The sequence below is a fragment of the Triturus cristatus genome, chromosome 4_1, assembly GCF_964204655.1.
Source record: "Triturus cristatus chromosome 4_1, aTriCri1.1, whole genome shotgun sequence".
Taxonomy (NCBI): domain Eukaryota; kingdom Metazoa; phylum Chordata; class Amphibia; order Caudata; family Salamandridae; genus Triturus; species Triturus cristatus.
Window position 1 is genome coordinate 128,270,288 of NC_140585.1, and position 144,179 is coordinate 128,414,466.

Consider the following 144,179-nt stretch of genomic DNA (forward strand, 5'->3'; position numbering starts at 1 on the left):
ATTTTGCTGCTTATTGAGGCTACAGAATGTTTCTGATTTTGCACATTAGCCTGTAATGGCCTATTCGTTGAGAGTCTTCATGGCAATAGCTGCATGAATCTGCATTTACCATTTTGGTACTGCACATTTTGAATTTCGTAGTAAATCTTTCACACTTCTAGTCCTGCCTTATAACTCAATTACTGAGTCTGCCCTTAATTGACTGTATTTTTGATAGGCTGTATGGTGCCTTATTTCGGGGAGACATTGCCTCATGAAATTGAGGTTTGACGCCATCTCCAATTCAGCAACCCGTTGGCGTGCTGCTGAGGTAATATTTTTGGGTTTACAATTTTTGGGTTCCCAGTGCCCACAATGTCAACAGATAGAATCTGGGCACTGCTGACAAAGCATTTAGAATTACCAACCATCCTTGACTACTCTGCATTTGGGGGGGTCAGGCTGCGTGTCACATGACCTATTGCAGAACACCACGTATCCTGCTCCCATGAAGGTTCTGGGGAAGCTCCCAGAGCCCAAACTAGACATGTGAATTTTTTCAGATCAGGTAAGCCATCAGAAGAAGGTGGACAAACATGCCAGCAAGTAAGATGTGGCAGCCTCCACGCGGTTTTCATTTCACACGGTAACGAGGGCTGTATAGAGGGGCGCTAGGGGCCTGCATGTGTTTACATGATAACTGGTTAGGAGGTCCATCACGAAAGGCGTCCTGCACAGGCCACTTTAGGGAAGTGCAGTTTACCTTTCAATATTCGAATGCAGAAAAGGTGGGACGCTGCAGTGAACCAGCCCTGACCCAGCAGGGAACCACCTGTAAACCTTCCCATGAGCACGAAACAGTTCACTGCAGGTAAGAGGATACAGGCACAAGGAGAACATGAGTTTCCCAACCTCAAACAATCTGTCAAATTTAAGAACCAAGGGCCAGATTTACAAGGGGTTCACACACACAGTGCATCAAATTTAAGAACCAAGGGCCAGATTAACAAGGAGTTCACACACCCAGTGCAGGAAGTAAAGTTGTTGTGCTGCATTGAGTGAACGAGAGAGAGCAGAACTGAGCCATATCTCCTAAGAAGTGGCAAACCTCTGCTCTCTCCCTGCACTGTTCACTTTGTGCTGCCTAGTGCCAGCGCAGGCACCCTTGCGCCATGGTGCCAGGCAGTCTGGATTGTGGTCAGCATAGTTTTTATGCAGTAAGGGGTCTGCATGGAGAACAGAACAGATGGGTCTCTTTACTTTTCCTGTGAAGCGGTAGCTGCTTTCCTACCTGCCTGCCCTGGACACGAAGTCTGCGCTTGGTGACGGTCTCCCTCCCGCCGCCGCCTTGTCTTTGCGGTCGCCGTGAGGAGAGGGGACTACACTCCCCAGCATCCCCTGCGGCGGAACAGGAAGCCGCCCCTTGTTCTTTCGCGCCTGGAGGCGCTACAAACAGCAGCTGGGTTTCCGCCTCGCGGGACCGCGCGCGGGCGGCGCCGGGCTAAGCCCGGGCAAAGGGCGGGCCCTCTGTGGCCCTCAGTGACCGAGGTAGGCCGGGCCGGGCCCGGTCCCTTACTTTCCATATATATTTATTGTACTTTGTTACACTGTTAGTGTTTGTTTGCATTCGTGCCCAATTAGAGTAGTAGGGTAATGTGATGCAAACACTGTGATAGTTATACTGCACCCTTCCTGCTGCGCCAGTGACTGACTCAACTCCAGATTTTATTCATTTTATATTGTCACATTTCTTACCAATTACTGTGGAAAATGTCTAAAACGTTACGTTCAGGAAGGGTAGTGGGAGAAAATCCTGCCCAGACTTCAACTACCTTCCATATAAAAGACAAGGATGAAACCATCCCACCTTTAAAAAGACAATGTTTGTTATCTGAACTTTGGATGCCATCTGGTATAAAAAAGCCAAAATGCGCAACTCCACACAATCTTGATCCTAAAGCCTTGGAAGTATATGCACCAACTACCTCTGTGCCTCGATCTTTCCAGGTCCAGCAGGGGGCCCCCCAAATCATGGTACAAGGGTCTCCTGTGCGGGACTCTACAGATGGGAAGTTGATGAATATAAGTGACCCAGTGCACATACCATCGACCCCTCAGTTCTCAATGAATGACAGGCAGGGGGATGACCTGTCTGCACTATCCATTGATTTGGAACTTTGGGGACGTTACGTTAGCCCTGCTAAAGTGGAATCCCTGGAGCAATTTAAAGGTCAGGGGGGAGCCACCCCATCAGGGTTAATGCTGTATAGTAGCACCCCGTTGCTAAATAGCCATGAGATTTCTGACTTGTTAAACTCTTCCAAGAGCCCTGACCTCAACCTCCTGGATAACATCCGTACTGCAGAAGCACGAGAAAAGCCGATCTCCGAGTCTATGATCGCGCTGGAACAACTCCTTGCCTCAATCTTGTTGCTTCTAGGGAAGTTTGTTGGCAGCTCGGATTGCATCCTTGATTCAGTTACCCAGATATTAAAGGTATTGCTGCAGATAGTGCCGGATGCGAGTAAGGTCATTCCCCCTAAGTCTGAACAAGCTGCATCTGAGAGGAAACTTAAAGACACTAGAAGCGAACTAAATAAGAAAAATGAAGAGTCTTCTATGGTCCCTCATAAGGAGTTGACTTATACTGCAGCCTCTAACTGTATCAAGAATTTAGTCCTGGAGATAGAGGAGGAGGATGAAGTTTTGCCAGGACCTAAACCGGTTCAGGAATTATTCCCAATCTTTGTCTCGGATGGTGGAAAAGACCTCTTGGTCGATAAATTAGAGGTCAACAAAGAAAAGAGAACATATGGTAAACAAAAAAGTACCAAAGCTAGCAAGAGGAAACCCACACGAAAGTATAGAAAGAAGAAGCAACGGAGGATCATTTTCCAAAAAAGCCCAGAGACAAGGGAGAATGAAATAAGGAATGGGGAATCCTTTTCTACTGCTTTAAAAGTGGACATTGGTGTGAATTTACCCTCTTCAGCTTTGGTGGAGGAGGAATTTGAACAAAGCAGCCTGCCTCCCCTGGAGGATTTACCACTTATTGGGGGCTCTCTCCCAGGCTCTCCTTCTCGGAGTGCTTGTGAAGGTCCAACTTCTAACTTATCTGGGTTTTTAAACCCTTTGGCCCCCCCCTTTGTGGTAACTATTGACTCTGAAATGACTTGCCCTCCGGCCCGGCCTGCAAGTATGTATAAGGCTCCTGTGGATGTGCGTGTATTAGATTTCGTCCCATTATTTGATACTGACCTCTTATTGAATAGAGCCTGGCTTCTTAAGTGTTTTAGTGAAATTGAATGTCTCTATCACATCCAGTCTAGAGACATTGAACTGGTAACCTTGTTGGGTAGTAGTCGGGTTCTGAGTACTCGGGTGAAATTTTATTCCCCCATTATAACAAATCTGATACTAGAACAGGCCGAAAATTTTCAACGCTTAGGTATTGATATACTACCTATATCTACCCCAGGCAAGCCAAATTTTTTCGATAAGCAGGGGTTGAGGGGTGGTGAACAAAACGGGGTAACCTCTCCTCCTCTGAGAGACCTGAAAATTTGGGTATCCAGGGGAAAACGTATAGTATCGCACGTGAAGCCTCTTCCACTAATTGAGAATTCTATACATAATGATGATAATAATCGGTGGAATTGGCTACATAGTGCACTCTCAACAAAAAACAAGGATAACCCCAAACTGTTCCACCATCTTTAACCCAGCCTTAAATATAATTTCCTGGAATGCGGCCGGATTCCATAGCAGCCCGGAGAAAATGACTTTTTTATCTACTCTGGAGGCGGATATACTATGCATTCAGGAAACATGGTGCACAGATAGGTTAACGCCTCTAAAAGATTTTTATGTTCTGGAAGTTCCGGCTGCACCCTCAAAGAAAGGGCATGCTAGGGGGGGGCTTGCCTGTTTACTGTCAAATAAGTTTCAATGGAGATTTTCACATTATATTGATCCCAGTAGACTCTTCCACACAATAACTCTAGAAAATATGTTCTATGACAATATAAAATATTCCATGGTAATTTTTAATGTGTATATTCCGCCTGAGGAATGTTTTAATGATAATTTGCAGCGGGTTCTCCAGTACATGGATAAGATAAAAAATTCGCCCCCTTTTCCTGTAACTTTGCTTATCGGTGACTTGAATTGTAAAGTTTCTAACGCTAGTCTAAACCTTTTCAGGGATAAAGCTAAGGAGGAAGCATACTGCATCCCCCAGACGCTCTTCCCTGAAAATTTAAAGACAAATAAAAGGGGGAAGATTTTGCTAAAAGAATTAGTGATCGGGGATGGCATTATCTTAAATGGTAGATTTCCATCCGACGCCCCCGCAAGCCATACCCATAAATCCCCCTTTGGGTCATCAATTTTGGACTATGCTGTCGCCAGCTATAGTCTGTTCCCCCAGATTCTTGACTTAGAGATTATACCCACGACCCTGAGCGACCATAGTATACTGTCATTATTAATTGCATTAAACTCTATGAATACGGCGTCCTGGTCGCTAAAGGGCAGGGAGGCTACCTTCCAATCGTCATCTGGAAGATGCTTCTGGAATAATGCTGCCATTAATGGGGTCCAGGAGTTACTGACCGATACCCTTAGGGAATTAGAAGAGTGGAACGGAAATGAAATAGTTTGTTTTGAGGAATTCATGGCAAAAATTTTATTGAATGCTAATAAAACTGTTCCCCCTAAGAAAAAAGGAGAGGTAGTTTCTCTAACTCTCCGTAAGCTGAATAGGGAATTAAACAAACTTATCCGGGCACAGTACCTTGAAAGGGTATTGGAACGTGGGAAAGATATTGCTAGGTTAAAAAGAAAGAGAAGCAGACTTAAGCGAAAAAGTAAAAGGGACAGGGAGGATGAAGTATGGATTAAATTAAGGGAATCTGCTGCTTATGGCAACAGTAAAGATTTTTGGGCAATAATCGGGAAAGGATGTGGTACTCGTCACTCCCCTACTCCCGTAGTTATATCAGAAGATCTATGGTCCTCTCACATCCGAGAATTGTATGCAGGAATTGGGACCATGGGTGTGGATAATTTTATGCATATCGCACCTGAGGCCTCAGTCTTCTCTCCCTCTGAGAAGGAAATCGAGTTGGCTATAAAAAACATGAGATCCTCTGGGGCTATGGGACCGGATGAGCTTCCGATGACGGTCCTAAAACAAGACCCTTCAACCTGGAGTAAAATCTTGTACCCCCTGTTTAGGGCATGCCATTTTTCTAAATGTGTCCCTGCATCGTGGAGGGGAAGCATTCTGGTCCCTATCTTCAAAAAGGGAGCAAGGGACAATCCCAGTAACTATCGCATGATTGCGCTCCTCGACTCCATCGGAAAGGTCTTTGCGAAATGTCTCCTGAGATCTCTCTCCGATTGGGTCGAGGAGCACAACATTTTGCCGCTGGAACAGACTGGCTTCCGTAGGGAACATGGCACTCTGGATAACCTTACAGCCCTTCAGGTTATTACTGATAAATATGTCCAGGTTAGAGGGGGTGTTGTATATGCCGCTTTCATTGACTTCTCCACAGCGTTCGATAAAGTGGATCGGGGTACGCTGTGGAGAAAATTGATGGGGATGGGTGTCCCTCCTCCCCTACTGGAATTGGTACGGGCTCTACACACTGAGACCTGGTGCAGGGTCTTAATGGGGGGTGAAAGGGGGTTGTCGGCTAAAATACCATCTCTGAATGGCCTTAAACAGGGCTGCTTATTGGCGCCCTTGTTGTTCTCCCTATACACAACTGACCTCCCTGCAGCTGTGTCCCGTAGTGAGGGGATCGCACCGTTGATCGGAGGGGTGCCAATAGCCTGTCTGATGTATGCCGATGATGTCTTATTGCTCGATTTAACTCCTGCGGGTCTGGCCAACAGGCTTCAGGCTCTTCAGGACTTTGCTGGCGAGCATTATATGAAGATCAATATTAATAAAAGTAAAGTGATGTGTATTGCGGGTAGGAAGAAATGTCGCTCTACAAATTTCGGTTGGGCCATCGGAGGGCTTAGATTGGAGGTCGTAACTTGTTATACGTTTTTAGGGAAAATATTCTCATCCAACATGAGCGAGAATTCTCATATAGAGCATTGCTCCTGCAAAGCTCTTGCCCAAGGTAATGGGTTAAAGTCCCTATACCTGGCAACGGGGAAAAGACATTTCTCTAGTCTTCTAGAAGTATTTAGAGCTAAAATCCCCGCAACCATCTTGTACGGTATAGAAATAATTGAGATAAAATATTGGGACTTTTGCCATAAGACCGAGGGAAAACTCCTAAGATCCCTCTCGAATTTTAATAATGCTTGTTCACTGGCTGCGTGTAGGCTGGAGTTCGGACTCAGGAGTGCCTGGGTTCAGGGGCTGTGCGCCTTAATAAGGTGGGTAGCCAACTTAGCCAGAGCGAGAGAAGGAACCCTGCGAGTCTTACTCAAAAATGAACTTTTGGGCAATTTTAAGGAGTTCTCTAAACTTGTCAACAATTTTAGAAGGGCTGTGAATATCCTTAGATTGGATGAAAGCGCTCTTCTCTCCTACTCTCCCACGCAGTTAAAGCAGGTCCTTAGGGAGGCCTCGTGGGAGTATTGTTTTCAATCCGACAAAAAAACAGTTGGAGATAAAAGGAATGTGGAGCTGCTGGTCTCCTCCTATAGGTTGAAACAGCCCCAACCGTATGCCCAGTGGAATCTGCCACATGGGATTCGTAGGTTTTGGTTTTTATTACGTTATGACTTAATCCCTCTTAATGTGTTGTTGTCTAAATGGTATGGCACTTCACCGCTGTGCAACCTATGTAAATTAAATAATCAGGACTGTATACATGTACTTTTGATTTGTCCTATGTTACGAAGCTTGCGCAAGAGATGGCTTAAAGTAATTTGTCTTCGCCTTAGCATTGTCACTTTACAAGATTTTCTTCATGCACTTTATTGCCCACCAAATGAAATGTTTTGTGCCTATGTTTTTAACTTTTTTAAAGGATTTTTAGATATTTATTAAATTTTCTGGAAGATTGTGCCGGCCTGGCCATGTGGGACTGTTGGTCTGCAGTGTACCTATTACGATTTGAATACTATGTCTTATAATTTTTGTATTTTAGATGACTGTGTTGTTTTGTTTGCACATGCTTATGTGGCCCTCTTTGAGAGCCAAAACATAATAAATAAATTTGAAATTTGAAAATTTGAATTTGAGAACAGATTTAAGGGGGGACAGGTGGGATTTGGGGAGGCCACAAAAACTATGGTTTCGGTCAATTTCCACTTGGTATGTGTGCTGTAGAATGCAGCAGACAGGCAGAGAGGAGAATCAAGGAGAAGACATTTCTCCTTGTTACGCCTGCCCCAGGCAGGTGCCGGATTTTGGTGCAAATCTCTTTTTACAATTCATTGTAGATAGAGATTTGTGTCAAACCCTTGGGCGGCTGCGTGGTAACGCCCATGCACCATCCATGGAACACTGCCTTGAGACAAAGTAATGCAAGGCAACGCATTACGCTGCGTTGCGTTCTTTGGGTTTACAATCCCAGGCAGATCACGATTTGTGCTGGATTGTAAATCCCACCAGTGGACTTTGAGTCGGGTCTACATTAAAAACAACTGAAGTCCTATGCAAAGTCTTGGTGAATCTGTGGCCAAGACTGCAAACCAATAGGACAAGTAACTTTGGTACCATACCATGTTTTAGTTAGTTAGTAGACAGGACACTGGGTGCTATCTCCTTTCCTCCCCCTGCCCCTTTGCCCTCCAATCCCCCCACCCTGTTAAGCGTTTATGTGCACTGTGGTTCAGTCTATTTTCTTATCATACATTTCCTGTCTTCATTTAGCCTGATTTCAAGAGCTTCCTGCCTTTGCACAGGTTTATATTAAAAAAGTTATTGTAAAATAAAATTCAATATTGAATACCTCTTGTTCTTCCATAATTCTGCACTGGTGCCTTACTCTCAACCTGATGTGAATCTGTACATGCGAGATACAGGAGTGCAGGTGTACATGGAGGATATAGTTTATTTAGTGAAATGGAAGCGATTATTAGACAAGTGGGGATATAGCTCAGTGGTAGAGCATTTGACTGCAGATCAAGAGGTCCCTGGTTCAAATCCGGGTGTCCCCTTCATCTTTTATAACTGTGATCCCCTTCAACTTTTATAACTGTGATACTTCACATTTTTTCTTAGTTTTAAACAACACAATCTGTTCCGTGCCTTTAAGCGTCAAGTAAAATCTATTTTCAACAAATTAAAAGTGAAAACTAAGCAGACATGTCACCTTATCCGTGCGAACTGTTACCATTGTCGACATGTAAGTGCAATTCACGTAAAAATGTCATACATTCCAACGGATCCAATGTTAATGGGATCAACGTGACTATAAGTGAAAACCCGATCTGTGCAGCAGGCGCCTTGAGTAACCCTCGCTGTAAATGATATTAATGATCGGTTATTCCGCCGCGGACATGTCGCGCGGCGGATCTCGCGCTCACCTGGCGCTGTTTGGGAAAGCGCCTTGTATGGGAGTCAGGCGCTTTAAGGTCTGATCGGCTCTGACTGGAAGGCAAGAGGCTCGTTCCAGGCTAGTGAACCTGTGCGCACTGGGTGTAACTGAGATTCAATCAGTTTATACATTAGAGGGAACGATTACTCTTCACACTCTTTCTCTAATGACACGTCACTCTTACCTCCCGTATTGCTTTTGTTTTCTTAACTCTGTAAAGAAATGAAGCGAAGGCACAAAAAACAGACATTTCAATTAAGTCAAAGTGAAATCACAAAACTTTGAATATCTTTCCGGTTGTTGGGAAATATGATCATAAAAGCGACCGTTCCGTCAAGAGACCGATTGAAAAGACGGAATTACTGTTTACATCCAGGTGTGGTTTTAGTCGCGAGGAACAATGGGAAGTTTCTTAAAAACACAGAAGGGGACACCCGGATTCGAACCGGGGACCTCTTGATCTGCAGTCAAATGCTCTACCACTGAGCTATATCCTGGTGCATCATCACTGCTCCACCCCTGAGATATATCCAGTGCTCTCTCACAGATCCACCCGTGAGCTATACCCCGTGCTCTCTCACTGCTCACCAACTGAGCTATATCCTCAGTGCTCCATCACTGCTCCACCACTAGGCTATATCCCTGTGCTTTCTCACTGCTCCAACCCTGAGCTATATCCTCACTATCACTGCTCCACCAATGAGCTATATCTCCATGCTCTATCACAGCTACACCACTGTGCTATATCCCTGTGCTCACTCATTGCTCTACCACTGAGCTATATGCCCGTGCTCTCTCACTGCTCTACCCCTGAGCTATATCCCCATGCTTCACCACTGCTCCACCCCTGAGCTATATCCCTGCACTCCATCACTGCTCTAACACAGAGCTATATCCCCGTGCTCTTTCACTGCTGTACTGCTGAGCTATATCCTCGTGCTCTCTCACTGCTCTACCACTGAGCTATATCCCCAGTGCTCTCTCACTGCTCTACCACTGAGCTATATCCCATGCTCTCTCACTGCTCTCCCACTGAGCTATATCCCCGTATTCTCTCACTGCTGTACTGCTGAGATATATCCCAGTGCTCTCTCACTGCTCTACCACTGAGCTATATCCCCAGTGCTCTCTTACTGCTCCACCACAGAGCTATATCCCAGAACTCCATCACTGCTCTAACACTGAGCTATATCCCCAAGCTCCAACACTGCTCTACCGCTGAGCTATATCCCTGTGCTCTCTCACTGCTCTACCACTGAGTTATATCCCCACTGCTCTCTCACTGCTCTACCACTGGGCTATATCCCATGCTCTTTCACTGCTCCACCACTGAGCTATATCCCCGTGCTTCATCACTGCACCACCTCTGAGCTATATCCCCGTTCTCTCTCACTGCTCCACCCCTGAGCTATAGCCCCGTGCTCTTCCACAGCTCCACACCTGAGCTATACCCCCGTGATCTCTCACTGCTCCACCACTGAGCTATATCCTCAGTGCTCTATCAGTGCTCCACCACTGGGCTGTATCCCCAGTGCTCCATAACTGCTCTAACACTGAGCTATATCCCGGTGATCATCACTGCTCCACTTCTGAGCTATATCCTGTGCTTTCTCACTGCTCCACGACTGAGCTATATCACCGTGCTCTATCACTAATCCACCCTTGAGCTATATCCTCGTGCTCTATCACTGCTCCACCCCTGAGTTATATCCCCTCGCTCTCTCACTGCTCCACCCCTGAGCTATAGCCCCATGCTCTCTCACTGCTCAACCCCTGAGCTATATCCCTGTGCTCTCTCACTGCTCCACCACTGAGCTATATCCTCAGTGCTCCACCACTGCTCCACCACTGAGCTATATCCCCAGTGCTCCATCACTGCTCCACCCCTGAGCTATATTCCCTGTGCTCCATCACTGCTCCACCCCTGAGCTATATCCCATGCTCTCTAACTGCTCCACCACTGAGCTAGTTGCCCGTGCTCTCTCACTGCTCTACCCCTGAGCTATATCCTGTGCTTTCTTACTGCTCCACCCCTGAGCTATATCCCGGTGCTCTCTTGCTGCTCCACTCCTGAGCTATAGTCTATCCTCTCTCACTGCTCCACCAGTGAGCTATATCCTCAGTGCACCATCACTGCTCCACCACTGAGCTATATCCCCAGTGCTCTCTCACTGCTCCACCACTGAACTATATCCTCAGTGCTTCATAACCGTTCCACCACTGAGCTATATCCCTAGTGCTCTCTCACTGCTCCACCACTGAGCTATAGCCCCGCCCTCTCTCACTGCTCCACCCTTGAGCTATAGCCCGTGCTCTCTCAATGCTCCACCCCTGAGCTATATCCCTGTGCTCTCTCACTGCTCCACCACTGAGCTATATCCTCAGTGCTCCATCACTGCTCCACCACTGAGCTATATCCACTTTCTACCTCACTGCTCCACTACTGAACTATATCCTCATGCTCTCTCACTGCTCCACCCCTGAGCTATAGCCCTGTGCTCTATCACTGTTCCACCCCTGAGCTATATCCCCATGCACTCTCACTGCTGCATCACTGAACTATATCCCATGTTCTCTCACTACTCCACCACTGAGCTATATCCTGTGCTCTCTCACTGCTCTACCACTGAACTATATGCCCGTGCTCTCTCACTGCTCTACCCCTGAGCTATATCCCCAGTGCTCCATCACTGCTCCAACCCTGAGCTATATCCTCACTATCACTGCTCCACCAATGAGCTATATCTCCATGCTCTATCACAGCTACACCACTGTGCTATATCCCTGTGCTCACTCATTGCTCTACCACTGAGCTATATGCCCGTGCTCTCTCACTGCTCTACCCCTGAGCTATATCCCCATGCTTCACCACTGCTCCACCCCTGAGCTATATCCCTGCACTCCATCACTGCTCTAACACAGAGCCATATCCCCGAGCTCCATCACTGCTCTACCACTGAGCTATATCCCCGTGCTCTTTCACTGCTGTACTGCTGAGCTATATCCTCGTGCTCTCTCACTGCTCTACCACTGAGCTATATCCCCAGTGCTCTCTCACTGCTCTACCACTGAGCTATATCCCATGCTCTCTCACTGCTCTCCCACTGAGCTATATCCCCGTATTCTCTCACTGCTGTACTGCTGAGATATATCCCAGTGCTCTCTCACTGCTCTACCACTGAGCTATATCCCCAGTGCTCTCTTACTGCTCCACCACAGAGCTATATCCCAGAACTCCATCACTGCTCTAACACTGAGCTATATCCCCAAGCTCCAACACTGCTCTACCGCTGAGCTATATCCCCGTGCTCTCTCACTGCTGTACTGCTGAGCTATATCCCTGTGCTCTCTCACTGCTCTACCACTGAGTTATATCCCCACTGCTCTCTCACTGCTCTACCACTGGGCTATATCCCATGCTCTTTCACTGCTCCACCACTGAGCTATATCCTTGTGCTCATCACTGCTCCACAACTGAGCTATATCCCCGTGCTTCATCACTGCACCACCTCTGAGCTATATCCCCGTTCTCTCTCACTGCTCCACCCCTGAGCTATAGCCCCGTGCTCTTCCACAGCTCCACACCTGAGCTATACCCCCGTGATCTCTCACTGCTCCACCACTGAGCTATATCCTCAGTGCTCTATCAGTGCTCCACCACTGGGCTGTATCCCCAGTGCTCCATAACTGCTCTAACACTGAGCTATATCCCGGTGATCATCACTGCTCCACTTCTGAGCTATATCCTGTGCTTTCTCACTGCTCCACGACTGAGCTATATCACCGTGCTCTATCACTAATCCACCCTTGAGCTATATCCTCGTGCTCTATCACTGCTCCACCCCTGAGTTATATCCCCTTGCTCTCTCACTGCTCCACCCCTGAGCTATAGCCCCATGCTCTCTCACTGCTCAACCCCTGAGCTATATCCCTGTGCTCTCTCACTGCTCCACCACTGAGCTATATCCTCAGTGCTCCACCACTGCTCCACCACTGAGCTATATCCCCAGTGCTCCATCACTGCTCCACCCCTGAGCTATATTCCCTGTGCTCCATCACTGCTCCACCCCTGAGCTATATCCCATGCTCTCTAACTGCTCCACCACTGAGCTAGTTGCCCGTGCTCTCTCACTGCTCTACCCCTGAGCTATATCCTGTTTTCTTACTGCTCCACCCCTGAGCTATATCCCGGTGCTCTCTTGCTGCTCCACTCCTGAGCTATAGTCTATCCTCTCTCACTGCTCCACCAGTGAGCTATATCCTCAGTGCACCATCACTGCTCCACCACTGAGCTATATCCCCAGTGCTCTCTCACTGCTCCACCACTGAACTATATCCTCAGTGCTTCATAACCGTTCCACCACTGAGCTATATCCCTAGTGCTCTCTCACTGCTCCACCACTGAGCTATAGCCCCGCCCTCTCTCACTGCTCCACCCTTGAGCTATAGCCCGTGCTCTCTCAATGCTCCACCCCTGAGCTATATCCCTGTGCTCTCTCACTGCTCCACCACTGAGCTATATCCTCAGTGCTCCATCACTGCTCCACCACTGAGCTATATCCACTTTCTACCTCACTGCTCCACTACTGAACTATATCCTCATGCTCTCTCACTGCTCCACCCCTGAGCTATAGCCCTGTGCTCTATCACTGTTCCACCCCTGAGCTATATCCCCATGCACTCTCACTGCTGCATCACTGAACTATATCCCATGTTCTCTCACTACTCCACCACTGAGCTATATCCTGTGCTCTCTCACTGCTCTACCACTGAACTATATGCCCGTGCTCTCTCACTGCTCTACCCCTGAGCTATATCCCCATGCTTCACCACTGCTCCACCCCTGAGCTATATCCCCGCACTCCATCACTGCTCTAACGCAGAGCCATATCCCCGAGCTCCATCACTGCTCTACCACTGAGCTATATCCCTGTGCTCTCTCACTGCTGTACTGCTGAGCTATATCCCCGTGCTCTCTCACTGCTCTACCACTGAGCTATATCCCCAGTGCTCTCTCCCTGCTCTACCACTGAGCTATATCCCATGCTCTCTCACTGTTCTCCCACTGAGCTATATCCCCGTGCAATCTCACTGCTGTACTGCTGAGATATATCCCAGTGCTCTCTCACTGCTCTACCACTGAGCTATATCCCCAGTGCTCTCTTACTGCTCTACCACTGAGCTATATCACATGCTTCACCACTGCTCCACCACAGAGCTATATCCCAGCACTCCATCACTGCTCTAACACTGAGCTATATCCTCAAGCTCCATCACTGCTCTACCACTGAGCTATATCCCCATGCTCTCTCACTGCTGTACTGCTGAGCTATATCCCTGTGCTCTCTCAAACCTCTACCACTGAGTTATATCCTCACTGCTCTCTCACTGCTCCACCCCTGAGCTATATCCTCAGTGCTCCATCACTGCTCCACCACTGGGCTATATCCCCCGTGCTCTCTCACTGCTCTATTGCTGAGCTATATCCCCCGTGCTCTCGCACTACTCCACCACTGAGCTATATCCCCAGTGCTCAATTACTGCTCCACCCCTGAGCTATATTCCCAGTGCTCCATCACTGCTCCACCCCTGAGTTATATTCCATGCTCTCTCACTGCTCCACCACTGAGCTATATGCCCGTGCTCTCTCACTGCTCTACCCCTCAGCTATATCCCCATGTTTCACCACTGCTCTAACACTGAGCTATATCCCCGTGCTCTCTCACTGCTGTACTGCTGATATATATCCCTGTGCTCTCTCCCTGCTGTACTGCTGAGCTATATCCCCAGTGCTCTCTCACTGCTCTATCACTGAGCTATATCCCATGCTCTTTCACTGTTCTCCCACTGAGCTATATCCCCGTGCTCTCTCACTGCTGTACTGCTGAGATATGTCCCCGTGCTCTCTCACTGCTCTACCACTGAGCTATATAACCAGTGCTCTCTCACTGCTCTATCACTGAGCTATATCCCATGCTCTTTCACTGTTCTCCCACCGAGCTATATCCCCGTGCTCTCTCACTGCTGTACTGCTGAGATATGTCCCCGTGCTCTCTCACTGCTCTACCACTGAGCTATATAACCAGTGCTCTCTCACTGCTCTACCACTGAGCTATATCCCAACACTCCATCACTGCTCTAACACTGAGCTATATCCCCAAGCTCCATCACTGCTCTACCACTGAGCTATATCCCCGTGCTCTCTCACAGCTGTACTGCTGAGGTATATCCCCTGTGCACAATCACTGCTCCACCACTGAGCTATATCTCTAGTGCTCTCTCACTGCTCCACCACTGAGCTATATCCCTCGTGCTCTCTCACTGCTCCACCACTGAGCTATAGCTCCGCCTTCTCTCACTGCTCCACCCTTGAGCTATAGCCCCGTGCTCTCTCAATGCTCCACCCCTGAGCTATATCCTGTGCTTTCTTACTGCTCCACCCCTGAGCTATATCCCCATGCTCTCTTGCTGCTCCACTCCTGAGCTATATTCCATCCTCTATCACTGCTCCACCAGTGAGCTATATCCCCAGTGCTCTCTCACTGCTCCACCACTGAACTATATCCTCAGTGCTCCATCACTGCTCCACCACTGAGCTATATCCCCAGTGCTCTCTCACTGCTCCACCACTGAACTATATCCTCAGTGCTCCATAACTGCTCCACCACTGAGCTATATCCCTAGTGCTCTCTCACTGCTCCACCACTGAGCCATAGCCCCGCCCTCTCTCACTGCTCCCCCCTTGAGCTATAGCCCGTGCTCTCTCGATGCTCCACCCCTGAGCTATAGCCCTGTGCTCTCTCACTGCTCCACCACTGAGCTATAGCCTCAGTGCTCCATCACTGCTCCACCACTAAGTTATATCCACTTTCTCTCTCACTGCTCCACCACTGAACTATATCCTCATGCTCTCTCACTGCTCCACCCCTGAGCTATATCCCTATGCTCTCTCACTGCTCCACCCCTGAGCTATAGCCCCGTGCTCTCTCAATGCTCCACCCCTGAGCTAGATCCTGTGCTTTCTTACTGCTCCACCCCTGAGCTATATCCCCGTGCTCTCTTGCTGCTCCGCTCCTGAGCTATATTCCATGCTCTCTCTCTGCTCCACTAGTGAGCTATATCCTCAGTGCTCCATCACTGCTACTTCACTGCGCTATATGCCCAGTGCTCTCTCACTGCTCCACCACTGAACTATATCCTCAGTGCTCCATCACTGCTCCACCACTGAGCTATATCCCCAGTGCTTTCTCACTGCTCTACCACTGAACTATATCCTCAGTGCTCCATAACTGCTCCACCACTGAGCTATATCCCTAGTGCTCTCTCACTGCTCCACCACTGAGCTATAGCCCCGGCCTCTTTCACTGCTCCACTCTTGAGTTATAGCCCGTGCTCTCTCAATGCTCCACCCCTGAGCTATATCCCTGTGCTCTCTCACTGCTCCACCACTGAGCTATATCCTCAGTGCTCCATCACTGCTCCACCAATGAGCTATATACACTTTCTCTCTCACTGCTCCACCACTGAACTATATGCTCGTGCTCTCTCACTGCTCCACCCCTGAGATGTATCCCTGTGCTCTCTCACTGCTCCACCCCTGATCTACAGCCCCGTGCTCTCTCACTGCTCCACCTCTGAGCTTTATCCTCGTGCTCTCTCACTGCTCCACCACTGAGCTGTAGCCCCAGTGCTCCACCATTGCTCTGCCCCTGAGCTTTATCATCATGCTCTATCACTGCTCCACCCCTGAGCTATATCCCCGTGCTCTCTCACTGCTCCACCATAGAGCTATATGCCCATGATCTCTCACTTCTCAATCACTGAGCTATATCCTTGTGCTCCATCACTGCTCTAACACTGAGCTATATCCCTGCACTCCTTCACTGCTCTAACACCGAGCTATATCCCCGAGCTCCATCCCTGCTCTACCACTGAGCTATATCCCCAGTGCTCTCTCACTGCTCTACCACTGGGCTATGTCCCGTGCTCTCTCACTGTTCTACCACTGGGCTATATCCCCAGTGCTCCATCACTGCTCCACTCTTGAGCTATATACCCATGCACTCTCACTGAGATATATCCCGTGCTCTCTCACTGCTCTACCACTGGGCTATATCCCCAGTGCTCCATCACTGCTCCACTCTTGAGCTATATACCCATGCACTCTCACTGAGATATATCCCGTGCTCTCTCACTGCTCTACTGCTGAGCCATATCCCGTGCTCTCTCACTGCTCCACCACTGGGCTATATCCCCAGTGCTCCATCACTGCGCCATGCTCTCTCACTGCTCTACTGCTGAGATATATCCCCGTGCTCTCTCACTGCTCCACCATAGAGCTATATGCCCAAGCTCTCTCACTTCTCAATCACTGAGCTATATCCTTGTGCTCCATCACTGCTCCACCACTGAGCTATATCCCCTTGCTCTCTCACTGCTCCACCCCTGAGCTATACCCCCGTGCTCTCTCACTGCTCCACCCCTGAGCTATATCCTCAGTGCTCCATCACTGCTCCACCACTGAGCTATATCCCATGCTCTCTCACTGCTCCACCCGAGCTATACCCCCGTGCTCTCTCACTGCTCCACCCCTGAGCTATATCCTCAGTGCTCCATCACTGCTCCACCACTGGGCTATATCCCCCGTGCTCTCTCACTGCTCTATTGCTGAGCTATATCCCCCGTGCTCTCGCACTGCTCCACCACTGAGCTATATCCCCAGTGCTCCATTACTGCTCCACCCCTGAGCTATATTCCCAGTGCTCCATCACTGCTCCACCCCTGAGTTATATTCCATGCTCTCTCACTGCTCCACCACTGAGCTATATGCCCGTGCTCTCTCACTGCTCTACCCCTCAGCTATATCCCCATGTTTCACCACTGCTCTAACACTGAGCTATATCCCCGTGCTCTCTCACTGCTGTACTGCTGATATATATCCCTGTGCTCTCTCCCTGCTGTACTGCTGAGCTATATCCCCAGTGCTCTCTCACTGCTCTATCACTGAGCTATATCCCATGCTCTTTCACTGTTCTCCCACTGAGCTATATCCCCGTGCTCTCTGACTGCTGTACTGCTGAGATATGTCCCCGTGCTCTCTCACTGCTCTACCACTGAGCTATATAACCAGTGCTCTCTCACTGCTCTACCACTGAGCTATATCACATGCTTCACCACTGCTCCACCACTGAGCTATATCCCAACACTCCATCACTGCTCTAACACTGAGCTATATCCCCAAGCTCTATCACTGCTCTACCACTGAGCTATATCCCCGTGCTCTCTCACAGCTGTACTGCTGAGGTATATCCCCTGTGCACAATCACTGCTCCACCACTGAGCTATATCCCCAGGGCTCTCTCACTGCTCCACCACTGAGCTATATTCCTCGTGCTCTCTCACTGCTCCACCACTGAGCTATAGCTCCACCTTCTCTCACTGCGCCACCCTTGAGCTATAGCCCCGTGCTCTCTCAATGCTCCTCCCCTGAGCTATATCCTGTGCTTTCTTACTGCTCCACCCCTGAGCTATATCCCCATGCTCTCTTGCTTCTCCACTCCTATGCTATATTCCATCCTCTATCACTACTCCACCAGTGAGCTATATCCCAGTGCTCTCTCACTGCTCCACCACTGACTATATCCTCAGTGCTCCATCACTGCTCCACCACTGAGCTATATCCCTAGTGCTCTCTCACTGCTCCACCACTGAGCCATAGCCCCGCCCTCTCTCACTGCTCCCCCCTTGAGCTATAGCCCGTGCTCTCTCGATGCCCCACCCCTGAGCTATATCCCTGTGCTCTCTCACTGCTCCACCACTGAGCTATAGCCTCAGTGCTCCATCACTGCTCCACCACTGAGTTATATCCACTTTCTCTCTCACTGCTCCACCACTGAACTATATCCTCATGCTCTCTCACTGCTCCACCCCTGAGCTATATCCCTATGCTCTCTCACTGCTCCACCCCTGAGCTATAGCCCCGTGCTCTCTCAATGCTCCACCCCTGAGCTAGATCCTGTGCTTTCTTACTGCTCCACCCCTGAGCTATATCCCCGTGCTCTCTTGCTGCTCCACTCCTGAGCTATATTCCATGCTCTCTCTCTGCTCCACTAGTGAGCTATATCCTCAGTGCTCCATCACTGCGCTATATGCCCAGTGCTCTCTCACTGCTCCACCACTGAACTATATCCTCAGTGCTCCATCACTGCTCCACCACTGAGCTATATCCCCAGTGCTTTCTCACTGCTCTACCACTGAACTATATCCTCAGTGCTCCATAACTGCTCCACCACTGAGCTATATCCCTAGTGCTCTCTCACTGCTCCACCACTGAGCTATAGCCCCGGCCTCTCTCACTGCTCCACTCTTGAGCTATAGCCCGTGCTCTCTCAATGCTCCACCCCTGAGCTATATCCCTGTGCTCTCTCACTGCTCCACCACTGAGCTATATCCTCAGTGCTCCATCACTGCTCCACCAATGAGCTATATCCACTTTCTCTCTCACTGCTCCACCACTGAACTATATCCTCGTGCTCTCTCACTGCTCCACCCCTGAGATGTATCCCTGTGCTCTCTCACTGCTCCACCCCTGATCTACAGCCCCGTGCTCTCTCACTGCTCCACCTCTGAGCTTTATCCTCGTGCTCTCTCACTGCTCCACCACTGAGCTATAGCCCCAGTGCTCCATCATTGCTCTGCCCCTGAGCTATATCCCCGTGCTCTCTCACTGCTCCACCATAGATCTATATGCCCATGCTCTCTCACTTCTCAATCACTGAGCTATATCCTTGTGCTCCATCACTGCTCTAACACTGAGCTATATCCCTGCACTCCTTCACTGCTCTAACACCGAGCTATATCCCCGAGCTCCATCCCTGCTCTACCACTGAGCTATATCCCCAGTGCTCTCTCACTGCTCTACCACTGGGCTATATCCCGTGCTCTCTCACTGCTCTACCACTGGGCTATATCCCCAGTGCTCCATCACTGCTCCACTCTTGAGCTATATACCCATGCACTCTCACTGAGATATATCCCGTGCTCTCTCACTGCTCTACCACTGGGCTATATCCCCAGTGCTCCATCACTGCTCCACTCTTGAGCTATATACCCATGCACTCTCACTGAGATATATCCCGTGCTCTCTCACTGCTCTACTGCTGAGCCATATCCCGTGCTCTATCACTGCTCCACCACTGGGCTATATCCCCAGTGCTCCATCACTGCGCCATGCTCTCTCACTGCTCTACTGCTGAGCTATATCCCCGTGATCTCTCACTGCTGCACCATAGAGCTATATGCCCATGCTCTCTCACTTCTCAATCACTGAGCTATATCCTTGTGCTCCATCACTGCTCCACCACTGAGCTATATCCCCTTGCTCTCTCACTGCTCCACCCCTGAGCTATACCCCCGTGCTCTCTCACTGCTCCACCCCTAAGCTATATCCTCAGTGCTCCATCACTGCTCCACCACTGAGCTATATCCCATGCTCTCTCACTGCTCCACCCCTGAGCTATACCCCCGTGCTCTCTCACTGCTCCACCCCTGAGCTATATCCTCAGTGCTCCATCACTGCTCCATCACTGGGCTATATCCCCCGTGCTCTCTCACTGCTCTATTGCTGAGCTATATCCCCCGTGGTCTCGCACTGCTCTACTGCTGAGCTATATCCCATGCTCTCTCACTGCTCCACCACTGAACTATATCCTCAGTGCTCCATCCCTGCTCCACCCCTGAGCTATACCCCCGTGCACTCTCACTGCTCCACCCCTGAGCTATATCCTCAGTGCTCCATCACTGCTCCATCACTGGGCTATATCCCCGTGCTCTCTCACTGCTCCACCCCTGAGCTATATCCCCGTGCTCTCTCGCTGCTCCATCACTGAGCTCTAGCCCCACCCTTTTCACTGCTTTACCATTTCGCTGTACCCATGTTCTCTATGGATACTCTACCACTGATGTATGAACCTGTTCCCCCATTAGTGCTTCGTGTGTTTAATATTGAAGCTCCTCTTGGGAGGGGGGGACCTCGTGCTTTACTGTTTTTAGGTCTCGGCTGCGAAAGGCTGCGCTTGCGCAGTCTCGCTCCGAGATTTAATGAGTTGGAGTGACTTTGAGAAGAGGGGCTTGCACCCGCCCCTCTTCTCTCCTGTTCTCCATTGGCTGGCCTCGTAAATGCTGGCCAGCCACTGGAGAAGAGGTCCAGTCACTCCGATTAGGCCCCGTCCTTTTCGGATCGGGGGGCGTGTTTTTTGCGAGAAGTCTCAGGGAGGAGACAACAGCAAAACACGCCCCCCAATCCGAAAAGGACACTCCCTTTCTCCGAGGCATTTTCTGCTGTGCCTCGGAGAAAGGCGGTGGTGCCCCGGCGTTGCTCCCGCGCACACACGCTATCTCTTTTACTTTCGGAGCGTCGAGCCGGTACTCCTCGGCTCTCTTGGATTCGACCGCTTACATAGCCAATCAGCTACTCGGCACGGAGACAAAAGACTGAAGAAGTAATCTCCTCATTCCTCGCCCCTACCCCTCCAGCTGGCTCGTGCGTTGGTACGCACCAACGAGCGGAGCGCGAGCCCCCCTTAAAGGGGTGGGGAAAAAGCCGCTGTGGAACGTACCATCTTGTAAGTTCTACCTGCTTGCAACTTTCTTTACCATGGCGCGCGGTAGTTAGGCTCACTGCAGTTCAATGAACGAGAAGAGAACGGGGCACCTCTTGCCTCCGCCTCCATGCTTGATCTTACAATTAGCCGCTACAGTCTTTCTTCTATTGCTATGACCATGTTTGTGACGCTAGACGCCTTGGAAATTGGAGGTGGTCGCTACCCGCACGTGTGAGCTCTGAGCTGACGGTATGAGTTAACATTATTGCTTGTTTAAGTTAACTTTATTATGTTACCTTGATGGTCAAGTGAAATAGAGGTTACTCGCATTAATATGATGAAAAACAAACAGGGTAGTTGAATTAACAATGCCTGTGTCATAAAGTCGATTTTTCAGTCCTGTATTAGCGAGTGACAGTTCAGGCCATTGCAAGTCGGCTGTTGTGATCACGACGCTAGAGCTTCAATCTGCAACGTAGGAAGTAAGTAAATGTGTTTTCGCACGCCAGTGACAACTCTCCGCGCTCCACCTCCTCTTGTGTGTTGACATGTCAAAGAGAGGACTGGTTGGTGGAGGTAATCTCTCCCATAGAAATATAGTGCATAAAGGACAAGTAACGTTAGTCGGAAATCGGCACGGCGTATTGACTAATTTTAGAGGCAGTTGTTGGGAACTTCTCGCAAAGATTTATTTTTAAGTTGCCTCCGTCTAGCGCCCAAATGCAGAGTGCCTACTACTAGGGTTCACAATCTGTTTTAAGTCGGGGCATGTAGGGAAGGGCTGCCTGCATAAGTAAAGGTGAGCTGTACACAGCAAGAAAGCCGATTTGTCTTTTACATAAGCCAATAAAAAGATCTGAAAACCTTAGTTGAAGAGACCTTAAATCAGCAGGGAACATTTGAAAGCACACATGTTGCAGGTACTGAGCAAAATTGAGTGGGGGTCGATATGCCGCTGGCCACTTATTTTCTGGGTTGTAAAAATGGAAACTGCAACTTTATTATGTCAGGAATTTTTAAACCAATTTTCTACCACAACGGTTTGCACGAAACGAAGCTTCATTTTTATACATCTTTATTGTAATCCTAATGTGATAACAAGCATTTACAATGCAATGGTTTCGGCATTGGTAAAGTTAGAGCTATTGGCATTGCTCATGACATTATTTTTGTTTATGTTTTTTGTTTTTAAAACATTTAAAGAAACGGCATTGTCATGAGCAATGGCAATAGCTCTAACTTTAACAATGCCGAGACCGTTGCATTGTAAATGCTTGTTTAATTAATGGCGGGGGCCACCTAGTAAGAGGATGAAAGAGGAGAGTATGGTGACAGCCGCCTGCTACAATACAGGAAGGTCAATTCCCAAAGCACGTGGGACACAGAGGGTGGTGATGGAGGGAGGTGGATGGCTAGAGCGCCCCCTATCCACTGATGCTCACACGCACCGCTGAGAAGTAGTGAGGGTGATTCAGAGTAGGAAGGTGTGCACGTCTCTGCCTAACAGGCACAAAGAGCTGGAGAAGTGAGAGTTAGAAATTAGTAGAAGTGCAAATTGTGAGGGATGAGGTACAGGTGTAGAGTAAGAAAGGGACAGGGTAAAAATAAATAAAGATAGGAGTGATAAATTGTCATTTGTAAAAGTGCCTGCAGGTAACCGGTTATCCCCTATTGTTCATGATTTTTTACTCTCTTTTTTAGGCCTTGCCTACAGATTGCTGTATGTTGGGGACCTACTGTTTCCAATACATTACATACACTAGTGTTGGCTTTGGGTCAGCCCTTTGCTCATGATTGGACTGCTTTGTTGTCTATCTCACTTTCCTGTTCCCGATTCAATTACTTTCCTTCCCATTCTTAAGTCTGTCCCACCAGGAGCATTTTGGAACAAGTGTTTTGCATGGATAAAGTATTATTCCAGTGCACTGCAGTCATGGTAGGGACTATTTTCTCTTCCTCTCTCCACCGGCTACCTGTAGTCCCCAAGCCCCCTCTCTTTTGCCATCATCGCCTCACGCAACCCCCGGCATCCTCTCATCGCCCTTTAAGCATTCTTGCTCATATTTAGCTGCTGTGAGAAACGGGATCCGCACATTTATTCCTCCGGATTTGTGCTTTTTTAGACTACCTGGTTTATATACGTCTGCAGTGAGTGAGTCTTACTATGGGAATCTCACTCACTGTCAGTTCTATCGCAATGGATCGGGAGTGCTAACCGTCAGTGTCTGCCTTTTAAGGTAATGTCCACTGCTCCCCAGCTAGGGTAAGAGACTCTAGGCTGGGTTGCCCTGAATGCAAGCACACATGCATGTGCAGATGTGTGCGTCTGAGTATGTGAGGCTACCGTCAAGCGCAGCCTGGTATCTGCGCAAAGGCAGCCTGTTCCAGATGGGACCCCTCAGGGATTGGTTCTGATCTGGTGTGTACCTTATAATGTGAGTGGGAATTAATAGTGTAGATCTGTGGCGCTTATTTCAGAATGTGTGCTTATTCTAATATGCATTGTGGGTGAAATCTGCACCAAAGTACAGTTTCACCATAGTTAGGCCTAGAAACGAGTGGTATCCAATGATCATATGATAAAACTGGGCGGAGTGAAGATTCAATGTCACTTTTGTCATAGCTGCATTCCTTTTGGCCCTTGGGATGTTCCATATTTCTCAGACTGAGCTTCTAAATAGATTTCAGTAGATTCTGAGTCCCTTGCTGGGCCAGGTTAATTATTCTGCTGGCCAGCTGGAGGATCAAAGGTTCTCCCCACACTAGAGGGCCATCAGCCTGTAATTAGGACTGCTCCTACGAGAGGAGACGGTGGGTATTCAATCTGCATCTGTTAATTACTTTTCACCCTGCGCCTGCCCTGGGAACCCTCCAGACACAAAGGAAGGCAGCCAGACATCAGAAGCAAGCCACAGGAGTAGATGCCCTTTGAAGTTTGGGAAGGAAGAGACCAGGCAGCTGTGGCAGCTAGCAGCAGGGCTTAGACTCTCAAAGAAGGTCTTTCCACAGAACACTTCATGTTGCCATTTTGAAATGACTCAAAATGCTGTGCAGGAGAGTTGTGACAGGATGGGAAGAATATGTTTCATCCCAGTATTGGGCAGGGGTGCCCGCCATGTAGAATTTTCCACCCTAATTTAAAAACACTCTGCACAATGGGGAGAGCTCTGACAACAGTGTGAACCTGAAACAACACTGGAGAAAAGCCTGGGAGGAAGAGAGAAGACACCCGACCCGCACCGCAAACACAGACTAAATGACTTCTGATTTCAGTTGACACTCAAGGAGTAGGATTTCTGTGGCAAGGACAAGTGGTGGTGGTGGGAACAGTAAAAGGATGGGCCTACTGGGAGGACCCTGGAGGGCTCCCCTGGACCATCTGTGGACTGGTCCTGTGACCTCCAGTTTGAAGTCCCCTCAGGTGCTCCTCAAGAGAGCAGGGAGACCGTAGGGACCTGGACAATGCCACCAGGGTCATCATTCTGCTTTGCGGGCCTGGGGGGCTCCTAAGAAAGACCCAGAGGGTAGGAGAAGTGCCATGTGCCCAGACAGGGGCAGGTCCTGTGCAAGAATAGAGAACAGCAACAACAAAACCTAAGCTTTCAGCTCTTAGAGCTGGCTACCAGGTGCAAAATGCACATTACCCATCCAAACTGGCACAACGGTGCCCGAGGAGACAAGAGAAGAAGTGTGGTCAACCCTGTGGAGTGAGTCTGGCCAGGATAGGAGCAGCACCCTCCGCCACTTCTCCGAGCACCCCTGTAGAGGGTCAAGGCCGCAGAGGTCAGCGCAGGCAAGAATGAGGATGGGGCATGTCTGGGGTCCTTCTGCCCCAGGGAGTCCCCAATTCCCAGACACCAATGACCAGAAAAGAGAAGGAGCACCACTGTCCTCTACCCGGGGGCCCCCAATGTCCCAGGGACTGATGCTGCTGTGAGGAGGACCGAGCCTGGGGCCTGGTACTGCGTCATCCCTTGCTTGCCGTGCCTGTGCCTTGGGGGAGTGCGGAAGAGTGGCACAGCAAGAACCTGCCCGCAGCCATGTTTTGGGAAGAAGTGAAGGGTCTTGCATGCTTGAACAAAGAACAAAAGATGCATGTGAAACATGGCCATGGGGAACAGGAGAAAACAATACTAAACAAAGAGGTGTGGATGACAGCACTGATTTGCATATTTGGCATGTGGTGCCCTGGAGGGCATGCGCATCGCAGCTCTACCTTGAAAGTGTTGGCAGGCTAGCCGGGACAGTGATGGACCCTCCCTCCATCACTGGAGAAGGGCTTGGTCATGAATCTCAACCTCACCCTAAGTCTCCCATGGTGGGTTCTTAGAGTTTATCATCACATTGAAGCACCCCCCAGAGCTTGTCCAGTAGCCCAAAGCCTCTGGAGTGCAGGAACCCCTGTTAGTGAGTCCCATCGTTGCATTGCTGCGTGTTATATTTTAGAAAAAAAATCAATGCACCCATTCTGTAGCGATTTAAGTGGTTTATTGACAATTACAAAGCTAGCAATGATTTAATGCATGTCAAATTGAATATTATGGAAATGCTTTATTGACAATTTCAAAGTTAAGAGTAAATCATGATATGACTTACCGAAAGATATTGAACTGTTTGGAAACTCTTACTTGACAATCACAAACTTAACAGTGAGCCTCATAAATGTCATTGTAAGTTGGTACCATCCTTAGAGATCCTAATGGTGTTGTATTGACTTATTGTGGCATAGATCAGTTATGTGGTGACATCCTCATAAAGCCAGAAGGCTTGCTATTTGATTGATAGCTCAGCCCCATTATACTGTGTCTAGTGTATGTGGGTGGGGGTTTGTTGGTTATAGAGCTCAGGGCTCACTAGAGGTGTGAACTGTTAGGGGGCTGTCACCATGTACATAAGTCTAAATACATTTGCAGTATTGAGCAGTGTTTGTGTAATAAAGTACTTTTCCTTTTCTAAGTAAAAGAACTAAGAGGATATGGTTTATTGGGGGCTGTGTGTTCCATGCCGGTGGACTGGGGAACTAGCCTACATCACCAGCCCTAAATAGGCCGTGGAGTGCTCTGCCTCGCTACCCTGGGAGAGCAAAGTGCTACAAAGAGGTACTTGGTTCTCAGTAGACAGAATGTTGTACACTTATTTCTTGGGAAGGGCTCAGGTCCTTCCCAAGTAATAACTTGGGGGCAGATTTACAAGCCCCTTGCGCCTCTTTTACGCCGCCATTGCGTCACTTTTGTGACGCAATGGCGGCGCAAAACCAGCGCCATGCTGCGGGGTATTTACAACGTGACGCATCTGGGAGATGCATCATGTTGTAAAGCCCTACGCCAGAAGTACGCGTTGCTGCGCAGAGGGGGGGCGTTCTGTCACAGGAGCGCCTCCCAAAAGTGGCAGAATGAAATCTACAATATTTCACTTAGTCACTTTTGAGCCCATGCTGCGTCAAAACCCTGCGCCTGCTTGAAGCAGGCGTAAGGATTGACACAGCATTGTAAAGATAGGGCACCCCAGAGCCTAGCTGGAGCTGCGTCGCGCTTGCGACGCAACTCCAGCAATGTGCTGCCTTTACGGCACAGATGCGTCACGCATCTGTCCGTTTTTGCCCCATGGTGCGCCGCATTGTAAATGTGTCGCATCCATGGTGGCGGAGCCGTGACGCACAATAACTGGCGCTTCCCTGCTGATATGCAGGGATGCGCCAGTTATTGTAAATCTGCCCCTCAGTTTCTTACAGCAATCCGCTGCCTTAACAGCAGGAAGCTATCTTAAAATGGTTTTCTGACTATTTTAAGATGGCGGCCTGCAATTGTATGCACCACAAGAATCACTGAATGCTTTTAAAACGCTCAACAAGGGTACCATCTTTGAACAAGATTTGATTAGATGAAAAGAAATGCATTCACAGAGGGCAATCGCAGAGGCACATGCATCTATGGTGGCTTTTTTTTATGAAAATGGGATTTGTTAAAATAAAACAAAATCCATTAAAAATGGCACCATGGGTGCGTGAAGGGTGGCTATCTTTTAATGCATGTTCTGACATTTTAGCAAATCCCGTTCCAAGATGGCTTCTGCAGAGGCAATCCTCTTTTTTAGCAGCTATGATAAAAAAATAAAAATAAATGGCAAAGCCAATAGGTTTTACAGCATACCTTAGCATCCCGTATTTTTGTTGCATATGCTATTTAAAAACAAGCATTGGCAAAGCCAATAGGTCTCGCCTATGGGAGAGCTAGTGCTGGCTTTGGCAATCAGGTGTGAGCGGGTAACGGAGGGGCGGATGGGTAGGCTGGGTGGGTAATGAGACAGCTAAAGAAAGCAAAGCACAGGTAAGACCTCAAAAATGACTTCAAGGAACAGTTTGAAGCAACAAGAAGGTGCACACCTGTGCCTTAAATCTATCGGTCAGCCTTGGTGGAAGGCTTATTAAGCTGCCTATGTATGAATGAGCGATGATACCTTACTGGTCCGAAAGTCATCAGTTCATGACTGGCAGACTGGTCAGCACCAGTGGCCTCTTTTGTGGCAGTGTTTGCATGAACCCACCATGCAAATTGGGAACAGAAGTTTACCATGTGATTTCAGAAAGTCCTGTTAAAGGGATTATGTCAGGCCCTAAAAGTATTCAAGTGTCTATTCTCAGCATACCAAAAGTAACTCACATTTTACAGGATCAGGTCTCTAAAATCTGAAAAAAGGGTCACTGCAATTATACAGCAGAGGAGGGTCAAGTTATGTGGAAGGGTTAACTAAATTATGCTTTGGGAGCAGGCAACGTATACAGCATAATGCAGCACATTTTCTGTTTGCATTGCTTTATTATTTTGTGTTTCTTTGCACACACCAGACAGTCTTACTATGTGTAAAATATTTTACCTCATTAGTACTAGTTTAATAACCAAATACAGTAGTAAACAACTGAAAGTTGACCAAATAACATTTACAGAGAGTGGAAAGATGTGTTGCTACGTTTTTAGTAATTTTTGTATCCGATTGCAAGAGAAACATTTTTTTATTTAGCATCTGTAGGTTATACCGCAGATGATGAATTAAGGGGCACACGCTGCAAATGTAGAGTTATTCGAAGAATGCCCAGCTGCAGAATGGCATAATTCCACTGGCCCTGCCCTCGAATATAGAAATATGCCAGGCACTACCATAAAAAAGAGCAGAGCTTGAGCCAGTGCTGTGCAGATCCAATAGGCTCAAACATCAGTATTAAACGTATCTCACAGGATATGGAGCCCATCAGATACATGAACTGTACAACAAGTTACACTAATCTGACATGCTCATGCTCAAAGAGCAACATTGTCCCTTGATTTACACATATCTTACCAGGTCAGCCATTTTACAGCCAATATATTCCCTAGGACCACAGGTCTTACACTGCCAGGCTCCAGACAGAAAGTCAAATGAATTTTACAGGCTCAAGAAACAGAGCCACGGTGTAAAACGTGTACTCATGCCTTGCCGGTGAAGCCCCGCAGCAGCAGATAGATCTTTTAGTTTACAGACATCCAACAGGCTCAAGCATCTGCCAGTTACACATGTCTTACAGGATGAGGCCTCAGACAGAATAACTATCAATTAGGTTAGAAAGGTTTCCCACCCCAGGCTTTTTAAAGTAAGGCCATACATTAGAGGACATATCATAAAGGCCCAGTCATCTGACAGCAAAGCTATCGCTGTGATTACAGAGCACCTATAGCTTCATGTCCATGACACTGGAATTATGTGATTCCGCAGCCGTACCTTTGTTTTGCATATCTATGGATTTGCAGCATTTACCCCATAATACATCGTCTGCTACATAATCTGAAAATTAAGATTAAAAACGTGTTTCTAGCTCATAAGGAGCAAAAATTAATAAAAAGGTTGCAATGTGTTCCAAAGCAGTGGAAGACCCTTTGCAAAGGTTAACTGGTCACCTTTCAGTTTCTTATTCCTGTACCTGGTTGTTAAACTGGTACTACTGATGTGAAATATTTGCCCAGAATATTACGTTGGTTAAATATTATAAAATAATGAATACTAAATTGACAGAATCAGAGTTTCTCAATATATCTGAGTCACCCCACGACCAGTATCCTTCCATGTACCCGAAATGGGACTTACCCGCCATTTGAATTCGTTGGCAGGTACTGTCTGAGCCAGAGCCAGTCTGAGCGAATCATCCACGCAAGCTCCACTTTCGGACTCCGAAGGAGGGTTTGGAGGGCAGCCGAGACCCATGAGGTCTGCCCCCCGGGCAGTTTTTGAGTGGGAGGGGCGGCCGGCAGCGGCCATTTTTGTAAGGTTTTGGGCTACGTTGGGAATAGCCCAAACATAGCCCAAAGTCTATAAGGGGTTAGCCCTCCCTCTCCCAGCCACCATTTTAGGTTTTGGTGACCTCGTGGCTGGAAGCGTAGATGGAATTAGATTTTTGTCCCTCCCGCCCACCCTTTGTTTTTAGGGTTTTTGGTGAGCGTGGTCTGGGGAGGCATGTTTTAGGGTTTGGCCATTTTGTTGGGGACAGGTGCATAGGGTTATGGTGAAGTTTGTATTTGCTGTCGCTTCAAACAGGTGCTGCGGGGCTGTTCAAAAGTTGGCCAGATTGGCAGAAGTTCTTAGTTAAATGTTGGAAGTTTTGTGGTCAGGGCCAGGGAAAGGTTAGACAGGTAGGATACGTTTAGAATAGAGGTTAGGTAGTTACAGTTGCAGAAGGACAGATAGGGTTGTAGGTTTTTATTAGATGGCAGGAGTTTGGAACTGCAATACTGTGGAATGGGATTGTTATGGAATGTTATGTAATGTTATGTTACATAGGATTACTTCTGGAGCCAGGGTGACCTCACTTAGACTTATTTACATAATCTCATCTGAGACAAACTGTGAAAGATAAAACCCCTGGGTTCCCACAGATTGCGCACCACTGACCCCACTCATTCTCTCACCAGATGCCACAAGATGGGTGTCAAGACCCTACTCACGAATCCTGCAGGAGAGGGAGTAGCAAACGGAGCACATGCATAAGGCTTGGGGACTTGATTCACCTTTCAGGGAGTATTAAGCTCTCTGATGTTCCAAGTGAGCCTTGTGATCTGTTTTTTTATGCCGTGTTATCTAGTATACCATGTGATATACTGTGGCTGTAGTTCTAAAGCCACCCTTGTGAAATGAATAATGCATTGAGTTATTAGCTATAATAATAGAAAAGTACCATTAATGACCCCCCCCCAAAAAACATCACTCACACTGATTCTCCCAACTCTCACTGCTAAAGAACCCCTGTGTCTCTTGTTAGAATATCCCCTTCGCTGCTAGGCCTCCCTTTCCCCCCCCTGCTAAGCCTTTTTTTGGCTATTTGGGGTAGTTCGCACTTAAGCCCCTGTAACCTTTTGACCACATAAGGTATCCACACCAAATTTGCGTCCTTTTCTTCCAATATCATGGGGATTCTAAGGGTACCGAGGGATTGTGGATTTCCCTGAGGAGACCCAGAAATTAGCCAAAATACAGCCAAATTTAGTTTTTGGGGGGAAAAAGGGGAAAAACACTTGCAAATGAAAGCGTCCGTTTTTTCCCCTGCAAATGTCATCAAAAAAGGGGTTCTGGGGCTGAAATCACAATTTTCCCTGCTTTTAGGGAATGACAGACATTTGTCAGAAAACCAAAATATTTTACACAGTTTTGGCATTTTTCTGGGACATAGTCTATTTTTGCTATTTTTTGTGCTTTCAACCTCCTTCCAGTTAATGGTAGAAATGGGTATGAAAGCAATGATGGATCCTGAACAGCTATACATTTTCGAAAAGTAGACAAAATTCTGAATTCAGAAAGGGGTCATTTGTGTAGGTCCTTGAAGGTTTATTTATAGAAACTAACAGTTAAATATAGAAAAAATTGAAAATTAGTTTAAAAAACAGCCATCTGTGTCAACGTTTTCACCTGTAACTTCTTCTAATTATGACAGCTCTTTGAAAGCAATATACCTTTAACATCCGCTGAACCTTACTGGTTGTGGGGATATATAGGACTTGTAGGTTCACCAAGAACCCGATGAACCCAGAGCCAGTGACTGAGCAGCGTCTTGCAATGGTTTATTATTATGTTCCGGGTATATAGCAATTATTCTGGGAAAATGTATACATGGAAAAATTGGTATGAAAGACACCTATGTATTTCTGAAATAGGAACAAAATATAGAGTTTAGAAACAGTAGATATTTGCACATTTTCAAAAGTGGGAATACTCATACTAGCATGAGAATAATCGGTCATTTTTCAAAATGACTTCTTTTTTACACAGTCTTTCATTTGGAAGGCAGAAATGCTTCGAAAGTCAATAGGTAATAACAGTTGCTCTACAAATCTGAATTACCCTTAGTCTCCCGATAAAAATGGTACCTCACTTGTGTGGGTAGGCCTAGTGCCCACGACAGTAAATGGATCAAAACGCAACGTGAACACACCACATTTTCACAATGAAAAATGACACTTTTTTTGCAAAGTGCCTAGCTATAGTTTTTTAACCCTAGTTTTGCCGGCACTTAGGGAAACGTAGCAAACCTATACATTTTTGAAAACTAGACAACCAGGGTAATTCAGGATGGGGTGACTTGACTGCCTCTCACCAGGTTCTGTTACCCAGAATCCCTTGCAAACCTAAACAATTGTCCAAAAAAACACATTTTCCTCACATTCCTGTGGTGGAAAGTTCTGGAATCTGCGTGGATCCACAAATTTCCACCCACGCCGCGTTCCCCAAAGTCTACCGAGAAAAATGATACCTCACTTGTGTGGGTAGGCCTAGTGCCTGCGACAGGAAACGGCGCAAAACGCAACATGGACAAACCACAATTTCACAGTGAAAAATTACCCTTTTTTTGCAATGTGCTTAGCTGTAGTTTTTGAACCGTAGTGTGGTACTTTGAAATTTGGGACCGCGTAGGAGGCAGGGCCCTACCCCTGTCTATTCCGGTATTAGCGAACCGCGAATGGCCAATGCGGTATGTACAAGTGCTTTGCATAACATTTCATTGATAAATGCACTATGTATACGATGTTACACATTGACTTCGTGGGTTCCATCTTGGAGCGGTGGCCATCTTATGGTTGCCCTCACATAGGCTACACATTACGAACAAGTACGGGCCTTTAGAACACATGTGCCTTCTGTTTGACTTCTCTGTGACCCGTGCAGCTTGGCTCCGCTGCCCCAGGTCAGTCCGGTCCCACGAGCTCCCCGTCCTACGGCCACCTGTGATTAGCATCAGGGTTTGACACACCATAAAGCCTTTTCATCCCACACAAGCCTCCGGCTAATCTCTTTCACACCTGACTCTTCCTGCTTTATGGCTTGTTTTACAAACAGGAGATGCCCGTGTTTATTGGGGTCTGTGGATATCTGATGTGGGATCTGAGCCTCGCTGGGTAAATAATTGTGGGCTGGCTTAACTGGAATGTGGGATGGTCATCATGACTCTGCCTTTTCGTTTGTAATGAATACATGTGAATGACCATATCGTAAAACGAGGAATGTGTGCCTGAAGCATGATATTTTGTATTTAAGGAGAAGCCCGTTTCTGTAATTTTAAGCAGTCTCCTGAGAACATACATTGTGTTGTACTTCTCGGATACCTGTAATTGGTCTGCAGCCAATAAATCGATCTTTGACTTCACCTAGAAGACTCTGTGTTTCTGTAGGTCTGAAACAGGAAGAACCCAAAGTCTTAGGGTGTGTTCCCCTGCACTGCTGAGCTTTAAATTCCCAGTACTTCAGTTGGCGCCCAACTCGGGGCGATTTCAGCGGTACCAGTCCAAGCCAGAGGTTCGTGAGGAGCTTCGTGTGGAAATTCCGGAGGAAGGCCGCCACTTCATCGACCCCTGCATGTCGACGTGGTCCGAAAGTCTTTTCTGCGAGGTTCTCCGCGTCCCGACGGCTACGAAGGACTGCTGCCCTGATTAATCGCCCTGTTTTGGACCCTTGACGATTTTGGTAGAGCGAAACAATCGAGAGAGTCTTCTGGTGACGCCATCAATCATCGATATTCAGTTAAGTATAAGCGGAGCGTCTCCCAGTTTGTTTGGTATCCTTCGGGAATTTGGTATCCTTCGGGATCGTTTTGATTTGGAGCTTGCAAGTGCCAAAGCCAGAGGACTCGTGTATTCACGAGACTATCGTATTCGATAATCCTTTGAAGTTTGAAACTAGACTAGTGAGCGAAGATGCCTGGTTCTAGTATATTTGGAAATTTGTTTTGTTTGGGTTGTAGAAGGGATTCCCAATTAGAGGATTCGTGTCCGGTTCCTCCAATTGGAACTCCAACTTATGAGCTTTATGTAAAACATGGCGTGGGCCCCATTGCATATAATGAAGTATGGATCCGATACACCAGAAAGGACGGTGTTTTAAAATGGCCCCAAAATGGTAGTTTCGATACAGATATCTTAGATAATTTGGAAGTTAAATTGTTTAAAAAGAAAGCCCGGCCGGCGATGTTTGATTCTTTCCGCCTATGGCGAAAGGAAGCCAAACAGAAAGAAATTAAGCTAGCGAAAAGGAATAAGAGAGAAAAAGGTATGTCAATGATGCAAGCAGCTGTGCAATTTAAAGATAATGAGGAGGAACAAATGAATGAACAGTTACATAGACAGCGCAAACTGGGGATCGATAAATGTTACCCAGTTTTGTCACCCCTACCACAAGATGAGACAAAAGAGATAGAAAAGGATTCCCTAATGTCCCATTTGCTAAGTTCGCCACCCCCGTATGCGCAAAATGCCACAGCGCCTCCACAGCTCGTAAATGTGCAGCCTCCAGTAAATATGCCGCAAGCCTTCCCACAACCGCCAGCTCCTCCTCAGCTGGCTCCTATCCCTGCAGTGCAGCCCTCTCAAGGGCCGCCAGTTTTATTACCTTTTGCCCCTGCGCTTCCTGCGACTTTGCCTAGTACGTCAGCTGTCTCCCCTGGCGCTCTTCCTTACACTACCCAGGTACCTGTATCTGCACCCGCTTTTCTTCCCTCTGTCTTTCCCCCCGTTTTCGCCTCAACTTCTCCTTCAGCACGACAACGACTAGCTAATGTAGTTACTAGTTTAATGTCGCCTCTCTTTGGGTCATCCAGTATGACCCCTGGTTTACAACGTAAGCAATTGCGTAGTCAGCTGCCTGTTCCTGAAGAGAAGGAGGTGTTAGATCATCTGGCGCGTAGGTGGATTGGTTTCCCTTCACTCTATAATGTGGAATCAGTTGTTAACGTTTTCCACCAATGGGATGCCCCAAAACAGAGGTATGTGTTTGACAAAATGTGTGAATTCCTCTGTGAGGAATTGGAGGATCATGGTTCAAACCCAAACCCGCAGGAGTTGTGTCGAGTGCAGTTTGATTTTGGAACAGGTACAATTGTGGGTCCCGATGTAGATAAAGCAGTTGCGACTTTACTGTCCTTCAGGAATGATGATTGTCAACAATCATTGTTCGAACAGGAATTCCCTGTGGGGAAAAAGGGAAAAGTGCGACAATACCCTATGAGAGAAGTCCCTCCGGTATGGAAGGAAGCCGTTGCGGCTGATGCCGCTCGAGGTATTGCTGCTGCTCCAGCACATTTTCAGCGTGTTTGGGTACATGTCCCATGGAAGCGTTCTGAGGTGTTAGCGCTTAAGCAGACATTGCCTGACCCCCGTAAAAACCCTGCAGGATATTATAAGGAGTTATCACAAACTGCAGAATCGTGTGTCATGAATCTGGCTGATATAGATATGTTGTTTGGGAATGTTGTTCCACAGCCTTTATGGAGATCCATTCGTAATACGGATCATGCTGCAGAACTAGGGGGCACATGGGCTAATATCGTTGCCGCAGACACTAGACAAGTTGGTGGTGCAAAACCTGAGCCCCTCGTAGCAGAACTCCCTGGTAGAATTATTACCTACATGAAAACTATAATGCCCGCGATGCGCGTGAATTGGGATAAACTATCCACATGTAAGCAGAAGAAAGATGAGACAGTGTCCGATTTCTTTACAAGGTTTGAAGAAACGTTTATCGACCACAGTGGTCAAGACATGAGTACTGAAGGTGGCCAACGGTTATTTGTGGATAAATTTGTGCAGAATCTACTTCCCGAGTTGTGTAAGAAATTAAAAGATTCAGAAAGTTCTTGGGCCGTTTCCTCTTCAGCGCAAATACTGGCTACTGCACAGTATTACGAAAATAGAGATAAAGACGAGAAAGATAGAACAGACAAGAAAACGAAAGAACTGAAAACGAAGGTCCTTTTACAGCAGGCTTACCCGCCACGTGGAGGACAGAATAATTATAGGCAAACCCAAGGTACCTATCAGCAACCCCAACAGTTTCAGAATAACCAGCAAATGAATGGGTATTATCAACCACGTATCCCTCTAGGTCCCAATCAATGTTCATATTGCAGAGAGGAAGGTCATTTCAAGTATAGCTGTCCTAAATTAATGCAGCGTACTAGTAATGCGTATGGCGCAAGAGGTAGAGGTGGTCAGCAAGCTCCTAGAGGTAGAGGGCGTGGGAATGTTCCCCAGAACGCGCGTCCTCTTCCGCCTCAAAATACGATAAATAGCTTTGATCAGCAAGCCAACGCGACTGGTAATACAGCTCAGTACTATAATAATGATTATTATGCAGAAGACGACAATGTGGAAGGTAATGATTACTATGACAGCCATAGACAGAGAGAGGGAGTTGTTTCAGTGCCAGTGGATCAGAGTGGACCGTATGTTAAAGTGACTACAGCGGGTGTAACAGAGCCCTTTCTGCTGGACACTGATGCTGCAAAGAGTTCAATTATGCATTCAAAACTCCCTGGCGCGCCTTTGTCTGGCGAAATGAATGTTTCAGTAGGTTTTTCTGGCGCCCCAGTAAGGAACCCAATTTCTAGTCCTATGCCCCTTTCTGTTGGACCTTGCGAGCTAAAAGCACCCCTCATCCTAAGGACAGGTTGTGGTGAAAATCTGTTAGGGTTGGATTTGTTAAAAAGATTGCATGCAACACTATATTGTTCTCCCTCAGGAGTGCAACTTACATTGGGTAAGGAAGTGATTTCCCCGATGTATTTGTCAAAGAATACAATGCCGCCTGAATTGTCATCCCTTCCGGATGTCCTTTGGGCTACTGGTCCCAATGATGTGGGTCTCTTGGAAATACCGCCATATGTGGTCACTTTGAAAGCCAATGTCAGATTGCCACGCATTCCCAGTACTTCAGTAGCTCTGCCGGCACCTAGGGAAACCTAGAAAACCTATACATGTTTGAAAACTAGACACCCAGGGGAATCCAGGGTGGGGTGACTTGACTGCCTCTCACCAGGTTCTGTTACCCAGAATCCTTTGCAAACCTAAACAATTGCCCAAAAAAACACATTTTCCTCACATTCTTGTGGTGGAAAGTTCTGGAATCTGCGTGGATCCACAAATTTCCACCCACCCTGCATTCCCCAAAGTCTTCTGAGAAAAATGGTACCTCACTTGTGTGGGTAGGCCTAGTGCCTGCGACAGGAAACGGCGCAAAACGCAACGTGGACACACCACAATTTCACAGTGAAAAATGACCCTTTTTTTGCAATGTGCTTAGCTGTAGTTTTTTAACCCTAGCTCTGCCGGCACCTAGGGAAACCTAGAAAACCTATACATTTTTTAAAACTAGACACCCAGGGCAATCCAGGATGGGGTGACTTGACTGGCTCTTATCAGGCTCTGTTACCCAGAATCCCTTGCAAACCTAAACAATTGTCAAAAAAAACTAATTTTTCTCACATTTCTGTGGTGGAAAGTTCTGGTAACTCACTTGTGTGGGTAGGCATAGTGGCTGCAACAGGAAATGGACAAAATAGTACTGTGGAGACTTCAAAATTACCTATAACAAAACTACCTGGTTTTGGGAGGGGAGGCACCTGAGATTTTGTCCCTGGGCTCGGTGGCCATCTTGGGAAAGTACCAAACTCAAACAATTCTGAAAACTAGACACCCAGGGGAGTCCAATGAGGTATGGCTTTTGTGGATCCCCCAATGTTTTCGTACCCAGAATGCCGTGCAAACCTCAAATTTAGCTGAAAAAAAACAAATTTTACATACATTTTTGTGTGGAATCACCGTGCCGGCACAAATGTACTACCCCACAGTTTTCCCCTGAGTCTCCCAAGTAAAATGATACCTCACTTATGTGGGTGGGGCAAGGGCCTGTGACTGGGAAGAGCCCAAAACATAGGGAATAAGGGTATAGCACCAAGAATTCTAAGCGCTACATTTGTTTAAAAATAAGTTTTTAGCCAATTCTGCATTGGACACCCACACAAGTGAGGTATCATTTCACTCGGGACACTAAGGAGAATGCTGTGGGGTACAACATTTGTGCCGGCACGCTGATTCCACACAAAAATATGTTGAAAATGTGTTCTTTTCGGCGAAATTTGAGGTTTGCATGGCATTCTGGGTAGGAATACATTGGGGATCCACGCAAGCCATACATCATTGGACGCCCCCGGGTGTCTAGTTTTCAGAAATGTTTGTGTTTGGTACTTTCCCAAGATGGCCGCTGAGCCCAGGCCAAAATCTCAGGTGCATCCCCCCAAAAACCAGGTAGTTTTGTTATCTGTAATTTTGAAGTCTCCCCAGTACGATTTGGTCCATTTCCCGTTGAAGCCACTATTCCTACCCACACAAGTGATGTACCATTTTCATCGGGAGACCTGGAGGAACGCTGGTCGGTAGGAAATTTGTGGATCCATGCAGATTCCAGAACTTCTCCACACAGAAATGTGAGAAAAAGTGATTTTTTCAGGAAAATTTGAGGTTTGCAGGGGAGTCTGGGTAGGAGAATTTTGGGGGACCCAAGCAAGCCATATTTCACTGTCCTCACCCGGGTGTCTAGTTTCCAGGAATGTGTGGGTTTGGTAGATTTCCCTAGATGGCCGCCGAGCCCCGGGCCAAAAACTCATGGGACCCCTCTTGCAAAACCAGGTTGGTTTGTGATAGGTCATTTTGATGTCGCATCAATAGATTTTGGGCCCTTCCCTTCCACGGGTACTTGGCCCACCCACACAAGTGAGGTACCATTTCTATTGGGATACTTGGAGAAATGCTGGGGGGTGGAAATTTGTTGTTACTTTCTGCAGCGTGAACATTTGAGCACAATAATGCAAGGAAAATGTGACAGTCACATTTTGAGGTTTGCAGGACATTGTGGGTAAGATAACTTGTTGGGATCCACAAGAGAGACATCACCATGTACTCCCATGGGTGTTTAGTTTACGACAAAGTCTACAGTTGGTAGGTTTTTCTTAGATGAAATGTACACCTTGACAGGGAGACAAAAAAGACAGAGATTACTGCACAGCCATCTGTTCCTCAAGCACACACACATACTGGTTGGATTTGGCATGAGGGCGAGTGATGGTTCAGTATATACAGTTGTATTAACCAGAGATTTCACAAAAATGAAATGCAGTTAATAATTGAAAGGACGAGAAACTGAACCATCGACTCACAGCTCGTGAGCTGTGCAGCCACGAGAAGGCGCCAACCTCTTTACAGGCCATTCACACACCTTTCATACGTGTTACACTTATAAAACCATTCACACCGCCAGCCACGGGCCCAGCACATTACAACACTCACATCAGCAGACAGCGCCATTCAAGGGCCCATCACTTTCACATGCCCACATTCCTGACACTGCAACCACACCCGCTCACGGATTGCTTGGAGTGGCGTTTGGCTAGCAATGTCTGTAGTGACCAGCAGCAAGTCACTACTCAAACACCGCCAGCCAAGCACAAGTCCACCCACACCGCCAGCCAAGCGTCAGTCCACACACACCGCCAGCGAAGCACCAGTCCACTCACACCGCCAGCCAAGCGCAAGTCCACCCACACCACCAGCCAATCACCAGTCCATGCAAACTGCCAGCCAAGTGCCAGTCCACTCACACTGCCAGCAAAGCGCAAGTCCACCCACACTGCCAGCCAAGCACCAGTCCACTCACACCCCCAGCCAAGCACAAGTCCACCCACGCAGCCAACCAATCGCCAGTCCATGCACACCGCCAGCCAAGCACCAGTCCACTCACACCGCCAGCAAAGCACAAGTCCACCCACACCGCCAGCCAAATGCCAGTCCACGCACACTGCCAGACAAGCGCCAGTCAATGCACACCGCCAGCCAAGTGCAAGTCCACGCACACCGCCTGCCAAGTGCCAGTCCATGCACACCTCCAGCCAAGTGCCAGTCACTGCACACCGCCAGCCAAGCGCCAGTCCACACACACCGCCAGCCAAGCACCAGTCCACACACACCGCCAGCCAAGCACCAACCTACACACACAGCCAGCCAAGTGCCAGTCCACGCACACCGCCAGCCAAGCGCCAGTACACACACACCGCCAGCCAAGCGCCAGTCCACGCACACCACCATCCAAGCGCAAGTCCACGCACACCGCCTGCCAAGTGCCAGTCCACGCACACCGCCAGCCAAGCGCCAGTCCAAACACACTGCCAGCCAAGCGCCAGTCCACACACACCACCAGCCAAGTGCCAGCCTACTCACCCCACCATCACATTTGGGATTTTTTTATACAAAGAAGAAAACACAAACACAAAATCTGAAACTAAATACATTGCACAAATACCAACCTTGAAACTGAACAAAAAATATAAAACAATAGAGACCAGGCAGTTCACTTTATCACTTATGGATGCTCCCAAAAATTCATTTGCGTGTGGTACATTCTAAAACAAGCAGGCACACACAGCCAAGGGTTGGAAGGACACTCGGGGGAGTACATACGAGTCTCCTTCCGCGTACCTCTTCGTAAACAGACTCTACATCTCCTACTGGGAAAGTCTTTTGAGGGTGTGGGAGGAATGTGATCAGGAAAGTGGCGATCTTTCAATCTAGCCACATCCTCCACCACTCCAACTCTAGGAACACTTGCCTGTTCCACTAAAACAAGGCTGCCTATTACAGACTCCTGAAACTTAGCAAAAGTCATCTATGACTCAGGACAAGCATCCTTGAATACAACAAAACCATTAAAGGTTGCCAAGTGGAAAAGATGGATAGCCAACTTCTTATACCAAATGTAAGCCTTACGAAGAGCAGCGTAAGGTTCCAACCTCTGATCTACTCTGTCAACACCACCCATGTGCCTAATATAGTCTAAAATGCACACAGGTTTGCGCGCTTCAGCAACCTGACCCCAAACAGTCACACGTGAAGTGCTTTCATCATGGATGGTTGTCAGCATGTAGACATCTCTCCTGTCTGAAAACTTCACAGCTAGAAGTTCCTCGCAACGCAACGCACTGCACTGTCCCCACACAAGCTTTTGACAAACTAATTCTTTAGGGAAACCTTTATGGTTAGAGCAGATTGTGCCACAAGCAACAGTGTCCACTTTGGCCAATTCCCTGAACAACCGCACACCAGTGTAGAAGTTATCTACATATAAATGGTGACCTTTCTTAAAAAGTCCTCTACCAAGTTCCCATACAATTTTCCCAGTCACTCCAAAAGTGGACGGACAACCAGGGGGGTTAATCCTGGATTCCTTACCGGTGTGCACTCTGAAATTAGAGACATATCCAGTCCTACTGTCACACAGCATATACAGCTTAATTCCATAGCGTGCCCTCTTACGTATTGCCTAAAAACCAAGCCGCCCCTGGAACAAGATAAAAGACTCATCCACTGCTGTTTCTTTCCCTGGAACATAGATCTCAGAAAATCGATCTACAGAGTGATCAATGACAGGCCGAATCTTAAAAAGACGGTCACACTCAAAGTGATCTTGTGGCAATGCTAAACCATTATCGACAAAATGCAACACTTGAAGCAGAAGCAAACACCTATCATGACTCATGACTGCTGGAAATATAGGCGTTGCCATCAAGGGACTTGTAGACCAATATGAAGACATTGATGGCTTCCTTAGCAAGCCCATCAAAAAAGTTAAACCCAAGAACTTCTTCATCTCGTTCAGATTTGTGGGAGTCCACCAGGTAGCTCTAGAATGGGGCTTAAGGCTGGCACTGTTGTCCCTCAAAAACTGTTCAGCATACAAATTAGTCTGCTCAACAATCTCTGCCAAAAACACATCGTCTATAAACAACTGAAAAAAATGTATCGGCAAAAATGTTTCTGTAGTCACTCTACACCCTGGAACACCAGTAAAGTCTGGCAATGCTGGCTGCACCATGCCTGGGGCAACCCAGATGTCATCACTTCCAACTGGAAGCCTTGCAGCCCCAGGCTGCAACCCAGAAGCCTCTTGCTGCACTATCAGCACATCAATGTCCTCCTCTAAAACAGGCACTTCATCCGCACTAAGAGTCGCTTCATCCACACTGAGAGTAGCTTCATCATCCGATGATTCCATTTGGAGAGAAAACTTACTGCCTGAATCTTCCCCTCTCTCCTCTGCTTCAGATGCAGAGTCAGTCTCCGAACCATGGTCAGAGGAAGACTCAAAAAGTATACCAACAACCTGCTGAGCAGTAATCCTGCGGCTAGCCATTATCCTTACTAAGAAAGGAGACTAGACTGCACAAACAAGTCAACAACAACCAACACTGTGCAAAAACTATACGATTCACTTGCAAGAGATAGCTACACTCACCAGCACCTACTCTGCAGAGAGGCAGCAAAAACCAACGATATCCTACTAGAAAGAAAAAAAAAAAAACCAATTACTCACAAGACAACAAAATACACATCGAGCACAAAAGAAAAAAGTTTTTGACACTCAAAGAACAGAAGCCAAACATACTGCTATTATTACACCATTTGCGAAAAACACATTCATGCAGAGAAATTAAAAACATTAACAAACACATGCAACTACACAAACAGCAGAACCACCAGTAACGAAACCGCAACTTGAAACAGTCTAAAGAGCTAAAGCCTTGAACTAAAACAATAAGGGCAAAATAAAGCATTACAATTGCAATTCACAAGAAATAAAACAATTAACATTATAACACGCTATGTCACTACGCAAATGGTCAATCTGCCAGATGGGCCTTCAAATAGGGCTGGAAGCGACCCTTGCCAAAGGGGTCACTTCCATTTTAATGTTTAATTTTATATAACTCCCTGGTGTCTAGTGGGGTTTTCTACCCTCCCCCTGGGGGCAGATAGGCCAAATAAACGGGCCCAGGGGGGGCAGAGTACACATTAAAAAAAAGATGTCCACTGCAAGCGACAGAAAAGTCTTAAAAATTAAATTAGTGAGGCCCATAAAGAAGCAACCCTTGCCCAAGGGGTCACTCCCATTTAAAATTTAAAACACTCCTTGGTGTTTAGTGTTTATTATTTGCCCCCGGGGGAAGAAAGGCCAAATAAACAGACCAATCTAGCCCCGAGGGGGCAAAATATACTTTAAAAAAACAATATGGCCCCTGGAAACGACCCTTGCCCAAGGGGTCACTTCCATTTTAATTTTTAAAACTTCCCTGGGGCCACAAACATCAAAAAATGCACGCAATATGTCCCCGGGGGGGGGGGGCAGAAAAGTCTTCTAAAAAATTATCCCCCTAAGGAAGCGACCCTTGCCCAAGGGGTCGCTTCCAATTTAATTAAAAAAAAATCCCTGGTTTCTATTGGGGTTTTCTGCTGGGGGCAGAAAGGCCAAATAAACAAAACGATCTGCCCCCGGGGGAGGGGGCAGAATATACTTTTTTTTAAGTAAGGCCCCTGGAAGCAACCCTTACCCAAGTGGTCGCTTCCAATTCAATTAAAAAAGAATCGCTGGCTCTCGTGGGCTTTTCTGAAAAAATCAAGCGATCTGTCCCCAGGGGGGGGCAGAAAAGTCTTATAATTAAATATCCCCCTAAGGAAGCAACCCTTGCCCAAGTGGTCACTTCCTTTCATGGCAAAAGACATCCCTGGTGTAGGAGAGTAGGGTCTGCAATCCTATGATCACCCAGTTTTTTTGCTTTTGCTTCATTGGTTTACGACTTTCTCCGGCTGTGGGCCTGCCAATCAGACCCACAGCCTAGCTGTTCTCTCTCGAAATTAACACACATGTACATTAGGTGCATCCACTAATTGGAACTGGGCCGCCTTGTCAGTCCCTGTCTTAGCATACCACAGGTATCCAGGGCATCGGTGTACCCAGGGCCTACCAGGGGCTGAAGCAGGTATTATGCCACCCCTGGAATGGCCGCCCAAATCTGACACAACTGGCTGCACGACAGCTGGGGCCACGTGGTGTAATCACCCGTTGCTGTAGGTGTAGTATTCCTACACCTAACCCTAAAATGGACACATGGATTCCTATCAGTCACTCCTATAGCAGGCCTTAACAATCCTGAAGGCAGAGTGCAGGGAGTCATGTGGGATGGTGCTCTGGCGCGAGCGGAGCCCGTCGACGGCTTGCGGAACCAAGTCCTAATAGCCGTTCCATGGTGACGCGGGCCAACTACTTTTAATGCATTATAATCCTTGCGGTTATTTGCTAACTTTGGCATCGCATCACCTATACATGTCGAGTAAGGTGTCATACGAATGGGAATACGAACCCCTCGCCAGTCCTGGTGACGGGGTTAGCATTCCCCCCTTTTAGAGGGACACGACATGGAAGTAACCTTGAACCCCGGTTAAAGTTGACTCAAGCCTCAGCATCACAAAATGGATGCTGCCACCAGACACAAGTCTGACCTCCTGCTGCTGGGGGACCTTCCAGCAAGGGGAGCTTGGACAAAGGGTTTCCTGTCGAGGGCGGTGTTAGCACCGTCCCAGACAGGGTTTGTGTATCCCAGGTAGGCAGGGCTGAAAGGAAGGTGATTGCAAGTGGCACCCCGGTGCTCACTGTGCATAGCCCGGCTCAAACCAGTTTCGGGGGCACACCAGCCCCTGAGCTGGCGCGAAGCCGGACAAAGGATAGGGGTGTAACCACCCCCCTCCTGGCTCCACCCATAGGTAGAACCTAGTCACGGGCCAGCCCCTTTTCTTAGAATAAAGGTAGGAGCGAGTCCCCTTCCCAAATTGGATAATCAGATAATCGGATAACTCCGAATCACGAACTACTTTCCACGAAAGGAACTCTTGACTATTTCTGAAGACTCTCCCTTGTGGCTAAGGAGTAGCCACCCTGCACCAGCAGGCACCACCTAAGCGCTTGCGGTTTGCTGTACGTCTCTCCTACGGATCAAGACTGCCCAGCTCGACGAGACCCGAGTCCCTGCCATCTCTGACCTTTTACCTGCCTCATCAGCCCAGCTGAGAGTCATAGGTGTGACGAGACCTGCGGGACCGGCTATCTTCAGAACCTGCACGACGCTTATCTAGCACGCCCACCGAGGGACCCTCGAGTGAGTGCACCTAGGGTTTGAAAAGCCCTAACCCTGAGCAGCTCCAGCATCGAAGTCTGCCTCCCCAGCATCCCCGAGATCTGCGTGGGGGCCCTTCCGCTCCTTGTTGTTCACCGCGTTGTTCGACCACTTGCCGACCGGCTTGTGGCCCTCTTCACGACGCACCACGATTGTTTCATCACTAGTCTGGTTGCTCCAGACTGGCTCTTGCTCCCCTTCAACAGAGGAGTACCACGGACCCTCCTGGTCCACTCCCGACGCCATCTTGACTCCCCCGCTTGGGTGGCCACTGCCAAGATCCGCTGCCCCTGCCTGGGCCCAGCATCATCGACAGCAGACACCTTCGTGGGACAGCTCGCCCTCCATCCTGGTCGCCGCCGCGCCTCCTGGTCCGAGGAACAGCCGAGTCCGACGTCACCCACTCACCTGGTCGAGGTGACTTCAGCCGGTACCCTCCTGGTACCCACACGATCGCTGGCTAGCGGTTGAGAACTGAGTCCCCTCTGCTTTCAGGTTTTCCTTCACCACCGATCCAGGCTTGGATCGCTCTGAACATCGTCACTGGTCGCCTGCCAGCAACTTCTTCTTTCAGGCTCCTGAGACTACACGAGGACTCCCGACATCTTGACGAACTTCACGCAGCCGCAGCCTCCGGGCTAGGTAACTCGAGCATCTCGGTGCTCCATCGCAGGTTCGCTCTACAAGTGTCTAGTTCCTTTTTCGTTTAGTCCCACTGATCGGAACACTCCGGAATCAGTACCTCCAGACTCTATCCATTCGCATTTCCCTGTAAGTGTAGATGGTTTCCCGTGCCCCTCGGGCATTTGTGTAAATTGTGCAACCAGTAGTATTTTCCTAAGAGTTGTGTATTGTGCTTAGCTCCCTGACTCATAAAGAGCCAGGGTAGTCTTGTTATAAATAAATATCCTTTATTTTCATAACAACTTGTGTGGTGTCCTTTCACTTGATGTTCAAGGGGTATATGTGATGGTAAACAGCTGGCTTAACACGCCCTCTAGAGTTTAGCCTAAGACTGCTCGTATCCACGCTACTAGGATAGCTGGTCTATAAGGTTGACTTACAACCAATCATCAATAAGGGTCGTTTGGAATGATACACAGTGATCACTAGAATAGTGAGCACTACATATCAGGCCAACTTCTCACATTGGTGGGCAGCGGTTGGGATTTGAGCTTGCTGTTGTTTTACCACACACGTATCCTAAGAATATCGCAGTGAAAGATCACATAAGTACCCAGGTACATATAACTTAACTTAGAATACTCCGAGTTCTACTGAACCGGCTGTTGTAGTGTAACAGGGCTTAGCACACCCTGACTACAACTCTTAGCAAGGGATCAGTAGGTAAACCCATAGTGTAGGTAGGTGCAACACTTACACCTCACTAGAAAAGCATGTCGGTCCACGGAGAGCCTGCAGGGACTCCCTTCGTGGTCAGTGACCCTCCACAGGTCGTGTCACGATATGCAACTCTTAGCTTCAAGGAGATGCGACAACTGTGTGCCTCCAGGAAGCTAAACCAGGGTTCTAACCCTACCATCGCAATACTGATAGGTCTCTTAGAGGCGTACGATGCTAGGAGGTCCTCTAACCCAGGTCCCCCCAGTGCAGATGGGAACATGCCTCCCTTAGAGGGAACCCTCGGTGACCCAGACCTCGACCTCCACACAGAGGAGGAGGACGAGGACGAGTTATCGGGAGACGAGGCAGACAAAGGTCCAGTGGTAGTCGGCAGGCTTACAAGGACCAACTTAAGCAGGCATGAGAATGGAACTGGGGGAGCCCCGGGCCCACGCTCAAGCAGGCTTAACCTTGGGAACGGACGAGCTAGGTCTCTCTCCAGAGGCTCTGGCAGATCGGTTCATACACATGTCTCTCAGGTACCTTCTCAGAGAGGAATGACTTCCCCTCAGAGGAGGGAGCATGAAGCGAAGATGCGGGAGGTCAATCTGAGGATCGAGCGGGAAGAACTTGCCCTCGCCAAAGAAAGACTTGCCTTAGCCCGAGAGCAGAAATTAAGTGGGTTAGATCCCACTGGTGGCAGCGTTCTCAATAGAGAGAAAGACAGGGGTATAGACACTAGACACCTGAGTAAAATAGTGCCCCCCTTTAAACAAGGGGACGACATCCACAAGTGGATAACTGCCTTGGAGAGGGCCTGCACTGTCCAGTGCGTCCCCCCAAGTCAGTGGGCAGCTATACTGTGGCTTTCCTTTGAAGGTAAAGGAAGGGACAAGCTCCTCACTACAAGAGCTGAGGATGCTAACAACTACCAAGTCCTGAAGAACACACTGATTGATGGGTTCGGCTTAACCACGGAACAGTACCGGGTGCTGTTCCGAGACACCCAGAAAATTCAGTCTCAGGATTGGGCTGACTTTGTCGATTGTGCCACTAAGGCTTTGGAAGGCTGGTTGCTGGGTAGCAAGGTTACTGATTACACAGGATTGTACAATCTCATCATGCGAGAACAGATTTTAAACAACTGTCAGAACCAATTGTTGCATCAGCACCTTGTCGACTCGGATCTGACCTCTCCCCAAGAATTGGGAAAGAAGGCAGACAGATGGGTCAGAACAAGGGTCAAGCAGAACCAGAATCAGAACCAGGGTGGTCAGAAGAAAGCAGACCAAAAGGGTAACAAGAACGAACAAAATGACCAGAAGTCTTCGACAGGTCCCCAACAAACCAAAGAGGGTGGGGGTCAGGCTTCACAGAAGAAGAAGACTCAAGAAGGCCAGTCAAAAAGGTGGTGCCAATACTGTAAAAGTAAGACTCACTGGTTTAGTGAGTGCACCAAGAAAGGAGGGCAAACTCCTACCACTGCAGCCCCTAAGGCACCTGCGCCCCCTAGTACAGTCAGCAGTGGTAGTGCGCCTCCCAAGGCATTAGTTGGGTTAACCTTGGGAACCGAGGGGAGTGACGACTTAGTCGGCACACTCACTCAGGCCGTCCTTGTCTGTACAGGGGATATGGATATGTCCCCTGATGCCAGTCCCAATACTTTGGGCAAATACAGGCAGACACCTTTGATAAATGGAAAAGTGGCTCAGGCCTACAGGGACACGTGTGCCAGTGTCACCATGGTGACGCCTAACTTCGTGGACCCTGGACAGATCATGCTAGGTACCAGTTACCTAGTGACCAATGCCAGCAACGTCACTACCAATCACAGTATGGCAGTTGTTGATTTCTCCTGGGGAGGGGTAAGTGGCCCGAAAAAGGTTGTGGTTAGTTCAGACCTCCCCGTAGAATGTCTGTTGGGCAATGATTTGGAAACGTCACAATGGTCAGAAGTGGAGCAGAGGACTCACATGGAAATGTTAGGTTTGCCAGCACATGTCCTTGCTGTGACCAGGTCACAGGCCAAGAGATGCCCCACTGAACAGGTGCTGGATCCTGGAAGAACGGACCAGACACCTTCCAAGAAAAGGAGCAGTAAGGGTAAGGCTTCGCCTTCCCCCTTGCCCCAGGTCGTGGATCAAGTCTCCGAGGAGGCTGACCTTAAAGAACTGAGGGAAACTGAGCCGCAAGAGCTTGAACCTGGTCAGGTTGAGTTTCTGGGCTCAGGGGGACCCTCCAGGGAAGACCTGGGGAAGGCACAGTTAGACTGCCCCTCACTTGAACCCCTCAGACAGCAGGCCGCTGCTGAGGCTGCAGGGAACGCCACGGGTACCCACAAAGTGTACTGGGACGATGGACTCCTGTACTCTGAGGCGAGAGACCCCAAACCTGGTGCGACCAGGAGGCTGGTCATCCCCTTGTCTCTGAGAGGTTTCCTTCTCACCTTGGCCCACGAGATTCCCCTTGCAGGTCACTTAGGCCAGAATAAGACTTGGGACAGAATTGTTCCACACTTTCACTGGCCCCACATGTCCGAAGATACGAAGGAGTTTTGCCGCTCCTGTGTCACTTGCCAAGCCAGTGGTAAGTCAGGTGGCACGACAAAGGCCCCCCTCATACCACTACCAGTGGTGGGGGTACCCTTTGAACGAGTGGGGATCGACATTGTCGGACCAATGGAACCCCAGACAGCATCAGGGCACAAGTTCATACTGGTGGTGGTGGACCACGCCACCAGGTATCCTGAAGCTATTCCCCTTAGGACCACTACAGCACCTGTGGTGGCACGGGCCCTGCTTGGAGTGTTCTCCAGAGTGGGCTTCCCTAAGGAGGTCGTCTCAGACAGAGGTGCAAACTTCATGTCGGGATATCTGACTGCTATGTGGAAGGAATGTGGTGTCAACTACAAGTTCACCACACCCTATCACCCACAATGCAATGGGCTGGTTGAGAGATTCAACCGGACCCTAAAAGGGATGATTCACGGACTACCTGAAAAGCTTCGGCGGAGATGGGATGTCCTGATACCCTGCCTCTTGTTCGCCTACAGAGAGGTCCCGCAGAAGGGGGTTGGCTACAGCCCTTTTGAGCTTCTGTTCGGACATCCTGTAAGGGGACCCCTTTGTTTGGTAAAGGAAGGATGGGAGAGACCTCTCAGAAAGCCGGCATCAAACATTGTGGACTATGTGCTCGGTCTCCGCTCGCGGATGGCGGAGTACATGGAAAAGGCGTCTAAAAACCTTGAGGCGAGCCAAGAATTACAGAAAGCTTGGCACGACCAAAAGGCTGTCCTGACTGTGTACCAGCCTGGACAGAAGGTGTGGGTGCTGGAGCCAGTGGCCCCAGCAGCACTCAAAGACAAATGGTCTGGGCCCCACACGATCATTGAGCAAAAGGGAGAGGTCACCTACTTGGTAGACCTGGGAACTCCCCGGAGCCCCCACAGGGTGCTCCACGTAAACAGGCTCAAGGCATATGTCGACAGGGAGGGCATGGGCTTGCTCATGGCCACAGATGAGGGACAGGAGGAGGAGAGTGACCCTCTCCCAGACCTGCTCTCTCAGAACCCTGACGATGGATCAGTAGATGGTGTTGTCTTTTGTGGCAGCCTCTCTGGACATCAACAAGAGGATTGTAAACAGGTTCTTCAATCCTTTCGACATATGTTCTCTCTGACACCCAGTCAGACCAAGTGGTGTACCCACGAGGTCGACACTGGGGACAGTCTGCCCGTAAAGAGTAAAATCTATCGGCAACCTGATCATGTCAGAGACTGCATCAAGACAGAGGTGCAGAAAATGTTGGAGCTGGGAGTCATTGAACCCTCGGACAGCCCCTGGGCTAGCCCCGTAGTACTCGTGCCGAAACCTCACACCCAGGGCGGTAAGAAAGAGATGAGGTTTTGCGTGGACTACAGAGGTCTCAATGCGGTCACTAAGACCGACGCCCACCCGATACCAAGAGCAGACGAACTTATCGACCGGTTGGCCTCGGCCAACTACTTAAGTACGTTTGACCTGACAGCTGGGTATTGGCAAATCAGGTTAGCTGAGGAGGCCAAGCCCAAAACAGCATTTTCTACCCCGGGTGGGCATTATCAGTTCGTGGTAATGCCCTTTGGTTTGAAAAATGCACCTGCCACCTTCCAAAGGCTGGTGAATCGAGTTCTCACTGGGTTGGACGACTTCTGTGCGGCGTATCTGGACGATATCGCTGTCTTTAGCTCCACCTGGGAGGATCACCTGGTCCACCTGAGGAAAGTGTTAGAGGCCCTGCAGAAGGCAGGCCTCACTATCAAGGCCACCAAGTGCCAGATAGGGCAGACACAGGTTGTATACCTGGGCCACCTTGTAGGTGGAGGCCAGGTTCAACCATTGGAGAGCAAAATACAGGCCATCCAGGACTGGGCTCCTCCAACCACCCAGACTCAGGTTCGAGCTTTCTTGGGCCTGACTGGTTATTACCGGAAATTTGTCAGAAATTATGGATCCATTGTGACCCCGCTAAACGACCTGACAAGTAAAAAGATGCCAAAAAAAGTTCAGTGGACAGCAAGCTGTCAGAAGGCATTCGATGACCTAAAGCAGGCCATGTGCACAGCACCTATCCTAAAGAGTCCAGACTACTCCAAACCATTCATTGTCCAAACAGACGCTTCGGAGCTGGGTGTGGGAGCTGTTCTATCGCAACTGAATTTTGATGGTCATGACCAGCCCATAGCTTTTATTAGCAGGAGGCTGACCCCCAGAGAGAAGAATTGGTCAGCTATTGAGAGGGAGGCCTTTGCTGTGGTTTGGGCCCTGAAGAAGTTGAGGCCATACTTGTTTGGCACTCACTTCAAGATTCAGACCGACCATAAGCCCCTCTTGTGGCTAAATCAAATGAAGGGTGAAAACCCCAAACTACTTAGGTGGTCCATTTCCCTACAGGGGATGGACTTCACAGTGGAGCATAGACCTGGCACTGATCATGGCAATGCAGATGGGCTCTCCAGGAATTTCCACTTAGAGCAAGAAGACTCACCTGGTCAAGGTTAGCTTATTGTCCCGAAGTTTGGGGGGGGGTCATGTAGGAGAGTAGGGTCTGCAATCCTATGATCACCCAGTTTTTTTGCTTTTGCTTCATTGGTTTACGACTTTCTCCGGCTGTGGGCCTGCCAATCAGACCCACAGCCTAGCTGTTCTCTCTCGAAATTAACACACATGTACATTAGGTGCATCCACTAATTGGAACTGGGCCGCCTTGTCAGTCCCTGTCTTAGCATACCACAGGTATCCAGGGCATCGGTGTACCCAGGGCCTACCAGGGGCTGAAGCAGGTATTATGCCACCCCTGGAATGGCCGCCCAAATCTGACACAACTGGCTGCACGACAGCTGGGGCCACGTGGTGTAATCACCCGTTGCTGTAGGTGTAGTATTCCTACACCTAACCCTAAAATGGACACATGGATTCCTATCAGTCACTCCTATAGCAGGCCTTAACAATCCTGAAGGCAGAGTGCAGGGAGTCATGTGGGATGGTGCTCTGGCGCGAGCGGAGCCCGTCGACGGCTTGCGGAACCAAGTCCTAATAGCCGTTCCATGGTGACGCGGGCCAACTACTTTTAATGCATTATAATCCTTGCGGTTATTTGCTAACTTTGGCATCGCATCACCTATACATGTCGAGTAAGGTGTCATACGAATGGGAATACGAACCCCTCGCCAGTCCTGGTGACGGGGTTAGCATTCCCCCCTTTTAGAGGGACACGACATGGAAGTAACCTTGAACCCCGGTTAAAGTTGACTCAAGCCTCAGCATCACAAAATGGATGCTGCCACCAGACACAAGTCTGACCTCCTGCTGCTGGGGGACCTTCCAGCAAGGGGAGCTTGGACAAAGGGTTTCCTGTCGAGGGCGGTGTTAGCACCGTCCCAGACAGGGTTTGTGTATCCCAGGTAGGCAGGGCTGAAAGGAAGGTGATTGCAAGTGGCACCCCGGTGCTCACTGTGCATAGCCCGGCTCAAACCAGTTTCGGGGGCACACCAGCCCCTGAGCTGGCGCGAAGCCGGACAAAGGATAGGGGTGTAACCACCCCCCTCCTGGCTCCACCCATAGGTAGAACCTAGTCACGGGCCAGCCCCTTTTCTTAGAATAAAGGTAGGAGCGAGTCCCCTTCCCAAATTGGATAATCAGATAATCGGATAACTCCGAATCACGAACTACTTTCCACGAAAGGAACTCTTGACTATTTCTGAAGACTCTCCCTTGTGGCTAAGGAGTAGCCACCCTGCACCAGCAGGCACCACCTAAGCGCTTGCGGTTTGCTGTACGTCTCTCCTACGGATCAAGACTGCCCAGCTCGACGAGACCCGAGTCCCTGCCATCTCTGACCTTTTACCTGCCTCATCAGCCCAGCTGAGAGTCATAGGTGTGACGAGACCTGCGGGACCGGCTATCTTCAGAACCTGCACGACGCTTATCTAGCACGCCCACCGAGGGACCCTCGAGTGAGTGCACCTAGGGTTTGAAAAGCCCTAACCCTGAGCAGCTCCAGCATCGAAGTCTGCCTCCCCAGCATCCCCGAGATCTGCGTGGGGGCCCTTCCGCTCCTTGTTGTTCACCGCGTTGTTCGACCACTTGCCGACCGGCTTGTGGCCCTCTTCACGACGCACCACGATTGTTTCATCACTAGTCTGGTTGCTCCAGACTGGCTCTTGCTCCCCTTCAACAGAGGAGTACCACGGACCCTCCTGGTCCACTCCCGACGCCATCTTGACTCCCCCGCTTGGGTGGCCACTGCCAAGATCCGCTGCCCCTGCCTGGGCCCAGCATCATCGACAGCAGACACCTTCGTGGGACAGCTCGCCCTCCATCCTGGTCGCCGCCGCGCCTCCTGGTCCGAGGAACAGCCGAGTCCGACGTCACCCACTCACCTGGTCGAGGTGACTTCAGCCGGTACCCTCCTGGTACCCACACGATCGCTGGCTAGCGGTTGAGAACTGAGTCCCCTCTGCTTTCAGGTTTTCCTTCACCACCGATCCAGGCTTGGATCGCTCTGAACATCGTCACTGGTCGCCTGCCAGCAACTTCTTCTTTCAGGCTCCTGAGACTACACGAGGACTCCCGACATCTTGACGAACTTCACGCAGCCGCAGCCTCCGGGCTAGGTAACTCGAGCATCTCGGTGCTCCATCGCAGGTTCGCTCTACAAGTGTCTAGTTCCTTTTTCGTTTAGTCCCACTGATCGGAACACTCCGGAATCAGTACCTCCAGACTCTATCCATTCGCATTTCCCTGTAAGTGTAGATGGTTTCCCGTGCCCCTCGGGCATTTGTGTAAATTGTGCAACCAGTAGTATTTTCCTAAGAGTTGTGTATTGTGCTTAGCTCCCTGACTCATAAAGAGCCAGGGTAGTCTTGTTATAAATAAATATCCTTTATTTTCATAACAACTTGTGTGGTGTCCTTTCACTTGATGTTCAAGGGGTATATGTGATGGTAAACAGCTGGCTTAACACGCCCTCTAGAGTTTAGCCTAAGACTGCTCGTATCCACGCTACTAGGATAGCTGGTCTATAAGGTTGACTTACAACCAATCATCAATAAGGGTCGTTTGGAATGATACACAGTGATCACTAGAATAGTGAGCACTACATATCAGGCCAACTTCTCACACCTGGTGTCTAGTGGGGGCATTTCTGCTGCACGATAGTGACGCTGTGCGCGATTGTGCAGCAGGAATGCCCTGCATTGAGCCATCGGGGGCGAGGAAACACTGTTTCCTCCCCCCGATGGCTCAAGGCATGTGGATCTGCCCCCCGGCCCCACCGGAGCCCAAAACTCACCTCTTCCTCCTTGGGATGCCTGGAAGCAAATGGCTTCCAGGCGTCCCAGCGCTTCCTGATGACGTCGGCGCGCGCTGTGCGCTCTGATGTCACAGGATCACTGAGGTGGGGATCGGGGGGTGGCAGTGGAAGCTCTTTCGCTGCCACCCCCCTTTGTAGCACGATGTTGGGCTGCCAGCGCTTCCCCCATGGGTGGGTGCCATGACGGAGCGGTTCCGTCATGAGCACACGCCCACCGTGGCTCATGACAGAACCGCTCCATCATGAGCACTGAAAGGGATATAGAACAGAAGGAGAAAATATAAACATTATGAAAAAAAACATCTTCTGTACGTTACACAAAAATGGTAATACACACCATGGAACGTAGCATTGCTCCACAACACAAAGCTAATGAGTACGAAAGCATGGTTCTGTGACCAAGGAAAGTCGTAGGTATGCTACCCTGGGTTATGTCTTCCTACTTATTTCTAATTATATTATTATTTTGTATTTTAATATTATTTATCTAATGAGATATATATAAATATTTCTGTTAGAAAATAAGTCATTAGTTGTGTGGCCTGCACAAGTAATGTGTCTACATTTGGCCCTGACAGGGAGCCAAACATCTATTGCATCGCTTGACTCTCATAGGGTAGCATTGCAGAGCAGTCTGCAGCCTACTCAAGGGAAGTATGTCGGCTAGTAATCACAATTCACAGATATACAATAAGAACACTCAATAAATGACTGTCCAATCTGTGCTTTTTCTTTTGAAAAAGGAAAACTCCCATCTATTACACACACACTACTTAATATTATACAACAGTTTACAAATATAAACAAGCTGATGGAATACATTTTTGATAACATTGCATAACCATTCTTAACACTCCCAAAGGAGGGGGCATAGTGCCACAATTCACAGGTTTCAACATTATGTTGTTCCTAAATGCCAAGGTTGAACATAGCTTGGAGTGAGAGGACTTAATACTGGCACCAAGGGAGTAGCTGTTAACTTCACTATCTCAACAAGCATTTCATTATAGGAATAACTGCAATCCTAACATATAACCATGACTGAGAGCACTGAATACTGGCAATAAATTATGCAAACTTTGATCATAAGTGTCTGTCAATCTAATTTTTTTAATAAAGCATTGCAAGATGGAATGTCTAGCTTGACTGGGAGATCTGGTACTCATCATAACTATTCATAAAACAATTTAACCACAACCCCTAAAGGGCATCACATTTATAATTACAATGCTATGCAACTACAGACTTTCACCCCTAGAGGGTGTTTTTTTTATCACATTCAAGATAAAACACTGCACTCTTAACTGAGGCTCTATAGGACATCACTTTTGTAAGAAAACAAATGTGCACTTAGCTCCTTTCACCCCTAGAGGGTGTTTGCCAATAAGAAAACTCACATTGGAGCATCTTAGGCCACAAACCTTGCAGCCAAAGTCTTTGTCCATAAACAGAGCAGCATTCCAGGCTGTAAAACAAATGCTCCAACCTGGAGAGCGATTGAAAACCCATAAAAGCCCTTGAGGGTTTTTTTTTTTTTAGTCACCCTAAACTTAGGGTGGGTAAATTTCATTTCACTTCTGGGGGAAGTCTGCATTGCTCTTTCAGCACCTCACACTCTTTTATAACCTTTTGGGGGGTGGCCTCGTTCTCCGGGATTCACCCCAAGGGAGGGAACACAAAAAGATCACCCAGCCCCACAGGGCATTAAGGGGTGCTCCTCGGAGTGCCATGATATATTTGAACAGCAGCTCTCCCGCTGCTCCGGGGAGAGCCACTCTGGATTTCTTTTTATTTTTGAAGTGGTCTTGTGCCGCATTCTTCCTCCCTCGGGGTAGCCGGTCCCACCCTGACACCCCGCTTGCAGCTATTGATGCGGGTCAGCCTCTGGAGTCCACCACGGGCTGCCTCGATCCGGCTCCTTGCATACCAGCACACTCATGTTCTGCCACAGGAGCCGGCAGCAGTGTTCTTATCTTTCCGCTCCTGCGGGCTTACATGTCTTCTGTGGTTAACCTTCCCACTTTCCTTAGACTCAGGCATGGGGAGCCGGGAAGGCAGGCAAGCAGGCAATACAGGAGAGTGCGGCTGCACTTCCCCTTCCATGCCGGTGACCTTGTAACCCGGGATGGGCACCTGGGCCCCTTCCCGCAATCGCAGGGAGGCGTGGTGGTGCTCCCTCAATATATCCGGGCCCAGCAGCGGATCCTCCGCAATAACGGATGAGCGTCGCCCCACTGGCTCAGAGCCAGTAGCTGAAAAATAAAATGTTATCTTATTATTGTTTTATTTGTCAGCTGCTGGCTGAGCCAGCGTGTGTTGGGAGGGTCGGGAGTGGGCCATGGGAGGGAGGGAGGAGGAATGGAGTGATATATACACTCCTAAGGGTGCATGTCTGTTTCGCTAGCCATCTTTGGCCGGCCAAACAGACATGCGCAATTAGGTTTCTCCAACCCAGCTGTATTGCACAGCCGGTTTGCAGAAACAGCACAGAGTCCCTGTGCCTAAACGAGCGTTAAACTAGCCCGCTCAGGCCAATCTCCGTGCTGCTTTCATGCTTGGGAATAGCATTAGAGCAGTGCAGGGATTGCACAGGGAGCCTCTGATGCTGTCCCAGTGTCTGCTGGGACCAGGAAGCAGAGGAACACCCAGGTGTGAGGTGGCTGGCGGCGTCAGGTAAGTCTTATTTTTTTATTATTAAACCCACCGGCCCCTCCACCTGCCCCATCACTTTTTGTTTGTGTCAGCCGCCACTGCCGGGGCCCAGGGATAGGGTCCTTGGTCCCTTCCCACTTCTCGTGGTGAAAGAGCAACAGTGCTTCCCGCATTTTCTTTTTCTTGGGGGCAGCCTCTGGGCACTGACACAACATGGGGCATGGTTGCAAATGGCAGTGGTGCCCCACGGGCTTCGTCACCTGTTTCACCAAAGGTCAACGTTTGCCCCACTTCACAACAAAGTCGAAATCCTGGAGTGCTATGAACTATTTACATATTCTAGAAGAGACAGCATCTAATTCCTTTTTGCAAAACAAGTCTTTAAGGGGTTTGTGGTCCGAATGAACGACGAAAGGGGTACCCCAAAGAAATTTCTTGAGCTTCTTGATGGTCCAGAAAATGCACAGCACTTCTTTTTCAATTACCGAATATTGTAGTTCTGGACCAACGAGAGCTCTTGAGAGAAACATGATGGTTTCTTCCCTGTCATCTCTTGTCTGTTTAAGAATAGCGCCTAAACCTTTAGAACTAGTCACGCCTGACTATAGGTGTCTTGAGCTGGACTTAATAAGCTCGAGACTTGAGTTTGAAAATAATTCTCTGACCTCTTCAGGACCTATAGAATACATCTTTTTGAGGACAAAATAAATTAAGTCCTAATATTGAACGCAAATCAGTAGGACTTCTAAGTTGTGTTAGGAAGCTCATCCTTTTGACAACTTTGCAAGAATCATTATAATTATGTTTGATGTTGTCTTTATATGTGAAAATCATTTGTGGTCACTAGTAATACACATGTATGTAATGTAAATAGTGTTTATACTAATTGTTTTTTGAGTTGTCTTGAAAAGAATCTCTGGTTTACACAAAAAACACAGAGGTGTATGTTTTAATGTGTTATGTGAAAGGAACCTCTATTTCAAAAATTGAAAAAAAAGAATTTTTAAAAACTGAATATAGCCCAGAGTTAATAAAAAGGACTACTGAGGCATAAGTATAGTTTCATTTATGGTTTCAGAGGCACTTGCTTGTACTGATAAACCTTTAGAACTGGCGTCATTGATCAGGATGGAGCTCAAAGAAGTGTTGAAGCTCTGCAAAGAGGGAGCGGCACAAAGAGCTTTTTTGACTCCCGCAAACTCCAACTGGCACTAGGGCGACCAGGAAAACTTCACACCTTCCTTTAAGAGAGACCTAAGAGCGTAGATGCGGCAGGCGAACCGTGGGACAAATTTATTGTAGTACTCGGCCATTCCCAAGAAGGTTACCAGTTCATCCCTGGATTGCAGAATGGGAATCCTCAGTGTTTCTCACCAGGCGGTCTTTGGGCCTGACTCCATCACAAGTCAAGCGATGACCCAGGCAATCAATTTCAGGAAGATTAAACCTGCATTTGTTTTCAAGCAGAGTCAGACCTCTCACACGGAATCGATCAAGCACACACCTCAATCTCGTCTTGTGTTCCCCCTGAGAGGAGCCATGAATCAAGACATCATCTTGGTATATCTTGACTCCCTCCACACTGCTCAACACGTCTTACGTGGCCCTCTGAAAGACGGAGGCTGCAGATATCAAGCCAAAGGGAAGACGTGTGAACTTGTACATTCCAAAATGGGTTATGAAGGCAGTTAAGTCCATGGACTTATCATCAATCTTGACCTTATGATAGGCAGCCCAAAGATCCAGGGTGGAGAAGATAAGTGCATCCCTCAACTGGGCTAATATTTCCGTGATGTTAGGGAGAGGGTACCTTTCTGTGACCACCATGCGGTTGAGGGCGCAAATGCCCACACATAAGCGTACCTCACCGGAGGCTTTGCATGCGAGAGCAACTGGGGCCAACCACTCACTAGCCTCCGTCTCAACAATGATGCCTTCTCTCTTCAATTTCTCAAGTTCAATGTGCATAGACTCTCTTATGGCCAAAGGCACACTGCGCACCTTACACGTGACAGGCAAGGTATCAGGTTTCAATGTGATTTTGTGAGTATAGCCCGAGAGGCAACCTAACCTCTCGCTAAAGACTTCTTTAAATTCAGCACGTAAGGCACAACTAGAATCACCCACACTAGCAACAACATCGGCATCATTCACACTCGAGATAAAGGAAAAGAATGGGAGGATATGTCTCTGAGAACAATGCAAGGATCTCCACCAGGAACCAAGGCCACGCCCAGATCAGCCTGGTGAAACCAGCTGATTATGTTGTCACCTCTGCATGAAACATAAATCTTCCCTGCAGTTAGCCTTCCCTTATATTCAATGTTGCCGATGAAGTAGCCAAACAATTTAATGGGCTGGCCACCATACGCTAATGGCTTAATATTGGGCTTGTACACCTTTACCTTCCCATGCAGCTTCAAGTCAAAGAACTCTTTGGGGATGAGAGAGATCTTTTCCCCAGAGTCAAAGAGCATCCTAATGTTGCAATCGTTCACTAGAACCTCATCAACAGGCCCCTTACTCTTGTTTTTATCATCATATGTGATAACCTCCCCGCAATGTAGATCATCATACTTGTAATCGGAGTCACTTCCAATCTCTAGGGAAACCTCCTTGACAGGCTTGCCTGGCTTGTTCTTTTTGGCTCTACAAGCTTTGGCTAGGTGCCCACCTTTCCACAGTTGTGACACTTAGAAGTGAGAGCAGGGCACGATTTGTCATTTGCGAGGTGACCAAACATGTCACAACGGTGGCATTTCATTCTGGTGTTTCCCTTGAATTTAAAGTTAGAAGAGGTATGGACAGGTTTGCGTTGTTTCCAAACAGTCCTCTCAGGTTTCTTGATAACAGTGTGAACCTTTTCTTCCAAAACCCCGTTCTCCTTTTTAATGACTTCCACGCAAGCCAGAGAGTGTTCTATCCTCTTGGCTAACACCACAACCTCATCAAGCTTTGGGTCATCTTTTTGCCAAAGTTCGCCCTTAATCTTCTCAACACTGCAACCAAGCATGAACTGATCACCTATGCGCTCTTCAAGGGATCAATCAATCAATCAATCAATCAATCAGGTGTTTGTTAAGCGCGACTACTCACCCATAAGGGTCTCAAGGCGCTGGGGAGTTAGGGGTCGCAGGTTCTAGTCCATCAAGGAGGGGGTCTGTCGAAGAGCCAGGTTTTAAGGTTTCTTACGAAGATGGGGAGCGATGTTGTCTGTCTGAGGTGGAGCGGAAGGTTGTTCCAGGCTCTGGCCACGCGGAAGGAGAAGGAGTGGCCTCCCAATCTGGTCTTTCTGGTGCGGAGGAGCACAGCGTAGGAGAGCTGAGCTGATCGTAGGGTCCTTTGGGGTGCGTGGAATTTGAGTCGGCTGTTCAGGTATGCTGGTCCGGTGTCGTGGAGGGCCTTGTGAGCATGGGCAAGCATCTTGAAGGTGACTCTAGCTTCGATGAGGAGCCAGTGGAGTGTGAGCAGGTGCTGGGAGATGTGGCAGTTTCTTGGCAGGTTGAGGACCAGTCTTGCGGCGGCGTTTTGGATGTCCTGTAACATGCGGGAGAGGTTTTTGTTTATTACAGCATAGAGTGCGTTGCCGTAGTCGAGCCTGCTGGTGACCAGGGCGTGAGTGACGGTCTTTCTGTATTCGAGGGGAATCCATTTGAAGGTCTTACATAGGAGGCGGAGGGTGTGGAATAAGGAAGACGGGATGGAGTTGATCTGGCGGTTCATTTTGAGCTCTGAGTCCAAGATGATTACCAGGTTGCGTGCGTGGTCCACGGCGGTGGGTGGCGGGCCACCAGGTGTTGTTCTAGGCATGGGGGTTTGGGCCCATGATGAGTACTTCCGTTTTGTTGGTGTATAGTTGTAGGCAGCCGTTTTTCATCCATTTGGCGACGGCTTCCATGCCTTCTCAAAAGTTGTGTCTGGCAGTGTTGGGTTCGTTGGAGAGGGAGAGGATGAGTTGGGTGTCGTTGAGTCCGTAGGTTCTGATGATGGGGGCGAGCTGAGCCATGTAGACGTTGAAGAGTGTAGGGCTGAGGGAGGACCCCTGGGGGACTCTGCAGGTGGTAAGTGTAGGGTCTGAGAGGAAAGGAGGGAGTCTGACCTGCTGCGTTCTGCCGGAGAGGAAGGAGCAGATCCAGTCGAGGGCCTTGTCTTGGATCCCCACGTCGTGGAGTCTGCGTATTAGGGTGTGGTGAGAGACTGTGTCGAATGCCGCTGAGAGGTCGAGGAGGATGAGGGCTGCTGTTTCTCCTTTGTCCAGTAAGGTGCGGATGTCGTCTGTTGCGGCAAGGAGGGTGGTTTCCATAATGTGTTTTTTTCTGAAGCCGGATTAGAAGGAGTCGAGGATGTTGTGCTCTTCGATGAATGTGGCGAGTTGGCTGTTGATGGCTTTTTTTATGACTTTAGCTGGGAATGGGGGCAGGGAGATGGGTTTGTAGTGTTTGACGTCGGTGGGGTTCGTTGAGGGTTTCTTTAGGAGGGGGTTGATCTCAGCGTGTTTCCAGTCATCGGGAAACGAGGCGGTTGCCAGGGAGCGGTTGATGGTGTAGCAGAGCATGGGTGCGATGGTGTCGGCGGCTCTGTTAAAAATGTGGTGGGGGCAGGGGTCCGTGGGGGCCCTGGAGTGGATTGACTTCATCGTCTTCAGTGTGTCTTCAGTGGTGAGGGCTGTCCAGTTGTCGATCGCTGGCTTCAGGGTGTCAGGGGTGGTTGATGAGGGTTCATTGTGTTGGTTGTCTTCGTCGAAGTTGTCGTAGATGCTCTTAATTTTGTGGTGGAAAAAGGTGCTTAGTTTGTCGCAGAGGTCTTGTGAGGGAGGGATGTCAGTGGACTCGCTGGTGGGTTGGGCGAACTCCTTGATGATGTTGAAGAGTTCTTTGCTGTTGTGTGCATGAGTGGAGATTCTGTCTTTTATTGATTTTTTCCTCGTTTTTTCTAATGAGTTGGTGGTGGGCGTTGGTGGCAACTCTGAAGTTGTTGTGGGCTTCAGTGGATTTGGTGTTCCTCCAGGTGGCAAGTGCGTCTGGACTCTCGAAGTTCGGTGGTGAACCATCTAGCTTTCTTGGTGTGGGTGTTGTTGTTTTTCTTGAGGGGGCCATGGTGTTGGCGCTGTCGGAGATCTATCTGTGCGGGGGTTCGGGCTGCGGTGTTGGGGTCGTTGTTTTCCGCGATGGTTGGGGTGGAGTTGCTGAGTGATGAGGTTAGCTGGTCATCTGTGATTCTGGTCCAGTTTCTTCATGGGAGCAGGTGCTGGTGTCTGTGGATGGTGGGTGTTCTGAAGGTGAAGTGGACGCATCGATGGTCAGTCCATGGGAGTTCATGGGCCACGGGGGCAGCAGCGGCGGGGGAAAATGGGCTGAAAAAGGCAAAAGGAAAAAGGCAAAAAGAGAGAGAAAAGTGCAAATAAGGCAGCAAAAGTGCAAGAAAGAGTGGAGGAAAGACACAGAGGACACAGAAGGAGAGTGAAAGAGGGAGATTGAAATGAGGGTAAAAAACTATTGAAAAACGGAGGAAAGACACAGAAGGAAAGTGAACGGGGAGCTTGAAATGAGGGGAAAATGACAGAAAATGGAGGAAAGACCCAGAAGGAGAGTGAAGGTGGAGATAGAAGTGAGGGAAAAAAACAAGTGAAAAAGGAGAGCAAGAGAAGGGAGACAGAGGTCCACTGTACCACCAGAGATGAGGCGCAGGTGAAACCTGCAGGTGGAGGAGGACCTCGAACACCAACACTCACAAGTGCAGGGGCTCGGGGGAAGGCCTCACCTAATGGTGGAGCTGTGAGGGAGGGAGAGCAATTTCACTGACAATGAGTCAGTGGTCTTGCTCCATCGAATTTTTACATGGCACCCAATTTACGCAAAGCGGTGATGTACGCTTCAACTGACTCATCGGATTTTTGCACGTGCTTCCCAAAATGGTAGTGCTCAAGAATGGTGCTAACCTTTGGGAAGGAGTGCTTATCCAGTTTTTTTAGACAGATTTCGAACTCATTGAGGCTGTCTGATTCACCATTATTAAGATCTGGCAGATGTTCGAAGACATCCTGTTCTTCAGAGCCTAGACAGTGTAACAGTAATGCAGATTTTCTCTCAGCACTCAAGGATACTCCACAAACCCTTGCATAATTAAGAAAGACCTTTTTCCATTCTGACCAATGCAAGGTTGGATCACCAGGGTTAGAGAGAAAGAAGGGAGGAGGAGTTACATTTTGCATATTAACATAAGAACGTGAAGATGTAGATAAGTAGTAAAGGTGGCATGAAGCGTTGACACAATAGTCACAGAAATATTGTATGTAAACAAGTAAGTATCAAAAGTATTATGACATGCTTCTCTGAAAAAGTGTAAACTTCAAGCTGTGAGTGCCCAGCGTAAACATCATGTAAAGTTTGCAAGCAGTAAAAAAGACAATTTGTATAGTTTCTATTCGTAATGTGTGAAATTCAAGCTCTGCGTGTCAGCGTAAACAGCACGCAAAGTAAGTAAGCAGTAACAAAAAAATTAATGTTCAAGGGTACAGTAAGTAAGTAATTGAGTCGCGCTCATTAGGGTGATGGAAGAAGCAGCTCAAATTCCAAGAAAAGAATGGTCAGCTGTGCGTATCAGCGCAGGAAGACAGGCAAAACAATAGCTGATACGCGGATTTTAGTACAGGTAGTAGGCTTGGGGAAAATCCAGATCAAAAGAATACAAAAGCAGCCAAATCGATTCAGGTCGCTGCAGGGTGCGCAGGGTGCTCAAGGAAGCGTTGGGAGAAATGAAAGACCTGTAGAAGCGGCTCTTGCGAGTGTGCAGGCAACGGCGGGCAGGGAAGTAGAAGCGTAATGTAAAGCAGGAGAGAGAGGGAAGCAGCCTGGAGTAAATCTCTGTAAATACGCGCACAGTGCTTTGCAGTTCCAAGAAAACTTTGCTGTGTTAGGACGTTTGCTGGAAGTTGTCAGGCCACACAGGAGACCCCTCTCTAGACTTCATTAAGGTGGTCTCGCAGGGTTCGCTCTTCTTCGCTCATCGCCGCAAGTGAAGAAGTACAGGAGACTGGTTGACAGCAAGATGAACTTCTTTATTCCAGCTTCAGGGTACAGCAACTTCCTATCCACAGGGCATCCAGCAGTAACTGACACTGAGCACATGTCAACAGGGACAAAGCACTCTCTACATTCTAGAGTTGTATGGATAGGATATTCTATATGGAAGCAGCAGGCTAGCACAAAGCGGCAAGCAACCAATTACCACAGTGAGGCCTTTGGTCCTACAGAGGGGAGAAAAGTAGTTGACCCAGCCTAGCAGGGTCATAAAAGGCCTGGGCTCTGATACAGAGCTGAGTCAGAGAACTATGACATTCCTGGATGACCCATAAGATGTACCTATGTGCTTTTGTTCTTTTCACACAGATTACAGAGTTCATTGGTGCAACCCGGGAGTCTGTGGCCCCCAAGGACCTAGAGCTGCACCCTAAGGCGGTGTTGAGACAGAATATTGAGTTGGAAATGCCGACTTACACAAATATTGAGTTGGAAATATCGAGATTCAGAAATATCAACAGCAAGAATATCGTGATCAAGAATATTGAATTTAAGGTAAGGAATATCATTTTTAAGAATATAGAAGTCATTAATATTGCTTGCAAAAATATAGTTTAAAATATCGATTTTTTAATTAGTGTTATGTATTTTAGTTTATATTTTAAATATATGTGATGTATGTTTTTTTGTATAAGTATTGTTTATGTTTTTTAATATATGTTTTACATTTTTAGTAGTTATCAATTTTATTTTAATTACATTTTGAATTATGTAGTTAGGTTGTGGGTTTTTTAGGGGAATAGGGTGGGAAGTAATTTAATTATAATAAATTAATGATTATTTTTCATTTATTTAATTTAGATTTTATAATGTTAATTGTGGGAAGTAATCCATTTGTAATTAATTATTAATTGATTGTTAATTGATATTAATTAATTAATTGATAATTAATTATGGTAATTGTGTGATTTTTTTAAGGTGCGGGTTTATAGGGGTAAAGGGTGGGGAGTAATTTATTTTTGAATAATTAATAATCAGTTGTTAATTTTTGTTCATTAATTGATTGAAAATTAATTATGGAAATTGTGTAATTAATTTTAGGTGCGGGTTGGGGGTTAATAGGGATAAAGGGTGGTAAGTAGTTTATTTGTAATTAATAAATCATTGTAATTATATTAAATAATTAATTGATCATTAATTATGGTAATTGTGTGATTTTTTTAGGTGTGGGTTGTGGGGGTATGGGGTACAGGGTGGGAAGTAATTTATTTTTAATTAATTGATAATTAGTTCTTAATTAATGTTGATTAATTAATTGATAATTACATTTGGAATTTGCCTAATTGATTTTAGGTGTGGGTTAATGGGGTCTATAGGAGTAAAGTGAGGGAAGTAATTTATGTTTAATTCATTAATAATTGGTTGATCAATAATGTTAATTAATTAATTGATATTTAATTAGAGTAGTTGTTTATATTTTTTGTGTGTGGGTTTTACTTTTTTAGGGGTAAAAGGTGGGGAGTAAATTAATTTTACTTACTTTATAATTAGTTTTTATATATTATTAGTCTTTTTATTGAAAATAAGTTTTAATTGTGTAATTAATTTTGTTACAGTGTTATTTTACCAGTGGGGTGTGAAGATTATAGGGGTGTGGGAAGTTTATTAATTTTTATTATTTTTAATTTGTTTTTAATTAATAATATTTCTTTAATTTGTAATTAATTATGTTAATTATGTAACTACTTTTTTAATACAATTTAGATGTGGGTGAATGTGTGATGTTACAGGGTAGAAAATTTAAAAAAAAGTGCATTTATGTAATAATGAATGGTTTTGATTCTAAATAATTTCTAATTAAAAATATGTATTTGTTTGCAGATTATTTTTTATTTTATTTTGTATAATATTTAGTCTACAAAGCGATTATTTCCCTTCTTAGAAACATTCTTAGGAGCATCAGGTTTAACTAAACGTTTCTGGGAATACTTTATTTTAAATAATAACACACCTCATGAAAATTTTCATTTAATACTTTGTGGCAAACTCAGCAAATGGATAACTATTCCTCTTATAACGGCCAGTGGTAAAACATGAGAGGCCCCAGCGAGATTTGAACTCGCGACCCCTGGTTTACAAGACCAGTGCGCTAACCCCTGAGCTATGGAGCCAGGTGCTGTCTCCAATGACACGTGTAGAAAAAATAAAGGAAGGACAGAGTTCACCTGTGAGAGAAATACTGTTATTGTTCTCCAGTGGGCGGAGAGTCAACAAAGAAGAAAGAGAGATGTGTGTCATTAGGGAGGAGACGGGCAAAGAAAACAGGACAGGCTGGATACGAAACCTGCTGTGTCCAGAGACTGTCCCGCCTGACCGCACAGTGTGCTGACACAAGAAACGCGCTCTGCTCTCTCTGTGCTGTGCACAGCGGGAGCCGCGCCCCTGCTGCTGTTCGATAAAATGCACATTTAAGAAGGTCTAAAATGCACATTTAAGAAGGTTACAGAAGAAAGTGTCCTGCTGAATATAAACCAGAGCCAATAATCAGAAGTAAAGTGCACACAGCATTACTAAGGATGAAGCAGTATTGCTACTTCTACGTTTTATTTTCAAAGGCCCCGGCCCGGTACACTTTACTCGGAGCTTGCTGCGCGCGGCGCTGTTGCAGGCACCACTGTGATTAATCCAGCCCCCATGTGTGCGCGAGAGGAAAGGAACACTTCCTTAACTCATTAAATCATGGCTTTTTATGAGGTACTTGTTTCCCCATCATGGAGCCTACCCTAGGCGGAAAATTGTGTTAACGAGCGGAGCTAGGAGGGCTATTCACTGGTGACGTAACAAAACATGATGGGCCCCCATAAAACTCCCATTTCACGCAGACAAAGGGGGCACTTCCAGGGCGCATTCCAAGGTCTTTCCCTTGTGTCCTATCACTAATCTTCTCACGCGCAAAAATGCAGATTAACTCGTATAATAGTAAGATTGTTCCATGTGGGTAGGGTTTAATACACTCCTCGGACCCAGTCAACATCCAGCTTACCCTTGAGGAAGGCCCAGGAGGGGGTCTCCCCTTGCAGCTCTTAAAGGAGGGGAACCTGGCCCAGCAAGTACCATTAACTCTGATGGCATGGGGCGCTTTTCTCCTCCGATGCTGCTTAGCAAAAATAGCAGGAAACATTCCTTCACACCAGTCACCTAAGCACCCCCCTTTCACACAATGAAAACAGGAGCTTTTAAATCCATCGACCAAGTACCGCACAATCGCTGTTGGTAATGCCATTAAGCATCGTTTTTAATCTCAGTTGCCACTTGATATATGGCGATAGTCAAGAGACATACATAAAGTTCTTTTCACGTTTTTGAGAGGTGCTCCTGGAGTCAGGAGACCACTTCAGAGCTTTATTAAAACATAACTTGATCTCAGACCTTAATAAAGATTATCTCTTTTTTGATGTATCGCAAATAAAGGCCTTTGAGGGAACACTTTTTATGCAAACTCTGCATTCATACAGTTATGTTTTGTTACATGGCAGGTATGCACCTTTGTTCATTATTTCAGAATATACACATTAATAATTGTTCGTAAATGCACGTCATATTCTGTAAACGTAGGTTTGTGTATTATGAAATTCATCAACTGCTTTGCATTCCCAGATAAATAGAAAATATGTGACTTAGGTGTCAATATCAATAATACATTTTATATATATATATATATATATATATATATATATATATATATATATATATCTATTACCTACTGGCGGATCTCGTTTCTATTCAAATTGCGTTTTTTCTTTTCCCAATATCTTTGCCGCCGGTTGACGAATCTTCGCGAAATTTTCAAAACTAATGGTCCGCTCTGGTCAGCTCATATCTTGGAAGTTTTGGGGTGATTCGTCAAGCGGACGCCAAGAAAAAAGGAAGGTCCCAAAATGCGTTTTCCCCATGTTAATTTCTATAGGAAAAATTGGAACAGGCTACAGCCCGAACTGCTGAACGGAATGACACCAAATTTGGCAAAAAGGTAGTGCTTGGTTCAGAAAGAGCCCTTTTTTAGGTCTCGCTGAGCCAGCGCATGCGCTGTTCTGCGAGAAATTTAGTGAGTGGCTTTTGAAAGTGCTACCAGAAGCTTTTACTGGCCTCAAGCTTGCCTTCAGGAGTGCAGCCGCCATGTTGGTTTCTGTCAAGGCTCATTAAGCCTTGCGTGCCTCTCTCCGCCTTGTTTTATTTACTTTTTGCGCGCACGCACACAACTCCCGGTCACGGCCGAACTTCTTGCTCGCGATCACTTTCGCTCGCATCATTTGCTTGTTCTCTGTTCCTAGAGGTGAGTGTTCTCAGCCATTGTCTGTACATCAGCAAAAATACTTATTTTATCAGCATTGACGAATTTCTCTCGTTCTCATATTTAACTGTAATGTTCGAAAGTATATTCATTGGTTTCCTTTTTTAATTGCAATCCAGCATGCCGACAACACATCTCTTAAGTTATCTATGTCTTATATTCACTTGGCAAGTCATTAGGGGGTTTCTGCTTGATCCAGTTCCAGTGTGTGGAACATTTTGCACACTTATGAAAGAAACCACTTGGCCTGAAGAACACACAAGGGGATGTTCTATTAAATATACCAAATGAAAGGCACTGTCTGTCCACAGAAAACCGTTCCGAGGTGCAATTTATATCAACGCTTTTACACCAGGCAATTGTACAGACTGCTTCATATTGTGGAGTTTGGTTTTCTCAAGCCAACTCTTGATTTTATTCAGTTTATTAGGATATTCTAATTTTACCGAAGAGCATACATTGAGCCTTTGAGAGGACCCTTAGAAGGTCCCTCCGTGTTCTTTGGCATCCCAAATTACCGAGCTGCTGACTTGTGGTTTATGATGTCATCAAGCTCTTTGATGGTATCTTACGCCGGTAATAGGCGCGGCTGGAGGTGATTTACTCCTTATCTCACACTGGGATAAATGCCTGAAGAGAGGTGCCTCGTGTTGGGTTTAGTGCATGTCTGCCTGGCCTGGTCTCTCCTTCTATTTTGGTTTTCTAAGTCTCGACTGCTATGATTACTTACCGGTAATCCTCATTACTCTTAGTCCTACTCGTCCTCGACCCAGTCATCACCAATGAGGTATTCCACAAGACAGGAAACAAAACAGGAAACGCTTTTTAGGCTCCACCCACCCTCCCGTCAGGGGCTATAAGAACCGAGCCAACCAAAAGCACATCCTGACATACCAAGCAACAAAGGCCTGATCAGGGAGGGCGGGCGGGAAGTATGACTGGGTCGAGGACGAGTAGGACTAAGAGTAATGGGGATTACCGGTAAGTAATCATAGCATTACCTCTACGTCCCGCGTCCTCGACCCAGTCATCACCAATGAGGCATACCAAAGCACCCCCAGCAACAGGCCTTTGGCAAACCACACAGAAAACAGAGACCGAACACAAAGAGGTGTGCAGCAAAAACAGTTTAATGAAAAAACACAGAATCAGGGAGGCGGAACAACCTCCACAGCACGCAACACACCACAACCGAAATTGGTCCGGTCAGACAGAGCACAATTCAAGCGATAGTGCCTCACAAAAGTAGACTCAGAGGCCCACGTCCCACCCTGACAGACTTCATCAAGGGAAACCCCATGAAAAGCAGCCCAGGAAGCAGAAACACCCCTCGTGGAACGGGCCTGAACACCAGAAGGGCAAGGCAAACCAGACCCCTGATAAGCCAAAGAACTAACAGACTTGATCCAGCGCCCAAGAGTAAGCCGAGACGCAGCCTTACCCCAGCCAGCCAAACCAAAAGTCACAAAAAGGGAGTCCGAGGAACGGAACCCCGCAGACCGTGCAACATAAAGGGAAAAAGCATGCCGCACATCCAAAGAGTGAAGCAACAACTCAGCAGGGGAAGAAGGAGAAGGACAGAAAGAAGGAAGAATCAACTCCTGAGAGCAATGAAACCGAGAACGAATCTTGGGAACAAAACCAGGATCCAAAGAAAGGACCACCGCGTCATCCAAGAAACGCAAAAAGGGAGGAGAACAACGTAATGCAGTGAGTTCACCCAACCGCCTGGCAGAAGTCACAGCAACCAAAAACGCCACCTTAAAAGAGAGGAACTTAAGGTCGACCGACTCCAAGGGCTCAAAAGGAGCAGACTGCAGAGCACCCAAGACCAAAGAGAGATCCCAAGGAGGAACCGGAGAGCGCGAAGAAGGAGAGGACAGAGAGAAACTTCGGAACAAACGGGAAACCAACAAACCATCTGCAGAAGGAAGAGAAGCAGGATCCCGGAAAGCCCACTGCCCCCTCAGAGTAGATAAAGCGTAATTCTTCCGAAACCCATCCAAGAAAAACTGCAGAATGGAAGCGATAGGACAAGAGACAGGAGAGAGACCAAGCCCCGCACACCAGGAGGAGAAAGAAGCCCAATGCTTAGAGTAGGAGGATAGAGTGAAACCCCTACGGGACCCCTGCATCACAGTGATGAGGTGATCAGGCAAACCCCGGACCCCAAGCGACAACTGTTCAACCTCCAAACCGCCAAGGTGAGAGGGACCAGGAGGGAATGGGAGGGGGACCTCAGGGGAGACGGATAACGTGGCAGAATCCAAGGAGGGCCCACCGCCAGGCTCAACAACAACGGGAACCAGGACCTCCGCGGCCAGTGAGGTAAGACTGCCACCACCTGGGCACCCAACCTCTGGACCTTCAGCAAGAAGGCAGGAATCAGGGGGAAGGGGGGGGAAGGCGTACAGCAACCAAGGGGGCCACCGAAGAGACAACGCCTCCACCCCCCTGTGGAAATGTGGATTTTCCTGGTCAGTTATGTCCCCTATCTTGGACCCCAACGGTTCTATATGCATGTTACAAGTACATGTATGTTCCCTCCAGTTCCAGTTTCTAAGACGCAAACATATGTGTGTCTACCGTCAACATGTTCTCTGTCAGATCCGCCATCAATGGGCTGGATATTCGATTCCTAAGTATAAAAGGCCACCGACTTTATATGGCCAAGTTACTCCATTTTTACAGTTCAGGCGAGTAGGCCCGATTCTGTCCTCAAAGCCTTTCCCTGCTCTCTGTCTCTGACAGCTTCAGCTTGAGCTCGCATCTGTATCCATGAACTTTGTCCTACTCCCTGTGCAGCTAACGGTGCCTGCCTCGGCTAGTTTTCGCCTGTCTGCCAAGAAGTTGTATTTCACCTTCGAATTATCTATTTTGCTCTTCAGCCGATGCATTCTTGCCTAGTAGTTTAAGTAAACATTCCTCCAGTTACCAAGCAAAAGGCCAGGCTTCTCTGTCTTCATGCAAGTGATTCATAGCCCTGTTGCTATGGAAAGTTTTCTGCCCCTCGCATCTCATATAGACACTTAGACGCTTGTACACGCACATAGTCAGTATAGAATAGATTCTGTCCGAGAGTCTCTTCCTTGTGGATAACATAGTTCTTTAAACATAGGATGTTAGATATGATTTGGGATTAGGATGACTTGACCCCAGACTTCTCGTCTCCACATGTAGAGCTAAATGTCAAGTCCCCTTCACCCCCTAGTTACACGTCAATTACACGTCATGCTGCTGCGCGCGCATCTATGCCAAGTATTATCTTATAGATCCACCTATGTCTGATAATTCTAACCAATCATGTTTCTTTTATTCCTTATTACGCCTAGTTTCGATTATGTCACTGTCACGTCATTTTTCTTATCAAATGTTACGCCTTCTACATTCGTTTCATTGTAATGCACTTATTATAAAAATGTATGTCTGTTAATAAGTTATTGTACTTCACTTCCTGAACCCTCGTGGTGACGGAACCTGAAGGCCGCCACTCGAGTCGGCCATTTTGAATGGAATAAAGCCCATTAGAAAACCTCTTATACCACGGATTCTGCCTCTTGTTATTTTGAGCTATTTTACTTTATTTTAAGACTCCGTACGAAATTCAGTCAGGTAATATTTATTTTATTTACCACATAATGGCGCCCGAATAGGGACACTTTCTCATCTCACGCGCCGGCGGTGCGTTGCAGGCCCGGTCTCCTGCCACAGCTGGACGGACCATAAACGCGTACCAGCAGGATTTCCTGTAAGCTCCCTCCGGTCAAGCGGGGGCGACTGAGGCTGCGATCAACCCAGACGAGGCGGTGAGAAGTGCGAAGTATCCCGACCAGAGCCTAGCTGAGAGAGCAAGATCCGAGGTATACAGAGGCCCACCAGGTTTTCCGAAATTCCGACGTCCAGAGGGTCCGATGTCCGCAGTTATCGAGTCCTGTCCATTCTCTGAGGCCTTCCGTTTCAAGGAGCTACTCGGTGAGTACCATCGCCGAGGAGGCGTGTTGACGCGCACATAGTTTGTGCCGGTCAAGACGGATTTGGGTACACAAATCCGGTCTGCACTGTTTAGCAGTGTATATGTACTGTTTAGCAGTATATCAAGTATTCCGAAGTATTCAGTTATTGTCAAGAATTCAGCGTGGTGATTAGTTAGGCAGACTGTCATCATTGTCGATCATTGTTATAATGTTTAATGTTTAATGTTTAAAGTATTCAGAAAAATGTCTTGCATATTGTGGTATGAATGACTGTTCATTGTTCACTGTTCATTATTGTGTTTCTCGTATTAAGTAAGTTCAAGAGTAAGTATCAGATCAGTTGTTAATATGCCGCTCTTCTCGAAGTTAAGACAGATTACCACCAGAAAAGGGGTGCTTGAAGAAGCAGTTCCTATTCCTCCTAGAGACACTCCAGGACATTTCATGTACCATAAACATGGCATAGATGCCATATTGTTTCTTGATCTATGGGTAGATTATACCAAGGGATTACCGGAAAGTCAAAGGTGGCCCATAGCGGGAACCTGGGATGCAGAGTGCATCATGAAAGTGGAGGAAGAGTTATGGAAAAGAAAGGTCAGACAGTCACAGAAAGACGCTATCGAGTTATGGCGTAAAGAATCTCATAGACGAACAGAAAAAGCACGTAGACAAGAAGAGAGGAGTAAAGAAAGTTCAAATAAAGTTCAAGAAAATCTATTAATTGAGGAAGGTATCCGAGTGAAATCAGAACAAGTAAATAGACAAAGTAATGCTCTTATGAATGGTATGTATCCCCTTCTAGCCGAAGGATTACCTAAGGCTGCTCCAGAGATACCAAAAGACTTGCCACCCCCATTATTTCCAATTAAGGTACATCCAAAAGGGCGTCCCAGAACCGCAGAAGACGTTTTCCTTTCCTCATATCTAGATGATGCAGCCCCCGAGTATGCTAACGCCACACCACATAGACCGTCTGGCGGAGGGGTTCAACGTCAGGATCAGGTATCTGTCCCCGTGCAACAGCAAGTCCCGACGCAAGTTTCGGCAAGCACATCTGTTTCCGCATCTGTTTCCGCAGTCGACTCTACAGGGGTATCGACACCCATAGTTGCTGTATCACGTTCAACGAACCCTTTCACACCCGACGCCCCAGATGGGGCCACGGGAGGTGCTAGCAGTACTTTTACACCACCTAGAATAAATAAACTTGTCTTTCAAGAGTCAGCACATTCACGTACACCTAAGTTCGTAAATGAACGTACGCTTAAGGAACTCCTTGTAAATTGTAGATATGACCCGGTGGTTGGTAAAGAGGATGAAATGGTCCTGGCATCATTACGTATTAGGCGAGCCGCAGAGTATTTAGCAAGGTTACCAGGGATGACTACGCATCTGGATAACATATATCATTTTGTTCAAACAGGACGAGATCCAGGATGTATTAACAGAGCTATGGAATTCCAGAAAGTAGAAATACAGGGGGAACTGTTACGTTTCCTCATAAACTGTGTGATCAGAAATCAAGATCGTCCGGGGGTAGACATGAACGTAATGCTTACTCTTACAAGATGGAGTCAGAATATATCAGAAGGGAGACACGATAAGCAAAATTGTATAATAGCCATGTGCCGAAAAATCCGTAAAGAAATAGAACGTATTCATGCAGAAAGATTGGGAACAGACGAGTTTGAGCAAGATGAAGTGTCCGAATCAGGGGACTCTGCAAGACAGTCAGAGACCATAGCCTATGTAGGCAGAGGAAGATCCTGTGAAAATACTAGATGTTTTTCTGATCCCATACATTCTGTATGTCCAAATAATAGCAGAACGTATCCAACGCCTGTAATAAATCTGAAGTCTCCTGAACATTCGTTTCAAGCCGCAGATAAAATACTACGAGAACGAAGGGGTTACCACCTCCTCGATTCCATGGATGAGCAAGAATTAGCCAGATCAGCCGTTCACTGGATCGTTAGTCCTGAAAAATATGGTGATGAGACCGTAGCACACACGTTTCTCAATCTCAGTACAGATGAACAACGTTTAGCTGGAATCTATATGATTCAGCAACTCCTCATATTATATAAGAGCCAACATGCTGATCCTGGTCCTTTACCTGATATATTAACGGAACTACTCACGAACAGATGGAGAGGTTCTAGTAACAAGTTAATTAAAGAGATATTAGTGTCACGTAAACAGTATGTCCTTTTTGTAAGTCCGGATTCTCTCTCGCTGCCCCATAGAGAAAGAACGCCGTACTATATGGATAGACAAAATCCTTTACGAGAAGTGCACCCAATAAAAGGCGAAGACAATGAGTTTCACCGTGTATTTGTTTACACACCCATATCAAAAATGGAATTATTAGAAATGAAGAAAGTAGTACCTAGCCATGATAAAGACCCAGCGGGTTTCCACCGAGAAATTAAAGACATGTTACTGATGGGAGAGTACACCTTTCCTGATATTATGACGATATTAAAGGTGCTTTTGCCTGCTGGCATTTATGAAAAACTGAAAGAAAAAGAGTGGGAAGTGGGAGACCAAAAGATAGACTGGACAGCATTAGCAGAGGAAGAAAGGGGCCGAACTGCAGGTTCGGGGCTCGGGGATAAAGTTAAACTATTACCAGGTTTACTAGTACAGGTACTGCCACGTTTATTAACTACAAAAAAGGAAGATTGGGGTGCAATCACAGCCTGCAAACAAAAGCAAGATGAAGACACAAGCGATTATTATGCTCGATTTGAAAAATGTTTTGGTATAAATAGTGGTATAAAAGCAAGTAGTGACTCATATCCACATTTATTTGTGACAAAATTAGTGGAAAATGCATTACCTCCAGTAAAGAATAGAATATTGAAATTCGAGAGTACCTGGCAAAGTAACACTCCGTCGCAAATGCTACAAATGTTACAGTATCATCACAATAGAATTAGGGATGAACAAGAACACGAGCATAGACGCATGAAGGATACAAAAATGAAAATGCTAGTTTCTCAGACAGTACCAGCAGATGGTCACAAAAAGAGTGTGACACATTCTGGTGATTCTGCAGTTCCTGTAAAAGGAACCTGCAATTACTGTAAACAACTGGGCCATCATGTACACGATTGTCCAGTCCTGAAACGTAATATAGCTACAGGCATTACAAAGGAGAGACCACGATTAGTTAGACAAGATCAGAATGAACAAGGAGCTATGCTGCATGGACAGTCCGTGCCAGTTCAGCAACAGTCCATGCCAGCCTCACAGCAACCCATACAGTTTGTGCCAGCTGCACCACCGTTGCCTGCTACTGCCACACAAACCGCAACACGACAACTGTATCAGACTGCACAGTATGAATACCCTGAATACCAGCGATACGCATGAACCAGCCTAGAGAGGGAAGTTGACTTACCACTTATCGAGATTCCTGTAGATCAAGAAGGACCTTATGTACATAGTGAATTATTAGGTCAAGATAGAAAATTTTTACTCGATACAGGGGCAAGTCGAACAACTATAAAACGTAGTGAAGTTCCAGGGGCACCCCTCTCAGGCTCTCAAAATGTCTCCCTTGGTTTTTCGGGAAAACCTATTGTTAATGAAGTATCAAAGCCTCTACCACTTACGATAGGACCTTTGACACGAATTACAGATTTATTGCTTACTAAATCATGCCCAGAAAATCTGTTAGGAATTAAAACTCTGAAAGCACTAGGAGCCATAATATGTTGTTCTCCGGAAGGAGTAAGGTTGTTTTTACGTGATTTTAAAGGTCACTATGTGTCTAGAGACATGGATCCCCGACTACAGACTTTACCAGTACATCTATGGGCACAAGGCCCTACGGATGTTGGCTGCATGAACATTACACCCTATCGAGTCACACTGAAAGCAGGAGTGGTACTACCACGAATGCGACAATACAAGTTACCGCATGATGCTGTAGTGGCTTTGCTGAAAATCATTGATGAGCTAATTGCCCAGGGAGTAGTTGTAGAAACAGACTCCAATGTATGTAATTCACCGATAATTCCGATTCTTAAACGAACTGATCCTACTGCTCCACCAGTGTACCGATTGGTTATTGATTTGCGTGAACTAAACAAGTGTATTGTACCACAATTCCCTGTGGTCCCTGATATATCATCGTTATTGACAGCAATTGATTCCGAAGCAACATTCTTTACTGTAATTGATCTCAAGAATGCCTTTTTCAGCGTCCCAATAGATCCGGAAAGCCAATACTTGTTCGGATTCAGTTTAAATGGGCGCAGCTTTAAATTCTCACGCGCTCCCCAAGGATTTACAGAAAGCCCCAGCATCTACAGCCAAGCACTGAAACGAGAACTTGACAGTATCCACATGCCAGTCAATACAGCACTGCTTCAATATGTCGATGATCTGCTGATCACCGCGAGAAGCGAGCCAGAATGTGAAAAAGCTTCTCTGACAGTTTTACATTTCCTAGCCGACAAGGGGCACAAGGTGTCCCCTTCTAAGCTGCAATTCTGTGTTCAGCGAGTTATTTATCTTGGTCACTCGCTGTCCAAGGAGGGAAGGCAGCTTACACCAGATCGCATCCAGTTAATTGCTAACATGTCAATACCCCAGACACAAAAGGAGGTGCGGGCTTTTATAGGCCTCACTTCATATTGTAGACAGTGGATCCCTCAGTACGCATTTCTAGCAAAACCACTCATTCAGTTAACCACACAGGAGGCAGTCACATCGACTGTTCTCCCTTGGACTCAGGAACATACACAAGCTTTTGAAAGCCTAAAGGAAGCTTTATGTCAAGCACCTGTTTTAGCAACACCATGTTATAGCAAACATTTTACACTCTTTGTTACAGAACGCGAAGGTACTGCCTTATCAGTACTCACTCAGGATCAAGCAGGATCACGCAAGCCATGTGCTTATTTTTCCAGTACATTAGATCCCGTAGCTCAGGCTTTGCCTGCATGCCTGAAATCAGTGGCAGCGACAGCTTTAGCAATTAGACAAAGCGATGCCATAGTATTAGGACACCCATTGACAGTACAAGTACCACATGCAGTAGAGGTTCTTGTGAACCGAACACAAACACAACACTTGACCATAGCAAGACTTACTGGTTATGAACTGACATTGTTTCAACCACACATAGAGATCCGACGGTGTAATACATTGAATCCTGCTACACTATTACCTGTAATTGGAACAGACCCACTAGCTCATGATTGTGTTGAAATCATTGAAATAAAGACGAAACCTAGACAAGACTTGACAGACGTTCCATTGCTAGATCCAGACCTGACGTTATATGTAGATGGTTCGTGTATGAGGACAAGTACAGGAAATTTAGTTGCCGCCTATGCAGTCACAACAGACACTGAAGTTATTGAGACAAATTGTATAGATACTTTGTCAGCCCAAGCAGCAGAACTTGTTGCTCTAACACAAGCCTGTATTCAAGCCGCGGACAAGAAAGTCAACATATATACTGATTCACGTTATGCATTTGGAGTCGTACATGACTTCGGAGTGCTTTGGCGGGAGAGGGGTTATTTAACTTCTCATGGAACACATATTCAACACGGGTCCCTCATTCATGCTCTGTTAGACGCGATTCATTTACCGACTGCAATATCAATTATGAAATGTAAAGCACACACGAAGGTTACTGATATCATTTCTCAAGGCAATGATTTAGCTGACAGAACAGCCAAACAGACTGCTCAGAATCGCACATCCGACATGACAAAGCCAATAGTTCAGACACCAACACAGTGTATGACAATTAAGGATCCCACACTTGATGTAATTGACATACAGACACATGCCACAGCAGAAGAAATAAAGAAGTGGACTGAACTAGGAGGGATCCAGACAGATCAAGGATGGATGACGAAAGAGAAATCTGTATGGTTTCTCCCTGATTCCATGGTTCAAGCCATTATAGCTACAGTTCACAGTCCAGCACATTTAGGAGAGAAGGCTATGCTAGACAGCATTCAGCACATTTGGTTCAATAAACATTTACGAGCAGCAGCTAAACAAAAAGTTCGTACCTGTATGATATGTTGTCAGTTTAATCCAGGAAAGAGTGTTCCCGTAGAGCAGGGTGGATTTCAGCCTCCTGACCATCCTTTTGAAGTCCTCCAGATGGATTATATTCAGATGGAACGTTGTCGAGGATTCAAATATGTCCTCGTAGTTGTCTGCGCTCTCTCCCGTTGGACAGAGGCGTATCCCGTATCAGATTACACTGCCCCGACTACTGCCAAGCAGCTAGTTCGAGAATTCTTCCCACGGTACGGTTTACCACGTGTTGTATATTCAGATAACGGCCAGCCTTTCTCATCCGAATTAATGAAACATGTCTCACTTTTGTTGGGATATCAGTGGAAATTCCACTGTGTCCGACACCCCGAGGCAGCAGGTCTCGTGGAACGACATAATCAACTTTTAAAAATCAGATTGTCCAAAATATGTCAGGAAAAAGGTGTGGACTGGATAGTAGCCTTACCAGTTGCGCTATTCTACATGAGAATGGTAGCACACTCTCGAACAGGGCTATCCCCGTATGAGGTGATCTTTGGTAGACCACCGAATATGTGGGGGACGCCTATACCCCGTAAAATAACTGATGTTGACTGTAATATGCTGACAGATTACCTGGCTTCCTTGATGTCTGCACTACAATCTTCTCGTTCACAGGTGGTCGCAGCTTTTCCTGACAACACTGAGGTGAAACCCCATGACGTGGTCCCCGGGGACTTTGTCCTGGTTCGGAATTTTGATAGGAAAAGCCAATTGGATCCTAGGTGGAAGTTGCCTAAGCAGGTCCTGCTGACGACCAGAACAGCTGTGAAGATCGAAGGACGGAAAGGATGGGTGCATTCCACCCATATAAAAAAATTTCATGGACTACCTTCAGATATAGACACTGTGCCCTGCACTCCCTCACAGACTGATTCAAAACTTCCTTTTGTTGAACAAAATGACTCTCAGTGCTATAAACAGAAACTCAGGTCCAGATCTAAACTGTCGGACGATTTGATTGTTTAAGTCCTCTCCAAGGTGAAGCGGTTGAATCTGTCCCGACATGTATCCCTTAGGTCTGAATGATGCAGAGTCCAGAATCATAATGAAACGACATGCTTATTGTAAATTACTGCGTAACCACTGTATTGTGACATTATTAATTTTGTTTTTATTGAGTATTTTAGTAATTATTACGAGTATGATTTTGCACATATATCATCCTGTTTCTAAACGTGTTTTCAATATAACTGATGAACATTCTTTTAGTGACCTACCGCCACATGAGTTGTCCTATAGACTTGCGCTGCGCAATAACACATTCATTAGTATGTTACATCATTCCCATCAGACTAGTAATGCGACCAATTGTTGGGTGTGTGGCCGACTCCCTCCCTATCAGAATAACAAAGGAGTTCTGCCTTTCTTTCCACATCCATTTACACGCAATGGCTCCTGTGGAGCATGGTTTAGTTTATTAAATTCCATAGACCCAGACACAGCAGTTTATCAACAACATTGGATATGGGGAAATCTAAATCTAGTTTTATTCAAAGTCTGTCACCCTAATAAGGAGGGTCACCCCAGTAGAACAGGAACTGATTTAGAAAATGAAGTGTATAAATTAGGTAATTTTACGCCTAATCTTATGATTTTGAATGTCAAATCCGAAGTTGAACTAATTCTGCCCACTATGTCAGTATTTCCAGTAAAGGGTGAATTATGTGTGAGAAAAGTTGGTTCCATACATATGGGCCATAGCCAATGCGTTACTACAGTAGAATATAGTGATCAAGGCAAATCTTCATTTAGAGCTTCTCGCCATTCTTACTTTATATGTGGTCAGACGGCATATATGCGTCTGCCTCTAGATTGGGATGGTACCTGTTACATAGCATTCCTTTTGCCACCTGTTTTCCTAGCTCCTCCTGATTATTATCGAAATGTTCATTTAGTACACAATAGAGAGCGAAGAGATCTCCCAGTTGTCGATTATACTGAGACGGCATGGGACAAGTATGTAGATTTCAATAAAGGTATCTTTCCCTATATAGGTACAATATCAAATAGTAAGCTGATACGCAGACTCACCAAGACTCTTGAAGCTGTAGTAAACGAGACTATAGCCGCCCTAGGCAATCTGACAGAGGAACAATCAGTGATGAGAATTGTTGTTCTCCAGAATCGTCTTGTCCTTGACGTCATCCTGGCCGATAGGGGCGGAGCTTGCAGGGTCATCGGATCCAGCTGCTGCATTTTCATACCAGAAAATTCGCCATCTGTATATAAAGCTATAACACGCCTTCATAAGATTGTAAGCCAGATACACGAGAATCCAGGCACTTGGACGTGGTCCGGGTGGTTTTGGAGTGTGATATCAGCCTGGGGATGGAGAGTTCTATCCTTCCTAGGTATTGGCCTTCTTATGCTTTTCAGTTGTTGCATATGTTTGCAATGTGGACCAGCGATTTGTGGTCTGTGTGCCACATCGTGTATTCCACATCAAGGTTTTCGCTCAAGATCCCGGAAGAAGAAGGAAGAAGAAATGATGCTCCATGAGCAAATCGATGGAATGATGAAGATTGATGTCTCGTGAAGGGCAAGAAGGGGACAAGGAGGGAATGTGGAAATGTGGATTTTCCTGGTCAGTTATGTCCCCTATCTTGGACCCCAACGGTTCTATATGCATGTTACAAGTACATGTATGTTCCCTCCAGTTCCAGTTTCTAAGACGCAAACATATGTGTGTCTACCGTCAACATGTTCTCTGTCAGATCCGCCATCAATGGGCTGGATATTCGATTCCTAAGTATAAAAGGCCACCGACTTTATATGGCCAAGTTACTCCATTTTTACAGTTCAGGCGAGTAGGCCCGATTCTGTCCTCAAAGCCTTTCCCTGCTCTCTGTCTCTGACAGCTTCAGCTTGAGCTCGCATCTGTATCCATGAACTTTGTCCTACTCCCTGTGCAGCTAACGGTGCCTGCCTCGGCTAGTTTTCGCCTGTCTGCCAAGAAGTTGTATTTCACCTTCGAATTATCTATTTTGCTCTTCAGCCGATGCATTCTTGCCTAGTAGTTTAAGTAAACATTCCTCCAGTTACCAAGCAAAAGGCCAGGCTTCTCTGTCTTCATGCAAGTGATTCATAGCCCTGTTGCTATGGAAAGTTTTCTGCCCCTCGCATCTCATATAGACACTTAGACGCTTGTACACGCACATAGTCAGTATAGAATAGATTCTGTCCGAGAGTCTCTTCCTTGTGGATAACATAGTTCTTTAAACATAGGATGTTAGATATGATTTGGGATTAGGATGACTTGACCCCAGACTTCTCGTCTCCACATGTAGAGCTAAATGTCAAGTCCCCTTCACCCCCTAGTTACACGTCAATTACACGTCATGCTGCTGCGCGCGCATCTATGCCAAGTATTATCTTATAGATCCACCTATGTCTGATAATTCTAACCAATCATGTTTCTTTTATTCCTTATTACGCCTAGTTTCGATTATGTCACTGTCACGTCATTTTTCTTATCAAATGTTACGCCTTCTACATTCGTTTCATTGTAATGCACTTATTATAAAAATGTATGTCTGTTAATAAGTTATTGTACTTCACTTCCTGAACCCTCGTGGTGACGGAACCTGAAGGCCGCCACTCGAGTCGGCCATTTTGAATGGAATAAAGCCCATTAGAAAACCTCTTATACCACGGATTCTGCCTCTTGTTATTTTGAGCTATTTTACTTTATTTTAAGACTCCGTACGAAATTCAGTCAGGTAATATTTATTTTATTTACCACACCCCAAGCACCCAACTCGGGGGCCCGAGAACAAAACAGGGGGAGTTGAGCATCCGACCGGGAGGCAAACAAGTCCAGCAGGGGAGTCCCGAACCTCCGACAGATCAACCGGAACACCCTGGGGGAGAGACACAGGGAGAGGGAAGATGGAAACCTGTGACTCAAGGCGTCCGCCACCACATTGTCCACCCCCCGGATATGCTGAGCAGAGTGAGCCAGAAGATAATACTCCGCCCAACCTGCAATCGCACAGGCCACCAAATTCAAGGAAGGGCTGCGAGTACTGCCCTGGTGGTTGATGTAAGCCACAGTCACGGTGTAGTCCGACCTCACCAGGACATTGCACCCCAGCAGACGGGGGCGGAAGAAACGAAGTTCCCTCCAATTGGACGAGCGACGGGACTCCATCCGGAGCCAGCGAGCCTGAACAGACCACTGCCCCAGCGTGGCCCCCCAACCAGCCGCACTGGCATCCGTCGTCAACACCAAAGGAGGCGGCAGGTGAATCCACATCCCCTTCGAGAGATTCGCGGAATCCAGCCACCACTGGAGATCCGACACCACCCCCAAGGACACAGGCACAGACAGAGCATAGTCCTGAACCGGAAACGGCACCCAACGCTGAACATGCCACAGCAGAGGCCGAAGATGAACCCTGGCCCAGGGCACGGTGAAGACAGTAGCGGCCATATGACCCTGAACCTCGAGCCACTGAAGAAGGGGGGCCGCAGCCCGGGACAACAAGTTCCGTAACAGGTACTGAAGACGCCGAATCCGAGAATCCGGCAGGAACACTTTGCCCAGGATCGAGTCGAAGACGGCCCCTATGAAAGTCCGGCGAGTAGCAGGAAGGAGCTGACATTTCGGAAAGTTCACCAGAAACCCATGACTTTCTAGCGTAAGGATGGTCAAGGACAGGTGCTGAGACATGACCGCCGGGGAAGGAACCTGGATCAGCCAATCGTCCAGGTAGGGAAACACCAACACCCCCCGGAGGTGAAGAAGGGCCACCAAAGGAGCAACCACCTTGGTGAACACACGGGGAGCGGACCGGAGACCAAACTGAAGGACACAGAACTGCCAATGATGACCCTCTAGGCAGAAACGCAGGAACATCTGATCCTCCCGAGCCACCGGCACATGAAGGTAGGCGTCCTGGAGATCCAGAGTAGCAAACACCCAGCCGACCTGAATCAGAGGAACCACTCGCTGCAAAGTCTCCATCTTGAACGGGATTTTCCTCACAAACATGTTCAGACTCCAGAGATTGATGACAATCCGAAACCCTCCTGTGACTTTCGGAACCAGGAAAACAATTGAATAGGTCCCCAGACCCCACTCCAACCGAGGAACGGGAACAATCGCGTCCTTCAAAAACAGAGCCTGAACACCGTCCCGCAAGGACTGGCGACGGGAGCGGCACAAGGGAGTCGGAGTCCGCACCACACCCAAGGGAGGAGGAGGGGACAGGAACTCGATCCGATACCCCCGGTCCAGGACATCCAGCACCCACTGATCGGAGGTCGACAGACGCCAAGCTGGAAGGAACAACCTCAATCTCCCACCAACCGCGGGCGCCACTCCAGCGGGACCCACGACCGGAGAGGCATAGTCAGGAACGCTGCGGCCCAGGACCAGCATCACGAGGAGGCTTCTTCTGGAACTTCCGAGGGAAACCACGACCAGCACCACGAGAACCTTTAAAGGATGACTGCTGAAACCTGGAAGGTTGACGAAAAGACTTGGCCTGAGAAAAGGAAAAATACTTACGTGAAGGCTGTCTCCGGAAGGAAAAGGAATGCTTACGCTCTTTAAACACTTTATGTAGTTCATCTTCCAGGGCGTCCCCAAAGAGACGAGGGCCGGTGAAAGGCAAACGTATGTCCATGGACCTCTGGGCGGCATCAGTATTCCAACCTTTCAACAACAGATTCCTACGAGCAGCGATAAAGGAACCACAAGATAGAGCAGAAGCACGTACAGAATCAAAGGCAATATCCGAAAGGAACTCAGCCTGGCGCTCCAATGATTCCAGCAAGTCCGGACAGCAGCCACCCACCTGCATAGTTGAAAACAAAGTCTTAAAGTCAGTCAAGAGTGACTGAGCCACATAAGCACTGTAAATACCAGAACAGATGGCAAGGTGAGAACCAGCATAGGATTTGCGCAAAGCAGTGTCAATGTTCCTATCCACACCATCGCGAAGAATGTTATCATCAGCCATGGAAGGACGACCAACCAAACTTGCGACAATGGAGTCCACCCGCACAGACTCAGGAAAAGACTCCTCCATGTCCTGCAAAGGGTAGAGCTTTGACATGAAGCGTGGCAACATAATATGATCAGGGTCCTTCCACTCATTAAAGAGCACATCCATCACAAACGGATGAACAGGAAGCGAAGACGTAACAGGCTTCTGAAATTGCGGCAGAACAGCATCCGAAGAAGTACTGGCCACAGCGTCATCTGGGAACCCCATGTTCTCACGCACATGAGAAAGTAAGTCCGGCAACAGTTCCCTGGAGACATACTTCCCCTTCAGATCCACCGCACCCAAAGAAGCATCATCAGAGGATCCCGAAGAGGAAATGTCAGAGTAAAGGGCCGTGCCCCCACCAGAACGACCCCCAGCAGACTTTTTGGAGGACTTCAGGTCAGACAAGGTCTCCAAAATAAGACGCTTCAAGCGGTCATCATCCAGCCTGGGACGCTTCCCAGGGGGAGCAGGATCCCCACTGACCTGAGGAGAAGAGGAAGAAGACACAGGAGACGCTTGTCTCCTCTTCCTATGATGCTTCCCCATCAAAAGCAGCAGTAAGCAAAGGAGCAAGAAGAGCAATACAGCAAGTCCAACACTGAGCAGCGAAGACAGAGAACTGACAACCAACCTCTTTATCAGGAAAAAGAACCGAGAAAAACCCCGCCCCCAACAACCCGGCAGAAACCAGAAACCGAGGCAAAGGGGGGCATGGCCAAAAACAGATCCAGAAAACAAGGCAGCGCGCGGCCGCCGAAGGCAGACGAAACACCTCCATGTCCAGCAGCAGCGCAACCGGAGCCCACCCGGGCGCCGCGAACTGCCCCGGAAAAGGAAGGAGCACCCGGCCCCCAACCCGAGCGCTCCAAAGCCCGGCAAAAGCAGCGCAACCGGAGCCCACCCGGGCGCTGCCAACACTGCCGTAGAACGAAGGAGCACTCGGCCCCCCCCAACCCGAGTGCTCCCAGGCCTGAGAATAGTAGCGCCACCGTAGCCCACCCGGGCGCTGCCAGCACCGCAGCAGAAAGCAGGAGCACTCGGCCCCCAACCCGAGTGCTCCAGAAACGTAGCAGAAAATGGAGCGCCCGGACCCCACCCCGGGCGCTCCATCCGGAAGGCAGGGATCAAGACAGACGGAGCGCCCGGCCTCAAACCCGGGCGCTCCAACCCGACAGTCCCGACCCTCAGCAGCGGGGAAGAGCCATGCCATAGCTCCAACCGGGAAGCGGAAAACGGAGAACATGAAGACACCCGGGCGCTCCTCAAAGGCACAACCCAACCATCCAGGCCAAGGCAGGAGTTACTCACGTGACCAGCGGAACAGCACGAACAGGCACCCAGGAAGCCAGTACAGCCCAGCAGGACCAGCAGCCAGGAACCTGTAGAGTCCAGGAAGCCCAGCAGCCCGACTCAACGAAGTCCCACGGAGGTCCAGCAGCACCCCCAAAGCCCAGCAGAGGAGGACACCACAAGACACCACGAAGCAGGTAAGTGCCCGGCACCTACCCCAGCGTCCCCGTCAGGTCCACCGACAGGAAACAAAACAGGATGTGCTTTTGGTTGGCTCGGTTCTTATAGCCCCTGACGGGAGGGTGGGTGGAGCCTAAAAAGCGTTTCCTGTTTTGTTTCCTGTCTTGTGGAATACCTCATTGGTGATGACTGGGTCGAGGACGAGGGACGTAGAGGTAATTACTGTTCCCTCATAAAAGTGCCGAGGCGTCAGGCACATGGCAGCAAAGATGTTAAGCTGCACCCACTTGCGACTGACACACAGCGAGCGAGACTCTGGCCTTCAATGCATGCACTCATTTGCAACGGGCCCAAGGGCAGCAAAAAGCGCCACCAGGCCCTGTAAATGGAAATGGTGAGCTATACAAATTGCAGTGTTATATTATGTGCATGACAGAAAATAATGTAACAGTGTGTTTCACAAAGCAGATGTACACAGTATTATCCCAGTGCCATATCCCATTACATCAGGTTTTCTGTAATACGTTCACTAGTGAACCCCACACATGATTCTGTTATTCGCACAGTAATATGTTTCAGAGGCTTACTCCATAGTTCCAAAACTCTCCAAAAACTGCTCGGCAGCTCTAGGTAAAATCATGGTCATGTGAAATTAAACAACCTGAAATACAAACTCTGGATGGCAAATCAGAACTGTAAAATGGCAAAGCATAAACACCTCTTAATATTAAATGGCAAGACCCAGACACAAGCGATCTGCCTTTGATTATAATACTAAATGCTGGCGGTTAGCCTGTTTCTGGCTGCGGCCATCTTTTCAGAAGAGTGAAGAGATATCATTATATGCCCACGATTACACCATTTAGTGAAATTTCGTTTCATAGCTACAATTGGGCCACTATGCTCGACCATTTCTAACTACATTTAGATACATTATATTTGACATAAAGCCAGGTTTCCTTTAGCTCCACGGTCCCCTCGGGGTCTGTTCTGTCAGTTACAGACAACATACTCATCTTGATGAGTTGGGCTCAGTGGGTTCCTGATAATCTCAAGTGCATTTTTACATAAAGCCAAGACCTTTAGCATAGACATCATTCATTTCTAAATGTAAATCGCTCAAACATGACATGATGACCTCAGTTGGTTTAAACGCACGTGCAGTCTGTTTACGGGTTTCATGGTACAAATTCTCAGAGAATGTCAAGAAGCAGCAAATGTACAATTTTCCTTCTCGATGCCTCACATCTTGAAGATCTAATAATCAACGTACATGTTTTCTGAACTGCCCTGGAAAATGCAAGAAAGACGGGATGGGAATGACACAGAGAACAAGCATTGGCATAGCCAATAGGTCTCGCCTTTGGGGCCTCATTAGTATTTAGTTATGCAGCACAATATCCTTCCTGCAACAACATCAACTGTTGCATGGCTAAATACTTATAAGGTCCCAAAGGCGAGACCTATTGGCTATGCCAATGCTTGTTTTAAATGTTGTAAATCCATTCAGTGGTTCCTGAGAAATTGAAAAAATGAAAAATATCAATACCAAGGAGGGTTCGCGAATCCTCCAGAGCACAAGCTCAACTTTAATTGGCTTCCAAACCAGGAACTGTTGGCAGCCATCTTGTGACTCGGTAGAACCGAGTCACAAGAATACAGTGACACAATGGTTGAAAAACAAGACAAGGGGGCAGGGTAGAAACACCCTGACCCCCCCCAGGCCTGTTCAGGGGGTCCCAAAAGGACACCAAGTGCCCAAAAAAGGAAATATTCGTGCTGGGGTCGCAAAGCCGGCCGAGAAAATTAAAATGAAAAAGAAGCGCGGCTTCCCGCGCTTTGTTTTTGAAAGCCCCTGGTTGGGCCAGGTCCTGGGGGCACTCGTCAATTAATTTGTGGTGGCCCTCGGGGGCACCTGTAGCCCCAGGGACCGCCACCTCCCCGGGGCTTTATAAAATAATAATGTGGTGGGGCCTTGCAGGTCCTCTCAAGCCCCGGGAACCACCACCTCCCCGGGGCTATGTAAATAAAGTGAGGGGGTGAACCCCCTCGTAGAGCTGTTGGTGGCCCTGGGGAACACCACCCCCCAGGGCCGGCTCCTGTAATGTCCCGGGGTGCCCACCTCCGGGACATTAATGTTTGCAATGACAGGGTGGCTGTTGACCTGTCATTGCAAACGCTGCTTTGCTTTTTGGGAGCGAGAGCAGGAAACCTGCTCACGCTTCCAAGAAGCAAAGCAGTATTGGTTTTGGGCAAGGGAAGCTGCATATGAGCAGCTCCCCTTGTCCAAAAGCAATACCGGCTCCCGCAGGAGGCGTGGAGCCGGCTGGGCCTGTGGGGGCTTTGGAGCTACCCCCATGGTCCCAAAGGGTATGCCTCTGGGGATGGGGTTCCTGAGGCAGAATTAAACAATTAAGAATAGGAGGCATTCTTTTAATTTTGCACGCTTGGAGTCGCGACTCCATCGCGTCCAGCGCGGCCTCCACTGTAAACGCGCTGGGTTCGCGACAACAAACGAGAAAGAAGAAAAATAAAATAAACGAGGCGCTACGTTTTCTAACAGCCTCAGGGTGGGCCACATCCCGGGGGTAAACAGTTTTATAATTTGCATGGGCCCGCAGGGGGCCTCCGCAGCCCCGGGGACCGCCACCTCCCCGGGGCAATTGTAATTGAAGGGGTGTGGGCTTGCTGCCTACCCCCACAAAGCCCCGGGGACCGCCACCTCCCCAGGGCTTTATAAAATAATAATGAGGGGGGCCTTCCGGGTCCTCTCAAGCCCTTGGGACCACCACCTCCCCGGGGCTCTGTAAATAAAGTGAGGGGGCTGCGTGGCCCCACTCGTAGAGCTGTTGGTGGCCCTGGGGACCACCACCACCCAGGGCCGGCTCCTGTAATGTCCTGTGGTGCCTACCCCCGGGACATTAATGTTTGCGATGACAGGGTGGCTCTTGCCCTGTCATTGCAAACACTGCTTTGCAAATTAGCAGCTCCCCTTGTCCAAAAGCAATGCCGACTGCGAAGGAGGCGGGGAGACGGCTGGGACCCTGGGGGCTTTGGGGCTGCCCCCACGGTCCCAATGGGGTATGCCTCGGGGGATGGGGTCCCCGAGGCAGAATTAAACAATTTAGAATAGGGGGCATTTTTTTTTATTTCGCGCACTTGGAGTCGCTACTCTATTGCGTTCAGCGTGCCCCCCCACTGTAAACGCATTGGGTTCGCGACTCTATGCAAAATTGAAGATAAAAGAAAATGTATGTTTTTAATAGGTAAGATTAACTTTTGAGGTATAGGGTGGCTCTAAAAAGAGCCCTTGTGTTTATTATGAGTTTCTTGTAACTACATGTAAGTGCGGATGCAGAGCTTTAGGTTGTTGAGAAAGACTCTGTTTCTGTCATCTGTAAAGTGTACTCCGTCACTCCTGTAGATGGCCCGCCATATAAAAAAGTAGATTGTTGTTATATATGGATCCCATTCTATGGTCTCTAAGATAAGCAGAAACAGCTTTATTGACATTTTTTCTAGCTTTCTCAATCTGTGGACAAAATTGATTGGACCTGTTCCATTTTTAGGTCTCGCCTATGCAGCGCACATGTGCTGCCTAGGAAAAAGACCTTTAGCCTTCACTTTTGCAGGCAAAAACGTGCACGCGTTGCATTGCTTTGAATGGCAACGCGCGCACGTTTGTCGATTCCCTTGCGGGAGCGAGCGGCGCCGTGTGTTGGCAATTATCGAGCTCGCTCCCACAAGGTAAATGCTGCGTGTCCCTGCTGCAGATCTCCGTACAGTGACTGTTGCCTTTATGATAACAGGCCCCCACGTGACCAGCCGCCGAGCCTTGCTCCATCCGGACTAGGGTGCATTGATGTTTGTCCACAGGAGGTTAGGGACACCTGATGGGAGGGCAAGGTAGGAGTCTAATAAGGTGCTAGACCGCAGCATGTTAAAGACTACTGGAAGCACTTAATGGAAATCACTGGAACCCAGGAAGCCGGGCGTTGCTGTTTGCAGGAACATTATGCAAACAGTTCTTTTTGCCCTATGAAGATTGGCGCCCTAGGTCTGCGCCTACTCCCATCCAAAAAGCCGTCACTGAGCAAGAGTTGGAAGGCGGCTAACAGGCCGAGCCCTTCCTATGATGCACTTTCTTTTTACACACCATATCTGGGTACACAAATGTGGTCACAAGCTACGACAAAGACATCACGTACCCTGCACGTTACCTGCATTGTGGAAAAGAAGGGACAGACAAATCAGGCGTCCCATCGAAAGCAGCTTGTAGTCGAGGTGAGGACTATATACAAAATAAATAAGGCTCTTCAGCCACTGGCGAGAACTCCCTTCTCAAGTTACATCAATACTTCTACTTTCGCTTGCTTTATCGTTCGCTTGAAAATGGCATATCCGGATTTGTGCAATACAGAGAATAGCCATCAAGGGGCGCGCGTACATTAAATAAAATTTAGACATCACTTATTTATCGAATTTCGAGTTTTCTCAACCCAGACGTCCACAGGATAGACTAGAGTGCAACCAGTAAGCGGTGCCTGTGACAAAAGGTGGATTTGTTTTATATTTAACTTTACAAAGTATTGATTTTACATTGAAGTACGTGTTTACTGTTGACAAAAATGAATATTACTGCTGGTTTTTAAAACAGCTGGTTCGGAGACCCCTTTCAGGCTCGAGGGGGGAGGGGAGGGGAAGGAGATTTATGTGACTTGAGTCAGTATGGAGGATGACTGTAGAGCTTTTTCACAAGCGTCCACTCTAGGCGGACGACCCAAGGAAAGCAAGCATTGGCATAGCCAATAGGTCTCGCCTTTGGGACCTTAGAAGTATTTAATTATGCAGCATAATATCCTTGGTGCAACATGAACTGTTGCATGGCTAAACACTTATAATGTCACAAAGAGAAGACTTATTGGCTATGCCAATGCTTGTTGTCTTTGGCATTTGTTAAGAGCAGACAAAGACAGTTTGAGGTAAAAGCAACATCAATTGTGCAAAGGTGTCCTTCATTAGCATGTCCAGACCTATCCCAGTCAATGCGCCTAGGTCATTGCCACCACAGTGCACAATCATGAGGTCAGGGGGATGGAGATGCAAAGAGGTTTTAACCAAAGGCATCAATTGGTGCCACTTTAATCCTCTCTGTGCAATCCATTTAATTTACACATTTTGCATAGCTAGGTCTTTGTCAATACCTCTGCATTCAGCATACCTTTTGCACCAGAAAACATAGCCGAGCCCAACAATCCACACAGTAAGCATCTTGGGGGGATATTCTCAAGAACTTGTGATAATCCTCGCAAAATCAGCTCAACGCAACTGTCAACATCGCAGTCCATCACGGGAAAATAACACTGTGTTAACGTGGAATTCTCAACATGGCGGTACCGTGCGATATTCCCACGATAACACGCCAAATGACCGCGTTAAGATCAATGCGACACCGCAAAAACGCAAAACACGAATGCGAAAAAAGCAGCAATGTCCCAAACCACGATACAAAAATCAGTGATAAGCAGCGACAGGCCTGCAATTCCCACGAGTCATGCAGGAAAATGCACCATAAAAGCAGAGTAAAAACATGGTGAGATGACAATGTTCGAGTACAACCCCACATCCGTGACGTATAACAAATGATCATTGTCCCGCATCAAATAGGCATCTCCTCACAAACAGTCACAATGTACATTGACATGCAGTCTGCATGTAAACTGCACCAATGCGTAAACATACACGGAACACACTGTGAAACCACATCTCCCCTTCACATTGCAGAGGTACAATTAACACCTCCTACACACAGACGTGTCATGTCCATGATCAATCAATTATGGACGAATGTAGAGGCAGTGACTACCCCTTACGTACATGTTGCTCATGTTGTGGGACTTGAGTCACAGGGTGCCTCCCTGCATCATTGTGGTACATATTTGACCCCAAAAGAAGCCCTTTTGTCACTTTTAGGTCACAAATGACAGCGAATATGTAATGATTTGGGACACATGTGAAACGCCGAAGAGTGGGATTCTGTACTATCTGTGACACACAGAACTGGCAGTTTGAATACGTGACACACTAAACAGCTTCTCTGTACAGAGGTGACACACCCACCATCTATTAACAAATTAAAATATTGTTAGCACTACACGTCGCACTCACACTTGTCTGAGTGACGTGCTCATACAGATGAGTGACATGCACTCAGGGAATGTGTCTTGGAATGCATTTATTTGCACATGCTGTGCCTGTGGTCATTTTGTACTGTTCCATGATTGCTAAGGACTGTCCCAATGTGACGTGCTCACGTGAAGAAATTGTCAATGATGGTGTTCCTACGGGCTATCCCTGCTGCGGCTGCAGTGGGGTGTGGTCCACCTGCCTCATCTTCCTCATCATCGTCCTGTGCATCTGGCACTTGTATCCATGGGGCATTGGTGCGTACACATATGTTGTGCAACACACAACATGCAGCGATTATCTTGCACACGATGTCTGGGCTGTGCAGCCTTCCACCTGTGATGTCCAGGCACCTGAAATGTGACTTCAACACGCCAAATGTGCGTTCCACGATGCCCCTGGTGCGTTTGTGGACTGCATTGTACTGCCTCTGGGCCTGTGTGTTCGGTGCTCGGAGTGGTGTCATCATCCAAGCGCAGAGTGCATATCCTTGATCACCTGTGACAATGCAGAGAGACATGAGTCAATACTTTGTATTGCATGATGTGTTGGCAGACTCACTGGTTCATTGGTGTGTGATATGTGTGACTTAGTGATTCCTGTTTGACATGTACTGCTTGTTGCAAATGAGCGGCATCAATGTGTATTACGTAGCCTAACTGCTGCTCCTCCCTCCCCCCGAGCCTATTCACTAGTGTGCGCAGTGCGGTTGCATCACTTGCACTCCTACAGCACACCATTGTCATGCCTGTCTGCGCATGTCCACAAGCCTGACAACGACACAGTGATGTTGTGCGCTGAAGGTGGGTGGCAACGTGTGTGTAGGCCTATGGTAAGGACAGGGCAGACACAGATTTAGAGTTCATGGCTGGCTGAACTCGCCATGCTGTTGAGGGTAGACCTTTGGCATATGCTGCGGTAATAGCGACACACACAACAGTTGGCATGTCTGATCCCTGACCCCAAGCGGGCTTGCGCTCCCTCATTTACCCCTTTGGCCGAGCCCCCACTCCGGGGGCATGCTACATGGCAACATTGTCCTGTATAGGACGGGTGGCGCAGACACTACAACAGAGACACACGCATTAGTCACCTCCTTGGCAAGGCCTAAACTTAACCACGCCCAGAGCCACGTGTTGATTAACCACACCCCTACGCTATACTGTTGTACGCCGGTCCACTCCGCTTACACTCACTGGGGGGTACGACACAGCTACATGTCCCTGGTCTACCCCACTGCCTGAGGTGACAAGGTTGCATCCGCTGTACATAGCACAATGTAATATGGTAGGGCCCTGGGCCCACATGCATAAATAATGACCACACGGACACACCGAGATAGTTTGAGGAACTGGCTATGGGCACGTGTGCCTGCCACCTTTTATTGCCAGGGTCACATGTCCAGTGATGCATGTGCTGGATGGGTGTTGGGTAGAGTAAGCCACTGTTAGAATCCGGGGTCTCTGGTTGGCGCAGGTATGCACTTGCGACAAGCAGGGACCCTTTCCTCTAAGTCAGGGTAAAGGATTACTCTAAGAAAATAACCACTGCTCACCCTCTAGGTAACGTCGCGCGAGCAGTCAGGCTAGATTCCAGAGGGCATTAGGTTAAGCATTCAAGGCGTCCCACAATAACCACCAACCCACCACACAGAGACACAAGGCTGTATTTATAAAAATAAAGTTATTTATATAAAGTTCTTCAAGCAGGCTTTAAAAATACAGTTCTTCACTTAAAATGAGGTTCCAGTTACTTGTGATTATTTTCAGGGAGTCCACAGTTCTCAAAATGGTCACTTTTGGTGCAATCTGCACCTTCTGGGGGCCTGTACGCCTCATAGGGCTGTCTGTACACTTCGTACGGGTTTCTGGACGCGTCGTGCCGTTTCTCACGCTTCCCGCGTGAGCACGCGTACTAGGACTCAAGCCGTATGGACCGTACCTTCGTAGGTACGTGTCGTACGAGTCCGGTACGCCTCTTGCCACACCTCATGCTTCCTGCGTGAGCAACGTCTATATCTTTAAAGCAGGACGGACCGTACAGGCGCAGCGACGCACCGTACAAGCTAGGAACGAACCGCACCAAGTCTCACGCTTCCCGCGTGAGTCGCATAGCGGTACGATAGCGCAGTACGGGCCGTACACAGGAAAGTACGGTTCGTACGATGGCGCTTGGGCTCACAGTACCTTATTTCTTGGGGGCAATGTTCGTGGCGGCCTCAGAAGTCCGTTGCAGTCCCGCTTGGGCAGTGGACGACGAGGCTTTGTGGGGCGCCTCAGGGCGTCGCAGCCCACCTCGGGGGTAAGAAGCAGGAGGGGCAGCTCGGGGGTGATTTCTCAGCGCGGCGCGCTGTCGGCTTCGTCCAAATCGGCGAACCAGTGCGCCGCCGGTCCTCACAGTGGTCTCTACGGCCAGGGGGTCGCAGAGGCTCGGCGCTTGGGCACAGGCAGTCTCTTCCTTACGTTGCGAGCTCCGGCTCGAGGGGGCAGTTGTTTGCTTTGCTCAGGCCAGGCAGGGCCTTTACGGTGCTCACAGCAGCACAAACGATTCAGGAGTCGCGTTGCTCAGCGAGAGGGGGCACACAGGTTCTCTGGGGTCAGCGTTGCAAATCCACCCACAGCAGCTTCCTCTTCTTCCAGGGGAGGGTAGCGACCAATGTTCCTGGGGCGCAGTTCAGGGGGAAATTTCACAAGCAAGCCCTTGGAGATTGTTTAAAAGCACAAGTTGAATTCAAAGTCTTTCAGTCTTTTCCTCCTCTCCTTCAGCAGCAAGGCACCCACCACAGGCCAGTCTCTCAGGCTTAGAGACAGTACTCCTCCATGTAGCTTTCCCAGGTCCTTCTCTTCGGGCAGAGGTTCTTCTTGGCGCAAACAGGATCTGATTTCTTAGGAGCAGGGCTCCTTCTTTTATAGCAAGTTTCTTTTGTTATTTGTCGCCAGGGGGCCTGTGCCTGGCTCAGTCCGGTTCTGGAGCACTTTGTTGTGGTGACTCTGCTCTTTCCTTTCAGCGCAGAGGGCAGAGACATCAGCCGCTCCACAGGGGGAGGAGCCAGCATTGTGATGGCAGAGCACAGGTCTATTCAGAGTCAAGGTGTACTCCTCCCACCCATCCTGGTGTAATCTCTCTACCCACCACCTGGCAGCCAGCCTGTCTCCTGGAATTCCCCAGCCCTGCCCCTCACTGAAACTAGGCAGCACACACACACTCAAAGCAGAGGTGGACTGAAATGGCTAAGCAAGTAAATACTAACTTTCTAAAAGTAGTATTTACAAACACAGGATATTAAAATAAACTTTACTAAAAGAAGTATTTTATTATTCTGAGTTCAGGCATACTAAACTTGACTTTCTACCATGCTCTCTGAGTCCGCTGGGATTATAGCGTGTAATAATTCCAGCAGCCCATTCTGGCCTATGGAGAGCAGGTAGCCTTCAATAGTGAAAAACGGAAATGGCTGTAATTCACTATTAGGACATGCCACACACATCAGGGCATGTCCTACCTTATGCCTACAACGCACCCTGCCCTTGGGCCTACCAGAGGGATGACTAATATGTAGTTAAGGGAAGATTTAGGGACTGGCAAGTAGGTGCACTTGCGCAGTCAGCATGACAGTACCAGACTGCACGCAGGTTCTGCAATGGCAGACCCTAGACACATTTTACTAGGCCGCTTCTGTGGGTGGCACAACCAGTGCTGCAAGCCCACCAGCAACATTTGTATTTACAAGCCCTGGCACTCCTGGTGCACTTTACTAGGGGCTGATAGTAAACCAAATAAGCCAAACATGGAAACCAATCAACATCAACATTTTACCATAGGGAGAGCATATGCACCTTAGCACTGATCAGCAGTGGTAAGGTGCCCAGAGTCATAAAACAGCCAACAACAGGTCAGAAAAAATACAGGAGGAAGGCAAAAAGTTTAGGGATGACCCTGCAAAAAGGGCCAAGTCCAACAGCCACCCCTCAGGGGTTGGTTGGTGCTGGCAACAACTACAACAGTGATTAGACAATCAGAAGTTCAAAGTTCAAACAGCAAGGGTCCATGACTTGAGCTGCACAGAGTCAGTGGCCCCAGATGCACTGAGGCTGGCACAGGCACACTGCCACGGGACGGTGACTTGCGGTGCACTGAGGTAGGGCCATGTGGGCTGAGCGAGTCCTCGTTGATGTCCAAGGAGAATGTCGCGGAGTGTTACGGGGGACAGTGGAAGGTGTCCTTCCAGGGCATGATGCAGAGGGCAGAAGCAAGCAGAAACAGGCAAATTGGGGAGTAAAATGCTACAGACTCCTTTTTACCACCATATCAGTATCAGCTACATGATGATGAAGACAACCCCCAGGCCATAGGCTCAGATGCCACCAAAGTTCAACCAGAGAGTGTCCATGACTTTCGGGGCACAGAGTCAGCGGCACCAGAGCTGGAAAGGGATGCAGTCTGCGATGAAGCCTGTAAAATGATATGAACTCTGCCATGAAGAGATCAAGACTCAGTTCCAAATGTGTGACCTACTCGACTGCAGTGTGTGCCGGAGGCAGCGGTCAGCAGGGGCCCACAGCCACGCGTCATCGGCTTGCGATGCACAGAGTTAGTGGCACCAGTGAAGTTGTTGGTAGTGTTCGATCACCTCCGTAACAAAGATCCTTTTTTCCTGAACCGCGTCTTCCTCTTAGTCCTCTCCTTGCGTACAGTGACATGAACTCTGCCATGAAGAAATCAAGACTCAGTTCCAAATGTGTGACCTACTTGACCACAGTGTAGGCCGGAGGCAGCGGTCAGCGCGGGCCAACTGCTGTTCAGCCAGCTCCTCCTGGAACTCTAACACACGACGTTGAAATGGCATGTGGAGATGATTTGTGGTTGATAGAGGTAGAGGCACCAGAGATGAGAGGGTGTGCAGCCTGCAACAATGCCGTGTCCTGCCTGGTACGGACTGGAGTGGATTGGTGTGAGGCCTGCTGGACCGCAGTGTAGGTCGAAGGCAGAAGTCAGCAAGGGTTCACAGACGCGTGTGGTTGGAATGCTATGCACAGAGTTGGTGGCACCACATCGAAGGGAGTATAGTGATATAAACTCTGCCATAAAATATGCACTCTGCCATTGTTTAATCAAGACTCAGTTCCAAATGTGTGACCTACTTGACCACTGTGTATGCAGGTGGAGTAGGTCAATGAGAAAGGAGTACTGCGGGCCTAGCTCGCGGAGGCCGTGAGGCCCTAAGGAGGCTGCCAAGGTCGCAGGCCACGAGCTTGGACCGGCACGTGGTGGGCCCTCCATGACACACGCTGGTGTTGGCAGGTGAGCAGTGAGGCCTGGATGCACCGGGTCGGGCAAGACTGGTTCGGGGACCAACGACCCGGGCTGCGGCAGGCGCACAGGATTGCAGGCACCGCCGCTCACGGTGTCAGCTTCATGGCGGGGTGAGAGGCACCGCCCTGGCAGACACGTTGGCCATTCTGGAAGAGAACCACACCCAGACCTTCGTGCTTTTTATTCATACCCCTACGCTAGCCTGGCGTATGCCGGGCCTGCCCACTCTGCACACGCTTACAGGGGGGACGTAACAAGCTACATTTCTGCGATCTTCCCACCGGCTGGGATAACATGGTTGTGTACACTGTTCACTACACTCCAACCACCAGCAGTGTATGTCGACATGTATATGTCTGTGGTCTGCATACTGCAGTCTGGCCAGCACATCCACGCCACACTTGGCATTGTACACATTCTCATTCATGGGTCACTTGCCTCCTTCGCACACGCCTGGTTCCCATCTCTCCCCACATTCTGCTAATGTGTGGCTGAGGTGCCATGCTAGCTCAGGTTAGAACAGTAAGTTGTGCTGTTGTGTATGGTGGGTGGGCATGTTGTATGTAAGTTTGTAACATGTGCATTCCCAGAGGTGTGAGTTGCATGATTGTGGAGTTGAGGTGTGTGGTGTGTTCATTTGGTACAACGAGCAATGCATTTCCATAGGTAACAGCCTCAAAGCGCTAGTTGATGATGGACTGTCGGAAGATGAAGGAATCATGCACACTGCCTGGGTAGTTGGTGACGACATTGGTGAAGAGTCCCCGGTGGTCCACTATTGCCTGCACATTGATGGAATGCGTGTGCTTTCTGTTGCAGTAATTGTGTGCAGTGTCGGCAGGGGGCACAAGTAGGACATGTATGCGGTCAATTGCCCCCAACACGTGCGGGAAGACAGCTATGGTGTAGAAGCCTTACTTGGTCTTCTCTGTTCCTGCGCAGTGTGGGGGAAGTTTAGGTACTGGGATACCAAGCTCATGATGGCATCCAGGACAGGTGTGAGGAACTTGGAGAGGGTTGGCTGTGAGACTCCTCTGACTCTGGTGGTTGTTGGTTAGAAGGTACCAGAGGCCAACAGGTGAAGGACAGCTCGCAGCTTTGTCTGAGGTGGGATGTTGGTTGTCCGCTGTGTTGGTACCGTCAGCCTGTGGGCAATGATGGTCAGGATGCAGAGGATAGTTGTCCTTTTGAGCCTGTAGTGGGCAATGACATTCTCTGGTGTTAAGTCTGTGAGGCTGGTGCGTTTTCTGAAGGTCCTCTGTCTTTGTCTGTGCTGCCTCTGTGGTGGCTTGGGGGAGCAGGAGGGGTCCGGGGGTGGTGGTACTGGGGGTGGTGGCATTGGGTGTTGTGGCCCTGTTGAGGCTCTGAACTGCATGATCAGTAGCTCCATGGCATCTGTTGTTCTTTAGGTGTGGCTCTCGGCTGGGCTCCCTTTTCTGGTGCAGGTTGTCGTCCGACTTTACACCAGGTAAGAGCAGGTGTTAAATCCCTGCTGCTAATACACCTTATCGCCTGTTTTGTGATCTTATCGCCGATCTGGCTGGTCATTGAGAATGTTGCGAAGTGGTGTTGTCGCGGGTTTTTGCACGGGAACGCCTACTCTGCATCGCATTAGCGTTAGTTGCTGTTGTCATGCGTGGCGAAATTTTCTGCGGCTGTTATCGCTGGAAAACTGGTGATGTGGGCTGTTAGCACCAGCTTGTGAACGGGGAGATACATTTATCGTGACTTTAGCTGCGATAAAGTGCCGCTAACTCTGCGATAGGTCCTTGAGAATATGCCCCTTGAAGTGATGTCTGGAAGTAATGGAAAGATGTCTGTAGTTGAGGTAGTCACAGATTGAGTGGTATCTAAAATGGTGGACAAGATGCAGTTTAAAAAAAAAGAAGAGAAATGATTGGCTGTTCAAGAACATTGTATATTCAAAGCAGGGTGCATTTAACTTTATTGATAACAGCATACTTCTTATTGGTTAGTAAAAAATGTTGGGAAGGTACAGTTGGAAGGATATGCTGATATTTTGGAAATGTCAACCACACCTGATGTTTGGATTTGCAACATTGTGTGGTGTACTTGATAAAACGGTGAACTTGTGGCCTGTCAGTGCAGTTGAGTGTTCCATGATCTGTTACTATGGAAACTGGGATCAAGCAGAATGGGGGTAGGGTTAAAAGTTAATGGTGGCCACTGTTCCCAATAACCTGCGCGTGTGCGCGCGCGCCCACTGAAGTCGCCCCAAGCGCGCAGTGTGCTGTCTGTAGCGCGCGCGCACACAGCACATTTCGCAAGACCTTTCGCGCCCGCGAAAAACTTTCATTTCCTCGTTGGGAAGACGACGAGAACACAAGGGAGTGGCCCTTGCACTTTTACAGTGCACAGCTGCGGGGGTTATTGTGGTCCTTTGAGTTAGTATTCGTGTTAATTGCAGCGCCCGTGGGCGCTGCAATTAACATGAATACTGACACAAAGGGTCACAATCAGCCCCGCAGTTGTGCACTGTTAACAAAAGAAAACAAGCATTTACAATGCAACGGTCTCGGCCTTGTTAAAGTTAGAGCTATTGGCATTGCTCATGACGATGCCGTTTCTTTAAATGTTTTAAAAACAAAAACATAAACAAAAATAATGTCATTAGCAATGCCAATAGCTCTAACTTTACCAATGCCGAGACCATTGCATTGTAAATGCTTGTTTTCTTTGGGAAGTGGGGAAGGTGTGCTGTCTGCCTGCTATCACTGTGGCGGCGCTGGTCTGCTTCCAGCGAACAGTTGTGAACACAACATTGTAATTTATATTCGTGGTAGCGCCTGTGCCTTGTGAAAATAAACATCCCGGATGATCAGTGTTGTTATAATTATTTTTTAAAGTTTTTGCACAAAGGTTCTTCTTATCTCTACAATTTTTTGGTTTTTGTAAGGATTTGCCGATCACCGTTCCACCAGACACTAGCGTAATAGAAAAACTCTTTTTAACGAAAGGGAGAGGCTGAGGGTAAATAGGAAGAACGGAGGGTGTCTCATAGTAAAAAGATAGGAAGTGCATGTTCCGAAACCAACAAAATGTAAATGTGGCCAAACAAATGTGCTTACAATGTTAAGGGGAGAGAAGTTCATCAGCAAGGTTTTTTTTAAAACTTGTGCCTTGTGAAAAACAGCATCCCGGATGCTTAGTGTTGCATAAAAATATTTTTATTTTAATTTTTGCGCTAAGTATCCCACATTATTTCAACTTTTATTGATTTTAATTGAAGTAGCCGATAAGCGTACCGGCAGACACTGGCAAAATGTAAGCCCCCTGCAGGCGTTTACATTACGGCCCTGATTAAGGCAGTCGTCCGTTTAACCCGAGCACGTACTGTAGAGGTCAGGCTATGACACGTGACAGAGTTCAATATATTTGACCCAGTGTTTTAAATGGCCAGGCACTGCCCTTCATTAATTTGAACCTCTATGGAGGTTTCGATTGTGGATAACTGTATAAACTGTAACCCCATCATTCACAAAAATATCAAAAAATTTTTGTTGCAGGGACTTGCGTCAATATTGATATATAATGACTTTTCGTTGTGTGATTTTTCTGGAAAGGTGCTCTGTGTAATGTGTTCCCATTACAAACCGAAGAATAATTGGTCCATGAAACCAGGCATACAAAAGTCACAATTGAAACGATAATGCAGTAATGACTTTAAATGCGAGCAAAGTTTTTCAGCATCATGTCATTTTCCTTTTGAAGAAATGTGACCTTATATGTAGCAATGTGTTCCTCTAGCATACCTCAACAATGCCAGGTAACCCCGTTTTGAGTCCTAAAGAAGCTCTTTCTGAGACGTCTGAATATGAAAGGGTGGTGGCACAAAACATGCCCCATCCCACATGAGCGGAAAAGCAGGAAGGCTGCAGTTACTTACTGGTTAACTAAATTACTCCTAGCCCACCTTTCTCTTTTGATTAATTACATTATGAGGCTGTCTCCTAACGTAATTAAGCAAAGCGCGAGGTGGTAAGAGACAATTCAATTGTCCCGTCGGGAACTTTGCCTCCCTCGCCTGGTTGCCGTCTACACTGTGCCTTACTAGCTCGTTACTGCTAACCGGGCTCCACCAAGGGGCGGTTAAAAATAAGGTGCTGGCTTTAAAAGTCTTGAGGCTTGAAAACAGACACGAAAGAAGGACATCCTGTAATATTTTAGATGCTATTTTAACCGTGTTATAGCTCGCACTTACATCAGAGCCTCGTGTTTTCCTGTCAGATGCGTCTAAAGTTGCCCCTCTCCTGAGACAGCAAGATGTGGTGCCTGCCGGTAATGCCCCTGTAGTCTGAGCATCGCATCGGCTGGTGGCTGGCTCGCTGCCTCGCTTCACTGTTTTTTTCACTCAGTTTGTCGCACAGCCTAAATATGATATCAGTGACCAGTAGGGGCCTAACACGGGGTGTGTGGGAGCGGGTAACCCTATAGTGGGCCCCCAAGCAGGCCCAGGTTGATAGATATCTGTGAGATACAGTAGACTGGAGGGGCCCTCGTCACATCCTGCATGGGGGGTGTGTCGCCATTTTACATTACGCCACTGATGGCAAGGTCGCGTTTAAGAGCTGAGAGCAGTCAAAGGCCTGCACCATCAATCAAAGATGAGATCATTTTCTGAGGGGAATTCGAAGGGAGACGTGTAGGTGCGGCTTGGCGTGCGTCCTGTCAGCCATATTGTCATAAAATAAATACCCGCCAGACCATGCACCATGCGGCTGTAAAGGTCAGCTTCACCGGCAGCTGCGAGGATGAATAAAAATGAAGTAAACACGATAATCTCCCCGAGGCTCTTTTAGGTCCTCGACCTAACAAACAGCAGAATGAGAGGGAAAAACAGCTCGTTAAACTACTCTCAGGCGGCAGGGAGTAAGTTGAGAACACAATTAAATTGTAATGTATATATATATCAAAACACGCTTTGTTTGAAACACGTGTTGCACTAGTACATAGAAATAAGAAGCCTAGGTCACAAACCATAAGTGGAACGGCTTTGAAAAATGACTTTTCACGTACCTTCACGAGAAAAAATAAAGTGTTTTAAGCTGTCTTGTGCGTGGTACAGGACAACTTCCCAGCTGGTCTGCTCTGGCTGACTACCTCAGGGTCTACAGTCATTTCCGTTTACACTGCGTTCTGGCACTTGTAGGTTTGATACGTGTACTACACCTCCCACAACTTCTGACCTATCCCTGACAAATGTAAATGAAGGGGTGACCATGTCCCAGCCTCGATGCGTTATCGGGTACCCTCGCTTTACATGGCTACCTTGTTTACAGCTTGGCATTTTTCATAATTGCTTGCATTCTGCGGATTCTTATTAGCGCCAAAGGAAGTAAAGGGTAAAATTAAGTTGCAGCGTTCACACAATTATGTGGCAAAAAAGGCACTCGGTCATTTCAACAACTATTCACACTGTCTCGGCAAAAATCTCAGTACCAGTTTAACACCTGAATATAACATCAGCAACTGAATGGGGGCCAGATAACCCTTGCCACAGTTGTGCCATTGCACGGAAACCATGTGTGGTGCTTTCTGTTTAGTACTTTTTGCTCGGTTTGAGGTAGAACAAACTTGTTTTGTGAAATCTGCAATATATGCATCAGATTGTTGAGTATGTGGAAAATGTCACTAACCCAATATTAGTGGCCCTGGTTATTGCAGACTACCAGTAGGGAGAGACTGTGATGGCTGCCAAGTGTCACCTTGTCATGTGTGACACCTTGAGACACTCGCCGCTTTCGGCCAGCACTCTACAGCAGCAGCCTGCTTATGGCATTGCCACGAAAAAGTCTGGAAAACTGCAGTATGCAGATGTACTTGGTTAAACAGGAAGACCTGGCTGAAGGCACACGCATGGCATGGGGCCACTTGGCAGGTAACCCCCGCGTGTTTACTTCAAAATGGATCCGGTTGCGAGGAGATTCAAACGTGTCCTGCTTTATATAACTGCAGTGACCCTTCCTTTCGCGAGGCCCCTTCTGCCGCAGCCCTGCCACTGGCAGGATCCAGCTGTTGGAAGGAAGCTCCGAGAAAGTCACAGCGGAGTGCGCTCCGCTCCGTTGCATCGCCTTCCCCTTGACACCGCTATATTTAGAATAACTGGGCAGGGTATGCAGGCATCTCGGAAATATACAGATATATGGGGGGTCGGGGGGGGTGGGCGCAAGGAGAAGCCAGGAAGAAGGCTGCACTCTTGCATTGGTATCACGTCATCAAACTGTCATACCTGTAAACAAAAACAAATTACTTCTTCTCAGCTGTGCCTGCTGACTAAAGCCACACAGCGCGTGCAGGCCTGTGAAGTGAGTCGCGCCATTTAAGTGATTGTGAATGTGAGAGAGAAAGCAGAATGCTGCTGAGGAAAGCAGCTTCCAAGGCTAAAGTAAACAATAAGCTCCGGAGAGGACAGGGTGAGGAGAGGTGAGGAGACCAGAGCAGCAGCCGGACGCATGGGGAGCGGACGAGCACACCACCGCCTTTCTCCGAGGCAGAGCAGAAATGCCTCGGAGAAACGCAGCGTCCTTTTCGGATTCGGGGGCGTGTTTGTCTTTTCTCTCCTCCAGCCATTGACTGGAGGAGAGAATGAGACTTCTTGCAAAAAACACGCCCCCCGATCCGAAAAGGACGGGGCCTGATCGGAATGACTGACCTCTTCTCCAATGGCTGGCCAGCATTCAAGAGGCCAGCCAATGGAGAACAGGGGAGAAGAGGGGCTGGTTCAAGCCCCTCTTCTCCAAGTCATTAAATCTCCGACTTCCGGTTCTGCCTTTCGGCAGACCGGACGTCCTCGACCTAAAAACCTAGGGAGTTGTGTCACGCAATATAGTCTTTGGGACCCAGTAGGAAGTCATGGCGCATAGAACCCTCGTCTTGAGGGCGCTCACTACATATAGTTGACTCAAACCCAGCATTTGAAGGCGTGCTACGTAGTTGATTCACTAGACAGATCCCTGGGGACATATCACCGCCCCCTCCCAAGTTAGACATCTCCTGTCAGTCAATCCAAGCGGAAGTCTGGGTTTCCTATCACTGGGGTCAGGGGGAAGAGGTAGGTCGTAATATGCTTTGTCTGGACTGCCTTATGCCAGTACTATAGGGTCACTGTTTTGGTCCATTTTAAGGGGATCGGAGGGGAACGAACCCTTGGGGGAAGCCACAGCAGTTGGCAGAGAGGCAGTGTGCTACATTCTTGATCTGTGAGTCACCATAGTTTATCTTCGTCTGAGGACCACAATACCAATGCTGGGGATATCTGTGGAGCCAAGATGCAATGCTTCATGTCAGGGACTGACTGCTATGTCACCCTCCTCCGGTTCCTCATCAAAAGGGACCTGGCTATACGAGGTGGCTTGTTATCCCAAATAAAAGCCTCAAATCTTCTGAGTGGGGACTTAAGGACATCCGAGCAAATTTGTACTGGGAGGAACGGAAAAGATGAAGCAGTCTTGGCATAAAGTTAATTTTTATGCAGTTTATCTTACCCAACTAAGACATTTCCAACCTACCCCGCCTATATAGATCTCTAAACAGCAGATCCAGGAGAGGAGGTACATTGCTATGGAAAACATCTGTCGTGGTGCTTGAAATAACCACTCACAAATTCTTGATACCATTGGGAGCCAGATGCAGACCAAAACCTGCCGCCACCGCTTCGCTGTCTTCCCGATTCTTCCCCACGCCATTGACGTAGATTTATATTGACCTTGAACCTTACCGCAAGACGAAATCTCTCCTGTTCAGTCAGCAATGAAGCAAGGGAGCTAAAAGGGATTAGTCAAAAAACAGATCATCATTGTCAAAAAGGGCCAATTCTACCTGCCCGCCGTTGGTGTCTAGGCTGTAATCAGCAGGTTAGCCATCATGTGGCGGAAAAAAGGGTTCCATCATGAGGAAGAAAATCAGAAGCAAGAGAGGACACCCCTGCCATGTACCCCGCATCAGTCAATTAGGTTTGGATGCCCTACATAGTTCGCCAATACAAATGATTTCATATGAGGCCCAAAGTGGTCTTGTCAAGTGTTTTCCCAGGTAGGACCAGTCTACATCATCAAATGCCTTTTCTGCATAGAGAGAGAGAAGCTGGGTGTCGCTAGAGGTGGCCTTGTCAACCACATTAAGGACCAATCACCCGTATGTCTATTCCTAACAAAGCCCGATTAGTAGGGAGACACCAACCGAGGTCCTACACTTCTCAGCCGAAAAGGCAGTACTTTAGTGGAAATCTTCACGTCGCCATTGAGGAGTGCAATCAGGTGACGGCGGGGCACTTCCTGAGAGTCCAGGAATGAGTTACACCCTTTAGTCCAGCAGGGGGATAACATATTCTGTCTCGAGTTTTAGGTATGTGGTCCAAGCCAGCAGCAGAAGCGAAGCAGTATGTTTAAAATGTTCCCCGGGGGCGTGGCCAAGATGGCGGAGTAGACGGACGTCTTCCCTGTCGGCTCCTGCTCCGTGGAGCCCCTAGCCTCGGTTCCTGCGCTGCATCTCCCCCCACGCAGCGAGAGGACCTGTAGCGGAAGCTGCGGAGCGCCAGGGCAGGCCGGTGCGCAGCTTACAGCCCCCGGGAAGACCCGGTGACAGGCGAAAACACGGACGGAGCAGAGCCGCCGCGAGGAGGCGGGGCATCGCGCCGAGCCTGACGTGACTGCCGTCGGCCGGCACATCACGCGAGAGACTCGGAGCGCCGGAGAGGCCTGCGGACGCGCTGCGGCGAGACGCGGCCCCCTGCCTTTGATGACCCAGGGGACGGACAGCGACCCAGCGGCCGACGGAGGCGGGCCCTGGCCCAGTAAACGGTTGGACTCCTTCGCAGGTAGCGGCGAGGGGTGGCAGCGCGGCGGATCCCCCCCGGAGGCCCGGGGGGGACAGGTGCAGCCCTAGCACACACGGACGTCGGCGCTGGGCCCCCGCTAAGGCGACTGGGTGACACAGGGGTGGGGAGAGCCCTCTCCCACCCGGAAGATAACGGAACTGGCCCCGGTACGTGGAGGCGGCGGCCCTCGGCAGACGAACCAGCGAATGGTGGGGAGCGCCGCTGCGGAGACAAGGTGGGCCAGTGTGGAGAGTGGGGGGCAGGACCTTGAAGGGCCCCGACAGAGAGCCGGCTGCCCAGGACATAAGTGAGTGGGCCCTGCTGTCGGAGACGGGAAGGATGTGCATTCGGGGCGGCCAACGGCCCAGCTGGAGAGGCGACAGAGAGACGGTTTCCCCTCACGCCCGTCTGCGGAGTTTCTCTCTCGGAGCCCTCGTGGCGGTGCAGGAGGCCCCTGTCCGCAGCAGGGAGGGACAGAGCGGAGAGTACTGCAGCCCAACGGCACCGGCATCGGCGCAGCTGCACCGTCGGATGCGGAGGTAGGGGTGCCAGCCGTGGGAGAGTTCGGAAGGAGTGGCAGTAGCCACGAGCGCGGAGTGGGACAGCCTTCACGCCGGTGGTGCGGGTGGCCCCGCGGGAGAGCCGGAACCAGCGCCGAGGGGAGGCGGGAGTTGCACCCATTGCGCCACGGGGCCGGAGACTTCAGGAGGTGGACCAGTGGCTGTGTGGGTCCGGGAGCGGCCGTGCCCCAGCGACCATGGCTGGCAACAAGGGAGGGAGGAAGGGGGAGCGTACCCTTCCGGAACTACTTGGACGCCAGCAGCACCGGGCGGATCGGGGGCAGCAGTCCCCTGGCACCTCAGGAGGGGCGCAAGACACTGGACACGGAGAACCTCCCCTCACCAGGTCCTTTATGGAGTCTCTCTTCAGCACCCTTCGGGAGGATTTCCAAACCCTGAAGAGTGAAGTGGCAGGTGAGGTGCGGGAGATGCGCCGGGAGGTGGATGGCCTGGGAGAGCGGGTGGCCGCGGTGGAGGACGCTGGTAGCAGAAGAGACGAGGAAGTTGAACAACTGCAACAGGAAGTGCTGCGCCTCCGGGACCAGCAAATTGACCTCCAGGCACACGCTGAGGACCTTGAAAATAGGTCTAGACGGAACAACATTAGGGTCCGCAGACTTCCATCCTTGGCCGAGGGGGCAGACGTCGCAGGATGTATGCAAGCCCTGTTCCGTGAGATATTGGGGGAAGCGGATGGGTTCCCTATACGGATCGACCGAGCGCATAGAGTGGGACCCCAACGAAGCGCGTCGGCGCGGCCTCCGGACATTCTGGCTTTCCTCCCGGATTTCCCACTCAAGGAGCGCATCATGATAGAGGCGCGGAAGCGGCAACCTCTGACTTTCCGAGGCCATCAGGTGGCCCTCTACCAGGACCTGTCAGCTATCACGCTGCAGAAGCGTAAAACGTTCAAGGTGGCTACGGACTTTCTCAGGACACATGACACGCTCTATACCGGGGGCACCCCTTTCGACTCATTTTCCGCTGGAATGGTACAATGCACCAACTACGCTCCCTGCAGGAGACTTGTGGGGTCCTGGGAATCGAGGTGCCGGAGGCCGAGGGGGCCGCGCAGAGGCGGGGGCACCCCCGGGAGGATGGATGGCGGAGGGTCTCGGGGCGTCGGCCCCGTGGACGAACTGCACGCCCGGACTCGACCACCATCAGGGCCGGCATGGACGATGCGGTAATGGAAGTGGCCGGGACCATAGGCGTCAGCGACGTCGCATTGACTGCGTGAGGCAGCTCCGGGGGGAGATTACCACAGCCTTTATTTGCTATGCAGGTTTGGGGGCCGTGCGGGGCGGGGGCGGGCGGGGAGGAAGTGGTGGCTAGACGTTCACTAGTATACCTCACCGAAGACCTGCTTCCCAGGGAGCAGGACTTGGACATTGAAGTTTCGGAACTTGGGGGGGACAAGTGTGGGGCTGTTTGCATGTTATCAAAGGAGGATTGGGCGGGGGACCAGGGAGTTTGGAGTGGGGTTTGGGGGACTGGGAGGGGGGGTTGGGGTTGTTTTGGGGTGGTGGGGTGCCGGGGGGGGTCGGGGGAGTTGGGTGTGGGGGTGGGAGTTGTCCAGTGCGCTATGTCCGGAGCTGTTGCTTTGCCTGTGTTTCTCAACTTTGTCGTGCTCTGTGCCGATAAGGAGGCGCACGAGGAGGTGGATTGTGGGGTTGGGGGGTGTGGGGGGGGAGACCTGGTCACATTGGGGCTGGTGATTGGTATTAGGCCGCGCAGCGCAGGGGGGAGCGGCTTTGCATACTGACTGGCGGTTTGAGTGGGGGGGAGTGTGCGTGCTCACTATGATCGCCACGCAGGACGCTAGCGCCTTTCTACACATTTCTTACTATGCCTCCTCATACCTTTAAGATCGTGACCCTGAATGTCAGGGGTCTGAACAATCCAGTTAAGCGGCGAGCGGTGCTTTCCTTGTTAGAAAACACCCGGGCGGACATATGCCTTCTTCAGGAAACCCACCTGTTACCACAGGATACACATAGGCTATGCTCTTGTAAATTCCCGACGCAGTTTTTCTCTTCCGGTATTGCCAAGACAGCCGGGGTGGCAATTCTAGTGGCTCGACATTTCCGGGGGGAACACATCCACAAACTAGCAGAGATGAAAGGGAGGCTGTTGGCACATAGGTTTCAGGTGGGGGGCATTCCATTCACGATAGGCTCCCTTTATAGCCCCAATGATAAACAGGAGCGGTTCTTGCAGTCTGCGGTGGAGGAGATTTCGGCCTCGCCGGATAGGCATGTAATCCTAGGGGGCGACCTTAACATGGTCTTTGATTCGGTGGTCGACCGATCGGTGCAGCGTTCCCCGCAAGTTGGGGAATTTTCAGCCGACTGTAAGGCTAGACTTGCGGAGGTGGACCTTCGGGACCTCTGGCGCCAGAAGCACCCCGTGGCCAGGGATTACTCCTACTACTCCCATGCGCACAAGACATATGCGAGGCTAGATCATTTCCTGGTCACCTCCCCGGCGCAGGCCCTGGCGTCCGCTGTGGACATGGGGGTTATTTCCTTGTCGGATCATGCCCCTGTTGAGGCCTCCTTTTGCTTGCCGCCGTCTGCCGCCCCGGAGAGGGTCTGGCGCCTTCGGGATACTCTACTACACAGGAAAGCGGTAACGGACCGTATTGGGCGGGTACTTAGGGAATATCTGGCACACAATGATAACACAGATACCACCAGAGCCACTCAGTGGGCAGCTCTGAAGGCGGTCCTCCGCGGGGAGTTCTTGTCAATCTCCGCGGCCGAAAATAGGGAGCGCAAGCTAAAGAGGGATGAGCTTACTGACAGAGTTAGGGAGCTGGAACTGATCCACCGCAGGACGGGGGCTCCGAGGATTTGGCGGCAGCTCAAAGCAGCGAGGAAACTTCTTGCTGCCTTGGATGTGGACCGGGCGGAATATGCGGCCCTCCGATTGCGCCACGCTTTTTATACTGGGGGGGACCGCTGTAGCAAGCTTTTGGCCAATAGACTCCGGGCCACCCGGCAGAGCCAGTCGGTGAAGGAACTCTCTGACCCCACGGGCGGTGCAGTAACAGATGATGCATGCATCTCGGCCGTGTTTCGAGGGTTTCACGGGAGCCTCTACGCGGGTGACCCGACGGATGTACCGGCTATGACCTCCTATCTGGACTCGGTCACTCTGCCTTCCCTGGACCCTGTACAGGCGGACCACCTGAACAGGGCCATTAGCATAGAGGAAGTGGTGACAGCCATTGCCAGACTCAAGCACGGCAAAGCGCCGGGCCCCGATGGCTACTCGGCACTCTTCTATAAGACATTCTGCGGGTCGTTTGCCCCCATCCTCACCCGCCTCTTCAACTCCTTTGCGGAACCCGGTGCCATATCACCTGACCTCTTGAGGGCTTCCATCACGGTCATCCCCAAACCGGGGAAAGACCCTAAGCACTGTGGTTCTTATCGGCCGATCTCTCTCCTGAATGTCGACCTGAAACTCTATACTGGAATTTTGGCACGCCGCCTGGCGCTTCATCTGCCCGACCTTGTCGACCCGGATCAGGCGGGCTTCGTTCCGGGGCGGCAGACGGTGGATAATACGAAGCGGGTGGTCCACCTGCTGGAAAAGGCTTCCCGGATCCCGGGTGAGAGGATGATGCTCACGGTGGACGCGGAAAAGGCGTTCGACCGGGTGCATTGGCCCTTCCTGGAACAAGTGCTGGTGAAGGCGGGTATAGGGGATCAGTTCCGCACCATGATCCTTAACTGCTATAGGGAGCCCTCGGCAGTGGTCCGGGTTAACGGCCACACCTCTGCGGCCTTCCCCATCGAGAGAGGTACCAGGCAGGGCTGCCCGCTTTCGCCCCTGCTCTTTGCTCTCTACATGGAGCCGTTCGCTCAACGGGTGCGGACGCGGCCGGTGGTGGAGGGGATCTGGATGGGAGGCTTTACCCATGCGATCAGTCTCTACGCTGATGATGTCATCTTTACATTGGCTACACCCCGGACATCGCTTCCAGCCTGTATGGAAGAATTGGCGGCGTTCGGCGCGGTCTCGGGCTTCAAAGTAAATATGGGGAAGTCGGTGGCTTTGGATATCTCCCTGGCGACGGACACTAAGGCATATTTGCAGGACAGGTTCCCGTTACTTTGGTCCTCAGAGGCGATACCTTATTTGGGGATTCAGATCGCCCCTACGTTGTCCGCTATGGTTTCGGCCAATTACTCGGCCTTGGGTACCAAGATCAGGAGCGAGCTAGGCCGCTGGAATCGCCGCATTCTTGCCTGGTTAGGTAGGATTGCTGCCGTCAAGATGACGATCCTGCCGCAGGTACTCTACTTATTCAGGGCCCTGCCGCTGCCGCCGCCTAAGGGGTGGATACAGCAGCTACAGTCGGACGTGGCCCGGTTTATTTGGCAGGGGAAAAAGCCTAGGCTACGTAGGACCCTCTCCCTTTTGTCCCCTGACGCTGGGGACCTAGGTATTCCCGACTTCCGTAAATACTTTCAGGCGGCGCAGTTGAGGTACCTGGTCGAATGGTGCAGGTGGGAGTCGGATAAGCATTGGCTTTTCCAGGACCAAGCGGTGGTGGGGCGACCTCTGCAGGAGATACCGTTCCTGCACCGGTCCCACCGGCCTAGGAACCTTTACGCCTCCTTCGTTACTAGGGTACCTCTGCGGGTCTGGGATGCGACCTACCTTAGATATGGCCTCACCACGTTTCCCTCGCCGCTTTCGCCGCTAGTGGATAATCCTGCCTTCACTCCTGGGATGGAGAGGGGAGCCTTCACGCATTGGCGGCAGGCGGGCTGCAGAGCATTATATCACCTGTATGGCCCCGAGGGGGTCATCCCGTTCACACAATTTCGGCTGGACTTCTCATTCCCCGAAACGGAGAGACACCGTTATATGCAGGTTCGGCACTGGGCCCTTCAACCACAGGTGAGGGATGTGGCGGATAGGAGGCTCTTACCGTGTGAGAGATGGCTGGTGTCCCGTACATCGGACTCGAAGCTAATCTCGGACCTGTATAAGTTTCTGCAATTACCTTCAACGCATTTCCACAATCCAGGGAGGGTTCGATGGGAGCGGGAGCTTGGGAGGACACTGAGCCACAAAGACTGGGACCACATATCTTACAGGGCGCGCCACTCAGCATACCATATGGGCCTCACTGACACTTTCACTAAAGTGTCCACGCACTGGTATTATACGCCTGAGCGGATTCATGAGTTCGATCATAGTAAGACAGATACATGCTGGCGAGGGTGCGGACAACGGGGAACGCTCACGCACATCCTCTGGGACTGTCCCCTCTTAACTGCCTACTGGAAGGAAGTGCTGGATGACATTGATTTGCGTTTCGGCATAGAGCTCCCGCGCTTCCCGGCATATACCTTGCTAGGACTCCCAAATGAGCTAATGTATCCCCTTAAGTCCAGAAGAGGCAGGCAGATCGCCATTGCACTCGGCTCTGCAGTTCAGAATATCTTGATATACTGGCGTACAGACACAGTGCCCACGATAAAGGGCTGGCTCCATAGACTATGGCACGTGCTGGGGATGGAGAAATTGTCTTTGGTGGTGGCTGGGGATGTAACGCAATTTAATGAACTGTGGCAACCATTCCACTCTCTGCTGCTCACAGAGTTTCAGGAGCTCACCGGTCCGAGGTACCTTCGCCTCCTGCGGCTTACGAGCCCGCCAGCGCCGGATCAGTGAGTGGGTCGCGACCCTCCTCCCCAATTACCTATAGCTTTGGGAGATGGGCTGTACGTTAGTAGCGCACTGGACGGTGGGTGGGGTGGGTGGGGGGGGAGTTGGGGGGGGCATTGTGACGTTGGGGGGGGCAGGGAACGTTTGTATTGAAATGTACTGTCATGCCGAACTTTTGCCTCTTTTCATTTGCCGATCCTGTATTGCGGTATGTGAGTTTGGATGTGACACACTGAATGAATAAAATACTTTAAACATAAAATGTTCCCCAACTAATTACCGCTTCCGCAGCATCCCATATTGTCACAAATGAGAGGTCGTGAAAGATGCACTCCCCAGATCCTGGGGTGTGTCCCTCGGGCACAGGTGTAGTCCTCACAGGGAGGTTTCAAAATGTTGATCGAATGATTAAAGTGGAGATTTCATCAATTTGAAAAAGCTTTATTCGTCGTTTTTAGTGGCGTTCATTTCAAACACGTTACGGTAACATTGACATAAGTTGTGAGCTCCCAATGCATTTCGGCATGAGCCTTCGTCAGGGGAAATCTACAAGTGGTAAAGAGGATGAATGAGTGTGGGATCGGTAAATAGCGTAGCAATTATTTACACGGAGTGATGTTAGTTGAATGAGCGATGTGAAATAGTTGAATGAGCGATGTGAAATAAAGTGGAAGAGTGAATTAATAAAGATAATGAATAAATCGTGAGAATGTGGGTGATTTGCTTATTACGAGGGGTGAGTGGCCGCGTATATGCAGCTCCGTGTCGGCGAGATTTAAAGTACTGTTCGTGAAGTGACATGACATGACATGATGAGGCTTTAAGCACCCGGTAAGAAGATATTACACGTTTTAACTTGCATGTTTTTATAGCAATTTCCCACTACCTCACTAGTTAACACAGCAAACCCGCCTGTAACGCACTTTTTCGGGTAATATGTTTTCAGGTACCTTCTTCACGAACAGTACTTTAAATCTCGCCGACACGGAGCTGCATATACGCGGCCACTCACCCCTCGTAATAAGCAAATCACCCACATTCTCACGATTTATTCATTATCTTTATTAATTCACTCTTCCACTTTATTTCACATCGCTCATTCAACTATTTCACATCGCTCATTCAACTAACATCACTCCGTGTAAATAATTGCTACGCTATTTACCGATCCCACACTCATTCATCCTCTTTACCACTTGTAGATTTCCCCTGACGAAGGCTCATGCCGAAATGCATTGGGAGCTCACAACTTATGTCAATGTTACCGTAACGTGTTTGAAATGAACGCCACTAAAAACGACGAATAAAGCTTTTTCAAATTGATGAAATCTCCACTTTAATCATTCGATCAACATTTTGAAACCTCCCTGTGAGGACTACACCTGTGCCCGAGGGACACACCCCAGGATCTGGGGAGTGCATCTTTCACGTTTCCACTCACTCACTTTCGGAGAGCGAGACCTTGGAGCACGAAACAACTGATAACAACCAAGCAACCACCTACGCAGTGCGTGTACTATATACCTTGCTTTCTTCCTGATATCTACAAATGAGAGGTCCCCATTTTCATTCCCTTTAAAATATTTATCCACCGCTTCCCTAATGTTTTCTCGGAAGACTAGGTCCCAGAAAGTTATCTCCTTCATATTTAGAGCCTATATGGTGGGTCATCTGGCAGGGGTGTGGCTATATGTAGTGATACTGACACAATGCATGGTCTGACCAAACCTGGATGTTGACTGCTGAAGAGCCAAGCCAAGGGTGGAAAGTTGGGGTAACAAAGAAATATAGTTGATCCTGTAATGTAATCAGTAATGTCTTTGCCATGTTGTGCATGCAAGACGTCTACCAATTCCAAATCATCTAGGCCCAGGGTCAGGGAGAGCAGGGGATTTAACATTAGCCAAGTAGGGTGTGATCTAGGAATACTGGGCTTCAGTGCCGTGCTAAAATCTGTCCCAACCACAAGATTGTCACAGGAGTGTTGTGTCATGTAGCAGAATAGCCAGGTAAAAACACATTTCTTTATTATTGTTAGGGCCCTAGACCTAGGCTATCATCACCTTTTCACCACAATGGCCCCTGTATCATGACCACCTTCCCACACCGTTCTCTATGTGTTGAGTCAACTGAAAAAGAGGCCGCTGCCCCCATCAGGATCAATACCCCTTTTGTTTTGGTCAAAGCAGTAGAATGGAATTGTTATTGGAAGTATTGTGATGAGCATCATTTAACATCATCTACCAAGAGGTGTATCTGCTGTTTGAGTATGACATCTGCCCTCTTCAAGTGGAATCAATGATCTTGAATGGTGGGTTCAGACCCTACACATTTAGGGTAAGAATATTTAGGGTGCCCTGCGTCAGGATTTCGGATAAAAATCTATGACCTAGTTGATGGGCCACTGGAATGTGACAGCAGGGGTGCTGCGGGAATCTATCTGCGCTTCGGCACTCTTGACTACAGAATTAGTGTTCAAGCCTGGAGAAAAAAATATCATAACAACAAACCTAAAACATAATGAGATAACTTGGATGAACCGAACGCCATCCTCAAATATGTGATCATCTGTTCTGTCTGGGACTATAACAGGAGAAAGAAAGGCAACAGAAATAAAGAGTGGACCACACATCCTACCGTCCTCTACGGTGGGGCTAGCTCTTCTGAGCCAGAGGGGGATCTCAGCCCTCCTAGCCGCGCCCCAGTTGGCCCCTATATTTGAACAGAAACTTTTTTACTCATCATGAATCCCAAACGGTGGAGCAAGACCATCTCCGGAGGCAGCAAATGATGCCGGGAGCTTGTGTCACACTCACGATCAAAGTCAATGTTCCTCAGCTGGCAGCAGATCAAGAGTTCCTGGGAGGAGAGTCGTCTCTGGCAGGGGGTTGGTGCTCAGGTTTGTTCCTACGTGTCTTGTGTTGTCTTGTTAGGTCTCCCCTGACCCAGCGCATGCGCTGGTCTGGCGAGACTTATTGAGAGGGCTCCAAAAAGTGCTGCCAGCCTAGAGCCACAGTGCATGTGCGCGGGCGAGCGCGCCTCGTTTTACCGCGATTACTTTCACTTTCGGCCGCTTTGATGTTCGATCGCGATCAGATCGCGATCACTTTCACTTTCGCGGACCCACGGCCGCTTTGCATAGCCAATAGGTCTCGCTTTTGGGACCTTATAAGTATTTAGTTACGCAACTGTTGCATGGCTAAACACTTATAAGGTCCCAAAGGCGAGACCTATTGGCTATGCCAATGCTTGTTTTATTTGTTGTTGTCTCCCTTCCTGGCGCTGTTGGGCAATTTGTTCCTCCTTGGTGTTCCGATCCTTTTACAGCTGGTACAGTGTAACTGCTTCCTATTGTGGGGAAATTATGGCCGGCTTCTGGTTGTCGTGGAACAAAAGGCATGTGTGGAAACCCTGGCACTGAGGTATCTTATGGGCTCTTAAACAGTCAGTTGCTATTTTGAGCGATTCCAAATCAGACTTTGATGTGGACTGAAAACTGCGTGTACCATGTTTCTCAAGTGCCATGCCTTGGGCCTTTGTAGTATAAACTTAGAACAAATCTTGGACGTATCGTGGCAGGAATGGAGATTAGGTCCAGGATGCCCGTTGTGACGTCAGGACTTGTTTTCCCCATCCTGCAACTTTGTCTGAGCCATTGGCACAGGTTTTCCAGTTCCTCCCTGCGCACTTTCAATTCGCCCCCTTCGTGGGTCCCTTGCTTTCGCCACCTCCTGATGGTCTACTATTCTGTCGAGCTTTTGAACGTCATGCTCTAATTCAGGATGTAACTTGATGAAATCTTATTGCAGTCGGCACATCTCTGTCTTGAAAGCAGCCGATTTCTCTTGGATATCATCTTTGTTGCAGCAGCACGTCCGTACTGAAGGCAGCCATTAAATCCTGATATCTCCAGATGTCTCCTTTGTTTCAGCAGCCCAGCTCTGTCTTGAAGGCAGATGTTATCTCCTGGATATCTCCTTTGTTGCAGCAGCCCGGCTCTGTCTTGAAGGAGGCCATTATCTCCTGGCTATCTCCTTTGTTGCAGCAGCCCGGCTCTGTCTTGAAGGAGGCCATTATCTCCTGGATATCTCCTTTGTTTGCAGCAGCCCAGCTCTGTCTTGAAGGAGGCCATTATCTCCTGGATCTCTTCTTTGTTGCAGCAGCCCAGCTCTGTCTTGAAGGTGGCCATTATCTCCTGGATCTCTTCTTTGTTGCAGCAGCCCAGCTCTGTCTTGAAGGTGGCCATTATCTCCTGGATCTCTTCTTTGTTGCAGCAGCCCAGCTCTGTCTTGAAGGTGGCCCTTATCTCCTGGATATCTCCTTTGTTGCAGCAGCCCAGCTCTGTCTTGAAGGTGGCCATTATCTCCTGGATATCTCCTTTGTTGCAGCAGCCCATCTCTGTCTTGAAGGCAGATGTTATCTCCTGGATATCTCCTTTGTTGCAGCAGCCCGGCTCTGTCTTGAAGGAGGCCATTATCTCCTGGATATCTCCTTTGTTTGCAGCAGCCCAGCTCTGTCTTGAAGGAGGCCATTATCTCCTGGATATCTTCTTTGTTGCAGCAGCCCAGCTCTGTCTTGAAGGTGGCCATTATCTCCTGGATATCTCCTTTGTTGCAGCAGCCCAGCTCTGTCTTGAAGGCAGATGTTATCTCCTGGCTATCTTCTTTGTTGCAGCAGCCCAGCTCTGTCTTGAAGGTGGCCATTATCTCCTGGATATCTCCTTTGTTTCAGCAGCCCAGCTCTGTCTTGAAGGCAGATGTTATCTCCTGGCTATCTTCTTTGTTGCAGCAGCCCAGCTCTGTCTTGAAGGTGGCCATTATCTCCTGGATATCTCCTTTGTTGCAGCAGCCCAGCTCTGTCTTGAAGGCAGATGTTATCTCCTGGCTATCTTCTTTGTTGCAGCAGCCCAGCTCTGTCTTGAAGGTGGCCATTATCTCCTGGATATCTCCTTTGTTTCAGCAGCCCAGCTCTGTCTTGAAGGCAGATGTTATCTCCTGGCTATCTTCTTTGTTGCAGCAGCCCAGCTCTGTCTTGAAGGTGGCCATTATCTCCTGGATATCTCCTTTGTTTCAGCAGCCCAGCTCTGTCTTGAAGGCAGATGTTATCTCCTGGCTATCTTCTTTGTTGCAGCAGCCCAGCTCTGTCTTGAAGGTGGCCATTATCTCCTGGATATCTTCTTTGTTGCAGCAGCCCAGCTCTGTCTTGAAGGAGGCCATTATCTCCTGGATATCTCCTTAGTAGCAGCAGCCCAGCTCTGTCTTGAAGGCAGATGTTATCTCCTGGATATCTCCTTTGTTTCAGCAGCCCAGCTCTGTCTTGAAGGCAGATGTTATCTCCTGGATATCTCCTTTGTTGCAGCAGCCCATCTCTGTCTTGAAGGCAGATGTTATCTCCTGGATATGTCCTTTGTTGCAGCAGCCCAGCTCTGTCTTGAAGGCAGATGTTATCTCCTGGATATCTCCTTTGTTGCAGCAGCCCAGCTCTGTCTTGAAGGCAGATGTTATCTCCTGGATATCTCCTTTGTTGCAGCAGCCCAGCTCTGTCTTGAAGGCAGATGTTATCTCCTGGATATCTCCTTTGTTGCAGCAGCCCAGCTCTGTCTTGAAGGCAGATGTTATCTCCTGGATATCTCCTTTGTTGCAGCAGCCCAGCTCTGTCTTGAAGGCAGATGTTATCTCCTGGATATCTCCTTTGTTGCAACAGCCCATCTCTTTCTTGAAGGTGGCCATTATCTCCTGGATATCTCCTTAGTTGCAGCAGCCCATCTCTGTCTTGAAGGAGGCCATTATCTCCTGGATATCTTCTTTGTTGCAGCAGCCCATCTCTGTCTTGAAGGTGGCCATTATCTCCTGGATATCTTCTTTGTTGCAGCAGCCCATCTCTGTCTTGAAGGAGGCCATTATCTCCTGGATATCTTCTTTGTTGCAGCAGCCCAGCTCTGTCTTGAAGGTGGCCATTATCTCCTGGATATCTCCTTTGTTGCAGCAGCCCAGCTCTGTCTTAAAGGAGGCCATTATCTCCTGGATATCTCCTTTGTTGCAGCAGCCCAGCTCTGTCTTGAAGGCAGATGTTATCTCCTGGATATCTCCTTTGTTGCAGCAGCCCAGCTCCATCATGAAGGAGGCCATTATCTCCTGGATATCTCCTTTGTTACAGCAGCCCAGCTCTGTCTTGAAGGCAGATGTTATCTCCTGGATATCTCCTTTGTTGCAGCAGCCCATCTCTGTCTTGAAGGCAGATGTTATCTCCTGGATATCTCCTTTGTTTCAGCAGCCCAGCTCTGTCTTGAAGGCAGATGTTATCTCCTGGATATCTCCTTTGTTGCAACAGCCCATCTCTTTCTTGAAGGTGGCCATTATCTCCTGGATATCTCCTTAGTTGCAGCAGCCCATCTCTGTCTTGAAGGAGGCCATTATCTCCTGGATATCTTCTTTGTTGCAGCAGCCCAGCTCTGTGTTGAAGGTGGCCATTATCTCCTGGATATCTCCTTTGTTGCAGCAGCCCAGCTCTGTCTTGAAGGCAGATGTTATCTCCTGGATATCTCCTTTGTTTCAGCAGCCCAGCTCTGTCTTGAAGGCAGATGTTATCTCCTGGATATCTCCTTTGTTGCAGCAGCCCATCTCTGTCTTGAAGGCAGATGTTATCTCCTGGATATCTCCTTTGTTTCAGCAGCCCAGCTCTGTCTTGAAGGCAGATGTTATCTCCTGGATATCTCCTTTGTTTCAGCAGCCCAGCTCTGTCTTGAAGGCAGATGTTATCTCCTGGATATCTCCTTTGTTGCAGCAGCCCAGCTCTGTCTTGAAGGCAGATGTTATCTCCTGGATATCTCCTTTGTTGCAGCAGCCCAGCTCTGTCTTGAAGGCAGATGTTATCTCCTGGATATCTCCTTTGTTGCAGCAGCCCAGCTCTGTCTTGAAGGCAGATGTTATCTCCTGGATATCTCCTTAGTTGCAGCAGCCCAGCTCTGTCTTGAAGGTGGCCATTATCTCCTGGATATCTCCTTTGTTGCAACAGCCCATCTCTTTCTTGAAGGTGGCCATTATCTCCTGGATATCTCCTTAGTAGCAGCAGCCCAGCTCTGTCTTGAAGGCAGATGTTATCTCCTGGATATCTCCTTAGTTGCAGCAGCCCATCTCTGTCTTGAAGGTGGCCATTATCTCCTGGATATCTTCTTTGTTGCAGCAGCCCATCTCTGTCTTGAAGGAGGCCATTATCTCCTGGATATCTTCTTTGTTGCAGCAGCCCAGCTCTGTCTTGAAGGTGGCCATTATCTCCTGGATATCTTCTTTGTTGCAGCAGCCCATCTCTGTCTTGAAGGAGGCCATTATCTCCTGGATATCTTCTTTGTTGCAGCAGCCCAGCTCTGTCTTGAAGGTGGCCATTATCTCCTGGATATCTCCTTTGTTGAAGGGGCTCCCATATCAATCCCTTCAGCCGCGGAGGGTGCGCCCTAGGCCAGCTCATCAGCTCCAGTGCTGGGTGTGGTTGTTGCCCGCTCTGATCTATGGGGATGGAGAAGATCTTTGACGGATGGGCACGCCTAGGCCCCTGCGCAGGCCGCAGAACAACTGGAGCCATGGCAACAGCCATGTTCTTATGGTCAACCTGAGGCCGGGAGGGGATTCATCTTCAGGAGTTTCATGGCGGTATAGGGCGGGCCCATTCCAACGCACCCCCAAGAGCAGGGACACCGCCCGTATCCGGGCTGTAGGTCTTAGGGGCTCATTATTTGGGCCTGGCCGGGATTGGGCGTCGGAAGGCTCCTCAGAGCACAGAGATGAGCAAGTGAGATCAACAGGTTCAAGACTAAAATCCTCTGGCTGAGCCTGTGGCCTGCGCTTTAAGCTTTGACTGACCAATAGGGTTACACATGCCCATTCACACCAGCGAGGAAGGCCCGAGACATTCAACTCAAGTATCCTCTCTTCATACAAAAGAAAATCACTGAAGAGTTGACCTAATGTCAGTGAATGAATCAATCAAGATTTATTTTAGGATTTATGTACATTCATGTATATCCCAGTAAATGATTACATCAATGACAGAAATGCATATTAACTGCTGCACCAAAAGAATAACGTACATCTAATGTCTTCAAACTCACTGAAAGGAATCCATGGGTTAAAACCCCAATGGTTAAATGAAACATTCAGAGCAATGTAGCAGCACCTTCCTCCGACCTATGGACGACATGAACTGTCAGGCTACTGAAGTCCATTTATGATCAAAAACTCACATACTTAACAATTCCTCTCTAGTTTCAGTATGTTTCATACCTATGGACAATTACTACAGAACCCCCGGGTCACGCGATGTTAGGAGGAGAGTTAGCTAGCAGGCAGCCGCCGGTACAGGGTAGGTTCGCTTGAGCCGGCCCCCGACGCAACGCCTTTACTCTGTATCTTCACGGGGGCGTTCACAACAGTGTCAGCAAGGTTAAACGGGCTGGTGACAACAGTCCACCAAAACACTTTCACCATAAGACGTGTATCTGGTGGCAAGAAGTTCCCGGCGGGTTGCCTTTCCCGCCTGCCGCTCCCTGGTGCTGGTGACTGCGAGGCAGATGCTGCTGAATGCGTCGCTTCTGCTGCTGCGGTGCGTGGGTGCGATGCCTGCTCAAAGCGGAGGACGGCTGGGATGCCTGTCAGAAGGAGGATCTCTTAAAGAAGGGTAGCCAGCACACTATTCGTGGAAGGCCTGAAGTCAGGTGTTTATAGGGAGATTTACAAACGTTTGCCCGAGTTGCAAGGGACTGTCCGTTGCCAAAGGATGGGTGTTAAGACGTGATTTACAGGGATCTCCAGGTAAAATGCACAAGCTTGTCATTTCCAAAGCACACCAGGGTCATGTGGGGGCAACCGAAACGTCCATGCGCATAAAACTACATTATTGGGGGTCTGCCATTCATGCGCATGTGAAGCGGGTAGTTGATAAGTGTCCCGGATGTCTCCTGTCTGATAAGCATTGGAGACCCCGTCAGACACCTTTCCATCCCACTCCACAGCCTGACGCACCCCGGGGGAGTTAGGCCTTGATTTCCCAGGACCATGTGCATCTTTACCAGGTGACATGAGCTGCACCATCCTGCGGGTTCATTATTACCCTCAATAATGGTACTTTTCTTTGTTGAATACCATCTGCAGGTGTTGCAACAAAGTTTTGGGAGCAGGTGTTTTCCACAGAGACGTTTTAATGCATGGGCAAAGTGGGCTCTGGCCCAGGGCCCCAGCCTTTCAGGGGGCCCCCTGACAGAGTCAACTCTAGCTCTGTTCTCCAGAGTTTTACCCTAATGACCTTGAATATTTCTTAAACACATTTTTTAAATACTGTTCTCCTTTAATTTATTTTTATGTACCTGATGTCTGAGAGTCTAGTACAGCCATTTTGCAGAGAAATGTTGTTTATGTTTCATGCAATATACATAAAAGAATTTTCTTTAAGATCAAAACAAGGCCTAACATATAAGAAATGGGAGGGTGTCACAGAGATTATTTGCAGTAATATTGGTGAGCTGCTGCTGTGTTACAATATTGAAAACACACATAACTATCCCTGAGTATTAAATGTAAACACATTTAGGGCCTTATTTATGAGAAGTGATGCATCGCTGTGTGAAAACAGGGATGCGGCACTTCTTAGCGCGCCCTCCTTGCGACATGATGGATGCGCAATGTTTACTGTATGACGCATCATGTCGCAAGGAGTTACAGATACAGCAGTATTTCTGACGTATTTGTAGGCGCACAAGTGATGCATTACTGGGGTGTGTCTGACAATAGACGCAGCTCCAGTAATGTGTCCTTTCACATGGGGCAAGCCCCATGCGAAAGGCCCTGCATCAGTCTTACACCTGCTGTGAGGCAGGTGTAAGATATTGACACAATGGCGTCCTAGAAGTGGCGCACTGAGGTCTCATAGATTTCAATGCGCCACTTCTACGAGGCTTTTTGGGGGGCAACACCCACCCAGCATACATTATACCTGGCGCAGGTATAATGTGGTGCAGGGGTTTACATAGTGACGCATCTGCCTAGATGCGTCACTTTGTAAATAGGGCGCAACATGGCACATTTTTTTACGCTGCCGGTGCGTCACAAAACATGACGCACCGGCAGCATAAAAGGCCCTTAGAATTTGTGTTCCTTTGCACTGTCAGGGACCTAATGAAATGAAATAGTGTATTTATCAAAGAGCACAGCTACTCAGACTAGAGTGTCCTGGCACGTGACAGCGGGAGGAAAACATGTGTAAATGTTCTTCCTGAAAGAGAGTAGGTCTGTGGTTAGTCTCAGAGAGGCTATGCCACAATTTTGCGCCTAGAAAACAGAGGGATCTGCCTCAAGTGTGGGCAGGGCATATTTTAGGCACGATGGCCAGGTTGGCATTGGAAGATCTTAGGGGTCTAGATGTTGTGTAGCGATTAACTCGCTTATTTAGGTAGCCAGCTTCTAAGCCGGGGAAAGCTTTAAAGAAGATGGTCATCGCTTTGAAGTCGATCCGTTCTTTTATGCGGAGCCAGTGTAGAGACTTAAGAATAGGTGTCATACTAGATCTGGGTTTAGGTCTCAGGATGGGTCTGGCCGCCGCGTTTTGTACTGCTTTTAGGCGCTGGATAAGGGATTTGGGAAGACCTAAGTACAAGCTGTTGACATAGTCAAGCTTTGATGTCACCAGAGCCTGCACCGCGATCTTTCTGCTCTCAAGCGGTAACAGTGGCAGGATTTTTTTTAGCATCCAGAGTATGCAAAAGCAAGCGCCAGTTAGATTTTGGATTTGAAAGCGCATGGAGAGTGTCTTGTCTAAAATAATTCCTAAGTTTTTGACTTTCTCCTTTTCCGCGGTCGGGGGCGGCAGGTCTTTTGGCCACCAAGTGCTCCTGTCAGGTGTTTCTGGATTACCAAAGAAAAAAACTTCAGTTTTGTCAGGATTGCACTTCAGCTGATAGATCTTAAGCCAGTTAAAAACCTTTGTGAGGCAAGACCTAATCACTGCCCCATCAAAGTCGGTTCCTTTTTCACACGTAAAAATCAGCTGAGTGTCATCAGCATAGGAAACAATTTTGGTACACTCTTCCTCTACCAGAAATGCAAGGGGGATATATAATAAAAAGGGTAGGACTGAGAATGGAGCCCTGAGGGACACCTACATTCATGGCCGGAACTAGGGATGAGAAAGGGGGGAGCCAGATGTCCTGAGATCTATTTGCCAAGAAGGATGACATCCATGTTCAGGCGGTCCCCCCAGGCCGATGTTAGCAAGTCTCTCCAGGAGCCTCTCATGTGGGACTGTATCGAAGGCAGCCAACTGATCGAGCAGTATCAATAAGTCCTTGCCTCCCTGGTCCAGCTTACCCTTGAGAAATTCAGTCACTTCCAGCAGAGAAGATTCCGTACTGTAGTTAGCCCTAAAACCGGATTGGGACTCATGAAGGAGCTTCAATTTTCAATGTGTTTTTGGAGGGCCTTGTTTACATGCTTCTCTAATACTTTGGAGAGGGCAGGAAGAAGAGATATTGGCCTGTAGTTGGCAGGGTCACTTCAGTTTGGCGTTAGCCTTTTTTATCAGTGGAAGAATCTTAGCATTCTTCCATAATTTCAGCATGTTGTCTTAGGAGAGGGAAGCATTAAAGTGCTGGTTTACCATGGGGATTATGGTGGGAGCTAATAGGTTCAGGATTTTCGCTGGACATGGGACGGTAGGAGAGCCAGACTTAATGCTTTGGAGAAGGGTCAGTGACTCTTCAAGCTGAAACTCAGGGAAAGCTGGTAAAGATGGAGGATCCAAGAGGTGAAATTTGCTATTAGAACTAAGGTAGAAAGTCAGTTCTTCCTCTGAGATGTTAGTGAAGGCTTGTTGGATCACAGACATCTTTTTGTGGAAGATTTGAGCTATCTGCTTAGACCATTCTTCCTTGTATGGACCTTCCTTTGTGCCGACTTTCGGGGCGGTAAAGGATTTTACTATGCTAAAGATTTCCTTACTCTTATTTTGGGCATTTTTTATCTTGGTTTGAAAGAAGTTTTTCTTGGCTGTCTTCACGAGAATGTAATTAGCTTTTAAGTTATCTTTATACACCTTTCTGTCCTCAGGTAGATAGGATTTACGCCATTTCCGTTCCATTTTTCTACAATTTCTTTTTCTGGATCTGAGGGAATCGTTAAATCATGGAGCTGGTGGGGCCAAACTCTTTGAGGAGCGCGAAACAACCAGTACCACTGCATCAATGTTGGTTCGGAGCCATGAATCTATTGAGAGGGCGTCCGAGTCGGGGCAGCCAGACAGCTCCGGTGAGGAATGACCGAGGGCGTCTGCGAACATCGGGATGGATATTTTATGGAACGTCCTGTAATTTGGGACCCTCTGCCCTGCGTTAGCCCGAGGGGCTGTGGCAGAGTTGGGAATGACGAATTTTAATAGGAGGTGGTCAGAACAGATAATGGGAAGAGGTAGGCTTACTGATATGTCAAAGTTGTGAATGATTTGATCTAGGCTATGGTCCTTCTCTTAGGGTGGCCGAAGAAATAGATGGAAACATGTTGCAGGCCTGCAGAGTCTCCAACAAGGAAATTGTTTGAGGGTCTTTTCCATTGTCCATATGTATATTGAAATCTCTCAGAATAAGGCAGTTGTTGTATTTGAAGGCCAGGGAGGTGGTGGCTGTATTAAGCGTACTAATAAAATTTCCAATGGCACTGGGAGGTCTGTAAATCAGAAAACCAGCTAAGCTATGATGGGGGGGATAAGGTACACCGGAAGCCTAAGGACTCTGCGCCCTCGATGTTTTCCATCAGGATGGGAGCGCAGTCTAGTTTTTGATTGTAAATTATGGTGACACCACCCCTTCCCACTCGGCCGGTCCCTCCTAAGAATTTTATAACCCGTAGGGATGGCCGAGGTGATAGTAGGGTTGGAGGCTTCAGACAGCCAGGTCTCAGTGAGAAATAAAAGAGCAGGCTGTTTGTCTAAAAGTAGGCAATAAATGTGTGGTTCATGCTTTTGCATAGAGCGACAATTTAAAGGGTGGCCTTTAAGTCCTCTGTTTTCTTATTGTTTTTACACTTATTGTTGCGTGGGAGGATCTTGGGAGTGAGTTTCCTGGGCTGGAGGAGAGACAAGTTGCACTTATTGCATCAAAAGTCTACCTCCAAGCTCGGATCAGCCGCTGTACACTGACATAATGGTAGCCGCCTAAGGCTAAGCAGTTTTTCCCTATTGTAATATAGTGGAAGAAACTCACCGGAGGGGAATTGGGCAGCATGGCCGGGACTGGATGCCTCTGGAACTCCTCCAGGCGCAGACGGGCTTGCCTTTGGTGCACCTTCGGCGCGCCCGCCCGTTTGCATCGGGAAAATATAGGCTAATACCAATGATGCAAACTGGATCGCTAACGCAGCTGAGGAAGTGGAAACTGAGTGGGCAGTAGTGTGGAGCCTGATAGTAGCCCCAGCCCTCCGCACAATCGGCGTATCAGCCGCGGCGGACCAGGACTGGAGGAAAAGCGAGATGTGAATCGAAGCAGCTAAGGAGGTGTAGGCAAGCAGAATCAAGTAAAGTGCAAGTGAGCGTAGGTAGGAGAAATTGTTAAAAAGCACAGAGTAATTAAGCCACACATATACAATTTAAAAAGCATTAAAAACATAGTAGCATGGCAGAAAACACTAAATCCTACCACTGTCAGCTGCGCGCGTCTGTTTGCATCGGCAATATATAGGCTAATGCCTATAATGAAAACTGGATCACTAACACAGCTGAGAAAGCGGAAACTGCGTTGGAAACAGGGGTTCAAATTGGAACATAAATTCAAAGTTGTTCTTAACAGGGGCCCCCAAAATATGTTTGGCCCAGGGCCCCCAAAATCCTTAAGATGTCCCTGGTTTTCCATAGAAGGGTCACCAAAGTTTTTGGTCACAGACAATGGCCCGCATTTTGTTTCCGAGCAGAGCCGTGGATTTCTTGCCAGGTGTGACACCAAGCTTTTACGTGTTGCTCTGTATTCACCATCCTCAAATGTCCTAGTAGAAAGAGGCAACAGGGTATCAGAGAAGGCGTGCAGACTGCGCTTGCTTCAGGCTTGGATGTAAAACAACTCCTTAAACAGAGGGTGTGGGGAAACAACATGACCCTACATTGTACAACAGGGGTCACTCTGTTTCTGTTGGGAGGCAGGAGAGTTCACTCCTGTGTAGACATGGCAGATGAAGTGGTTAGACTCGAGAAGCACTTGTTAAGGAACAGTGGCTAACAAACAAGCAGAAACGAGAGCTGATGCTTGTAAGGGACACAAGGCTCTTGGGGGCATATGTATCAACATCTCCATTTGCGATTCTCAAATAGCGATTTTTAAAGAATCGCTATTTGAGAATTGCAAAACGGAATGTATTTAAAAAATCGCAAAACTTTTGCGATTTCTTAAAATTCCTTAATTGCGATTAGCAAATTGCGAAATCGCAATTAAGGAATACCTTCCCATTCATTTCCATGGGCCAGGAGACCCATAGGAATGAATGGGAAGTAATTCTCAAATTGCGATTCGCAATTTGCTAATCGCAATTTGAGAATAATTTCAAAGGTGCAAGGGTGTCATGATGACACCCTGATGCACCCCTGAAATGAGCATGTGTGAGCATATAGCGCACATACATGCCCTAAGGGCATGTATGTGCTCCACGTGGCACTTTGTAAAAATCAAACAAGTGCATTTTGAAAGGAAATCGCAAATTACCACCAACTAGAAGTTGGTGGTAATTTGCGATTTCTTAAGGATAATTCGCACAACTTGGGTGCGTGTTACATATCATTTAAGAAATCGCAATTTGCGATTTCTTAAATGCTTACGCAAAATTAAGAAATCGCTAAATTAGCAATTCCTTAATTTTGCGATGGGATATTGGCTCATACATCCCGATTAGCGATTTTTCAATCGCAAACGCTGTTATTTTGCAAATCGCTGCGTTTGCGATTAAAAAATCGTTTGATACATATGCCCCTTGATGATGTAAAGGTTGAGGATTATCTCCTGATTAATAGACCTGTCAAGGTCACAAAGGGGGAGTCTGTGTTTCCATCCCCAACAAAGGTTTGCAGAGCTGGCCAAGGGTCTGCTTTGCTACAAGGCGAGGACTGTTGGACTAAAAGACATTTAGGGCCAGATATACGAAAATGCAATTTTTCATTTCCTAAACAGGACTATTTGGAAATCGCTATTTAGGAAATGCAAAATGATATGCATGAAATTTGCGATTTCCTCATAGCGATTCCTACAAAGTAGGAATTGCTATGAGGAAATCGAAAGTAGGAAACCCATGCCATTCATTCCAAAGGGCCGGTTTAGCATTTCCAAAATTAGGAAATCGCTATTTTAGAAATGCTAAACCAATGATGGCAATGGGCTTAAGGCCCCCGTGACGCACCCCAAAAACAGTGGTGCACATGTAGAGCACACATATGCCCATGGGCATATGTGCGCTCTATGGCACCTCAAAAAAAGCATCTTTGGGTGCTTTTTTTAAAATTGCTCATGGCTATCATCAACTTTAAGTCGACGGTAATTGCATTTCCTAAATGCCCAATTCACATGTAGGAAATGCTATGTACATGTGCATAGGAATCGCAAATAGGTAATCCCTATTTGCAATTTCCTATTGAGGAGATCGCAAATTGTGATTTCTATTGGGTAGAATTTGCAATTTGGAATTGCTTAAAAAGCTTTGTACATACAGCAGCCCAGCTCTGTCTTGAAGGTGGCCATTATCTCCTGGATATCTCCTTTGTTGCAGCAGCCCAGCTCTGTCTTGAAGGCAGATGTTATCTCCTGGATATCTCCTTTGTTTCAGCAGCCCAGCTCTGTCTTGAAGGCAGATGTTATCTCCTGGATATCTCCTTTGTTGCAGCAGCCCAGCTCTGTCTTGAAGGCAGATGTTATCTCCTGGATATCTCCTTTGTTTCAGCAGCCCAGCTCTATCTTGAAGGCAGATGTTATCTCCTGGATATCTCCTTTGTTGCAGCAGCCCATCTCTGTCTTGAAGGCAGATGTTATCTCCTGGATATCTCCTTTGTTTCAGCAGCCCAGCTCTGTCTTGAAGGCAGATGTTATCTCCTGGATATCTCCTTTGTTTCAGCAGCCCAGCTCTGTCTTGAAGGCAGATGTTATCTCCTGGATATCTCCTTTGTTGCAGCAGCCCATCTCTGTCTTGAAGGCAGATGTTATCTCCTGGATATCTCCTTTGTTTCAGCAGCCAAGCTCTGTCTTGAAGGCAGATGTTATCTCCTGGATATCTCCTTTGTTTCAGCAGCCCATCTCTGTCTTGAAGGCAGATGTTATCTCCTGGATATCTCCTTTGTTTCAGCAGCCCAGCTCTGTCTTGAAGGCAGATGTTATCTCCTGGATATCTCCTTTGTTGCAGCAGCCCATCTCTGTCTTGAAGGCAGATGTTATCTCCTGGATATCTCCTTTGTTTCAGCAGCCCAGCTCTGTCTTGAAGGCAGATGTTATCTCCTGGATATCTCCTTTGTTGCAGCAGCCCAGCTCTGTCTTGAAGGCAGATGTTATCTCCTGGATATCTCCTTTGTTGCAGCAGCCCAGCTCTGTCTTGAAGGCAGATGTTATCTCCTGGATATCTCCTTTGTTGCAGCAGCCCAGCTCTGTCTTGAAGGCAGATGTTATCTCCTGGATATCTCCTTTGTTGCAGCAGCCCAGCTCTGTCTTGAAGGCAGATGTTATCTCCTGGATATCTCCTTTGTTGCAGCAGCCCAGCTCTGTCTTGAAGGCAGATGTTATCTCCTGGATATCTCCTTTGTTGCAGCAGCCCAGCTCTGTCTTGAAGGCAGATGTTATCTCCTGGATATCTCCTTTGTTGCAGCAGCCCATCTCTGTCTTGAAGGCAGATGTTATCTCCTGGATATCTCCTTTGTTGCAGCAGCCCGGCTCTGTCTTGAAGGAGGCCATTATCTCCTGGATATCTCCTTTGTTTGCAGCAGCCCAGCTCTGTCTTGAAGGAGGCCATTATCTCCTGGATATCTTCTTTGTTGCAGCAGCCCAGCTCTGTCTTGAAGGTGGCCATTATCTCCTGGATATCTCCTTTGTTGCAGCAGCCCAGCTCTGTCTTGAAGGCAGATGTTATCTCCTGGCTATCTTCTTTGTTGCAGCAGCCCAGCTCTGTCTTGAAGGTGGCCATTATCTCCTGGATATCTCCTTTGTTTCAGCAGCCCAGCTCTGTCTTGAAGGCAGATGTTATCTCCTGGCTATCTTCTTTGTTGCAGCAGCCCAGCTCTGTCTTGAAGGTGGCCATTATCTCCTGGATATCTCCTTTGTTGCAGCAGCCCAGCTCTGTCTTGAAGGCAGATGTTATCTCCTGGCTATCTTCTTTGTTGCAGCAGCCCAGCTCTGTCTTGAAGGTGGCCATTATCTCCTGGATATCTCCTTTGTTTCAGCAGCCCAGCTCTGTCTTGAAGGCAGATGTTATCTCCTGGCTATCTTCTTTGTTGCAGCAGCCCAGCTCTGTCTTGAAGGTGGCCATTATCTCCTGGATATCTCCTTTGTTTCAGCAGCCCAGCTCTGTCTTGAAGGCAGATGTTATCTCCTGGCTATCTTCTTTGTTGCAGCGGCCCAGCTCTGTCTTGAAGGTGGCCATTATCTCCTGGATATCTTCTTTGTTGCAGCAGCCCAGCTCTGTCTTGAAGGAGGCCATTATCTCCTGGATATCTCCTTAGTAGCAGCAGCCCAGCTCTGTCTTGAAGGCAGATGTTATCTCCTGGATATCTCCTTTGTTTCAGCAGCCCAGCTCTGTCTTGAAGGCAGATGTTATCTCCTGGATATCTCCTTTGTTGCAGCAGCCCAGCTCTGTCTTGAAGGCAGATGTTATCTCCTGGATATCTCCTTTGTTGCAGCAGCCCAGCTCTGTCTTGAAGGCAGATGTTATCTCCTGGATATCTCCTTTGTTGCAGCAGCCCAGCTCTGTCTTGAAGGCAGATGTTATCTCCTGGATATCTCCTTTGTTGCAGCAGCCCAGCTCTGTCTTGAAGGCAGATGTTATCTCCTGGATATCTCCTTTGTTGCAGCAGCCCAGCTCTGTCTTGAAGGCAGATGTTATCTCCTGGATATCTCCTTAGTTGCAGCAGCCCAGCTCTGTCTTGAAGGTGGCCATTATCTCCTGGATATCTCCTTTGTTGCAACAGCCCATCTCTTTCTTGAAGGTGGCCATTATCTCCTGGATATCTTCTTTGTTGCAGCAGCCCAGCTCTGTCTTGAAGGTGGCCATTATCTCCTGGATATCTCCTTTGTTGCAGCAGCCCAGCTCTGTCTTAAAGGAGGCCATTATCTCCTGGATATCTCCTTTGTTGCAGCAGCCCAGCTCTGTCTTGAAGGCAGATGTTATCTCCTGGATATCTCCTTTGTTGCAGCAGCCCAGCTCTGTCTTGAAGGCAGATGTTATCTCCTGGATATCTCCTTTGTTGCAGCAGCCCAGCTCTGTCTTGAAGGCAGATGTTATCTCCTGGATATCTCCTTTGTTGCAGCAGCCCAGCTCTGTCTTGAAGGCAGATGTTATCTCCTGGATATCTCCTTTGTTGCAGCAGCCCAGCTCTGTCTTGAAGGCAGATGTTATCTCCTGGATATCTCCTTAGTTGCAGCAGCCCAGCTCTGTCTTGAAGGTGGCCATTATCTCCTGGATATCTCCTTTGTTGCAACAGCCCATCTCTTTCTTGAAGGTGGCCATTATCTCCTGGATATCTCCTTAGTTGCAGCAGCCCATCTCTGTCTTGAAGGAGGCCATTATCTCCTGGATATCTTCTTTGTTGCAGCAGCCCAGCTCTGTGTTGAAGGTGGCCATTATCTCCTGGATATCTCCTTTGTTGCAGCAGCCCAGCTCTGTCTTGAAGGCAGATGTTATCTCCTGGATATCTCCTTTGTTGCAGCAGCCCAGCTCTGTCTTGAAGGCAGATGTTATCTCCTGGATATCTCCTTTGTTGCAGCAGCCCAGCTCTGTCTTGAGGCAGATGTTATCTCCTGGATATCTCCTTAGTTGCAGCAGCCCAGCTCTGTCTTGAAGGTGGCCATTATCTCCTGGATATCTCCTTTGTTGCAACAGCCCATCTCTTTCTTGAAGGTGGCCATTATCTCCTGGATATCTCCTTAGTAGCAGCAGCCCAGCTCTGTCTTGAAGGCAGATGTTATCTCCTGGATATCTCCTTAGTTGCAGCAGCCCATCTCTGTCTTGAAGGAGGCCATTATCTCCTGGATATCTCCTTTGTTTGCAGCAGCCCATCTCTGTCTTGAAGGAGGCCATTATCTCCTGGATATCTTCTTTGTTGCAGCAGCCCAGCTCTGTCTTGAAGGTGGCCATTATCTCCTGGATATCTTCTTTGTTGCAGCAGCCCATCTCTGTCTTGAAGGAGGCCATTATCTCCTGGATATCTTCTTTGTTGCAGCAGCCCAGCTCTGTCTTGAAGGTGGCCATTATCTCCTGGATATCTCCTTTGTTGAAGGGGCTCCCATATCAATCCCTTCAGCCGCGGAGGCCAGCTCATCAGCTCCAGTGCTGGGTGTGGTTGTTGCCCGCTCTGATCTATGGGGATGGAGAAGATCTTTGACGGATGGGCACGCCTAGGCCCCTGCGCAGGCCGCAGAACAACTGGAGCCATGGCAACAGCCATGTTCTTATGGTCAACCTGAGGCCGGGAGGGGATTCATCTTCAGGAGTTTCATGGCGGTATAGGGCGGGCCCATTCCAACGCACCCCCAAGAGCAGGGACACCGCCCGTATCCGGGCTGTAGGTCTTAGGGGCTCATTATTTGGGCCTGGCCGGGATTGGGCGTCGGAAGGCTCCTCAGAGCACAGAGATGAGCAAGTGAGATCAACAGGTTCAAGACTAAAATCCTCTGGCTGAGCCTGTGGCCTGCGCTTTAAGCTTTGACTGACCAATAGGGTTACACATGCCCATTCACACCAGCGAGGAAGGCCCGAGACATCCAACTCAAGTATCCTCTCTTCATACAAAAGAAAATCACTGAAGAGTTGACCTAATGTCAGTGAATGAATCAATCAAGATTTATTTTAGGATTTATGTACATTCATGTATATCCCAGTAAATGATTACATCAATGACAGAAATGCATATTAACTGCTGCACCAAAAGAATAACGTACATCTAATGTCTTCAAACTCACTGAAAGGAATCCATGGGTTAAAACCCCAATGGTTAAATGAAACATTCAGAGCAATGTAGCAGCACCTTCCTCCGACCTATGGACGACATGAACTGTCAGGCTACTGAAGTCCATTTATGATCAAAAACTCACATACTTAACAATTCCTCTCTAGTTTCAGTATGTTTCATACCTATGGACAATTACTACAGAACCCCCGGGTCACGCGATGTTAGGAGGAGAGTTAGCTAGCAGGCAGCCGCCGGTACAGGGTAGGTTCGCTTGAGCCGGCCCCCGACGCAACGCCTTTACTCTGTATCTTCACGGGGGCGTTCACAACAGTGTCAGCAAGGTTAAACGGGCTGGTGACAACAGTCCACCAAAACACTTTCACCATAAGACGTGTATCTGGTGGCAAGAAGTTCCCGGCGGGTTGCCTTTCCCGCCTGCCGCTCCCTGGTGCTGGTGACTGCGAGGCAGATGCTGCTGAATGCGTCGCTTCTGCTGCTGCGGTGCGTGGGTGCGATGCCTGCTCAAAGCGGAGGACGGCTGGGATGCCTGTCAGAAGGAGGATCTCTTAAAGAAGGGTAGCCAGCACACTATTCGTGGAAGGCCTGAAGTCAGGTGTTTATAGGGAGATTTACAAACGTTTGCCCGAGTTGCAAGGGACTATCCGTTGCCAAAGGATGGGTGTTAAGACGCGATTTACAGGGATCTCCAGGTAAAATGCACAAGCTTGTCATTTCCAAAGCACACCAGGGTCATGTGGGGGCAACCAAAACGTCCATGCGCATAAAACTACATTATTGGGGGTCTGCCATTCATGCGCATGTGAAGCGGGTAGTTGATAAGTGTCCCGGATGTCTCCTGTCTGATAAGCATTGGAGACCCCGTCAGACACCTTTCCATCCCACTCCACAGCCTGACGCACCCCGGGGGAGTTAGGCCTTGATTTCCCAGGACCATGTGCATCTTTACCAGGTGACATGAGCTGCACCATCCTGCGGGTTCATTATTACCCTCAATAATGGTACTTTTCTTTGTTGAATACCATCTGCAGGTGTTGCAACAAAGTTTTGGGAGCAGGTGTTTTCCATAGAAGGGTCACCAAAGTTTTTGGTCACAGACAATGGCCCGCATTTTGTTTCCGAGCAGAGGCGTGGATTTCTTGCCAGGTGTGACACCAAGCTTTTACGTGTTGCTCTGTATTCACCATCCTCAAATGTCCTAGTAGAAAGAGGCAACAGGGTATCAGAGAAGGCGTGCAGACTGCGCTTGCTTCAGGCTTGGATGTAAAACAACTCCTTAAACAGAGGGTGTGGGGAAACAACATGACCCTACATTGTACAACAGGGGTCACTCTGTTTCTGTTGGGAGGCAGGAGAGTTCACTCCTGTGTAGACATGGCAGATGAAGTGGTTAGACTCGAGAAGCACTTGTTAAGGAACATTGGCTAACAAACAAGCAGAAACGAGAGCTGATGCTTGTAAGGGACACAAGGCTCTTGGGGGCATATGTATCAACATCTCCATTTGCGATTCTCAAATAGCGATTTTTAAAGAATCGCTATTTGAGAATTGCAAAACGGAATGTATTTAAAAAATCGCAAAACTTTTGCGATTTCTTAAAATTCCTTAATTGCGATTAGCAAATTGCGAAATCGCAATTAAGGAATACCTTCCCATTCATTTCCATGGGCCAGGAGACCCATAGGAATGAATGGGAAGTAATTCTCAAATTGCGATTCGCAATTTGCTAATCGCAATTTGAGAATAATTTCAAAGGTGCAAGGGTGTCATGATGACACCCTGATGCACCCCTGAAATGAGCATGTGTGAGCATATAGCGCACATACATGCCCTAAGGGCATGTATGTGCTCCACGTGGCACTTTGTAAAAATCAAACAAGTGCATTTTGAAAGGAAATCGCAAATTACCACCAACTAGAAGTTGGTGGTAATTTGCGATTTCTTAAGGATAATTCGCACAACTTGGGTGCGTGTTACATATCATTTAAGAAATCGCAATTTGCGATTTCTTAAATGCTTACGCAAAATTAAGAAATCGCTAAATTAGCAATTCCTTAATTTTGCGATGGGATATTGGCTCATACATCCCGATTAGCGATTTTTCAATCGCAAACGCTGTTATTTTGCAAATCGCTGCGTTTGCGATTAAAAAATCGTTTGATACATATGCCCCTTGATGATGTAAAGGTTGAGGATTATCTCCTGATTAATAGACCTGTCAAGGTCACAAAGGGGGAGTCTGTGTTTCCATCCCCAACAAAGGTTTGCAGAGCTGGCCAAGGGTCTGCTTTGCTACAAGGCGAGGACTGTTGGACTAAAAGACATTTAGGGCCAGATATACGAAAATGCAATTTTTCATTTCCTAAACAGGACTATTTGGAAATCGCTATTTAGGAAATGCAAAATGATATGCATGAAATTTGCGATTTCCTAATAGCGATTCCTACAGAGTAGGAATCGCTATGAGGAAATCGAAAGTAGGAAACCCATGCCATTCATTCCAAAGGGCCGGTTTAGCATTTCCAAAATTAGGAAATCGCTATTTTAGAAATGCTAAACCAATGATGGCAATGGGCTTAAGGCCCCCGTGACGCACCCCAAAAACAGTGGTGCACATGTAGAGCACACATATGCCCATGGGCATATGTGCGCTCTATGGCACCTCAAAAAAAGCATCTTTGGGTGCTTTTTTTAAAATTGCTCATGGCTATCATCAACTTTAAGTCGACGGTAATTGCATTTCCTAAATGCCCAATTCACATGTAGGAAATGCTATGTACATGTGCATAGGAATCGCAAATAGGTAATCCCTATTTGCAATTTCCTATTGAGGAGATCGCAAATTGTGATTTCTATTGGGTAGAATTTGCAATTTGGAATTGCTTAAAAAGCTTTGTACATACGAAAAGCCCATTTAGCATTTCTTTTTATTGGGAACACATTTTATTAGTTTTGTAGGTACAAGTCCAACACAGCCTACATGGCTAGTATGAGCAAATAATAACAGAAAAATAAGCAAAGAATGCAACAAATGAGAAACCAAGAGGAAATAATACTGGTTTGTTCTCCTCAAAGCTACCCCCCACCCATCCCACAGACTCCTGATGACTGAAATGCGGTAGCACCAAAACAAAAAGGACGCGGGAGTTTGAGGATCATCATGTGTTTCCTCTGCCACCCTGGAATGCCCCATTCACCTCATCGAAGGAGTGTCGTATTGGGTGGATGGGCGCCAGATCCATCCCCCTGTAGTCCGCCCAATCCTGCCAAATCTCAGAGTGTTTCTGAGGGCAGCCTCATGCCCTATATAACGGCACCTCTGGGCCCATGTCGAAGTCCATACCCTTCTTCCAAGCTGCTAGTGTTGGGGGGTCCTTGCCTTCCAAGCCCTGGCAATGTCACGCTCAGCCAGGGTCAGTCCCACTCGAAGGAGGGATCATTGATATCTGTTCCCATCTACCGCTTCCATTGAATGGAGCATGATAACCTCAGGTTATGTGGGCTTTGCACTGATAAAACTCCACTAAGGCAGGAGATCACTCCCTGCCAAAACATGTGTTTTTAAAAAAAAAAAATCTTTATAAAATTTTGCAAATGAATAAGGCAATACAAAGAATATCGATTTTCAATAAAGGAAAGAAATCATGAAAACAAAACAATCGCAGTATACATGCAGACACGACCCAAGGATCTCCCGCGCAGAGCGTACAGCGTCGAAGGGCTCAACAGCAAAGAGCGATGAAGAATACTGGGAGACCATCACCACGAATTACATTGAACACATGTTGAGAGTGGGCAGGCCCACCAAAGGTACCACCATGACTGCCCTTTGATGCAATACCCCAAGCCGTAACCCAGGAACTATGCCCACAAGGATAACCAGCAGCTCGCCGCCGCGGCCAACCCACCAGGGACACACAGGAAGAGGGAGAAGAAACCTCACGAAAACCAATGATGTCTTATCACCCAAATATTCTTGATATAGATTCCAAAAATTCTTAGGGCGGTTCCGGGGAGGGAGCAGTTCACTGTACAGTTCAGTTTGCGTATTGCAATATAACATATCGCGGGACCATTGCACAGTGCCCAATGCATCGCCACTACCCGCTTGGCTAAGAGTAGCCCCATGTCTACTAAGTGCCAAATGTTTTTTCGGAGTGGTTTAGAATAGCCAAGCAACGCCAGCAACAGATCCAGGTCTAGGGTCTAAACCGCAATCTCGCTAGGCTTCTGCAAGATGATTAACCAGTAATCGGCTACCTCGGGGCACAGCCAAGCCATGTGTAAGAACCCTGCAGGGTCAAGACCACATCTCTCACACCATGCAGAGTCTTGAAGGCCATATTTGTGGAGTCGGAGCGGTGTGTAATATACTCTGTTGATAAATTTAAAATGTATGAGGCGGTGCCAGCCGTTCAGGGAGATACGCTGCGTGGCCTCGCAGCAGTAGCGCCACATGGCATCATCTTGCACTCTGTCCAAGTCAGTCTGCCAATTGTGTCTGGCCTTAGTGAAGTGGTGCCTCCGGTAGTCCTGTGTTAGAGAATAAATGTTTGATACCACTTTACAGGGAGAATCTGCTTTTAACATAAGAGTAAAAGGCATCAATTTTGGGGGCTTCGACAACTCATCACCCAGAGTACTGTGAAGAGCATGCCTCACCCTGTAATAGTGAAATATGGTGTGACCTCACGCCCATCTGAGACAATGTCATCCCATTCCCACTCAACGCCGTCGACAAACATGTCGCCGATACGCGTAATGTCAAGGGCTGTAAGGGCGCGTTGCGCCCCCGGTTCAAGGAGGATCGGCAGCCAAGCGCACAACTCAATAGGGGTTGAAGGTGAATATAATATAGTTGCAGCCTGCTTCTTCAAGATGTTTAACCATGCATGTACAGTGGTATTGATGGAATCCAGCACACCCGAGTGCCTGCGAGGGTCGCTGAACAGCAGCGAAGCCAAGGAAGAGGGCGCAGCCGCAACCATCTCTATGTGCGAATAAGGCGGAGGGACTCGCTGATGTAGCCAGTAAAAAGCAGGCATACATTGAGCTGCATAGTAGTAAAGTGCCAAATCCTTACCAGCCCAGGCAAGCTGAATCAAGAGTGATTTAAGTCGCTTAAAAAAGGGGAGAGGGAGTATCATCGGTATGTTGCAGAACAGGAATAAAAACCGAGGAGGGACCACCATTTTCATCATAGAAACTCGTCCTTTGAGAGATAACGGCAAGCGTATCCACCTGCAGACATCATCCTCTAGTCTGGCCACAGCTCTACCCAAATTGTCATTAAACACCACTTCAGAGCTAGTATGTACCTGTATACCCAGGTAACACACCGAGTCGGTAGCCCACTGCAACGGAAAATCCATCTTGATGGGATCCAAAGCCGGCGTGAGAGGGAAAATGACGGTCTTCGCCCAGTTAATACAGAGGCCAGAAAATTCACCCTAGGGCACCACCTCCCTCAAAACTGGGGAGAAGTTAGTCTCAGGGTCCCTAATGTATATAGCAGGGTATCATCCGCATAAGCGGAGATAATTAGATTGTACCCGGGGAAACAAATCCCGCAGTGACTATGGTACTCCCGAAGTGCCCACGCCGAGGGCTCAGCTACTATCGCATAAAGGAGCGGTGATAATGGGCACCCTTGTCGAGTGCCCTAGATATTTTGAACGGGGTTGTAACTACATTCCCACCCTGACCCTGGCGGTGGGAGAATTATACAAGACAGCCACTAAGTTAGAGAAGAGTTCTCCTACACTCATTCGCCTCAGGACTAGCATCATGGAATCCCACTCAACCGAATAAAAAGCGTTCTCAGTGTCTACGAATACTGCAGCTGCTTTAACTTCAGGCTTAACATGTTGAATAGCCCCAAAGACTGTGCGCTGGTTGAGTGTTAAAGTGTGATCGGGCACAAAGTCAGCCTGTTCAGGGCTGACCAGTGTTGGAACTAACAGCGGCAATCGATTAGCCAACACTGTAGCAAAAAGTTTTGTATCCACGTTCAACAATGATAGCAGCCTATACGATGAGCACTCATCCAAAGGTTTGCCCGGTTTTGGAATGGTGACCAACATGGCCTCCCACATCGATGACGGCATCGTCCCACTCTCTCCTATCTCTTTAAAAAGCGATATCAAGTGAGAGACCAAGAGCTCCCTAAACTCCTTGTAAAATACTATAGTGAGGCCATCTTGCCCAGGGGCACTCCCTGCTCTCATTGAATTAAGCGCCTCATGGATTTCCCAGGCCTCAAATGGTCTCATCAAGAATTTCCTGTGCCCGTCTTCCAGCCAAGGAAGCTTGATGTATTCTAGGTACTCTACCGCACCTTCCCCTTCTCTCAGTAGGCAGGACTGATATAAATCGGAATAATATTATTAGGGATGGCTTCGGGATCCTGCAGGAGCTCGCCAGTGTCAGCATGGAGTTCTGTGACTTCAGTTGTCTCCCGCTTATCTTTCAGGATTGCTGCAAGAGTGGCGCCCTTGCGCTCCCCCTCGCCATACATTTTATCAACGGCAGATTTGCCAAGAAACATGACCTCCCTGTCCGCCGTTTCGTGATACCATGCCAATGTGTCCCGTAGTTTCGCAATCGCCCGTTCAGTGCCTCCCTCCTGGACCTCACTCTCAAGGGTTGCAAGTCTCTGTTCCAGGGTTTTCAACTAATTCCTGATAGACCGGAGCACTTCTGAGTGTTTGGACATAGCTATACCTCTTATATACACTTTTAAAGCTTCCCATGTGGTGGAGAACAGCGGAATGGAGCCAATATTAGTGTCAAAAAATCCCTCAATGGATTCTGCTAATTCCGCCCTGAACACCTGATCGAGTAAGGCGTAAGGCGGGAACTTCCACGTAAAGGGTGCTGGCTGCTTAGACTGCGTCTCCATCCACAACTGAATGGGGGAATGATCGGAATATGAGCACGGGTGAAGTTTGCAGCTATGAATAACTGCGTAGGAGAGTGGAGACAAACCAGTGATCTATCCTGGTATACAGGTTATGAGAGGCAGAGTAATGTGTGAATTCCTCAGGACCTCTATTTCTCGAGCGCCATACATCAATAATATTAAGCTCCGCCAGAGCGTCTTCGCCGGCACTGGCAGCACCCGACTGCCTTCGCACCGGACCCCCGGAGCGATCCAGTGCCAGGTTGAGGACACAATTAAGATCCCCTCCCCAAATCAGTGGAAGGAATGCCCAGCGTCGTAGGTGTGTCAGCGTGTCCCTGTAGAATTGCAGATTATCAAAGTTCGGGCCATACACATTGATAGTTATGAACTCCATCCCCCTTCCCTTAATCTTAGAAATAACAAACCGCCCCTCCCTGTCGGTTTCCATGGCTTCCAGAGATATGCCACCCTTACTGTTGACCCATGTCAGCTCCCCACGGGCGTGGGTAGAAAAACCAGCAGCGTGAAAGTCACCATGGAGACACCTATGGGTGAGCATCTGCGAGTCAACAGGCAGGTGGGTCTCCTGCAAGAGCGCGACATCTATATTATGTCGTTTGAGGTAGGCAATCACCTTGCTGGTTTTCTGAAAGTCATTGAGACCCCTAATATTCCAAGTTGATAAATTCAAACCATCACTGCAGAGAGAGAGCAATGACGAGATAACGATTCAAATAGTTTCATATATCCAAAGATGAAATTTATTCTTGAGGTGAAAGACCCACGACATTCCTCATGCAGGTTACCGGTCAGAATGACTCCTTACAGACTTAACATTCTATATTCTAGAACCATTGATGCTACCACATTCTAAACATTTAACCGCTTCAGTGCCCATGACGAGATGGTCTCGTCATGGAGCGCGGTTGCGCTGTGCCCATGACGAGACCATCTCGTCATGAACCCCGCCTGCTAATGCAACGGCCGGCACAGGGCGGGGAAAGGGCGTGGCACTGAAGGGGTTAAAGGTGCACAAGAAATTAAGTAATAACAATAATTACCACTTATCACAATCACCTTTGAACCACATGTAAAACTGTAACAGCATAAGCCCTCCCGCCACAGTAAGGGAGAGAGAGACCATCGGATCACCCTTGTAAGCAGAAACACTCTTGTTGTACTTTGAAGGTACCATGCATATACTGAACAAAACAACCCAAAAACGAACATGAGTTATCAAACCCCACCCACACCATGCAATCCCCAACTGAGTATAGACGAGACCCTCCAGCCCTCCCCCTCCCTACTAAACCCATTTCCTGCAGAACGTAGACTGTGAGTAACACACAGGAGCGGATGTTACCCTCAGCACTTCGAAGAACAAAGTGAAAGATTGCTAATATTTAAACCACAGTACAGCCATTAAACACTATTCAGATGCTTTTTATTGTGAACAATAACCATATCGGACACCAGCAGCCCCACCAGCCACCTCCCCTGACCCCATTGAGTCATGACCGCTTCCGGAGGTCTTGGGCAAATCTTTCAATGCTTTCTGAAGAGATTTCGGGTCAAGAAAGATCTTGGAGTGGCCATTGAGGTTGACCCTCAGCCTGGCAGGGTATAGCATAGTTTAGTCTATGTTTTGGTCTCGCAACTGCCGTTTCCGAGGAGCAAATTGGCGTCTACCTTCTTGAACTTTCGCTGTAAAGTCTGGAAAGAGGGAGATCGTGGAGCCCACGTAGTGGAGCGCACCTTTAGCTCTAGCTTGTTTCAGGGCAGCGTCTCTATCCCTGTAATTGAGGAGCTTGGCAATAACTGGCCATGGAGGTGCCCCTGGTGGAAGCCGGGGGCCCAGGGACCTGTGCGCCCGCTCCACGACGAACATTTCGGTAAAAAATCCCGCGACCCAGGAGCGTGACCAGCAATTTTTCAACTAATAATTCCATGTTGCCAGTGGAGGTCATCTCCGGCAGCCCCGTGATGCATGGGTTACTCCTCCTACACCAGGCCTCCGAGTCCTCAGCCTTCTCCTGCAAGGCAGCCAACGTTTTGGCAAATTGTATCTGCGCGTCACTGACCTCCGCCTGCGCCTCCTCTGCTTCAGGGACTCTTCGTTCAGTCATGTCGATGCGCTCGCCATGCTTATCTAGGCGTTCAGACATTCTGTCCATACGATATGCAAGGGTGTCAATCTTGCCGTCGATGGTAGAGAGACTTTTCTGTAGGCTTTTTTGCATCGCAGCAAGGATCTGCTTCAGGTCTCCGGTAGCTTCCTCAGACAGATCATCATGGTCATCCGTGGAAGGGGCGCCTTCTGTATCTCTGGGTCGGGACTTGCACTGTTCAAATTACAGCTTCGACTGGGACTTGTCTACCTTGCTCATTATCGCCAGAGAAGTAGAGTAAATCACTCACTATACCAACCAGTCGTACTACTCCTCAGATCTGGCAGACAGGGCGTGCCACTATTCTCCCAGTTGCTGCAAGTGGGTGTACAGGCACAGTGAGTCCCCTGGCACACAATAGGCAAGAGAAAGGCAACGGCAGCACACCGCAGGGCCCCAGCAGAGCGTGGCTCCAGCACAGTCATACGAGGAGCCAATATCAGAGAAAGGCAGCGATCCGCTAGCAGCCATGACTAGCCCAGCACCACTGGCCTATGCTCCTCAGAGATCAAGGGACCACACCCCTCCCTGAGCGAGGGCAAGGCACACAAAGCTCCAATAGCGGGAGATTCATCCGCTACCCTAAACAGGGTCAAGCAATGGCAGACAACCACCTAAATGCAAGGTCCAAGCCTTCAATCATCCATGCGTGGGCCGGCCGCCACACCCCTGCAGTGATGGCAGAGGCCACACTGTGTAGTGGAGACAGAGTTTTATTTGCACACATTGCTATGTTAGCATAAGCGTCTTAGAAGCTAAACGCCATCTTGACGCTTTGCTGCTTTTGCACACAACACTATAGATAGCTGTTATTACAAGTAAAACTGCTTGCTTGCTTTTTTATTCACATGAGAACGGTCTGTTGTTCACATCCCTAGACATGCCCCGCGACCTTAGTCTGAACACTGTGTGCAGAAGCCGTCACGGTCAAATAACAATGTATGCTGTTGAATTCAGATTGATCGGCCCATGCTCTAGACACAACAAGCACACAGCTGCAGATAACTGAAACTCGGGTGCCTTTAATATTGCATTTGCACACATGATTCAGGCACTTAGAGAAAACCTTTCCAGACACAGAGAGCAGAGCTGATCCTGTGATGTGATTCACCTAAGCTGATCTTTGAGGTATGGGGTTCCCCATTCAAACCTAGAGACCTTCTATTAGTTTATAAAACTAGTTTACTAGCCAAGGGAGGATGGTTCACAAAGTATTGTAGGACTTGTTTTCCACTATCATTTTTAATATGATTTCTCCCTTTATTTTCTATGGAATTGTAACAATGCTGCTGGTTCTATTTTTAATCATTTCTCTGCTTATGTTAGCCAAAGTACTGCACCTTAGAGCACGCAGTTAAAAATAAACATTTTAAACTTTTCTGTGTTTCTGATTACTCTTGTTGTGGACTGATATGAGAATAATAACAAAAAGGTGTTTCTGATTCCCACCATTCCTGAGAGTACTCTAAGTCGCTTGTTCTGGGTTGTCTAATCATTGGTAGCTTCGAGATGATATGGAGAACGAATGAGACACTGATGCTAGTCGGATAGGGGTTCTGGGTACTGAGGTGAGTTTTTTGGTACACCACAATTCACTGAGGTCCTGGTTTCCTGTGCATAGCTCTGTGCATGAGCAGAATCCCCGCAACAACTGCTGCCGGCCACGAAGCGCTGCTCACAGTACCTCACGCTTCTTACCAGCACCAGGGGGACAGCGCTCGCCGCAAGGCAATCTCCAGGCCTCCAAGGTGCGCAGGATCGGAGCCTTTGGAGCAGCAGCGCAGCCGCACGCTCCGCGGCAGTGTCCTCATGCTCTACCCCCACGACACAGGTGAGTGGGTCTCCGCTATCCAAAATCAGGAGCAGAGCATCTCACACGCCCACCGGGCCGAGAGCAAGCCGGGTGCTCTAGTCTAGACCTCCATGCCCCCGAGAGGTCTGCCGCACATAAGGGGGGGCCAACATGCAGCGTGCCAGCAATGGCCACGGCGGGCCTCTCCCCACTACAGGATCACCGCACTCCGTACCTTCTCCCTGCCACAGATCACTCCGGGCGGCGGGGACCACTATGAGGGGCTGCCGATTCCGCAGGCGCTCCAATGTTGGGCAGGGGGCCGTGCGCCACACCAGTGACCGCTCCCAAGCTCGCCCAGGCTGGGGAGTCGCCAAATCCAGGTGGCACCACAGACGCGCTCCGAGGCCTCGGCCCGTTACAGCAGCACCGTCGCTCCCTGCCGAGTACCAACCGGCTCAGTCCTTGCTACGATCATCTGCCGCTGTTTGCCATTGCTCGGGAGGAAACGATGAGGCATGGAAACTGTGTACATTCAGGATAGTAGCGTGGCTGCACGGAGCTCGCTCAAAGCGCTGCCATCTTAGGCTTTGGCAAGCTCCGCCCCCCCCTGCCAAAACCTGTCTAATGTTGAGCAGCTCCATATAGTGTGAATAAAGGTGCCCCTTCCGTCCCACACCGGAGAATGGTCGAGGAGGCTATTACATCCATCCGCCACGAACGGTGTCTTGTTAAATAGGTCCTGTGTATGTATCTGAATTGAATTAATTAGAGTCTGACTGCAAAGGCAGCCTCCTGCGGTGAACCCATTATTTCTACCCAGTCTTCATTTTCCAGCTCTCCCACGTTTACCTGCCAGGCCGCTCATAGGGCGGTGAACCTATCAGGTTGGTTTGATAGGAGCCTTTAATAGAATTTAATGATCTTATGGTCCCCGGAGTCCCCCTTGATTAGTCTACTTTCCAGGGGATTGAATTCATGGAGATCTGACAGTGCAGTGATGTAGGGGGTCAAAGCGTGCCTGAGTTGGAGGTATTTGTAAAATTGGTTAAGATGCATCTGAAATTCCGACTGAAGATCCTGAAACGTTTTAAGTAGGTACTCTGCATAACATCCCCTAATGTGGAGATCCTGATGAGATCCCATTGTTTAATCCCAAAAGTTGGGCTACAAGGGGGAGGAGGTTTCCATGCCAGAGTGCTGCCTGTTCTGTCAGTCTGCCCCACCACTCCATTCGCCACAGTGACGCCCGCCAGGAATTAAGGGCAAGTCTAGTCACTGGGGGAAGATCGGTCCTATGCCCAGCACCATATAGGTAGGCCGCTAGTGGAGACCAACTCATTGCCAGACTGTCCAGCTGTATATCATACCACCAGTCGTT

General features: G+C 48.4%; 1 non-coding gene across 1 annotated transcript; it reads left to right on the plus strand.

The window, feature by feature from the left end:
- The first annotated feature begins 8,043 nt into the window (after positions 1 to 8,043).
- TRNAC-GCA (transfer RNA cysteine (anticodon GCA)) lies at positions 8,044 to 8,115 on the plus strand. The gene has a single exon. It is a non-coding gene; the product is annotated as a tRNA-Cys (tRNA).
- The last annotated feature ends 136,064 nt before the right edge of the window (positions 8,116 to 144,179 follow it).